This window comes from Trematomus bernacchii, unplaced genomic scaffold, assembly GCF_902827165.1.
Source record: "Trematomus bernacchii unplaced genomic scaffold, fTreBer1.1, whole genome shotgun sequence".
Classification (NCBI taxonomy): domain Eukaryota; kingdom Metazoa; phylum Chordata; class Actinopteri; order Perciformes; family Nototheniidae; genus Trematomus; species Trematomus bernacchii.
Genome location: NW_022987705.1, coordinates 7590646 through 7714715, shown reverse-complemented (window position 1 = coordinate 7714715; position 124070 = coordinate 7590646). Strand labels below are relative to the sequence as shown.

Below are 124070 nucleotides of genomic sequence, written 5' to 3'. Positions count from 1 at the left end.
GGGCACTCATCTCAAAACATAACAATATAATTACTTGCAGCATCACATCCTAATATATAACAAATAATTGAATAAATCTAAAAATAAGAAGTTAATCACAATCATATTTAGTTAATTATTTGACTTGCAGCATAATATAATATACAATCCTTATTTATAACGTTAATGACATCACTTAATGTGCATAATTAGTCTATAAATATAACATGAAGCCATAATGAGTATCAAGAATCACATAACTTAACAACATAACAATTGAAACAAGTACATTTATGACATGAGTTGTCATAATATTTTTTTACAACTGTCTCATGTTTTGTTTGTTCTATTTATATTTTCTATTTGTAATGAATATTTTTTAAATACGTTCAGATTTCTTTCTTATTTTTTATTGATAGTCAAACTGTGTTAACTTAACAATTAAATAAATGTGTTGCCTGTCGTATCTGCGATTTATATGTTTTCAATTCAAACAATTGTATTCATCGAATGGATGAAAAACACAAGAGGCTTAAGGAAGATGCATTATAACATATAGTATATACATATGTAATATGTCATTAAATATGAACATAATACTTATTTTAGTTTTAGAATTAAACAACCAAAATGTGAAAAATAACTTAATATTAAAACTAACCATACAGGTGGCATCATGTGAAATATTGAGATGAGTGTCACGTATTTCTGATTTGCGTTAGTATTTTTAGAATGGCTATGGGTAAAGGTAAAAGAGACTTAGAAAAGTTACCATTTATGGCTCTGGGTGATATAAGGTCTCTCATCATGTCTCACTTCAGACCACAGGGGGGCAGTGGCGCTCTGTAAATTCAGGTTGTTCTTTTGTACCAGAACGTTCCCCTCCCTGACTGAACACCACCAGCAGGCTGAACCTACCTGTGTGTGAGTACACGAGAAAACATCCACTGGAAGTAACTGCAGAGAATAGTACTGATCAAGAATGGAGTCATGTAATGTAATTAGGATATTCAGAAAACCCTCAAAGTGAAACCATTCAAATTAAAACTACAGATGGAGAATTACCGTGTCTGTTACAAGATAATCCCATATTTACTCTCACTGTAAAGACAGCTGCTGGGGAACAGCACTGCAGACGATCATGGAGGACACACAGGTTAAGCTTCACAGCCAGAGCCAAGAACCAAAATAGGGGGGGGGGGAGAGATCAGGACGGCCTGCAGGTTGTGTCCTCCAGTGGCAGATCTGTGCTGCTGTCCTCTGCAGCAGCGATATTATATACCCTGTCATTCTGCCATGAGATCTGTGAAGTCTGTGTGCACATAAAGAGGACAGAGAAGAGTATGACGAATGTCCTGTCTGCTCAGGATCCTCACCGGAGCCGGCATGTAGGCCATACAAAGTGCGAATGCCCTCGAACAAAAGCAGATACATGTAGGGAGTAGGGAAAAAAAGCATCTTTGTGCGTGTTTGAAGTGTTTATCTACAAGTGTTGCGCTGTATTCAGGGAGACACCTCTACGATTCTTATCAAGACAAGCGTACTGCAAACACATTGTGATAAAAGACTGTTTTGTTGTTGTGCTGTTGACAGCTGACAGAAGTTATTAGCTGGGACAAAGGTGACAGGTGAGGAGGCGGAAGTTTGAGACATGTCAGATATTGTATCTGAAAATGACTCCGTTAGACTGTTAACATCATTTTAGTCGTGCTTTTCCATCAGGATTATCAGTGTGAGATATTTGCTTCAAAATGCAAGTCAATGTCTATTCTTAGTGCCCCAAATAATAAATGCTATTTTATAAATGCATGAAGCAGAGGCAGTTGATACTAGGGCTAGACAACTTGAAGAAAATAACATGTTCTAATATTTTCTTTAACAAATACCTTGATATCGATATTATAACAATATTGCTGACTTTACCTTTGATAAAGTAGGCTAATCATCAGTAATTAGATTTAAAGACTAAACAGGTAAAGTTTGGTAAAAACACATCACTTTACTGTAATGCAGCGTTTAAAACCAGGGAAAAAACGACTGTAATATTACGATATCCAAAAGGTAAGCGGTATCCCCTCTCATATCACAATATTTATATACTTATTAATAGTCAGATCAGTTGTATGTGAGATACTTTATGTGACAGATACATAGACACAGCTGATCTATACATAGTCCGTTCCTTCAAAATATCTCACATATATATTTCCCATATGGCAAAGCTTCTCCTTTATCTGATGCCCCGGTCCAGCAGACTCACACCTTGCTGATACAAGCTGATGCATGAGTTTAGGCTAGCCCACTTCATTGACTCACTGGATATTTCTTCCTAGCAGCCTTGAAATATAACAGGAAGTAGTATTTATTTTTAAGCATTCAGTATGATTCTGATTGACTCATCCAGGAGGGATTCTTCAAGAACTTAGCGGTTAAAGATTGGGAACAAACTGCACTATATGACTCAACTCGTAAGACTGAGGCACATATTATACTTTACTCAGTCAAATACAAGGGAAGCTGGTGGAATAAATGGATAGTTTTGCAATTTTGTCTTGAAAAACGATACTTGCACTCTACATCTTACTCATACTGTAAGATTTGTATCTGTACTTAGCCTACACAATTAGCTTTGAATTTAAATTCAATTAATGCATTGTTAAAGCTTAAGCTTACCAACACTACAGCATTACAAGATCTATTTTGAAAATAATGCACCATTGTTAAAAATCCAATCATGTAAAATATAAGAATATATTATATGCCCAGGAGAAATTTGTCTGCATTTCAGCAATAATATTATTGTACTTCTGAGTTTACTGAATATGTGTAAGGCGTCACTCCTACCACACAAATTGTATGTTTACACTATTGTATTGATACTTTTACTTGTACTTAGGTAAATCATCTTCATACTTTTACCTCCAGTGCCAAACTTAAGAATACATTTTTACAGAGCATGACGACTCTGGATTTTACACTACATTGCATTGGAATCACAGGAGACACATGGGAAAGTATCCTTTAAGATATTTGGAGAAGGAAGAAAATTAAAAAGCAACAAGCTCTCACCTCAAATAATTATTTGTGGGAAGTAAAAAATCTCTTAATCGGCAGTGAAGATTTTTAAATTTGTAGAAAGCTGGCCAGCATTATTCTCTGGCGAGTGATCCTAAATGATGCACTGATGCATCTGTGTTTAAACTCACACTGCATGGCCTGCTGCAGGGCTAGCAGAACTCCAGTGGGTTGCAAAGGCTTTTGGCTACAGGCTTCAATCAAAATAAGATCAAAGAGATCAAATTGATAAAAGTCTAGACTGGGGGATAAACTGCGTCGCTACCAGAAATTCAAATGATCAGACGCATCAAGCACTGAACATGGGAACTCCCACCCTTCATCCTCACACCATCATCCGCCTCACATGCTGCTAAATTATTCGATTTTATGTTACAGTTCTTTTAAGATCAAGTAACCACTGCATACGTTATCAAACATTAAACCAGTCGCTCCGAAGTCAGCACAAAGTGACAAAGTGACTCAAGTGATGCTAATGCAGCGGATCTTCTGCTGTCTTTGGATAAAGGCCAAACATTCAGAGAGACAGATAACCCTGAACTTTTGCAGAATGGTGTATAAGGGAACTCAGGTTATATAGAGAATTGTCAGCAGAGCCTGAAAAGAGGAAGCTGCAGCAGGATAAGTGTCCGGAGGGAGGGAGAAGGGTGGACAGGGGGGGGCACTGGAGATGAAGATTGAGGAGATGAACAGAGAGGAAGTGTATCAGTGCCCCCACAGAGACATTTGGAGAAAGGCAACCCTGTAACTTTTGGTGAAAGGTCTTTTGGTATTTCAATTGCCTACAGCAAATGAAAACTTAATGGAGGCAGAGAAAAAGTTACACACCGTAGCCTATACTCTCTCACATTTCATTGGAGCGTTTTCAGAGCTCCTTTACAACCCAGTTTTAGTTTAACTGCTCTGAATAGATTCTCAGAAGGACCATGCCCTTGATTTGACATGATATACTTCATTAGCTACAAACCACCACATATACATTTAACATGACTGTGGTCCATTTTCCAAAGCATACTAGAATGGTTTTTGAGTACTCTCATAGAAAAAGTTAATCCCAGCTGTTAAGTTAAAGGGGACCTATCATGCAAAATGCACTTTTTGATGTTTTTTATAGATAAATATGTGTCCCCGGTGTGTAAGGAAACTCACAAAGTGTCAGAAAATAAAACCCTCTCTCTTTTCCTCCGTACCAAAATCTTTAAAAACGGGGGTACAACGGAGCTGATCCAGTTTTGCGTCCGATATGACGTAATATCGGCGGCGGACCCACAGCACTATCAGAAACGTTGCTATCAGAAACAATGCCCGACTGTTTTGGACGTAATATGGTTGGTGTTTACATTAGCATCGCTAACACTCAGAGCTAACCTGTACTCGAGAGAGCATGTGTGTGAAGAAGCAGGACATAAAAAGGAACTCACCTTGTGGTATAACCGGCAAGAGAGAAAGCCTTTGAGCTCCATCATGTTTCAGAAATAATCCTTGATCTAATAATCCTTGCGTTTCATCACCGCAGCATTTTAGACAGTATCTGCTAGGTCCCGCATGAGCCGCAGTTTTTTAATTAATTTTTATATATCTGAGACCTATGCTATTGCCTAAAAATAGCATGATAGGTGACCTTTAACATCCGATATGTACCGAGTTAGGCGTAGTTACAGTATTTGTTTAAAACAAATACTGTAACTACAAATGTAACAAATTGTTTTCATAAATACAGCGTGTGTCTAGAGATAGTGCTTTCCTTTTGTTTTGAATTATCTTTTAATGTTGAGTTTATAAATAAAATGTCTCTGTAATTAATTTCATATTTACCTACATATGCTTTTAAATACCTTGAATAAATACAGGCCGTTTATCAATTTACTTTACCTATCGATTGTCCTCTAGGATGGCTTTTAGAGACAATTTGGTGGCAATCTCCAAAAGCTGTAGTCTTTATGTTGTGTGCATTGATGGTTTGGTTACGAAATAAATCAGTGGAACAAAGTGAGAAGCTGATTTTCTCCTCAATATGTCACGATCTTCATCAGCACCGTTCTTTGGTCTGCAATCACCAGAACACTGCTTATTTGACCTTCTGGACAATCACTGATGTAATTCTGCTACTATATGCTGCTAATAAACCTCTAGAGACTTGGATCATGCATGAGATAGATAACCTATCATCATAATGAAAATGTTCTCAACATGTGCTTTAGTCATCATCACACGTCCATGCAGCTGTATTGAATTGCATTCTTAAGCTAGATGTTTTCAGAAAATCAAAAATATATACGAACACATAGATGTGAAGGAAAGTGTACCTGGTTTGGGTAGTGTCTCGAGTCTACAAATTATGGATGTTTGAGCCATTTTAAAAGCATGAACATAGGTTGCTTGTAATTGCATATATAGCATGTCATGGGAACAAAACACAAATATTGACTGGTGCTGACTAATCAATACTTTTCTATTAATATTGAAGGGAATGAGGCGGCAGCATCAGAAGTTGGAGCAAATGCCCTCAAACAATATGTGTGCAAATGTAGTAATTATGACTTCTGTCTATTGGATCAAGGTTGGCTTATGTTTTTTGTAGAGACAGAGTCAGAGGAGGTTGAGGTTGATAAACAGATAAGCAAACATTATACTCTGCGATTGGAGACATATTTTCAATGTTGTTGTTCACATCATAATGAGAACAGTCCCCTTACTCTAAAAAATGTTGGTTTCTTTCTCTAAATGTGCCTAAATATTTATTAACTAAAAACAGAAAGTCTCCCTATTCCTAACCAAACAACTTTGAGTTTGTGGCTAAACTTAACCACACCTGAACCATGGCGTTGTTAGATCTTTAATGAGACTTTCTTTACAGTGATTTATAAATGATGTCATTCTGTATATTTCAGAAAACGTTTAATTTTAAGGATCCGTTGAAACATTATTACTATATAGAGTGTTTTTCAGAAGTTTGTTTGGGTTTGACTTCCCAGACAGAAAAAGTTAGCTACTAGCTGGTAAGTAAAGTCAATGGATCATTTACCAATGTGAATGGTTGAAGCCGCACTGGATCTAAAAGAAGAGTGTCACATTGCTAGATACAAAAATGGATGACAGGATAATGAATGGGATGATAATGTTGCTTAATGTCTGCTGAATGGGGAATGATTTGCCAACAAGTCAGCCATAAGCTTCAAGAGTATTTCTGCCCCCTAGTAACAACAAAAATAGTCATCAACAGAGCTTTAACTTAGCCCGAAACAGAGAGAACACCTAGTTTGAAGTCTTTTCAATCTAATATTTTCGCTGTTGTGAAATGCATGGGAACCAATGGCTAGAATAATAGCAGCTGGTATGATTTGTAAAACTGTCATTCTGGCTGAGAGATACGGAAACACAGTAATGGCTGTCGTTAAAGCGCTGTAGAAAATCATCGAAGTGCCATATCGATTTTACCCATTTCCTGTGGCCCTTGTCAAAAGCCTTCAAATGCTCATATTAAATAGTTGATGCTTGAATGTTTAAAGGCAAACATTACTGACAGCTGGTAACAGGTAACCAGAGTGAGTTTCTTCCTGTTACCAGAGAGCCCAGCTGTGACCTGGTTGCTAGGCAGAATTGACACCAACTGTTTAACAGATGTGGTTTCTGGACCTCCTCCAAAGCTACGCAGCTCCCTGAAGTGTTTCCTCTCAGTGATTGTTTTCTTTTTGTATTTTTCATCCTTATAGATGTGACGCGGGTTTCAGAGAGGTGTCACATATTGGCCGTGCTAGTTGAGTTTATTAAAGGTCTTTTGTTGCTGTGAAAGCACACACAGGCCTACTGTTGTGTCGTGGTGCACATGCCAATTAGGGAGAGTTAAAAAAACACACCCGGGGGACAAAGCTGCTGTTGATGTTCTCCCGCACTGATGAGGAGCCATGTGTCGATCCCCGAGGGAGGCAGAGAGGGAGAGACTGCTAATAGGAGACGGTGTCTTAAAAAGGTTGGTGGGGAGTTCCTATACTCAGGTGTAATGTGGCCCTCTCCTGTCACTGTGATTAATGAGGAACAAAGATATTGTAATAATACTGCTGTAAGTCCGAGGAATGGGAGAAAGAGGGAAGTACGGAAGTTTAAAATGTGTACGTGTAAGTCAAACAGGTCGAGACAATATTCCTATCAGTTTTGGAACTATTTCATAACAATAAGTGCAAACTCATGCTGATCCAGATCTATAATCTGCATCTACAAACTTTTATATGCAGAATATATGTTAACTGTATATACACACACATTCATACACTCCAAGAAGTAAGTACCAAGATGTTTAGATGCATGTTTTGTCTTTGCTCTGCTCCTTAACTATAGAGGTGGGCGTCTTGCTAATGGATTTTTAGAGCTGTGACTCAACTTGGTGTCCTTTGGCATTTGAGCACCATTCACTTCATAGGTCAGACACCACGTAGAGTAAAAATGAAAACTATATTTGAGTCTGAGACTTCTTTTTCACTTTTGAGTGAGAATCTTTTCTGTGGGATTTCCCTGTTTTAGTGAGTTTTTGCTTCCCATGCATTGATACAGTCCTGTGTACACGTATATGTTGCTCATTAGGTGGCTTTGATTTACCTTATCGCTGCAGAACATGCACAGAGAGAACGAGAGGACAGCATGAAAAGACTGATAACCTTGAGAGAAGGTTTCCCGATGTGACTCTCCACGCTTTTCCTCTTTGAAGTATTGCTGTGCATCCCGTCTCTCACACTCTTATCACATTCATTCATGCACCAGCACATGTCTCACCTAACAACCCCACACATACACTCCAATGTGATTATGTACTGCATACCCGCTGGTTTGCTTTAAACATTAGTGTCATGAACATTAGTTATGAGCTTTCCACACAGGAGCTTGAGGCATTTTTAAGATTTTAATTAACATAACATAATAATAATAATTTCAAAAAATATATTGATATTGCTTTACACCAATGGGACTCTACTACTGACCTCAAGTAATGAGAATACCAAGCACAGTGAGATCCATCAATCTTTCACTTTGGCAGACCATTTACATTTTTAGCTTACATAACTTCATACCATTTCTATTACCCAGGCTGCTCTGGGGATCTCCAGTCAGCACCACCTTTTAGCCTTCATTTTGAAAACATCATCAAAATGTTGTGCCAAGAAACTTCTGTAATATGATTTTGAATCTGAACTATGTGTCCTAAAGACATGTTTGCTTCTTTGCAGTTTGGCCAGAAACAAATAATACTGACCCTGAAAAGAAACACAAACTTCCCTTCAGGTTTGATTAAAAGTGAAAATGTTTTAACAATGTGAAACATCACTATTGATGCCATGGTGGTAGGACAAAGTGTCATCAACAGGTCAGCCAGCCTAACTCCCACTTAGATTTGGTTCATGTGCAGCACCCCCATTAAAACAAAAGCAGACCATTATCAAACTTCCTGATACAACACACGCAAACTAATTCCACTTCAAGTAGAACATTTACAACATTGCCTCCTGTCATTAGTGATGGATCATAGGTGATGAGGACAGAGGCCAATCATAATCATAATGGCATGAAAAGTCAGAAAGCTGAGAGATTTGTGGAGTGATGCAGGAGGAGCGAGTGAGATGAAATGAAAGGGGGCAGAGGGGGGGATTAGCTACAGCTATTAGCAGCTTCTAAAGTAATCACACTCATTAGTTGCTATCAGATTGGGTTAGATGGTTATAAAACAAAAGAGAGAGAGCGAGAAACGCGCAGTGCATATTCCTACCCACTGTTTCTTTCACAGACAGAACACAACGACAGGTTTGTCCAGAACTCAAACCAGAGCTGCACACTGTCACCCACATTTCAGAAAACTACTATACTATACTACTATATATATACTACTATTACTGTCTCTGTTCATAAGTTATACATTCTTCCGACTCCCATATTTTAAAACATGAATCATGTAGCGTCCATCACATGTTGAGCTTTATTGCCTTTGAAAATGTGTAAGAAGCTGTAATATATTGTATTCCTTTGAGGATGTATTTTGTCCATGAGGGAAACGTTTCCCTAAGTGTCTTGGCTTCAGAAAACAGTCACAGTTCACAGAGTCGTTCACTAGTATCTTTTATTCTGGCTCTGCTGTTGCAGGACAGTTAGAAGTGGCCATGCAGTTTATGACTGCATACAATAGAGATGCTGCATGGTTCTCATGAATAATTTTCACTTGATCCGACAGTCCAGAAAACATATTGAGACAAGGTGAGACAAGCAGAGAGTAAGTCAAGAAAGAAGGGAGTACATTAGAGCTACAGAGGACATCATGAGCTTTCAGCTACGGAAACTCAGCTTCTCTTGTATTTGTCGGTAGTTACACATTTCTATTCCCACATAACTCACCTGACTTGGCTTCCAGGCACATTGGCTGACCCAGCTGTTTTTAGTTTGGCTGCAGAGTAGGTGTTTGTATCGATGAGCTGCCTGACTCCATGAAAGATGTGGGAGCTGGCCAATGTTGTCAATGATTATCATTCATTAGTACAATAACAATGTATCAGGAGAGGTGGCGTGCAGCAGTCAGTAGTGATAAGTGTGTTTCCAAGTAGAATTGCATATGGCAGGGATTACAAAACAGGGATTATGTGCATATCATATTGACAGTATACCCCTCAAGAAATAAAATTACTTATACATTAATAATAATAAAGTGATATTCTGCATAATGAGTACTCTTTTTGTTCAACTTTCTTCTGATAATTCTTTACTTGGCCTACATTTTCAGTGTAGAAATGTTCGTATGGATGCACTGTCCTCAACTTTTGCTTTAGTACAATAAGTACAGTCCAATTTGATTCTTTCTTCTTCTTTCCTTATAAATACTTATTACTTGATTTGACTTGAAATGAACTGGCCTCAAGTACTTCCAACAAGCTCAGTTTAAAGAAGAGTCCAATGTCTTTTTTGAGTAGAAACAATGAACCAACAGTTTGAATCTGCAACAAACAATGCTCCCCACAGGCAGAGTGAACTACAATTGCCTGATCGTATTCTTTCATGAGAAACAATGCAGTTAACTAAAAGACAGTAATAACAAAAGGTGTGAGATGACAAAGAGGAGAGGGAACAGTAAGGAACGCTCCGTGGTCAGAGGGGAGATGTATAATTGCACAGCTACAGGTTTAAAACACGACTTTACACCTTCTCTGTACTCCACTAGGAGCGATTCTGGCATCTATCTATACTCACAGTGCACACAGAAAACACAGCGTTGATTACATGAAATGTGATATGGATCTGAAACCGTTGCCACTGGGTCAATACAAAGGACAATAGAGTATGCTAAAGGCAGTGTGTTTTTAGCTCACTCAGCACTCCTTCCATTTCCTCAGAGTCTCTACACACCTGTCAGATATAGTCATCACACTTCCTTTTTCTCACTGCCACTCTGTCTAACTTAACCCTCATTTGATCCTCTCACTATTGATTCATTATATAAGATTTGCCTACAGCTCTACCACACATTGCTATTTGTTTTTCTCCTGTTTATAGGGTCGACTTGTGCTCAGCAGTGTACACATACTGTATGTTGAAATTGATTGCTGGTCCTTATACAGAGAGGGATCAGAGACAAAAATGATATTCTCTTAGTAGCCAAGGATACTATAAATCAAGTTAAATGAAAAGGCTTAGCATTTAAAGAAATATGCTTTGTTGGTTTCTGGCTGAGAGTGATATGAGGAGATACCACTCTCAGGTGTGCCTGTTAAATATGAAGCTACAGCCAGGAGAGTGCTAGCTAGGCTTAGCTTAGCATTAAGACGGAAAGCAGGAGGAAGCTTCTCGCCCAGCCCTGTACAAAGATGAAAAAGTCTTCAAATAAACAAGTAATAATCCAGTCTTCCACTCTTTATGCTAAGCTGATGTAATCGACTGGTGGCTGAATCTCTATATCCAATGTACAGACATGAGAGTGCTATTAATCCTCTTATCTACCTAATGCATGTGTTTACGTATCACTATCATATCAAATGCCTCACCCCTTTAACAAAAATCAGGGAATACATGTGGGCCAAAGCACTGCTTATAACACCAAAAACAACAGTGAATATTTTAACAGCTTATGGTAATTAAAAATTCACAAGGTGATATGCAAATTTGATGTGCTAGTTCTTGTACTAAACATGTTTGTTGCACAACCAAGACATTGTTGTTTTGGGAATAGATTTTCAATATAATATTCTCTTTAAAAAACAGCCATTTCTGTGTATCAAAGTTTATCAATTAATCAAGCAGCAATTCACAAGTGTTTGGTTCTTTAGCTAAAACCTACATTTTACAAATTAGTAAAAATAATGGAATGGAAATGGAAGGTTATCAGGTAGGTGTTTTGTTAAGTATTGTTGGCTTGGAATGTCCCTGTAGTATTTAATTAAACAATATTTGGAAATATCTTTGCTTTTGCATTAATCATGAAGCTTATTATTTTAATGACGACAATTATCTTTTTAACACAGCCTGTGGAGTGAGACTATGGAACAGTGTGAATGTGGAGCTAAAGCGATGTCCAGACATTAACCAGTTCAAGAGGAAATACAGAGAAATTATGTTCTCGAGGTACAGGGATGGGGAAGGTGTTTGACTATGTGTATGTGTATATGTGTGACTATGTAGGTGTGTATATGTATGTGTGCATATATGTATATCAGTGTATGTGTGTGTATGTATATGTCTATATGTATGTCAATCAACAGGTAAAGCAGATTAATAATAACAATAACAATAATAATGAATAATAATGATAATTATTGCAGATTATAGATTATAAATAAATCATTTAGGGACAAGGGGGTGAGATTAAATAAATTATACTTCTTCTCAGTCCTTTTCGAACACTAGATGTGGCACTGTTTATGTTGCTAATGCTGTTGTTGTAAATGTCATTTTTTGTTTTTGATTTCTCTTACATGACTATGCACTGCAACATTTATTTTGTTTTGTAATTATTTATTTTACTTGTTCGAAATAAATGTATCAATCAATCAATCAATCAATCAAGTAGGACGTTTCACATTTAAAAAAACTCTAAAATGGTATGGATGATTTTCACTGCTTAAAACCAATTGTGAAACCGCACTCGATCTGGAAATGTTATGTACTTGCAGAGGATAAAATGGCGAGGGAGGCTAATTACTGGAGGGAGATGGGAGTTATGTGAATTATAGATGTTTGCTCTGGTCTGTGATATGTTCATGTTTATGAGTAGTATAAATGTGTTGAGCGGTGAGGGGCCGAGCGGTCGCATGGCAGAGAAAGCTCTGTGGTGGGCGGTGTTCTCAGTTTCCTCTCAGTTTTCATACCAGTTAGATAATTGCGTCGTCAAGCACTTTCCCCCCCCCGCTTTCTCTTTAATAGTGACACAGTTGGAAGCAGTGTTATTAAGTGCTACAGAAGTCCTGAAACTAAATTGGGGCTATTATAAAATACTTGAAATATTCAAATGATATCACTTATTATCCGTAAGAAAACCTGTAGTTTATTTTAAGTCAATCCTGCACACCGTTCTGCTGCTGAAAATTCTCGAGTGCAATGAACATGCATTCATCTAAAGCAAAAAATAGTACCTTTAATGTTTCATTGCCGTTTGCAAAAGACGAATGAGGAAACTTTTATTTTGATAAAATTACTAATCCTAAAAGAAATTAACTAATTGTTATAATTTTTGAATGACTAACATTTTCAGTAGGAATATGTTTTTTCAGCCACCTTTTGAACTCCGATATTCTCTCTCTTTAAGCTCCGTTTGGGTCTCCACCAAGTCCTGAAAGAAATTCACACTGATTTGTCGGTGCACTGAAAAAACGGAAACGTTTACTTTAATTCAATGTATTATTTCAACAAATGTCACATAATTGTATTAGGTTAGTTGAAAGCAATACTATTAAGTTGAACCTAATATTTGTTTATTTACACTTAATTGTATAGAGAGGTGAAGTCCCGCCCATCTACTTCCGACCCATGGGACCTTATTTCGGAAAAATGATGTATTGAAGTCAATGGGGAGAGAAAGATTATCTTTCGATCCCGTTTGAATTGTGCCATGAATTACACATATGATGTTTGTCAATCTTAAAAAATAATTTCCATGTCAAAAAAGTCACAGTTTGTCGTAAAACTGTTGAAATATAAGACTATGAATCCCGGTCCCGCATGCTGGCTCTTACGGAACCGACTAACTCCCCTTTTGTGTATGTACAGCTCTCAACATGCCCAGACTTGTAGTGATTTTCACCTCTTTTAATACTTTTCGCCTCATTCTGAAAGAAAGAAGTGAAATGTGCCAACGTGACGGCCGTCTTGGTGTGTGGTGCGAGACGGGAGATTTAGTTCATTGAGCGGTTTCACACAAAAAAAGTGTTACTTCACAGTTTTACGACACATTTTTATTTTTTTTACTTGTAAAATTATCTTTTAAATTGACAAACATCATATGTGTAATTCGTGGCACAATTCAAACGGGATCGAAAGATAATCTTTCTCTCTCCATTGACTTCAATACATAATTTTTCCGAAATAAGGTCCCATGGAGGTCCCCCGGAAAGGGAGGGACTTCGCCTCTCTATTGCTTTCTACTAACATAATACAATTAAGTGAAATCTGTTCACATTGAATTCAAGTTTTTCAGTGTGACAATCTGGTGATCATTGTGGGTTTTAGAGCTTTTTTTCTGAAAACAGCTGCCAAAGAAATGATTAGATCAGTGAAAATGAACAAAACTGTAAAGTTGTGTCTGTACACCAAACAATGACCTGAAACTCGCTATAAATCCATAAAGCTATAGGGGAGCAGTATGTAAAGGTTACATGTTCTTAAGGTTCATCAACAGGAACTACCCCTTTCCCACGTTGCTTTGATACTTAAAGTAACAACTCAATGTTAATTAGATAAAAACACATTAACTTTTATGAACCTTTTAGATTTAGGTGCACAATGTTAATGTCTGTTTTAGACTCACTTAAACCACGTGTGCATGTTTCTGTGTATGTCAGTGTTTTAGTAGCAGCGTGTTTGTCTGCACGCACACCTCAAGGTGAAGCCAACAGGCTTACCCACAGGGACGGACACACTCCACAGTAAACACATCACTCCTCTCTCCCTCCCTGTATCTCATTACCCCAAACCCTGTAAAACAAGAAAGACAGCGATGAAATACAACAGGGAGAGAAAGATAAACGATAGCACAAGTGAAAGATATGGATTGGGGAGATAAAATAACTCCTTCATTTGGGGTGAGTCTCAGAGGAATAAATGCAGTGTGGGCAGGCAATGGTGGCGGTTTACAATCCAGCCTATATAACAGCTTTATATAATCTATGGAACATTTCCTTTGCAGCTGTGCCATTGTTCCCACTGAAATTAAGTCCAACTGAGCTGTCAATTGAGAGGAGGAAGTTGTATTGTAGGCTCTATGGAGGGTCTTTTAATATGGTCTGACCAACCTTTCTCTTTTTCTGCTTGGTAAAAATGCCCTTTCCGTTTCCCACTGATTGCCTTCCGAAGTGACTCACTGCCTCTTTGTGTTTTCCTGGAATTACAGGATTTATAATGTAACTTGAATAGTGATTTTCACGATTGAGCAATATAAAAGACGCAAAAGAAAAAGTACTGTAAAAAAAAAAAAGCGTGTAGGTATGGAGAGGACTCTGTGAAGACACTTTGAAATGTAGGAGAACGAAACTACAAATTTGCTGTGGTTAACAATACAGTGGTCGATAAGCATCATCATGTTACCCTTCAGAAGCAAAAAGAGGAGATAGGAGATGGGCTGCTTGAGGTGGAGTGTTGGATTGTGTGTGTGTGTGTGTGTGTGTGTGTGTGTGTGTGTGTGTGTGTGTGTGTGTGTGTGTGTGTGTGTGTGTGTGTGTGTGTGTGTGTGTGTGTGTGTGTGTGTGTGTGTGTGTGTGTGTGTGTGTTGTGTGTGTGTGTGTTTGAGCATTGCTGCAATTGAAGGCGGTGAAAAATAAGTCTGGGTACGAAGAGGGAAAGCAGAGTAGCGAGTGGACCTTTCCGCTGAAAAGGTCGTCCAAATAAGTCCAATTTTCAGGCTAATCAGAGCGGGACAGGCAGGACACTAATCGGCTGGTCAGAAGGTCGTGAAAGGTCACTAAAAGGTTATAGAGGTCACAGCAGCCCGGCACAGAACACCTGTCCATCATCTCTGCGAATGACCTATCCTTGCAAGGTGAGTACGAGAACGAGACGGAGGAGAGTTATTAAAGTCTCGGTGTTGCATTCATTTAGCCTAGGTGAGACCAACACAACATTTACTGAGAACAGAAACAGTCCACCTGGAAATAAAGAAATTAGCCTCACAAGAACAGATAACAAGAGGGGAAGCAAGTCATTTAGAGCAGCGATGCTGATGAGACAGAGGGGCAAAGTAACAACTGGAGCAGAAGACTAAAATATATGTATAATATATAGTATATATTTCTCAAGAAAGATGCACAGGAGCATAACAAACTGCCTGTTTAGATGGAAGGAGTCTAATGGGAAATGGACAATTTCAGACGATCGATTTAAATCTAAAACAAGATCCCTGGTGACCTGTTTGACCTCTACAATACCGTACTGTATTGATACAGGCAACGGCTAATGTTCACGAGGAAGAAAAGACACAGAGGATATAAAACAAGCCTTGTATGATCAGGACGTGTGACAGAATCTGATAATTCCGGGTGTTTACTAAACATTTCAACCAACATTGAGTACAATCCCCAGACAATGGCTGGTTACCTGCCAGAGCTACCGGTAAGTAGATAATACTAAACAACATTTGGCAGAGGAGGGGCTGGATGGACAGATGGTTGCTGACCGTGGTTGACATCAAAACTAGGAAGAAGACCATATTTGGGCGATATATTTCACACAGAGAACAAACTTAGTTATACTACAATATAATGTATTCAATTTATAATGTTGCATAACTGCAGATCTTATTTTGATTGAAAGTAGCAGTCAGGTGTGGATGTTATGAATAAATGGATGAGATGATCTGTTAGTTTTCATATGAGAAGCACTTTCTTTGAGTTACTCATGCTCCACTGTCATATACGAGTACTTGTAAAATCCCCTCCAGGTATGTTTTTAAGACGTCTAAAAATATGCATTGAATGCTTTGAATAACAATTAGTGTCTGATATTCTTAAATATATAATTGAATATGCAAATATTGTTTATTTCAGAAGTGTTATCACTGCACTCGAGATGTCTCCTACTTCACTGAAAAGTCTGTTGAAATGTAAGTGCACTGGAAGTTTCAACATCACACTTGTGTAAGTTGCATGTAGGAGAAGGATTGGCTTAAAAAACGAGTAATGATGTTACGCAATAATGCTTTTATGTGAAGCTCAGACATCCAAGTGAAAATGTGGAGTCTACAGGGGTCTGGTAAACTCACTTCTTTCTACAAACCTCCAGATTTCTTTCATTTTCTAACATCCAACTGATACTGTTTCATGCCACAACATGCTTCATACAATGTGTTCCACTTAAGATCCTTTCAGATTCTCCCTACACTATCCATATTCAATATTAGATTGAAACATTCTAAATGTATTATATGGCTCATACACTACACTACATTTATGATGTTCCAAAACCTCAGATGTATCCTACCCCCATATATCAAACATCAAAATGATATAACTCATCGATTTAAACATAAAGAACTGATGAAAATAGAATTGATTAAAGAATAAACTACTCACAGCAACTGCGGGGGTTTGTTTATACAAAAACAAGAACAAACTGGACAAGATAGTCAAAACTGGGGGGTAAAATAACTGGGATACCAATGTGCAGTATATAGTAACATTACAAACCAGAAGAAAATGAATATAAACATGCTGTTTATGTTATAGAGCATGCCCAGGATGCATACACAATGAGGCATCATATACTTTGTATCACACAGCATTCAAGCTGCTTTATATATTATATTATGTGTTGTCATGTGTTGCTGTTGATGTTTAGATATTTTTAAATGCTATTTGTGCAAGGTATATTCCCCTTGAGGCCATAAAGGTTTCATTCATTAAATTCAACCTGGTTTTTAGACGTAAAATGCTTTTAAGTAAATCTTCAAATCCATAATCTTCTTAATTTCATGAAAATATGCACACTTAGTCTAATAGGGCCCAAAAGCACATTACTTTCAAGTTTAAAATTGATGTATTAGACCAAGTATCCCGTACCCATACAAATCATGTTCTCTTCCCCATTTGCCCTGATGAGCTGCTGAACTTGTATAACATTACAACCTGGACCCAGGAGAAATGGATTTTCCTTTTTTATCACTCCTTAATGCTTTGAATTATTCCAGGGAAGAATTATAATCATGGAAGAACACAGCACATATTTTATTAAGCCATTCATGCCATCGCTTCACATATTTATCTCAATGTAGCATAATGCAAAGCAATGCAGCATGATTTACTTTAGATACAATAATGAATCAGATGTTTTGAACTGCTGTTTAAAGAAGATTCAAATTAAAAATATTCAAAGAAACAACAAATAATGGGAGCTTTTAAATAAACAGGGCCTTAGGCTTAATGAGGTTAGAGAATTGACTGGAGCACTTGAGAATTCCCTGCAACGCTAGACGCAATGTATATAAATTCCTCTTCTTGCACACTAATAGATGCTTGTTTGTGTGATAATTCATCTGAAAATATGAAAAGCAGATGGTCTCTTAAACCCGGACTACAGATTAATGTTATGCTTGTTTAATTAAATGCAATCAATTCATTTCGCAGCAAGCTCAAATAAGTACAGAACAAAACGTCCTTCAAAACAACACATTTGCTAGTATTTGTTTTCTTCAACAATAATTTGATGTAGATTGGAGAGCTGTTTGTCCATTTGAAGCTGATTTGCTTCTAGGGCAGGCAGCTATTCATGAACTATGTAAAAGTTAAACTAACTGATGCCATAGACTGATATAACCACTGCTGATATTTTCGTTTTTACATAATTTGCATTTAGGGGCAGATAATGCTCCTCAGTTCATACTGAGTTGAAGATGGATTTCTAAGATCTGCAAGGTCTCACTACTCTATCATACATTGTATAAACAGTATGTATATTGTAGTATAATGAACCTGTATCAGCTCAATATATTCTCTTCTGAATACTCCATTTTATTTGTATGGCTTTGTCTTAAATAATGGTATTATTTCAACCACTCAAAAATTACGTTATCTTGTCTATATACATTCCTGGATCTTTATTGTATCATGTTTAATATAGTAAAACACTTTTTAATTTTGTTTTTGAAAGAAATCCAACTTCCATCTGCAGGAAAGTTATTTCCAAATGAATTTAAGGTCTGAAAAAGAGGTGGGTGGGAAATGGAAAGGAAGATAAGATATAGACAGACAGATATGTTGATAAAAATCAAGAGAGTCAGGGAAATAGGGAGGGGGAGAAAGAGAGGGCCCTTCAGGCAGCAACATGTTGTGAACTTCATGTCCTTCATTAGCGTCATTATCCTCCCCACACAACTACAGTGAACCTTCACAGATATTTCTGATGCCTCTTGTAAAGACTGCTTGGGAATGCAATTGATTGACATCCTGCTTGTTGCACCTGCTTGAGTGGGAAACCTCACTCCTCTTATAAGTCCCTTGAAGCAAAATCGTGATTTGTGATACTGAGCTGTATTATAACGATTGGCTTGAGTTGATTTTTAGTACACAGAGTTTACAGAAATCAGAAGGAGCTGAGTTTTAATCCCAATTTAGGATTGAAGGGTGTCTAATCGGACAGGGTGCAATAGCCTTCAAGAAAGAGTGTGCAAAGTCCATATAAATGGGGGGGAGGAAATCCCTTTCAACAAATATATTCTGACCAATTATTAGCTACAGCGGGTATTGCTAGTGGAGCCTCAAAGCGGCGAAATAAGCGCATATACGGTAAAGGTGCGCCGCATTTGCGCTTCAGATGCGCCCCCCTCCGCGAGGTGAGGCCACACGCAGTCTGCGTGATCTGCGTGTAGGGAGGGGCGGCCCTGGGCGGGACTGATACAGGGAGATAGACATGTTGCTTATTATACTCACATTGTTTTGAATCTAAAGCTTCATCCTCTGGGGACAATGAACTTCGGTACCCAAAGTCATGGAGATCCATCGTTTAGATATTTCAATCGGGACCATTGTGGACGACAAACCAGCATATCGAAAGTGTGGATAAAATGCTTATGAGAGTGTGGATGTTGAAAACAGAATAAACAGAGGGAAAAATAATATATTCCAGATTCTAAAACCTTAATTGACACAATTTAGACAGAACAAAACACACAGCAACACCAGAGACAAATCAAAGTGAGAGCGGGCAGACGCGGGACATAAAAACTGAACGATATACCAAAAGCCAAAAACCTGGCAGCAGATAGAAGACAGGATGCGTCAGTTCTCCCCTTTAAAATGGGATGACAGAAAAACATTTTCTTCTCCGCTGTAGCAAATGTGATGCAGAAAGAGACCACGTTTTACCCAAATTAATTGAAATTTCAAGAGAACGATGCCTCTTCTAACCAAATTAAAGAGAAAAGCTCTCCAGAGATAGCTAAATATATCAACGCATGCCACAACCGACGAGAAACACAGTTGAGAAAAACATAAAAAGGTAATTACTGTGATCAACAACGTTTTCATTATTAAAACGGTAGCAAAGACTTTGTAAGGTTCTGTTACACATGCAACAAACCCTAACTCCCAGACACAAGAACACAATACAAAAAACACAGCATAAGTTTGAAAACAAAGTTTGTTTTTGTTTGCAATCTGGACCAACCAAATTAAAGCCAAAGAAAAAAGAAAAGTATATCAGCCATTGGGTATTTACTTCAAAAACTCAAAGTAAACTTCACAGCAAGTGAAGCACTGAACAGACAACAGAGAGTTGCAGCACAATACCATCTGGCACAGTGAGCGAGGACAAACAGAGAGAGGCACAGATTGAGTGACCAACCTGGACATTGAGACTGGTGGACACAGACAAACCTGGCAACCCAGAGAAAAAAGACTGACGGTTCTGTCAACAACAGTCCACTATGTGTGTGTTATAGCCAGTGGTGTTAAGTAGCCAAGTACAATCACTAAAATAATGTACTTGAGTACAATTTTGAGAGACTTGTGCTTTACTTGAGTATTTCCATTGTATGTTACAATGTCTACTCTACTACAATTCAGAGGTAAATATTGTACTTTTACTCCACTACATGTATTTAAGATAAGCTAAGATGGACCTTTATTAATCCCTGTGGGGAAATTCAGTAGTTTAACTGCAACAGGGTAAGAATGAAAAACAGGACAGCACAGATTCACACAGATTAATACAATTAAAGATAAAATCAAAGATACAAATTAGAAATGATAAAATAACTATAAAATAAGAAATTAATTAAAATGAACACATATTGTGTCATTTAATACCTTCGTTTACTTTGCAGATCAGGTAATTGATAAACAATATGATCAATACAAACATTATACATGATTGTGAAAAGGGTTTATCTGCATAATGAGTACTTTCACTTTTGGTACTTTAAGTATATTTTGACATGTTATATTGTGTACTTTTACTTAAAGGTGGGGTAAGTTTGAGAAACCGGCTCGAGATACACTTTTTGTTATATTCCATGGAATGCTCTTAACATCCCGATAGCAATGAATATCTTAAGTGCTTTGACAAAAAAATCCATAACAAAATTTCATCTGTGGAAGCCGTAGTACTGTAAAAAGCACGACCAATCATTTTAGCCGGCCCGGCTAAAATAACTGGATGACCTACCTGCCTGTCAGCCTTCCATCTGTGCACAAACTTATCTCGTGCCCTCATTGGTCATGTTTCGCGTTTGTGTGTGTTGGAGGAGGGGCTCTATAAGGAAGTGGCAGATTTTTTCCGGCTGCGTATTTTCAAATTCTAGCGCACTCGAGCTGGTTTCTCCAAAATTACCTACCCCACCTTCAAGTAACATTTTGAATACAGGACCTTTATACTTGTAACAGAGTATTCCTACACGGTATTTCTAATTTTATTTAAGCACAAGCACTTCTTCCACCCTTGGTTATAGCATACCTTAAATATTTTTTTATTTAGACTAAAATGTATAATTTTTAACACATTTAAAATTATTTTCATTTTCTAGGCAGTGTGAACCCCTCTCTGTGGCCCCCCCGGTGGAGCCCAGGCTGGGTGTAGCTGCGGCCCTGGGCTCGCAGTGGGAGGGGTTGAAGCGGCTGCTCGGAGCTTCTGTAACGGAGACAGTAGACGGCACTGACTCACTGACGATCCACACAGCGCCTTTTAGAACTGACCTGCAGCCTGACGGGAGGAACACCATCCATACACAAAGGAACTTTCCTCTTGTTTTTCGGGTTGTTTTCAATCCGCTCTTAGCAGAATATATCTTTTTTTGTATTATTCGGGCATGAAATAAAGTCACGTTATTATTCGTATACAGCAGATGGCGGTGAGTTGAAGTGTGTTGGGACAGGACGAGGTGTTTTTCTTCACCTTTCTTCACAGCAATTGCGGACGAGAAAACTTCATTACCGGTGGCGGAGCTTCTATTTTCATCTTTCATTTAGTCAAACATCATCCTTCCACCTCCTCTAACAGCTCAAACAACAGCCACCGCGGAGACAAGACTACAGCCTGCCAGCGGTCAAAGGGAATCAAAATAACAATTTAGCACCCAGCCGCTCCGGATTGGACCCTCACAAGGATGCTACTCCGGTACAGACACCACTAGACGCTCCAAACAGCCGCTGCCAACATGTTCAGGCGAGGTAAGAAAATTAGGAATTCACTTGTTTTTGTTGCTGATGGTGATGGGTGCATGGGTGGCGGGGCCGTTTATCGATATGTGTTTTTCTGTGAGTAGGTACACATTATTTGGGAGTGTTTCTTTCCCCCCCCCAACATTTTGGCTAAAAAGAGTCCCAGAAGAGCCACTCGGTGTTGCCTTAAAAAACAACAACTTACCAGCCATGCTTTATACGCGCTGCCAGCCGGGTAAGGAATGGGAATTAAATATGTATCTACTTCATGTAATAATTATTCCTAAAATAGCGAACCGCTGCCGCACTGCAGTTTGTAGGACTTGCCTGCAGAGGAGGGCTGGTGCTGTTGCTGCACGCGCCAGTGTGCGTGAGAGAGACACAGAAAGAGAGCGCTTGAGAAATAAGAGTGTAAGGGAAAAGTTCACAAGTGAGCTTTTCGTCCTAAAAAGTTTCACCCTTTTGGGCACTTTATGCGAGAGCATGCACCCATGGCTGGAGTGCGCGCGTGTGCGTGTGTGCGTGTGTGTGCGTGTGTGTGTGTGTGTCTGTGTGTGTGCGTGTGTGTGTGTGCGTGTGCGTGTGTGTGTGTGCGTGTGTGTGTGTGTGTGCGCGCATGGTGTCTTTGGTGACCAACCTATAAACAACATTATATTTTGACTTGTGACAGCACTGAGGGAGAGGAAGGCTCTCCCGGTGGACGAGTAGACAAGAGAACAACATCACCTTCCTGTTTACTATCACACTGACAAGCGGGCACTGTTTTGTGGTGAGAAAAGGTATTAAGTTTTACCACGATGACCTTGCCTGTGTATGTGTTGACAGGGAGGATACACTGTCAGCCTGCTTTTCTGTGCATTCATCACACACGGACGTGCATGTGTATATGACTTAGACATCTAATTGGCAGCAAAAAAAAGCCATTTCACAAATTGATGTTTCCATGTAGAAGGAGGTCATAAATGTACATTTAAAATACAGAAGAACACACACCAAACACTCTGTAAGATACATTTTACAGAGAGTATTTGTGGATTGGTGACTCATGTATCAACCCACCCTCACAAAATAAAATAATTACATGGGCTGCCATGAAAGGCAGATTGAGGTACAATTTTGTGATGAGTGTAGCGCTGACTGAACCCTGAGAACATAATAGAATTTTTTTTTAATAGAGACACTGGAGGTCTGTAATTTGTCATATCAATGCAGCACAACGCCGAGGAGGGAAAAACATGCATACATCCATGCACATCATCATCTATTAGCTCACTTGGTTAGTCCGAGTCGGGCACAAGCTGGGCGACCTCCTCATTAAGGGTGGGGCCTAATGGGCTTGACAGAGGGCTGATTAGTGCTGTCATTGTATGTATGACAGAACAAAAGAAAAAGACAGAGAGAGCTCGCTGGCTAGAGGCAGACAAGCTTTAATTTTAATCTTCCTGTAATTTCAGATGGGTAACACCCACACACGCATGTCACACAGCGATGATGGCTGATGCTTTGTATCTCCTCCTACAAATATGTGGCTGTCAGTAACAATAATAAAATTCAGAGTAATTGTGCAGTCTGCCTGAGATAGGCTACAGTTATCTGTGTCTGTCACCTTTACCCACACTATCTCTCCGCGGTAGGATACAACAAGAGAGGGAGACAGTGAGGAAAAGGAGGAGAAGTGTTTTTGTGTAATGAAAACTCTCCCTCTCATTGTCTGTCTTTGGTTCTTTCTCTATCTCTCTGCTTGGCCAGTTCCTGCTGCCAGCCTCAGTCTGAGAGGAGAGGGGCCTGGCAGGCTGATTGGCTGCTAGCCGCTGGTTTGGGTAGCTGCCGAAGCTTTGTTTCCCAGCTTGTTTGAAGCTGGATTTGTTTCCCTTACTTGACTTTGCCTTCGTCTCCAAGTTTCTCTCTTTATCTACTGCCTTTTACAGTCACATACACACTGACAATATGTGAACAAAACACACTGCAAACCCTTAAAATTAGTTATGAAAAGAAAAGCTCTTTGATTCATCTAATTGGCTATAATAACATCTTCACATTACAAAAACTGAAAACAACAATTATTTGGCACTTTACTTGGAAAAGAGTAACTAAAATGAATAATCAATAATTAAAATACCTGCAAATAAATGTTGCAGCCACTAAGCCCATGCTTTTTTGACAGGTGCTTTTGCCAAGGCTTAGCTGGTTTTGTTTTTCTTTTAGACATTATGCAGATTATCAGCTTTTTGACACTAATAAACAATTACCCTCATAAGGCACAGCTGAGCCCATGATATCATGCTGAAATAAACGTCTTTCTGTGCAAGGTGCAAACACTAACAAGCTGAGCACCAGTCAGACTGTGGATGAATGTAAGTGTAAACATGACACTGGTGGATCTGACAAACAACTGGGATTGATCAAATACCTCAAAGGGTTTTGAAAGCATTCAATGGGTGGGCTTTTCTTTCAAGAATTGGAAAATGGAACAGTATCATCACACTCTCCACCATTAGCCCCATTATTCTACTTTCAAACAAGACAATAATGTAATGCCGTTATGGAATGCCAGTCTAGACTATAATTTGCAGTAATGATGATAATTTTGAGCCAGTCTGGGGGTCTTTTGAGAGTATTTGTTAATCAGCAAACGGCTATCTTTTGCTTTGTGTGTTTTAAAATAGATTCAGAACCTGTAGTGTGCAAACATTTGCAAAATGGTCTGTGAATACAAATATAGTGATACATATCCAGATTTGAAAGACACTGGTTGAATGCAGGTTGAGTTAAAGCAATGACAATGTAAGCTTTGGTATGTTCAGATAGAGCTGCGCAGTCTGGGAACTGTGAGCTAGATGAAAAAAGAATGATCTTTTTCTTTGATTTAGTTTTCTTTAAATATTGTTTGTAATATCACTTCATAGTGTATTGTGTTGTTGTATCGACATTAGACATTTTTTTGTAGCCTTTAGTTGTTTACATTTTGGCACATTTGCACAATTAAAAGTATTAAAAAAAATTCAACTGTTTGCAATAGTCCCTTGGTTTTAGAGAACACTCACTGACTCACTAGCTTTTTGGATACTGAAGAAAACAATACGTAACTGCATAACTGTAAAGTATTCTTGGATATTTTTGTGTAAGACAAAGTTATATAAATGAAAGACAGCTTCATGTTAAAGCTTGAAAAGGAGTGTGAGTTTGACCCAATAGTTTCAAATCTTTTGAGGCAAAAAGTCATGAAACTCTTGTAATTCCTTTCTATTTGAATTGGAAACTAAAACTTCTACAAGGCACGACACCATCTCCTCTTCTCCTTCTTATCATTACTTGTTAATGTGATTTCATCCTCTCGCCTACACTCTCCGTCTCGCCAATGACTGTAATCCACGAAAAAATGTGCAATATCTGAAAAATGTTCTGTGATATTACCTTCAGCCATGATAATATATAACTAACTTTAGCTCAGTACTGAAATTCCATTGATCAATATCAATATACGATGGTAAAATTGCAAGTCACTGTTCATTCAGAGTTTTAGCCTCAACCTTGCTCGAGGCTGGACCTAAATGAATAAAGTCAGGCTTGATTATGAAACTTTTCCAGAAATCTTAAGGAGTTCCTGCTAAACTGATCCTAAACGATTGAGAACGCTGTCCTCAGTCAACCCAACACTTTCATATACAAACTTTATCCTAATGTAAGGAGTGTTGATCTGTTTATAAGTAACTCATGCTAATCAAGTTAAAATCATTTGTATTTTTTAAACATGCTTTCACATTGCATGAATTTATTTTATCTGATGGCATTGCGACAAAGAGTAATGTAACAATATAACTTGTCTCACTGAGCTGACAGTTGCGTTGGCACACATACATTTTGCCTGCAGGCCATTGTCAAGTCTACAGTCAAAACAATTAGAGGCTGATGTTGCTGTTTTGTGTTGCTGCGCGTTTATATGCATCTATGATAGCCTTGCCGGAAGATAACAACATATGGATTTGTGACAAAATGTTTATACGGGTCGTGAAGCACCAAATGGCGGGGTAATTGAGTGCTGAGATTGATCCAAATTTGTGCATTCAGTACCGACATCCAGGGGCAGTGGACAGATTTGACAGATTAGGCAGAGGTACACAATATAGGGAATGTGGTTCTCTGTGTGGATATATGATATTAGAGAACCAAATCATCTTGGGATTTAACGACTGGAATGGAACTCATAATATAATCAATTAGGGTTTTTAATGCAAGTCAGAGAGTAGAAGAGGATGAAACGCATCGCCACACGCACAGCGAGCGTCCGTGCGATGGCCGTGCATATCAATGACCTTTGCAAGCGCTCCTCCTGCCTGATCTCAAGGTCACTACAGACTCCTTCTTTCTTCTGCCGTTTCCTGAGCTCAGTGTGGTTTGCCTGCTGAATTCTATTTTATCATTAAGTTGCACTACCATTTTCTGGAACAAGCAACGTTCACAGGCGTAACAGCGTGTATAAATGCGTTAAAATAATTACAGGGGCTGTAATGTTTTACAGCTCCAAGCTTATAAAACGCTGAACTCTCGCGAACAAGCAAACAATAGGAAAGAAACATTTAATGAGCAGGAGATGCTTTGATGCAAGGTAAACAAACCCCAAGTGCTTCAAATTATACTGTACGGAGCATGAAATGGCATTTCACCGTGGCCCTGTGGTGTGCTATTCCAACTTTCTTTCGAAACAAAGCTTTATCCCACATTTATCATAATGTACAAACATACAATTGTAATTTTTTTAACTAGATCATGGCGCAAGATAATGGAACCAGCCATAACAAAGAAAACATTACCCTTCACAACTTGAGAGTGTTCTAACAAAGTAGGAGACAAAAACCATAAGGCCAGCACAGCGAAATGACATGGTTTATGACTCATACTACTTGGTGCAGCAGTAAAGTTGCTGCTGAATTGTTGGTAAATATGGCGCACTAATTGGCTTATGAATCACCTCGCTTCACCTTGAGAGCCGTCTACACACACACACACGCACACGCACACGCACACGCACCCACACACACACACACACACACACACACACACACACACACACACACACACACACACACACACACACACACACACACACACACACACACACACACACACACAGCTGGAAAGTCATTTGTGAACAGAGTGCCAAGGCTACTCCCTATCATGAGCCCGGAGGAGGCCTCAGATGCAGGTTCACCTAGCAACAGCTAGGGCTTGTTATGTATGTGCTGTGAGTTTGTGTGTGAGAACGTTTTCGGTTAAATGGGATACAAATGTGTGTGATCACAGAGCAACAACACAAGGATCATAAGGATTTTGTGAGTGTGTTTGTGAGTGTGTGAGTGTGTGTGTTGGTGTGTGTGTATGTGTATGTGTATGTGTATGTGTATGTGTGTGTGTGTGTGTGTGTGTGTGTGTGTGTGTGTGTGTGTGTGTGTGTGTGTGTGTGAGCCTCAGGAATCGTTAGTGTAAATGTCAGAGCTGAAGGACTAGAGGAGTCATAAAGTATACCAAGCAGACCAGACACTGATGCAGGCTTGCAGAGAGAGAGCTGAGGCGATTGTGACTGAGGGTGTATGTGTGTGTGTGTGTGTGTCTATGTGTGTGTGTGTGTGTGTGTGTGTGTGTGTGTGTGTGTGTGTGTGTGTGTGTGTGTGTGTGTGTGTGTGTGTATTTCAGGCTGATTATCCGATTCGCCCTGTTTGGAACAGGAACTTTGGCATTTTCCGGCCCTTAGAGGAGAGACAGTTGGAAAAACCAATCGCTGGCAGCAGCATCCTTGTTTGCTGCACTGAAGTGCATCAGCCACAATAACTCATGTTAACACTGGCGTGTCTGATCTTATAATGTGATTTTAAATAAGATAAGCCTTCATTGATCCCTAGAGGGGAATTGTGGGTTGTTGCAACAGCACAACGACAGAAATAAGTGCAGATAAATATAGACAGTAAGAATAAAAATAGAAGCTAAACAAGAGCAATTAAAGACAAAATGTGAGGTGTCATGTGATAACTTCCTGATGGGCAGACCCCAGGCAGTGCGGGTGGGAAACATCACATCCTCCACCCTGATTCTCAACACCGGTGCCCCTCAAGGCTGCGTGCTCAGCCCTCTCCTCTAGTCCCTGTTCACTCACGACTGCATGGCCACACACAGCTCCAACACCATCGTGAAGTTTGCTGATGACACGACCGTCATCGGCCAGATCACAGACGACGACGAGACGGCGTACAGAGAGGAGGTCGAAAACCTGACATCTTGGTGCCAGGATAACAACCTCCATCTCAACATCAGCAAAACAAAGGAGCTGATTGTGGATTACAGAAAGCAGCAGGGAGAGGGACACGCCCCCATCGCCATCAATGGGACTACGGTGGAGAGAGTCAGCAGCTTCAGGTTCCTTGGGGTCCACATCACTGAGGACCTGACATGGTCTCTTCACACCACCACCATCACCAAGAAAGCTCGAGAGCGGCTCTTCTTCCTCCGCAGGCTGAGGAGGTTGAAAATGGATTCCAGGATACTCTGCAACTTCTACAGGTGCACCATAGAGAGTATCCTGACTGGCTGCATCACGGCCTGGTACGGCAGCTGCACCGACCTCAACCGTAAGGCTTTACAGAGGGTGGTGAAAACTGCACAGCACATCACCAGGACGGAGCTGCCTTTACTCCCAGCGGCTCAGGAAGAAATCCCTACGGATTATCAAAGACCCCCATCACCCCAGCCACAAACTGTTCTTTCTGTTGCCATCTGGCAGACGTTACCGCAGCATCCTGGCAAAAACAAAAAGATTCGGAGACAGTTTCTTCCCGCGGGCAGTGAGACTGTTAAACAATTGAACTGCTGAAACAATTTCAAAACATTCATCTGCTACTTAGTAATATATATCTACTATCTAATATATATCATTCCAATAACTTGTATATAGACTCGTACTGCACTATTCCACATACTCACTTTATTTTAGAACTATTTTTCTTTTTGTATTACTTTTACTATCTGTATTATTATTATGTTGCATTGTTGGAGAAGCCTGTGACATAAGATTTTCAACGACATAATTACTCTGTAGCTATGTTAGTTTGACAATAAAGAACCTTGAACCTTGAAAAATAAGTAGCAGCACATTTCAGCATTATCAGCCAAATATATAACATGATTAGTAATGAAACTTAGGTTGTGTCTGTTAATATAATTACATGTCATTTGTTAGACGCTTTTATCCAAAGCGACTTACATACATTCAGTACTGTGGACAATCCCCACAGGAGCAACTTGGGGTGAAGTGTCTTGCCCAGGGTCACAACGACATGCTGACTGCAGTGGGACTCGAACTTGCTACACCCTGATTCGAAGTCCAGCACACTATCCACTGAGCCAAGCCTCCCTTAGATATAACATTCTAATCTAATGCATTTAATAACACAGTATAACATTAGTATAATACAAAAGGGGGATATAAGAGGATAGGTTGGGGCTTGTGGGGGAAGTGTGGGATGCATTGAGTTGTAAAAATCCAGCAGTGGCGGTTGGCATTTTAAGATATAAACTGAAAATGTCAGTGAGATGAGAAGATGGATATGAATCTCATGTCTTTGCTTAAAGCACAGAGCTAGAGTAGTGGAGCTTAGCATCTAAGCTGAAGAGAGGGGAAACATCTAACCTCCGTCCAAAGAACAAAATATGCCTAAAAGCTCTAAAGCTTAGAAAAAAACCTTTAGTCCTGCTAAATCTGTACATGTATAGAAATGTCAACATGTTTGCCTGCATGGGAAGTAACATGTTTGCGCAGCTCATCCATCAGGCTAACGCAGGTTGCCAGATGGGTGAGCACTTTAGTCTCCGTGCAGGCACATTGATAACCTCTCAAGTTCTCTGTGACTACACGACTTCAGGTAGCCACTAAACCCAGGCTTTGTTTATCAAGAAAAATACCCAAGATGCAACTCCCCCTGAAAGCTGTTTTCTCTTTACATTTCTCACCATGCAGCAGAGGTGTTGCAATGCTCAATTTTCCACTTGGTTCATAAAGTCTACAGCTAGCCTTGTTCTGAATAATACATATTAAATATAAATATTTCCATCCTGTTCAGAAAGCAATGAAGTGCACTTCCTCAAAATGTTGTAATATTGCTTTAAACTAAAGCTTTTAACATCAACTAACTGACACAAAGCCCCATATTTGTTTGTGGTGCGTCAAAAAGTAACACCTCACAGCACGTTATTGAACACATTTACAAAGAGAAGCAGAAACTCAAACCCGTTGTGTCTAACTCCCATGCAGGATTTATCTCCTCCATCCCCCCTCTCCCCTCAAATCTCCTCTCCCCCCATGTCTTCTCCTCTGTAGCTGGTTCACTCTGTACCTGTTGAATAATTGATAGCTGTTTTGGTTTCGATAAGGCGTTTGGGTCTCAGCAGTATGGGCTGCTTTCCTCACGGCAGATCACATAGCTCAGTCCATCCTTTCTCTCCCGTCTCTCCTCCCCTTCCTCACTCTGCATCCCTCATGTTTTTATCTCATCTTCTCCTAGTCCACATTATTCTGACATATGCCACTCACTATCTCTGTTACATGGTTGCATGCATGTACAATGTAGTGAATTATTCTAGGTTATATTCTAGATAATCTCTTCATATCCATCTTTTCCTTTTGACAAACAGCCCTGCAAACATAAATACAAATATTTCTTTCTTGATATAAAAAAATCGTAGAGACTGAAATATAAGTAAATAGGATAAGGTATACTTTACAATCCATAAAAACAACATCTGCAATGCAACGATTATATCCCTGTTGGATACTTTTAACCTTATACATTCTTAACTCTAGGGCATTATCTTGGGACTGTCCTCGAGACAAAATAACTGCATCAGTTCATATGCCAAAGGCTCCTGGCTCCTGTATTGGCCTTCAAATTCAATGATCTTTTACACGATTCAGGCTTCATTGAACATATGTTGTTACACAAAAACAATACAGCCCTACCAACATAGCCCCTTGCCCTTTTCTTTTTAAAGCACAGCTGTTTTTGATCTTAACGCCTACTTTTGTGGCCTATTTGTAAGCTTACTGGCAAGAAGCTCTAGTGGCCTTACAAATTGTAACTGTTGTCTATCAGAAATCCTTTTTTTTTGCATGTGTAGCTTTGTGGTATCAGCATTTTAGGGAGGAGGTAAGGTTGTTTGGCAGCGTCAAAGTGTGACTTTGACACAGGAGACTGCTTATAATTTCCTAACAAGCGGTTCTTATTATAAACAAGTTGTTTTTGTCCCTCGCCGTGTCTTAACTATTGTGGTGGCAGATGTTTATTGAAGTGATCTGGATTGCAATGACAATGATGTTGTCCCGTAAGGGGCGTCACATCAGGGAACGCAAACATGGGTCTTTGTGAAAGGCAACGCTTTTGTCTAATGTTGTTATGAATTCTGAATCTAGCAGTGTTCTTTTTGACTGACGGAACTGCATTTTGGGCTGCAGAGGACTTTCCCTCCATGGAGCTGTTATCATCATTCTTTTGCATTCAAAACTCTAATCCCTGTCCCTCCTTTTCTACAGTTTACAAACTCATTCAACCTCAAGTGATCCATTCACATTGAGCAGTGTTTGTACATCAGTTAAATAAATTGTCCATGTATTATATATGTTGTTTTGTCTACACCCCTGCAAGAATTTGCAAAGGGAACACTTGAGTATCCTAAAATGCATTGCTGTATTAATATGCATGTACAAAAACTGCCCTACAACCTTCCTTCTTTATTTGTTTGCCTTGGCCTTTGAGGCTGTTTGCTTTGCTCTCTTTCTCTCTCTCTCTTTCTCTCTCTCTCTCCAGATCTGTGCAGTAAAGTGTTTAGAGCCCTGTACTGGCTGTTACCCAGCATGTGGGGAATTGAAGGGGATGGGTTAAAGAGGGAGAAGGGTTCATCTAACTCAGGACAACAAGTCAATTCTTCCTGATTTACCACATAAATCCCCACCCGTCCTGCTGTGTTCCTACACACACGTGTGAGTGTGTCTGCACATCCAGGACTGCTAAAACAGACACGCTTTTTTTTTTAACATTTCCTCGCTCTCTCTCTCTCTCTGTGCTGCAGTACAGACAGACAGGAGCGGCCTCAGTCTTACATAACTACATCACTGCATTAACGAGCCCATCTGCCTCTGACTGGTGCTTTCTCTTAGAGTTAGAGCTCTGTTAAAATGATACACACTTATAAAAGTGCACAAGATATGAGACTGTATACCTGAACTGTCCCACATCTGTATTGATTAAAAAGAGATATACTCCTCAAAAAATGATGGATAAATTCACCAGATTTGTAGTTTAACTGCTTTTTAAAAATGTTACATTATAATCCAGACAAAATCTGTTACCAGTTGGCAGTTTATAGAGGTACAGCTATTGCAATCCTTCAATAAATGTCACCTTTTTAAAAACATCATGATGGCCCCCTGGTGGCACATGTTCCAAACAAACAAAGGTTCATAATAAGTGTTTTTTGTCATTTTAAGTCATTCCTATAAAGCTGGTACATTTTCAAATGTTGATTTCTCTGTTTGTTAGTTAGTCTGGCTCCTTGACGCCACGACCAGCTGGTCACTGCTGGCATACTCTGGCTCCAAATGACGTCAACATCTTAAGATGGCAGCTCGGTGTCAGAGATACTTTAGCTTCACTTTAATATATAGATATTGGGCGGAAGTGGAGAGACGTCTTTCATCTACTGTATATATACACAGTATGTGTTTCAACACAATACAATTCAACTTTACCTACAAAACAATTTCAATTCAAATTAAGATCTTTACCTTCATGAAGGCAGAATTAATTGCAGGACTGTTTTATAAACTGTTCAGTTAAAAGTAGGTGTACCTAACTGTCAATTGTATATTATTAGGTAAAAATTGAATAAAATAAAAACTTCTAGTATCTATCAAACTCATTGGAGCAAAGAAAAAAAAATGGTCTTTGGAAAAATATATAGCAAACAGTCTCTAACAATTGGAAACAAATTCACAAATTAACTAAGTGTGTTGTCTTGTTTTATTTTATTTGTGTAACTGGATGTTGCATTTGCAACTGTCAGTCTTTCCAGATGACACATCTTCTCTCTTTCATCGGTGCTTATTTAGGGATCTAGGGTTGCACACACACACACACACACACACACACACACACACACACACACACACACACACACACACACACACACACACACACACACACACACACACACACACACACACACACACACACACACACACACACACACACACACACACACACACACACACACACACACACACACACACACACACACACACACACACACACACACACACTAAATGGAGCTCATCCTGTTCCATTTTTCTGATGCTAAATCCAAGTCTTGACAAAATTCCTAAATTAGACGGAGAACAAATAGGGAAAATGCCAAAAATGACTTCACATTGCAAAGCCCACGCATAGGTGCATCGGCACACCAGACGAAGACAATGACGCATGAAATGGCTTAAATTAGAAGATTCTACTTTGTGGCGGACCGTGTTTGATGCATGCTTCAGAGTGACGACAGGAAGTAAAGATGGAGTGATGTGAGAGAACAGGAGATGAAGGACGTGTGAGAAAGTGTTGTTTGTCTGCTGCCACAGCTTGTTTGTGTCTTCAGTCTGAGTCTCATTATAACATGAAGCCATTTGTGTGTGTGAACAAGCACTGTGTGTGTGCATGTGCGTGTTAGTGTGTGTGTGTCACACTTCATCTTACATAACAATCTGATGCTCAGCTGGGGAGACTATGAAGATGAATCCCATGACGTTCTTTTATTGGATTTAGTGTGGAGGTTTATGGAACAGAACTGAAAAAGTAATCAGAGACAAACTTTTTCAGGGCTAAAAAAAGTCATAAATGTGTACTCGATCGAATATTTAAGTAAATTAGCAACATTATCATACATCGCTGCACAAAACCCGCAGCTATTTTTATGACATTACATTTATATTTCAGGCAGCTCTGATGCTCTTTCCCAGAATGAGTGAGTCAGAATACTTTGGACGGCTTTTACATATTTTGTTTTAAGCTCCTTTTCTTCTTGCCCTACTGAATTAAAGCCTGGAAGTGCTATTTTTGTAGCTGGATAATAAAAGACATAAAATGGAGTCGCCTATACAGCATAATGTTAATGGAAAAATATGTTGCTTATCTTTAACATATTAAGGGGATAGCTTCAAAACATTAAACTAACACTGAAACCATGTTCTGCAAACTGGAAATGATACATGATGTGCTCACGGGTATTGGCTGCAATAATCCATAGTGAGTTTTCCTTTTATGTTGCGAACCTTGATTTTATGTCGGTAATCATTCAAGTGGCGGAACGTGGCTTGGAATGAAACATCTCATTTATGGCATGTTAACAATTGTACAGTACATTGCCCTTTGAAATATGGAGGGATTATCAAAGGTTGATATCATAAGAACGTTCTCCCAGAGCTACACTATGTGCTGAGAGGGACAACATTAAATATAGTGAGCTATAAATAAAAGTGTCGCGCTGGTATAGCCTTTGTTGATAGAGCTGGTTTATGGACGTGCTGCTGCCACATGTAAGTGGTGTTTATAGGAGACGTGTCCCTGCAGCATCTGTGTGGGCACCGGTAATGTTGAGGGTTAGGGTCTGTTAGAGGATGATTACTACAACGCACAGACCAACGTGGGGTTGATCGCAGTGGAAGTGAATATAACAGCGGCTGAGGGTGAAGACATCCACTGTGCACCCTCCAAACTCCCTCTCCCCCTTTAACCAATATGGCATTCATCTTCTTAAGCTGTCAGCATGACCTAAAACTGATGATGCACAAGTGCGCAGCGAAGAGGGGAAAATCTCCCACCGAGCAGACAACAGCTTGTGACTAATAGTGAGTTTAGCGCAGCTCACCAAGCTCATAACTGAGTTGTAGCACCCTCACCTTGGCACAATTCAATTACTGCCTCGAGAAAGGTGCTTACCTCAGATGTTTCTGCTCACTCATAAGTCAGTGCATCCACCCCGATGTATGTGACCTGCCTGTGAACCAGGACGCTCCATCGACATTTGAGTTGGCTCATACGTTAATGTCGTCAGCACAACACAGGACGATGCCGTGGTGATGCAGGTGCGAGTTAATGGAAGGTGTGCATGCAGAAGCAGTGTGAAGCTAAACGTGTGACACTGCGAGGATGTGTGAAATAGAGAAAATGTGATGAAAGATGGGAGGGGTTTGCTGGAACAAAAACATTAAAAAAAAATGTCACCTGTTTTTGAGACCGCAGATGCCTGCCTAATAAGACAGTCAATCCCAAAAAAGCCTGTATGACCAGCGATGTTGTTATGATTACTACAGTGCTACTGCCCCAATGAGGATCTGGCTACACTGCGGCACAGCTGTCATGAAGATGGGCTGCCTGCCCAACACCAGCTGTGCCAGCCCAACCATCACTTAATCACTCTGGGAGGGAAGGGGGGACGGAGGGGGCGGGAGCATGAGTTAGGAGGTTAAAAAAAGAAACAGCGAGTGGTGAGGGCGAGGAAGTTTAAGAAAAACAGAGTTGAAGGGAAAGTGCAGAAAGGTCCCATGGAGAAGGCACAACATGTGTGGGGACTGGAGGAAGTGATGATAGGGATGCAGATGGTTAAACAGAACGGTGGATGTGATTTAAAGAGCAAGGGATGCAAAGAAGGAGGCACGGATGTAGAAAAAAAAACCATAAGAGGTGTGAGAGAGAAAGAGTGGAGCAGGAAGTGAACCACAGAAGCTCCTGATGAGGGTGAGGTGAAAGGTTGGTGTTTGGGGAAGAGTGATTGCAGCGAGAGTGACATAGTGGAAAGTTGAGAGAGAGGTTTGTAAAAGAAGGTTGGGGGCCGAGGTGAAGGCAAACGGCCTAACACTGTCAAATGAGGAGAGTATATAGGGCGCAGCCATGATGGAGGACACGATGATGCCAAACATTTTCAGTTCAGGTCAGTTTCTCAGCCAGGCAGATCAATGCCGTTGCAATCAGTCAGTAATAGCAACACTGGTATGCAACCACACAAAATGTAATACACCATGTTTAGCCAATAATAGCTTCCTCTAGACTTTTAACACCTGCATTTTACAGCAGGCCTTGAGGCAGTTAACATCTGTTAATGAACTAGACCAAATTCCACCATAAGCATTACACCGAGGATGAATCAGACAACCTTTTAAACACAACAAACATCATTTTACACGTGTCTGTCTCTTTACTTGATCTACTTATCCATCAATCTATCATACCCTTCTTTTGCCTTTTTCTCTCTCTCCCTTTTCTCTGAATACATGTGACTAACGACATTTCAGGCGACTCTTAGAAAATCATCCATCCCCAGAGCGGATTTGTGCTGCACCATTCAAGATTTAGGGCAAACAGGATGAGTACATTTGTTTATATTTCAAAGACAGGTTGGGCTTTATCTTCACCCTGACTAACGACGAATCCACGCTGAAGGGAGGATCACTGATACGTGAATATTAAACAAACATATTTGATGGCCAGGATAAGTACGTTAAAGTGGGTGTTTTGCCCTAACCCAATCCGTCAGCGGCCATTGATCTGAGCACATGCTGGAAAGCTGTAGGTTTGTATTGAGCAGAATCAGCTACTCTCACATTCATTGACTCGCAACTTGGAAAAACGAATTGATATAGACAAATGAGAGGAAATGCAGTAGTGCTTCAAAGCCCCGGTTCATTTATGTACATGTTAAGTTACCTGAGGCCAAAAGGGCTAAACAAAAAATTGATTTCAAAATAAAGCATTTTTATGTCCAAAAACGACTTATATGTTGTTGTTGTGTCTGTTTTAGCAAGTTGTTGTTCTTTTCAAAGGAGGTTTATGCAAAAGAAAAACAAATGAAACATGAAAAGAGTCCTGTATCCTATCATGAGTGTAAAAAACACACACATTTAAACCATTATGAATATGACACTAATACAGAGTGTCAGGGTTCCCGCCTTTACATCTCAGGATGTTTTCTGGTCTGCATTTCCCTCTGCCTCCCCTACCTACCGTCTCTTCCCATCTGTCTCTGCTGCTAGTCTTGGGGACCTTACACGCTCCGTTCGGCAACAAGCTACATCTTCTCCAAATGTCATTTCACAAGCATTTCCCCAGACACATTTACCAAAGAGGTTTTTCATGTAGTCACATGTGCATGTGTGCTGCTGGTTGTGCAACGTGTGGGAGTTGAGACTGAACCTAAAGGCGCCATATTCTTCTGTCTGGATCCACCGGTGTGATAACCAGCTATGTCCCCATGTGTATGTCATGTGTGTGCTAAATAGATTACATATGTTTCCATGGTGAGAGGAGAAGTAGGACAGGCTGTTAATAAAGTGTTCTTAAAATGGTGGAGTCAGAGAAGGAGGGACTTAGTTCCTCCTTCATCCTTCTGAGATGTACCATAAAGAGGGAAATAGCATGTAATCCTCTTCTTCAATCCTATTGCTGCTAGTTGTTGGACGCTAGTTTGGAGTTTTAATGACACCAAGGAGGCTTCAGCAAAGGAGGACACATTGGATTAAATGTGAGGAAAACATACAAAAACTATAAGCACACCCAAACTCTGTTGAGCCTAATTTTATTTCCCTGATTTACACCTCCATCATAGGCCATACATCCACATTTCCGCTTCATACCACAATCCGTCCGTGTTAACCCACGAGTCCCCTGTGGTCCAGGGATGACTGAGCACAGGCTTACCTTAAAGAGTTAGCATAGTAATACCTCCTGGAATAGGAGTCAGTCATCCAGGCCAGAGCGAGTTAAGCCCTCGCTCTCCTCACATCAAAGGGGACGGGCCGTCCACAGCCATGTCCCCGGGAGAGAGAGAGAGAGAGAGAGAGGATGGAGGGGGGAGACAGAGGGGAGGGGGGGGGGGCTGTCATATATTCCCTTTATCACAGGGAATTTAATGGTTCAGACCTGTGATTCTGAGAGGAGTTTTATGGGCTAACCAAAGATGGGCAGCTTCAATTCAAAACCAGAGCTGTCTCATCACTTCCCCAAGGTGTGTGTGTTGAACATGTTTGCGTGTGTGTCTTTTCTTTAGGCATATTTTATCATCCTGACAGCTTCTTGTTTATCAATCCTGCTTTGTACAAGCAGATTGAAGCATCGTGCTGCCTTCCACTAAGACATTTCTAATTGAATGCTTTACCTCAAGATGGAAAAAAAACGATTAAATCGATACATTTTGGGGGACACATTTGTGTTGCAGGTTGTTTCTCTTGCAATTAGCCCATTTTAATACCATCATTCTTCGAAAACATTACTTTAAAAATGCACTTGTGTTGTATGGGTGGATTAGCAGCTTTACGTTTGCATGCGGTTGTTTTTATAGCCTGATGGGGATATTATCACCGGATGACGGGGGCGTCATGAATGTTGGAGTAAACGCTCCAGTTACGTTGCATTAGTGAAACATGTTCTCTAGAGATGATTAATATTCGCTTTTAATTAGGAAATGGTCTCACTACACAATAAGCCTCTTATCTGACTGTGAGCATCAGTTTATTTCTAAATGAGCCACTGATATCCAAAGCACTAGCATATGCGTGCCCACAAAATGTGTGTGAGTGCTCACAAGCACACACACCCCAGCACATAATGCGACCACTTCGATAAAGATTTGTATTACATGATATCAATGTTAAGACCCTGAAAACCTATTTTCTCAATTAGCTTACTTTAGTAAATCCTACATGAACACACTATTTTCTGTGGTGTTATTTCATGACAGATTACTTACTGAGTTTTTGTTCTGTTTCCACGCTAGGTTTAAAGTGCTGTTTGCTTATGTTGACAACCTGTCAATCAAACCAAAACTGTTTTTCACAGTACTGATGGATGTTATTGGGAAATATAGAAGATATTAATTTGAATTTTCAGGGGCTAATATACATTTTTGGAAAATGGAACAAATACATTTTATTCAGATCCTGAACAGAGTTGGGTGTAACGCGTTACTGTAATAATATTACTTTTGTCGGTAACGGAGTAGTGTAACGCGTTACTTTTATAATTCAGTAATCACACTACAGTTACTAACATTGCCCCGACACGCGTTACTTCGTTACTTTTATAAAATCAGTCATAATCACACTGACAGACAAGAGGGGTTTCCGCCGCAGGTTTATATGTACGTAATCTGCGCGACTTGCGCGTCCACATCTCCACGTGCAGTGCTGCATAAACATGGCTGAGTCAGCGATAACTTTCGAGGGGTGGAGGTATGCCCATTATTTTGAGTTTGTCCGAAGAATAGACAGGAATGTGACGGTGAGGTGCAAACTGTGTCCAGACCAGAAGCTGTTATCCACTGCTGTAAACACCACGTCAAACCTCAACAAACACCTGCAAAGAACACATGCTAAGGTGAAGCTAATAGCTAAGGACCCCCGAACCCAGAGTGAGGATGTTGTGAGTGCGCCGCCGCCGACTCCGAAGCAGCAAAAATTAGAATTTGGAGGACCGGTAACCAAAGCAGAGATGGACAGGCTTGTAGCATCCTTCATAGTAGAGGTAATGTTGCCCATTTGCACAGTGGAATCACCATCGCATCGTTCAGAGATATACTGCACAAAATACAGATAGCAGGAGACAGAGGACAGCCATAGTCAGAGCTATCTGGATCAGTCTTACTAAAGAGAACATTTGAAACTTTAGCAGTCTGCGTGATCTGCCTGTAGGGAGGGGCGGGGCGGCCCTGCGAGTAAAGTAACGAGTAAAGTAACGAGTAAAGTAACGAGTAAAGTAACGAGTTACTTTATGTAGAGAGTAACGAAGTAGTGTAATATATTACTTTTTTTTAAAGTAATATGTAATATGTAATATATTACTTTTTTTTAGTAACGACCCCATCTCTGATCCTGAATATGAAGATTTTTGAACATGTGCAATATGTTTACTGTCTTAGAAAAATGACATTGATCTTCTTTAAAGAGACAAGGAGATAAGGTCCTTGTCCATAACTTGAACATGTGATCTCATACACATGAATAACGTGACTTATCCTTGTGGTCATCGTTGTTTCTTTCCACTTCAGCTGTCTCAAATCACAAGTCAATAGCACATGTTTAAATATTTTACCACATCATTTGATTAACACAAGCTTTGACGATGCACATTGCGTCACCAATAACAACAACTTTCACAGATGCATGACCTTAAAACTTCAACAAAACTCAACTTAATGACGTTTCAGTTTATGAACAAGAGCTTCCTACTACAGCTGCCATTTTAACCAAGATTCAACAAGGTAAAAATAAGGTTGTAAAAGAGGCACAGATTTTTTAAATTGTAATTTTAAAGCATGAACACACCATGCTGTATCAAAATGCAGCAACAGATGTAAAAAGAAATGTAAAGTTTATGTTATTATGTGTTATCAACACTGCAAACCATAACTGAACCTTGTATTGACAGGATGCCAAGCACTGTATTTTAATAAGACAGCAAGAATAAGAAAAATAGCAAAAGTCCAAAGAGATATATCTTCAACAGTCTTGTTTATCTGATCAGCACTCCAAATCCACAGATATTCAGTTTACAGCGATAAGGGATATATAAACAGAGGCTCCTTATTGGAGAGGTCATTTTGTGGCATTTATCCCAGACAAATGATTTGAATGATAAACCGTGATGTTGATGTTTCTGATGACCCACGTGAGCTTATTACGTTAAACCCACTCAAATAGTTTCACCTTTGCTTACTTGTACAGCTGGTGATGCTTAAATAAAGGCTATTCTACCATAATGGTAATTGCTAAGTAGTAAGTGTAAGAGCGTCACCATCGTAAATATTAAATGCACTCTGTTTATAGAACAGGCTGAACCCAAAAATGTTCTGCAATATTTTGAGTCTCTCAACTTGCAAACACTCCATCAGTCTCAGCTGCAGTGCTGGCCCTATTGCATAAAGTTAATTGTACTTTGTTCATTTACTGTGTCACCGTTGTATCTGGGATAAACCAGTCCATTCTCCTTCATCTACAAAGATACCAGAGAGGCACAAAGCCTGTCTACCGAGTGGCATTATGCATTATGGACAGGCTAATTAGGAATAGGAGACAGGAGTCCGGATAGAGATGAGACGCAGAGGCAACATACTGAAATATGGGAAGACAACTACTCAGAGAGACTATGCATGAAGTCAGATTGATGGTGTTGAATAAAAGAAGTGATGGAAAAAGAATACGTAGAATGGAGAAAAAAAGAAAGTGACTCAAGCCAACAGAAAGAGATCGATGCAGATGAGCATTGTGAAAGTCTGGAGTGTATTGGAGCAGAAAGTGAGTTTTTGCAGTGATATAAAGATCAGTCCAATAACTATCACTCATCCAGAAGATAGAGGGATGGTAGAGTGGAATAGATGCCGCTGTTTTAGAATATAGAAGCACAGCTGTCGCCTACAGCTAAAGCAGAACGATTATAGCTTAACTCTGTAACATCTGCTGCACCCGAACCAGGGGGAGCAGACGCTGGAATACACCGTAGAGAGAATACTAAAAGACAAAGGTTGGAGCAGGGCAGAGGGTTCTTTGAACCATGTCACGGTGTCTATCCTATATGCGCCATCTCTTCCTGTGACCTCTGGCGTTGTCCCACTTTTTAGAGGTGGAAACCAAGGCAGCAAGAGGCGGGAGGAAGAGGGTGAAATGTGTAAAACATTGACAGCTGGAGATGGATTTTGCACCAAAGCAACAAGGGGCCGGCTACACCGCCCTGTGAACTGGTTGGGTGTGAGCACAAATGCATGTCTTGTGTATGAAAACAGTGGTTTGGCCTCATTAGGAGGTTGTTTGGGTAGAAAAGGGCAATGCTACCGTGAGAAGGAGGATCAAGAGGGAGCTACAGTAAGAGGAAGCTTGAAGTACAGCGGGGATTGAAGTCAGATTGAAGGCTAGTCTCTGCAAAGACTGCGTGAGAAGCACATCAAACAAATGCAAGGAATACAAAGTTAATGGGCTCACTCGTATGTGCAGGGCCATTCATATATAGCCTTGGCTGAAGAAAACCTTTTTGATGAGCGGGAAAGCAATAGTGAAAGGAAATAATTTCATGTATTAATCAAGGTTATGTTTCCCATAAAGAATACATATAATGGCTACTTTGAATGCATCAATGAAACAGCACGGGTTGAAGTCTAAAATTCAACATCATTACACTCCAGGATAGAAAAGTGTTGGATTGACTATCACCCCCGCCTAATTGTTCCTACTGAGAGTGGGGCTTAAGGAGAGGATGAGTGGTCAAAGAAATCTAAAAGGTTTATCCCCACGAGACCATGAATGTTTGACTTTAGCCCACTTGCCAACAGTTTTTTGGAGCTCTCCGACAAAATCTCTGGATCAGAGGCAAGTCGTAGCTTGAACCGTATGTGATCTGACGCAAGCTGAGAGGCGCCTGAAAGGGTGTGCAATTGCAACACCGCCCAGAGTTGTTGTTGCACCTGAAGAAAACATGCTGGAACGGGAAAAAAAGTATTTTGTGTGAACACGAATGTGCCAACAAAAAATAATAAAACAGCTTGACTGCCTGTGTGGAAGTATGTCATTTTGTGTGTATCTCCTTTTTTCATGACCAAACATGTTGTCATGAGATGATGTGACTGGTCAGTAATGTAGTGTTGAATCCTTCAAGAATCAGTGCAGCAATCTGAAGATCTTTAAACTCTTTACTCTTTGACCATTTAATTCTGGGGAACACGTGGATGAGAATACTGTACAGAAACAAATACTGCTCCTCATATCATTTGAATCCAAGTTAGTAGTCCAAGTGAGAACTTATTTCTAATTGAGAACATGTGAATTTGTATTTTTGGGTAAGAAATTATTTTTTGTTTTTTTTAAATAGTTAAAAACATTTCTTTTAATAAGCGAAAGAGATGCCGTTAGACATTAAGGCGAGTCATACTGTTATTTTACTGCACATAGGTACATTTTTTGTTACTAAATTAGACTCTTCATATTGACATGGTTTTGACAGGTGCAACATTTAAAACAATTTGCTACACAATTTCATAATAAACCAGCTGAAAATTGGGATTTTCTTTAAGAAAGAATTGTGAACTTTACCCAAAGTAGAATTTCAAGCATTATTTATTAATCAATGGGACTTTTATTCTGCATAGATGTTCAATTCCATGCATGCCTTTCGACACATATCACATTTTTGTGTGCAACTTTTATCTTATTTGGAGACATCACTTCCCTCCATACCTAAATCTCAAGAAGCAACAACTGCTGATCCCTAAAAGGTTTCAATACACAGGCTGATACAAACACACAAACACTGGTCTTCAAATCTCTCATCACTCATGTGCAACAAAAAATGATCCTACTTTCCACATCTATCTGTCAGGCACTTCTGTTCAAACATAGTCTTTCCTGTCATACCCTCCCCCACGGGGCGGAGTACGCCATTGGCTTGTACTTATTCTCTCTTGGTGGGCAGCTGCTGCAAAGCAATGCCCCGCCAATCAGGAGCAAGGCGGCCGCGCCCCAGCCGATGTAGAGCGAGGCCCCAATCTCGCTCTTCCGTGCGCTGATCAGGAGGGGGTTGTAGAAATCACGGATGACGACGCTGGCTGTCCAGGAGACGGGGATGAGGACCAGAAGGCCACCCAGGACAAAGAAGATTCCAGCGATGATCATCACTTTGGCCTTGGCTCCCTCGCCTTTGATGCAGTTGGTGTACTTGACGCCGACGACGGAGATCCCAAGAATCCCGAGTATGATGGCGAAGATCATCATGGCCCGGGAGGCCTGCAGCTCCTGAGGCAGGGCCAGCATGGAGTCGTTTATCTTGCACTGCATCTGGCCTGTGCTCTGGGTCACACAGTTCATCCACAGGCCCTCCGTGACGGTCTGAGCGGTGATGATGTTGGCACCGATGAAAGACGTCACCCTCCACATTGGCAGAGCGCATGTCACTATTGCAAAGATAAAACCAATGACTCCAAGAGCAATGCCCACGATCTCCATGCCCATCGACATGCTGGCTCTCCGTGTGATGACAGAAGTCAACTGAAATACTCCATGGATTTTCCAACAAAGCTGTCAGTAAAGATCCTCCTTCTCTGTTCAGGTGTCCCTGCAAAGTGAGAGCACCTGTGAGAGGGTGTGATGAAGCTATGAGATGCTGCCACGGAAACACATCCTTTATAGCTCAAGGGAGCGGGAGGAGTCCCCCGGTGATGATGTCAACTGAAGGCAGTGTTCACAAATTTAAAACACACCACCTGTGCACATATAATGGAGGAGGGGAGCTGGAGGCAGGGGGGAAAAGAGGGATGTGATGTTGGGAGGGTGTGTCTAAGTTTGGTGGGGGTTGGTCCCTGGTAAACCTCATCTCAAGGGAAGGCGAAGTTCTGTTTAAAATATTCACAAAAAAACAATTGCTATAGTTCCTTAAACATAAATACAGAGTTACATCATACATGCCATGGTTAACAAAGAGGTAGCTTCAGGCTACTTAGAGAGCTTGTTGCGAGTAAGCATATAAACACAAACACACACACACAATGGTGCAAAAACACGCTCAGGCTATAGACTTACTGTCTCATACTATTGAGCTTCGTTACTTCCTGGTTCCGGTCGTGTGGGTTTCTTAAACAGTGAGGATTCAGTGTTAGGAAAACAATCCCAAAAGCTCTGCTGGAAACCGGTATAACTGCACCCAGAGCTAATAGGAGCAGAGGGAAAACATAATAGGCCGATTCTCTGACACATTGAGCATACAGACAGCGTGATCTTCACAGTATCGGTTAAACCGGTTAAGCCCCAAGCCTGTTTTTTCAGGTCTCAGGCTCGAAAAGGACATTCCCAGAACATATAGGGGCGTTCACACCAAGTTCTTTTCCCACAATAGTTCATGAGAACTCAGTTCATGAGAACTCTTTTAGTTCTGATGAACTAAAGCAGATCGTGTTCACACCGGAATAAGTCCCTGAGGGAGGATTAGGCAAATGAAACCGCTGACGTCACTTCTTCTTCTTCTGCTTTGGGTTTACTGGCAGGCCGCAAACAACTTCACGGCGTATACTGCCACCCGGAGTCCCTGGCCAGAAGTCCCCGGAGTTGGGGACTGGCTTCAGTAGAAGCAGCTGGGACTCCCAGCAGCTTCTACTGAAGCCTTCTGAGTAAATCGCCAGAACACCGACACCTCCTCATCTCCACCGCTCCCATGTTTTCTTTTGTGTTGCCATAAGTTAGTCTCTCTGCGTTTGTGCGCTGGGCTAATGCTAATGCTAATAATGCTAATGCGAGGATAATAAAATGGCGGCTTCACAAAACTTTTTGGGAGTTTTACGGGGCGTGGTTTGCATTCCGCCCAGCCAATCAGACATAGGAACCTTTTTCTCCCACGAAAGTCCCTGCTCTCTAGCAGGGACGGAAAAGGGGGTAAAAAAGGTTCTGATTAACTAATTTAGTTCAGGGGGCTTTTTGGTGTGAACGCAAATATATCTGAGTTCTGATTAACTATTATGGGAAAAGTACTCCGGTGTGAACGTGCCAAATGACTATATCTTCACTTCTAAAAGGGGTAAATTAATAACCTTTTTTCTCAAAGCAATGATACACCTGTGAGTTGGATGTAGAAAAGTCAGAATAAATATAGATGTTTTTATTTTAAAGTAAATTCAGATTGAACATAGTAAAAAAATGTAAATTATAGTTTCTGTCCAAAAGAAACCCATTACATATAGTGAAAACCACCCTTGAATGATGGGATAGTAGACTAAAAGCTTTAGGAATCCAAACTATAACATATAATAAGTACCCTGTATCAAGATTGATGCAAAACAAGTGACATTTGACCTTTTTAGAGAGATTTAGAAAAAATAACCCACTTCTGGGTGGATTTTCCATATCTCTGGAACCCATCGGTCGATTTTGATGATTGAAACCTCTTTTGAACCGTTAGAGCCAATAGAATCGAGGGGAAGTTCCTGAATCCATCTAAACATGACCATTGGTGAATGAGTGATGCATAGCCAGAATGCCCAAAACCAGAAGCTCTCATACACTCTCGTAGCTCTCATAGCAGCTATATATGAAAACTACTCTTATTGACATAAATGTTATGATGGATTATCAGTAATCATTTTAAAGTGACACAGAGACATTGGATTAACCTTCAGCAGCGTTTACATGCGTTTTAATGCCATTGAACACAACTTTTGATCAGAAAACAGCAAAGGTAAGACGTATTTGCCGTTTTGGCCCCGTAAAGCTAAGTTTGCTTGCCTTCGCTGCCCTGAATCTGTGGAATCTCAGCTTTCATATGATATCTTGTTTGTGCAGATCCGATGAAGTATACAATATTTCTACCGTGAGTTATGTGCTAAGTTCGTTAGCACTCTTTCGCTTAGTGCTAATTCAGACGCTTGGTGTTAGAGTTGTGTTTTGTTTCGGTAAAAATGGTTCATATCGTCTGGTAGCTGAGTTTCTTCCCGTTAAGTGGGTATGACACATTCATAGTTTGTTAAATGTTAAGAAGCCCTCAGACGCTGTTTCTTGAAAGATGTTGCAAGAGCCCCCGCCCCCGGGCTTAACAGGTTAAAGGTCAAGAAATGGGAACTTGGCTTCAAAGATTTATTTAGTTCAGTGTTGATATTTTAGCCTGGAGGTACTTCAACCCCTAACCCCAACCCACAAGGGAAAAGTCCAAATATAAGAATGTATTTTCTGGGGAGCAAGAATGTAATCAGTACATGTCATGTCATTATGGTTTGTTTTTTATATATGGTCTCTTGTGTAATTGACAGTTTGACCTGTGAAGCTAAATAACATTGTGTGAGATTGCAAAAGACCCCCTTTGTCTGGGCAAATAAACAGGAAATGTACGGGAAATGGATTTAGTCATGTTTGTACCAAGTTGACAATTTGACCTGAGGAAAACACTAGGCGAATCATAAGAATGGTGACATTTTATCTTTTATGCATGAACAAGCTTAGCAGATTTCAAACTATCCCTCCTCTAGGTTTGACATTTATTTTGTACAAGTGGACGTGTTTGCCCCGTGGTGGCACTACAGGAAAGAGACTATTTAATAAACTAATATCAGGATTATTCTCCTATGGGCTATCAGTAATACATTACAAGTCAAGTAACTGTTTAGATACCTAGTCATGCATTTCATTAAGTAGCAAAAATCTATATTATTATTATATTATCCACATAAGAATTCAAGTCAATAGGATTACTAGTTATGAAAATATGTTATGGCTTGGTCTTGGTGGGGCAGATTAATTTACACCTCCATCCTTTAACAGGATTAACAAATAACAAACAAGTGCTGACGATTCATCAGTAACACAGTATCAAAGTGTAATGCAGTCATATTACACACATACTGTAAGGATGTTATTCAACTTCTGCTTTAACTGCTTGAAAGTGAATTAGATGCAATATAAAACAAGCAATATGTTACTGTGGGAGTTTCCTTTGTGCCGATTTCTGTTTACAATGCAAGCTTTGTAGAAATATGCTGTTAGGTTGTGGTGTTACGACTTCCACTTTCACACAGTACACATACATCCCAGATGGGCAGGAAAAATAGATGCACACATAACAGGTTTCAGCTTAACCTTGATTTGGTTTGCTACGTGAAGGAAATAAATCAGCAAACGTGGTATAATATATTTTTAGAAGAACAACGCTTTGTTATTTAAACCCCTGTTGGTTAACATTCCTCTTAATGTAGCCGTTTGTATTCATGTTAAAGTATACAGTACTATGGTATAGTGATTGCATAGTGTTTGTCATAACTTGGCTATTAGACCATTGTGCAGATCATAATACTTTTACTGTGAGCGCAGTGAGATCAAATTCAAGTCTAGTAATCTTTGTCACAGACACTAAGTAGACCGCAAATTAAAAAGCACAGCGAGAGAAGAGAGTAAAAAAGAATTTGGAGCAGAATTGATGAGGTGTAAAAAGAAAATGGGGCTGCAGTGGCTTTGATGTTTTTCGCACAGCATCCCTGACAGCTATGCTGCATTGGGACTAACACTTTTCCCATAATTTAATCCATGAATGTGGAGAGTCTACCTAGTTAACATGGAGGAAAACAGAAAATAACCATGTAGGAGCGAGCAGTGGTTCGTCTAAAGTGTGATTAAGTCTGAGTGGCTGCAGAGGTGACCTGTATTCCATCGGTGTACTCATACCTAAATAGTTTTCAGAGTAATGTAGTGTAGCATTACCATATTTGTTTACATCATTTTATCAGACAGTTGGCGGCAGACATACGGTATGAAGCAGCTCGGCAACAGTATTCCTTTCCCTGGTGGATTTAATATAACAAAAATTAAAAATGTCTGTATGTCCTTATCACAGTTAACCTGCATTGTTCCTTTTAAAAGTATCATAAAGGCACACATGTTCTCAAGAGCGCACACACACACAAGTAGACAGAAGAATGAAAACTAAAAATGTCTCTTTCCACACACACACACACACACACACACACACACACACACACACACACACACACACACACACCCACACACACACACACACACCACACACACCACACACACACACACACACACACACACACACACACACACACACACACACACACACACACACACACACACACACACACACACAGTTCTATGGAGGTCAAACTGCTGATTACAAGGAGGAGGTTTCATAACACTGTCCACTGCCAGAGTACACAGAATTAGACACACAGTCTGTGAGGCTTATGTTCTGTAATAAGGAGTGGGGTAAACACAAAACAGAATCACTCTGTTTCTTTCTGTGTACAGAAAATCTGTGTTTTGATAAAGATGTGACTGCATTGAACTGTAAAGGTCTAAGAGTTACAGGTTGACAGGCTTTTTACTATAACAAATTAGCAGAGGTATAACTTGAACTAGTGATAATATATCATGAAATAGGCAAGGCAAGGCAAAGTTTATTTATATAGCACCTTTCAACACAAGGCAATTCAAAGTGCTTTACAAAAAATGAAATACATTAAGAAAATGGCATTTAAAATCAGTCATTAAAAAGAAAAGATAATAAAATAAATATTAAAAGAAAAAATACATGGATAAAAGTTACAGTGCAGTTTAAGATATGAATAGTTCAATTAAAAGCGGCGACAAAAAGAAAAGTCTTCAGCCTGGATTTAAAAGTAGTAAGAGTTGCAGCGGACCTGCAGGTTTCTGGGAGTTTGTTCCAGATATTTGGAGCATAATAACTGAACGCTGCTTCTCCATGTTTAGTTCTGACTCTGGGGACAGAAAGCTGACCAGTCCCTGAAGACCTGAGAGATCTGGATGGTTCATAAGTTAGCAGTAGGTCAGACATATATTTTGGGCCTAAACCATTCAAAGCTTTATAAACCAGCAACAATATTTTGAAATCTATTCTTTGACACACAGGAAGCCAGTGTAAAGACTTCAGAACTGGAGTGATGTGATCCACTTTCTTAGTGTCAGTGAGGACTCGAGCAGCAGTGTTCTGAATTAGCTGCAGCTTTCTAATAGATTTTTTAGTGAGACCTGTAAAGACACCATTACAGTAGTCCAGTCTACTGAAGACAAGTTTTTCCAAATCCTGCTGTGACATTAGTCTTTTAATCCTAGATATGTTCTTTAGGTGATAGTAGGCAGATTAGTAACTGTTTTAATGTGACTGTTGAAACTCAGGTCAGAGTCCATGACTACACCTAGATTTCTGGCTTTATCTGTCATTTTGAACATTGCAGACTGAAGCTCAGTGCTGACTTTTATACGTTCTGCCTTGGCTCCAAAAACCATTACCTCAGTTTTATCTTTGTTTAATTGGAGAAAGTTCTGACACATCCAGTCATTGATTTGTTCAATGCACTTACTCAGTGTTTGAATTGGAGCATAGTCTCCTGGTGAAATTGTTACGTAAATGTGTGTGTCATCCGCATAGCTATGGTAACTTATGTTGTTGTTTTTCATTATCTGAGCCAGTGGTAGCATGTAGATGTTAAAGAGAAGAGGCCCCAAGATGGAGCCTTGAGGTACCCCACATGTCATATTTGTCAACTCAGATGTGTATTTACCTATAGAAACAAAGTTGTTTCTGTCCTTTAAGTAGGATTCAAACCAATTTAGAACTGTTTCCGAAAGTCCCACCCAGTTTTCCAGTCGGTCTAGTAATATGTTGTGGTCAACACTGTCAAACGCAACTAACAGAATATTCAATATCAAATGAATAGGCATGCCTGTCTATTTCCAATCAATACAAAATACCCATTTGTCACTCCATTTAAGGCAGTTTGTCAATATGGGTTTTCCTTGGTATTAGCATCAATGTGACTTCAAAGGCACACTATGGAGACCTCTATTACCTTGTGTACACACACACCCACGCACACACACACCCACGCACAGACACAGACCCAATTGACATAATCCCCGTTCCTGCCAATAGTTCCACATTATTTAATAATCGACAGGTGGTGCCTATATTCCAAGAAATACGGCAACACGCTGGCAAAGGCAGGAAGAAAAATTCCCCAAAAATGTTATTAGCGATGTTTTAATGAGAAAGGAAATGCATTTGTTAGACCTCAAGGATATGCACAATGTATTTTGGTGTGAACACTGTGTGTATTTGAGTGTGACGGAGGGGGTTTTCTTGTACACAGATGCTTAACTCAGCTCAACTTGTAGCCGCTGACTGAATCCTCCTTATGTAACTGTTTCATATTTCATACTCTTCTATTCGAGCCCCTCCGCCCGGCGTTAGAGGCTTGGTAGATATAAGGCACAGAAATGCGACAGACGTTTGGATAAAAATGAAGGCAAGGGAGGGGGCTGAAATTACTTTATGAAATACTCAGACGTGCACAAACTTGGGTCAAACTGCATTTAAAGGAACTTTCCATTGTCTGCTAAATTTAGATGTTACCACTCAGAGGAAATTATTTTAAAGGCATTTCAGCAAACTTTTCCATGACTGACTGCTTACCTAATTCGACCTGATGGCTGTTTGCCAGGTATTTAGGCGTTTTAAGTAGAACTTGTCTATGTGACGTGAGGTTATGCCTGTTATCATATAAAGACACAAGCAGGAAGAGGCGTAATATTCAAACCCTCTGAGAATATTGTTCAGCTGTCATGCTCATCACAGTCTGATCCCATTTGCGGGGATCAACGCCTCGGGAACATAATCTCACAATAATCTCTCTCTGTTTATAAACACAAGTATCCCAGTGTTTCAATCACATTTATTTTGTGTAAAAAGACAGAATGGACTCACATTTTATTTTAACGGAGCGACCCTGTCCAAATCAAAAGCAGCCCTTCTCCAAAACAGTAATATTGGCTATTTAATGCCTTTGTGTGAGATGCTCTCTCATCATTTTTTAGTCTTTATCGCCTGGGGGTTCACATTAAATCGTTTCCCCATATGCCTCACACAACAGCCAAAACACACACACACACTCACACAGACACACTCAGAACACAATCTAATCCTCCTTTATTGTCCCAATCCACATCTCCTTTCACAGGGCCGCAGGAGGAAGGCATTTATGCAAAACAGCCCCAGTGCACTAACATGGATACACACAGTCAAGTGCAATCACACACACACACACACACACACACACACACACACACACACACACACACACACACACACACACACACACACACACACACACACACACACACACACACACACACACACACACACACACCACACACACACACCACACACACACACACACACCACACACACACACACACACACACACACACACACACACACACACACACACACACACACACACACACACACACACACACACACACACACACACACACACACACACACACACACACACACACACACACACACACACACACACACACACACACACACACACACACACACACATTTTCTCTCCAATTGTGTCCCAGATGAAAAGGTGCCAATTATCACTGCAGTCTTACAAGAGATTTCATGGCTATCTCTGTATGCAAATTTCAAACTTGTTTGAAATAAATGCCTTTCCATCAAGAAAATAATTTGCTTTTTACCTCCCTCTATTTTTGTCACATGCATGCACAATCAGAAACACTCAAGCACACAAACACGTCAACACTGACAAACTATGAGAGGAAGCAGCAAAATAAATCTGTCCAAACTGGAAGTGATGAGACAGCTGTGGAGCGGCACGTTCATTTGTGAGTCGCCTGCAGAGACTCAGGGAGATGTGTGAGGTCTGCATGTAGTTAGAATATGCATGTACACAGGTGTGTTGTGTGACTTGAAAGGATTCATAGATTAAAATGTATTACAATAGGCTGAGAAGGTCTGCAGCAATCCTTTTCGGGTTGGAAAACAAGGCAATTAAAGGAGAGAAAGATGACAGCGTGCAGTCAGTTACAATCACAGCCAATTTTAGTGTCAGGAATTTCAATTTTAAATGACTGACGATTACAGTTTTCTCTCCACTGAGGAACAACTAAACTGAAAGTACAAAACATCAGGGACATTTTCCTGATTTCCAGCTGCAGTCACATTTTAATTATCATAAGCGTTTTAGTATTTTTCATCAGCCTCTGTTTGTCAGCCTGTTTACATGTTCTGTTTAACTTTGTGATTGATATTTAATAAGGGGGACTCCATAAGAGATAATGACTTTTTGCCTGGATTCACCTCATCAGTGTACTTGATGGAAACAGCTACCTTCCCTAATGTGTTGCACAGCTCCTGTGACTTCAGGAATATATATAAGATCCCGACAGCAGTGGCAGCTCTTTCCAGTCCCGTACATCAGCAAATCACACTCTGGAAATACTTTTCTATTACAGCTGACAAATATAACTCATGTCGGGATTTCCTACACAGCAAAACAGACACAGTTCCTGCAGCCAAACGCTCCTCTCCTTCATCTTCTCCACCCCTGTCAGCTTTCACATCTGTGACAAACCTCTCCTGTTCTCAAATCTGTGAGATCTCAGCCACTGACCACGCCAGCCTGGTTGCAGAGGACGTGAGAGGATGCCCAATACGGTCGTGATCTCTACCTGAATCACACAGCCCCCAGCACTGCTCAGAACAAAACTGCAAAAGGAAATTGCGAGAAATTGCAAATTCAGCCTTGATGTGAGCGGCCCTCCACCCCAAACTTTTAGTGTCATGCATGGCCTCAAGCAATCTGCATCTCAAGTAAACACAGACCCATTTCCCAAAAGTTTTGAAACATGTTAGCTATGAAACTTTCCTTGACTACAGCTTGATCTACACACTTGAATTCAGCTAATCCAATTTCAAAGTTAAACATAGCACCCAATCTAATCCCATTTAACACAAGCTTTCAGTTTAACATGTTCACAGATATGGAATTGGTCAAATTAAAAGCAAATTGGTGGATGTATGTGGTAAACAATTTGTTTAGGCAAAAAAAACGATGAATGTATGAGCCTTTCTCTGCTAAGGAAGATGAATGTCAGGCACAAACAGTGCGGGCTGGTTGGTTGAAGTGTGGGAGGTGTTACAGTAAGTTTCAGGATAAAGTTTTTAACAGTTAAGACAGGTCTGCTGAAAAACAATAAAATATTAAGAGCTCATAAATATCTTAACTCTGCACTTGTTCTTTAAAGCCCTAACTGAGGTGACAGGGAGTTTTACTTTGCTTTAATAAACTCAACTAGATGATATTAAATGTAAAAGATGTTGCTCTTTATGCAGTGTTTTCAATTTGAATGCGTTTGCTATCAGCTTTCAACATGGTAGCTTTTAGCTCAGATATAGCTTATTAACACACCATAATCATTTTATGGGTTTCTAAGTATACAGTAACAGTTTTTTTGGAATCAGATAATGCATTTGCAGTTTAAATTACTCATGGTTTTAGTTAGAAAAATAATAAAAAGCATATTGCAAATATTGTGAAGAAAACCCTTTGATGTTGTGATAAAAATGATGAAAGATCTTTCAGCACTCGAGGGTTAGACACAAGGCCAAACCCATCTGAGGGTTTCAGACAATTTCATAATGACCTTTACATCACACAAAAAGAGTTCCATCTGCTGGAAAAATTGAAAGCTATGAAGCACAAAGCCTGAAGTGGACAATGCAAAGTGGGCAATTGTAGATCAGGGAAGATCACATTTAACACGGTCAGGGTACACAAAATAATCGTAATATGTTTGCAACACAATTGTTGGAAGCAGCTGCTGCACAGTAGTTTAAATTTAAGCATTTTATTCTCAGACCAAGCAGTGCATGAGGCACAGATTCTCCGGGCCATCAACACATTTTTATCAAATTTCTTATTCAACTCAGGCCTAGACTACTCTAACATTCATGAGCAAATGTTTCCAGACGCTGAACTTGCAAAGTTATATTCATGTTGTGCAACAAAAACAGCTTCCCTTTCATGTTTTGATCTGTCACTTCAGAGGAGAGGCACTCAGCGATATAAGGTTGTCAAAAGGTGATGTCATATCTTTTGAAGAAGGTTAAAACAAAGTGACACTGTCTGAAAAGATGGTTTTACATTGCCTGGAGTGTTAAAGAATGAAATGTTTAAATATTGCAATATGCACATAAATATACACAGATACTCCAGTTGCTCTACTTCTGTTGTATCTGTAACTGCTCAAAAATGGTTGTCGTGTTAAACCACATTTGTTTTTATCGTGTTTAAACACAAGCATGGCCAAATCAACAAGGACTAAAATCTTCAAAAACTTCAAGACATATGTTACAAATGCTGTTTCTTTGTAATTAAAAAGCAGGCTGTGAATGCCACTGCAGTGGGGTTGCATTAGGTCTAAATATGTAGGTCAGTTCAGATGGATGAGAGCAACTCTCTTAGAGCTTTACATCAACCAGACAGTGAGAGTCCTGAGAGCCACTCTCAACTTTTCACTGATACACCACTAGATGTTTTTGCACAGCACTATTTCCTTTCAAAATTCCTTCAAAGTTTTGTGTCTATGGATGGTTGAAACATGTAACAGTTGAGGAGCATGCAGGAAGAGATTCACAGTAAGGGAACAATACAACTTGCAAAGCAGAAGATGTCAAAGGGCCTTCAGACATCTCATCAGCATCCTACAGTACTTTGGAAAAGGCCACTGCTGCTTATGCCTAAGAGTGACATGACAGCAGGCCCCCCATGTGCACATCCCTTTGAGTCAAAGCCAAAGTTATTTCCTTTGTTGGAGTGCAGCCTCCACATTTGTGCCCCTGTGGTAGCCTTTCTGGTTAAAGAGACCTGAACACTTAGAGAAAGTATCCTATTATCTCTGGTACGAGAAAAAAATGGTGAAGTTGGACCACCTTGATAAACCAGTGTAATGAAGCCATAAAAGACTTTGCATAAAAGTAATCATCATGAAATCAGAAGGAAATCCAGCAGAGCTTTGATTAGATGAAGACAGAGTGCTTCCCCCCGACTGCCACCATCAATGAGAAATGGATTGAGAGAGCGGCTGTGATGTGGGCCGCTGTCAGATGCCAGAGCTCCCTTGATCCTGTGTTCATGATGCAGAATGACAAACAGTTGGAGAACGTCCTATAGATTCTTCTTAAAGTGTTGATCTGCTTCCCAGCATAGCTCAATACAGACCCTTTGTGACAGAGATGATTACAAAGTACAAAGCCCCATTTCATTTTGTTCACGTTTCCTGCTGATTTGGATGATTGAATAGTGGGAAGGTGCAGTCTGTACATCCTGATGGGCTTTTGAAATCATGCATGATGCATTCAATTCAAAGTAGAGGTTACCAGCCACCTACATGCACAACATTTGTCACACAATCATGTCTCGTTATACAATTTTAGGGTGAAAAAATCTGATGCATCTGCGCTCTCGCTTTCTGTTCTCTAATAGAGGGTGATTCATCAATAATTGGTTCAGTCTGAATCAGTCTTGTTAGTGAATTTGTTGCGGTAATGATATCTGTGTGAGAGTTATATATTTACTCCGCAGAGAGACCGCTGTGCTCCATCTGTGCTCCCTTTAATCTAAACCCCGTCCATCGACCAACGGTACAGGTGTGTATGCTTTCTCAACATTTGAGCACAATGTTGCACGCACCAAACTAATCCAGGATTCATTATGCATATTCTACTTATGAAAGCAGAACCATAATTACTCATCGACGTGGCAGCAGAACATTGCCTATGAATCATGTGTTTTGTAACTAGCTCTTTGTCAAGCAAATCAGAACATCCTTTTTATAAACAAATGTGCGGCAACATGTTCTTTTTGAAAACGGCTCGAGTGAACATAATATTCAGGTCGGTGATGTACACAGAATAACTGCAGCCCTTTTCTGTTGTTCCTCCTGATGTTACTTGTTTTCAAGGTGTATCCTTCCTTTAAAGCACCTACATACTGGGCCAGTATTCATTTTCAAATGGTACACCGTGTAATTTATCGATTCATCTATTTCTAAAGTCCTCCTCCACTCAAAAGAACGTGTTCATTTCATATTGTTACATAACCTGTATGTTTGAGCTTTATTTTGCAAAATGATGTACTGTACAGTATGTACAGTGTTTGACACTACAGTAACTAGAGGGATATATATATATATATATAATCATCTGATGAAGAGGGAAACTTTACTCTTCTCTCCTTAATTAAATCTTTTAACATATATATATATATATATATATATAAAAGTCTAATTTTGTGACATCAGATGCATTTTATTTGTATATTTGTGGAAACATAAAGGTTTTAGTGCGAGTAAACAGCGGACTTTGCAGTGAAGTAGGAGATATCAGTAGGAGTTTATCAATCCAACATCAATAGTATTTGATATATTGAACAATTTGCTATATTAAACATTTTTGGATAATGGATGGGTTGCCATTTTACAAAGTAAATGTTGATAAAACATTTCAGAAACAAATGATCTGCAATGAAGAAACTAATGATCTGCTAAGTACGTGTGCAGTGAGGTGTAGCAGCAACACATTGACCTATAGAGTCCTTTAATCTAACCAAATGATGCTGAGAGTCACAAGCTCGGATTGACTCCACATCTCTGCCAATGGACTACAAATTCACTTTTATCCAACAGTTACTGCTTTTGGCACAATGTATCTTTCCACTACTTCCTCTCTTACTGCACTCTTCAAAGGAAACATGTCCTCCAGCTATAGAGCAAATCTTTGAAACAACTGCCCTCCATCTGCATTCTTGATATGTGAGTTGATGTATGAGTTATCTTTGCGAGTATTTTCCATTTCAAATGCTCCTCATTGTTAAAGCTGTCACACATGAAGTCCTCGGGGCTCAGTTTGCTCAGCAGTTAACATATACCAGCGGGGTCCTGGTTTTATGTCTGTGCTATTTGTCTCATGTCATCACTCAGCCCGTTTTTTATTTGTCTCACTCTACTGTACACTGTCAAAAAAGAAAAGAATAAAGGCTATAAGTTAGCTGCCTCTTGTGCTAAAACATTCAAAGTTAACATATTGGACTTGCTGAACTGTCTTTTCAAACAAGGCCTTCAAAAAGATACTGCGGTCTTTTCTGTTCCCTCTCTATTACTGTCATGCTCTACAAGAACCCTGCATTTAGCACTGTCAATGCCGCTGTAAGCACTGACCTTTTAAAGCCCATTTCCAATCTGTGGATCTGTATCTTCAGTGGTTAGTGTGCATGCCTCGTGGAGCAGAAACTCTATCCCCCAATAAAGCAGAGAAACGGCACGACAGCCAATCTCAAGATTGTGTTTACTGTGCACTTTATAATCTGTGGTCACAAACATTTGGGGTGATTTATGTTTATACTTTGTTGTGCTCTAGATTTATCAAAAAGTATGTGGTCAAAACTTTAGGCTGAACTTAAATGAAATAAAAGGATTATTTATGACATGAGTAAACATATAACAATGTTGACAACCAATTTATAGATTAAATCATTTATTTTCTGGTTTCAGCTTCTGGAATGGGAGAGCTCATTTATCATTGTAAATGTATCTGTATCTTGAAGTTTGGTCTGCAGGAATAATGTTTTTTTAGCGCAGCGCTAACAATGACTATATTGTTGCAACACAGTCTCACGGCATTTCGTGTTATAGTCACGAAATTAATCTATTGATTCGTGTTCACCACCACGATTTTGCCATTTTTTTCGTGTCACACAGAACGATTTTAAAAGCAATGTAAATAATAACAAATTAGAAGGAAAAACAGATTAAAAAAAATACAGATTTCAGTATTCTGACACAGAACGATTTTAGAAGCAATGTATTTCTATTGGTAGTATGTTTCGTGCCTGCACCAAATAATAACAAATTAGAAGGAAAAAAAGATGACATAAAATACAGATTTCAGTATTCTGAGGCTCTGAGCCATTTCTTTTCCTCACTGACGGCAAAAAAACTCAGACATTATACAATTTAAAATAAAAGGGATAGGCTTAGGGTAAAATATTGAGTAAGAACATGTTTTTATGAACCACACAGCTTCTGGTCTTCCAAGACCCGACTGGACAAAAAGACGTGGTGCAGGCACGAAACATAATAGAAATACATTGCTTTTAAAATCATTCTGTGTGACACGAAAAAAATGCGAAAATCGTGTTGGTGAACACGAATCAATAGATTAAATTAATTTTGTGACTATAACACGAAATGCCGTGAGACTGGGTTGATTGTTCAGTTCGTCCACCATTTTGGTCCAAACTGAAATATCTCAATCATTTTAAAATGTATGGCCATAATGTTTGGTACAGACAGATCCCCAGAGAATAAAGATCCACTAACTCCCTCCTATGACATCAATTGGTTGACATTTGTGGTCCAGAGTAAAATGTCAAACTTTCAGATTAATTGCCAATAAATCGCTTTTAGGTATTACTTGTTATGACTTTAATCACTCTAATTTACTCTAGTGCTAATTTTTCACCAACTTCTTGAGAAACGAATGACATTACTCACATCTATACCTGCTCTTTATAGTCATTAGCAAATGTTAGCATGCTAAACTAAGATGCTGAATGTAGTGAATATTACTTTATAAACACGCACATGTTAGCATTATCATTGTTAGCATTAAGCTCACAGCACTCTTGGGCCTCAGGACAAACTCACATTGCTATTTACCATTTTCTGACATTTCCTAGATTTAACTAATCATTTATTAATCAAAATAAAAGAGAGAAATTAATCATCAACCACAGCATTAGTTTAGGAAATGCAGTTTTCCTGCTGTGATTATCGTCTCGGCTCCGGCTCCCTCTGTGCCTCACGAAGTGCAGTTTTCTTTCGCAATGCCAGCCTCTTGTTAATGTGACCATGCCTCTGTTTACATGAACACTGCACCTCATTGACCCGTTTGTGTTTTCTATCTTTCTCACCTCTAATTCCTTTCTCTCTCTCCCTGCTCCCCTCCTGTCCTGCTATTAAATGCGTCTCCCTGTTGCCCCTCAGCTCTTAGCACTCAGGTACACTCATTATATTGCAAGGCCAGCTGGTAATTAGAGGTATTTTAACAAGCTTGTGAATTGCTCCCAGTCCCACCCCTCTACACCTCTCTCTTTCTCTCCAATTCCCAACGCTCTCCCCCCTTCAGCTTCACCATTTTTCTCTAGTCCCGGTCTCTCTCGTGTCCCAATTTCACATTCGAGCTTAAATCAGATAAACACCACGGATTGAGAGTGGCTGAGCCTAAGCTTCTTTCTATCCTCTTCTGACTGTTCAATTAGCATGCTACTTTCGCGCTTCTGCAATTAAAAACAGAGGTGGGAATTGTCCAACACATCCGCAGTATTTCATGTCACATTTTCATTTGGCTCACTTCAGCCTATCAACACTGTTTTGGCCACCTTGCTCCTTGTTCGATCTGATCTAATCTAATCGCCCGGTGCTGTTCTAGTATTTGGCTCATCATCATCATGTCTCCCCTGACTAATCCCCCCCCCCTCATCTTCCTGTGGCTCCTTCATCATTCTGCTTGCTATGCCGCTCACACAGACCTGTCTTATTAAGGTGGAGAGAAGGAACAAGAAGCTTCCCCCTCTCCTTCCTTCCAAGCCTTCTTCCTCTAGTTTGCTCTGTGCTTTCTTTCATTTTATCCTATGCTTTTTCACCTCGCAATCGTTTACAAAACCATCATGTATTTAAGAGCAACCACACTTTAAGTTTCACAATGTGCACATATTGTCCAGATGGCGAGGAAGCTGAAGACCTGAGCTGTTGTCATCAGCAGATTTGAGAATAAGAAAAAACAGAAAAGAGAGTGTGTGTGTGTGTGTGTGTGTGTGTGTGTGTGTGTGTGTGTGTGTGTGTGTGTGCCCACAAGTCACTTATTGTTCAACTTTGTGGCAAACGAATAAATTGCAAAATACAGCAAAATCATCGAAAACATATTTTCAAACTGACTCTCTCCTTCTCACACACACTCAAGCACACACACACAAACACACCTACTGAAGTGTCCTTGAGCTAAACATTGTATCTCTACAAGCTCGAGGGAGCCTGTTCAGCTCTGAGCTTTCCACTCTGACCTTTATGTGCAGGGAAACATATTAAAAAGTTTCCCTGCAGGAGTGAATAAACCCTTCTCAGTTATATTAAACCTCACCATCACGAGTGACTGTAGCTCCTGTGTATCCAGCCGTTTGGAGTCCGATGATCCAGATGTGTGTTGAACCTGCTTTTGTTGCCTTTTGAGCTAAACCGACAGATCCTGAGCGGCTCGATTAGCTTGGCCTCTGTTTCACATGGGAGACCTCAATTAATTTAGGCTGCTTGTCCAGGGCTGGTTGCCATGCCGATTGGTGATCAAATCACACTGTTGCTTTTATAACCTCTGTTCTTTTCATTGCTGCCGATATGCTACATTTAGCCCGACAGGGCGGCGGTTATTGTGTTTCTCGGTTTCTATTTGCTGTGACGGACAAGATGTTCTCTTGGTAATGCTGCTCATTTCTTTTATCCTGGGAGGATGAATACTGTAAAGTGAAGCCAAACACTAAAAGAGAAGAGATGAAAACAAGTGATTTTTCTCACCCCTAAACCACAGTTCTGTTCATTGATGAGCTAATTGTGGGCTCATTATTTTCAGATTTTATTTTTCAAAACAAACTATCAGTGGGGAGATTGGATCAGGGTTTAAGCGTTTAGTTTAGTGTAATTTTCTTTTTAATGAAGCATTCTGCCGCACAATCATCGTATTTGCCTTTTCTCTACATTTTCTCTTGCTTTTGATTGCGTGAAGAGTGTTGTGAGCTCTAAAAGAGAGCCCAATTTCCTGTAAACAGTGAACGGTGTCTTCTTGCAGACTTAAACACAAGACAATTTGTCATTCAGGGATTGCCATAAAATCCAGGTAGAAAGCATTCCAAGGAAATATCGCAACATTTTATAAAGTAAGTAAGATGTGATGAACATATTTCATTTTACGAGGATCTATTGGATCTATTCCAACTGTTCATCAATCCAGATATGGCGCAGGTTGCCAGATACAGTTGTGAGAAAATCTCTTAACACAATGGTATAAAATCTGGCACACTGTGTCCTGCCTCTTTTGTGTCAGCTTACAGTTGTCATTAGCTAAAACTCTTACTTCAAGCCATTACGCACATTCAAAAATATGTTTATTTTTCAGTGAAGTCTTCTGTTGATACAAGGAGGTATCATCATCATGTGTGTGTGTTGTATCCCCAGAAATGGTATTATGATGTGTTTTATTTATGGTTTAGCCTCTCTTACTTTCTGTCACTACTGGCAGGTCACAAAGATAGCAGTATGGGTGCTTGTTTTTCGGTTACGGCGGGATGGCAGAAGTGCTGAAGATGAAGTTGAGGGCAGAGCTAATGGTCATTAAAGGCCCCAGTGTATCTTGTCCTTGTCAACATGAAATATAACCTCTCTCTGTGTGTGTGTGGCAGTAGCTGTGTGTTATTGTTGTGGGCCCTGGTCGTCTGCTCACCTCTGAAAGCCGGATTCGTGTGTAGCCACCGCAGCGGATCATTGGGAAATTTAATTACCCATCTGAAAGCTCTTTCAATCAGACAGATTACCCGCTATGTGTGTGTGCCCCTGTGTTTGTGAGTGTGCACCGGGGTGTGTATGTGCATGTTTGCCGGTGTATACGGCTGCTGCGTTTGCGTGTGTTAGCTCAGGCTGCCCACTGAGAACCGCTCCTGGGAGCCGGAGCGCAGAGAGGCAGCGAGCGCGGAGAGAAACAGGTTTTTTTATTTCTTTCCCACACAAGTGAGAGTAAGATTAATGGCGGGTGTTTGATCGATTTCCGACACGCAGAGACAGATTTCTCACAAAGGAAATCAAAAGAAAACTGAACCTTTGATATTATAAACCCCGGACACAGTTTTATTTTATAAAAGCGCTTGATTCCATACCTTTGGCAAACAAGATAAGGCATTTGTAATGTACAGTTGGATGGAAAATTAAACACTAATCAGTCTGTTATTGAGGTCGTAGCACTATATTCTTTATTATTGAGCTGCAGTTTAAAACTCCTCCCTGGCTTTCCTTACCCATTCTGCTCAGACCTAATCCCTTAGTCATGTGGACTGACGACATGATGTGTTATTTATTTTTCTCAACTGGACCAAATCATTCCTGTGATTATGCAAAAACACAATACAGGCAAAGTGTTCAGTTCCAGTGCAACAAAGACAGTACGGAGGCCGGGGAAAGGGATTTAGTATTTGTGTGTTCGCTTTCAACACCAGAGATCCGCGGCCATATGTACAAACAATGTGTCTGCAAAAAAGATAATGAATATGCCATTGCCCTACAAAAAATATTGTGTTTGTATTACAGACACTGCAAATCAGACAGACATATGCAGTATGATACTTCCGCAAATACATGTTTCTACAGTTTTATGTATAGTCAAAGCTCTTAATTTAACTTTATTGTGTATTTACTTTGGATCCATCATTTATCTGTGTTTATGTTCTTGTTATGATGGGATTTATGATAAAGTTGATTCCAATACTTTAAATTAATTGTGAACGACCCTTCTGACGTTTAATAATGGAGATTGATATGTTGCCACCAAATGTACTCAAATCATTACCTAACCATTACAAATTAAAAGTCTCCTAAACTTAATAGCTTACAAAGTTTCTAAACATCAACCTTAAACTTTAGCCATACACGCGGTCACATCCTACTAAACTGATAGATTTTAACACTGACTTTCAAGGCCATAGCATGATTCACATCATTTTAATATTCATTGCATCATCCACTAAGCCCAGCTGTATTGGAAAATCTACATTTGTTATGTTTCCCGAATTATTCATACAGCTTTTTCCCTCCCCTTTGTTTCCTGCTCTGAGCTAAAGAGAAAACATAATGTTTGTAGCACAGCATGTCCCGAACATTATTTACACCATTAAAAGGTAGTTTTATTTACCTCCGCTCACTGGTTGCCAGCTATTTTAAACCCGTGTTTCTGATTGTTTTGAAACCATTTAGCAGCACAGGTTGACCTCCTGCTGCAGAGCCAGTCGGTGCCTCAACTCCACAGGGAGGATGGTTTTCTAAAATCAAAGACAAAAGGTGACCAGGTTTTTAGGAGTCAGAGCCCTGGAGCTTTGGAAAAGTCTGTAGAACAAAAGTAAAAGCTGAAAAAAACCGATTTATTTTATCAAAAGGTATCTTCATGAGCAGAGGCCTGTACGACGAAGCCGGATGTTTGCTTAGCGAGGTAACTTCAGGGTTAACTCTGGGTTTCCGGTCCTACGACGCTGGTTCTCTTCTTACCGGGGTAGATCTCCATGGTAACTTATACTGAATGGCAAACCTGCTCCGGAGCAGGTTTGGTTCCAGGATAAGAGATCAACTCAGTGAAAGCACCGCGTGCTGACCAATCAGAGCTCAGTGTGCGGAGTTTAAAGCTATCAAGTCATATTACAGGATAAAGGAAATACAGAAAAACTGCCGTTGCAGGAAAGACGGCCGGCAAAAATCCACTGTGTGAACGTGAAAATGAATAGAATATCCCCTCCCATCTTCAGAGCAATCTGACTATTATAACATTAGCGTTAAGAAAACGTACTTAAATATCTGCCACAACATAAGTAACCGGATCAGAGTAACATTAAGTACAGTCCGCGGCACTGTGAGTGCAGATGTGTCCCATTATCATTCATATCATATCACATCATAATGTATCATATATTTCCTTATCTGAGTCAGCTTCTTGAGCCGTATCTGGCCGTGCAACACTCACAGTGTCACATACTGTATGCAGAAGTATTATTTTAAGCAACACATTAAGTTGACGAAACACTCGAGTCAAATGTAATTAAAGTCAGATCCACTCATGTCTTAGACGGGGCAGTGATTTCATAAACCTGTTAATGTACGCATTCAAACGCTTTTTCTTTTACCAGCTGTATTCACCTTGCAGGTGCAGCTATGTGGCTTTTATCCTGGATAAAGTGTTTGAGTCATGGATGTTTAAAGTTGAACTTCTTCATATTTGTCTAATATTATAGTTTACCGAGTTGATAACCAGCGTCATACTGTAGGACTGCTTAGCGAGATCGGGTTTGTTTTGGGTTAGTTAAGCCAGATAACTCAAACATATCCAGGGTATGTTGAACTGGATTCGTAGTACATGCCTCAGATCTCTTCAGTGCTGTGAATTTGAGAAGCTATTTGTCTTTGATTCTTCGTACAACTTTAAAACATTTTTTTTTATATTATAGGTTACTTAATTTACCTGTAGATATATTCAGTTTATTCATTCATTTATGTAAGAGCTACAAAAATGAAAACATTATGCAGTATTTCATTTTATTATTATGATTATTGTGAATATTATTTAAGCGGAAGAGTAATAGCAGCACTGTGTCTTTTATTTTGTCTTAAGTCGTTTTCTCAAAAACTTTTAATTAGGCTTCCATTAAACGTGGAGGACAGACAAACCTTAAAAGAAGAATAGTTGATTACACATTTCAACTTACAAATAATGCACTGTTTTGTTGTTTTTGTTTTTTAATCCAGTGTATTTATAGTTGGGAGTTGTCAATCAAGCATGTTTGTTGTGGTTTTGTTTTGAAGATTTCTGTATTCTCCTATTATTGAGCTTAATTAAAACTTTCCCTGGCAGGGGATTGTAATAATAATAATTACAGGGTAAACTAGACAAGGACAATATTGCAAGTGGAAATGAGAAACAATTGATATGTGCAGTACCCAAGCGGTTATTCATCACCTAAAATGTAATGACAGGAAAGATGCTCTTTGGTGTGACATCCATTGATCAGCATTGGTGTAGAAGTGCAGTTTATCATTTGATTGATAGTGGGAGATTTTATGGAGGACACAAGTTGATCAATATCTTTGCACTTCAACAAAAAGGTCTTCTGAGGTTTTCTTTCAAGATTAAAAGATTTATCTGACAGCAGACTGACAGTGTTGAACCATGAGCTGGTGCTTTAATGTATAAGCACACTCTACTGTATGGCTCTGATTGAGTGAGCAAGGTAGGTGTTCAATCTTACTCAAGGACACTTTGACAGGACACACTGTGGTTTGGAAACAGTTTGGCAGCAGCAGGATTTGTTGATGTGAAGTTACTTAGTCTGGCCAGGAAGCAGACAACGTCCACAACGTCCATGTGAGAGGAGATGGAACGGACAAGCGGCACCACGATAACAAAATAACTTTGCACTGTCACTGGATGGACCACGAGCAGAAGAAACTCAGGAATACCAAATATCTTCGCTGTGGCTGACTGATCTACAGTTTGCATCCTTCTGTTGCCTTGGGCACACACAGAAACAGTGCAGATCAGAGAGTAAGCTAATGCGCAATGGTGCAACAAGATTTTAAACAAGATTGTTCATGACTTCTCATTTGGACTCGTTGATAACATACCATCATCTTGTGACAGTGAGAGAAATACAATCAGAGCAGTTTGATTTAATGAAAGATAGCAACAAGACATGATTGACAAAAAAAGTTTTGGTAAAAATGTTGACTACTGATCTGAGACCATCGGGGAGAGAAAACACAATTGCACTGAAAATGTTCAACTGATGTTATAATAGTGAACCATTTTTAATCTTCAAATTATTTTGTATTAAAGAAACATATTTTAGTGCTCACAATTAACTGAGGCAATGATAAGCAGAAGGCTCTCAAAGTTAATGAGGTTCATCGTTAATAATTTGATGCCACATTTAGAATATCCCCTTTTACAGCTCTGGAGAGCTCCAAAACTCCTGGAGGTACACTTACCCCAGTTTGGGAATAGTGGAACTAGATACAATACGCTCTTCAGCACAGAGGGAAAAACCCTGAAAAGATCCAGGGGCCTCATTTCAGTTTCTGACACACGTGTTGTGCTTCCATAACAGCTCGATCCAAAACGGTGATTCGTGCTGCCGCTAACTACTGAAATGGATTGTTTTTCCCAAATTTCCACACTTTATTTTTCTCAAAATGTCAAAAGTTCAACTTTTATAAGGTTGCCTGCTGAGCCGCTGCTTCCTCCGAGAGGAAAAAAACAACAAGGGTGTAGTAGCTTTACTGTATGTTGATACTGCAAGCTTATATGATGCCAACATGTAGCAAAAGCAGCCTTCTGCAAGATGGATGCATAAAAGAGGGAAGACGGATCATTACTCATTCATTAAGATTAGCAATTCACTTTCACAAGCAACATTTTCTCAGAGAGGGTATTCAAACCAAAGGACTTGTTTCTGAAACATTTTTGTAGCGGTCATCCACTGCAATCACCAATAAAATCAAAATATTTTATGAAAGATGAGCCCACCATCGACAGTGTGACAGCAGTCTGGCATGAGCGAGTGCTGTAATAGAGACAGAGCAGGGAACTATTAAGAGATGGATATTATAGAAATATTATTGTTCAGAACATGCACTGTTGCATAAGTCAACTCTTTGATTCTTCCAACTTCCAACTTAGAGAAGTACAGAGGCTATCTTTCAGCTTTAACCAGTATGCAAATGTGCGACTGGGAATCTCGTTCTCTTTTTCCTGCATAAAAACATGCTTGTTCTCGTTCACGCCTGCATTCATTTCGCACTTACACTTGAATTAATTTGTCCTTCAAACTGGAGCGCAGAATTCCTTTAATTCGTATACAATGACATATTTGCATTGTTTTCCATTTCCATATTCACATCTTTTATCCGGTTTCCATAATTATGACTTGTACAGTAGCATATTCCCTTGTCAATATTCATGCCATTGGCGTCTGCCTGCAGCTCCGCACTACTATAGGAGGAACTGCAAGTGTAATGAGTGGACAGTGGTGTTGAAATGACAGCATACTCTAATGGTATGTAAATGTTTGTGTTTGTATGAATTATTCTTGTACAATATTTATGCACAGGCCTCCTGCTTTAGTCCACAGTCCCTTCACATCCTATCTGACCCACAAGAGTCAGTTTGCATATTATCAGTGTTTGTTGCTGTTGTACATTTTAATGATGTACAGTCAGGACCAGTCTTATTTCAGCCATGGAGTTTGATGCTCAGTACGGGTGAGTCACATCACTGCTGGTTCCCGTCTGACACGGTTAGCTTCTCCAGCTCTGCCGCGGCACACTTACATCTTGGTTCCCGACATCTAGAGCTTTATGGAGTTAAAATAAGAAATGTTGACTTGTGACCGATGTTCAGTGGATGAAACGGGGGAAATTAGGCCTAAAGAGGTTACAAATTCAGAATTAAAATGGCAGATAAGATAAAATACATCATTTTGTGTAGAAGAAAAGCAATTATTGATCCTCTTCTACCTTGTTATTAAGTGTTAGCCTTCACATTGCTATTAGTAAGGCCTGCCACTTTGATCCTAATAAAAAATGTTTAACGCCAACACATTTTCAATTGACTATCAAGTGTTGTGCTAACTTTGATGATCCAAGGTGATACATTGTTATGACTGTCAAAAGCTCTCTCCCTCAAAATGTCCTTTTGGAGCAAGCACTCTCCCAACCAATGACATAACAATCATCCACCAGGTGCACTAGTTGGTAATAACAATAGGAATTGTGAATATGGTAAATATGTTGAACGTCAGTAATGTAGAGCATCACAGCTATTATTAAAAATAGTTGTCAAAATACAGATACAATACTGAACAAAACACAGCTTAAAAACACTGTACTACTATGTATTCCCTTCAGTGGTTTGTTACACAAAAATATTCACTTTGTAATTTGTCACGGCCCACATGTGTCTGTCTGATCTAGAGTCGGAAAAATACAAACAACTTTTATTCCACATGTGTCACAAGTAGGTTTAGTTCACAGAGATTTATTTACGATATTAAACAAAAACATGACAGGACAAGTTGAGAAAACAATGTGACAGTAACTGTAGAAGATACACCAGGGACAGAGCTCTTAAAGTAACAGTACACAATCAAATCTTAATAACAAAACGTTCTTATTCGCTATGATTACTTTACTTTTGATGTACTAAAATTCATAAGTTCTAACTCCAAATGTTCCTCTTCTCAGAAAAGAATAAGAAAAGAATGATAAAAGATAATCAGCTAATCCTCATCTGATACACATTGAATTCTGGGATGTTTTTGCACCAACATCTGGCACATGGATGCAGTTTATGTAGTGTGACCTGGACATCTTTACTGGGGAGCTGAGCTGCGAGTTGAGCTGCACCATTATGGAACACATGTTTCATGAATCCCCTCAGTGATGCACAATTACCATATTCTCTTTCCACGTCACTGAGTGTAGGTTGAAACTTTTAAACATGCTGGTACTGCGTGAGCATTTTACAGCTCGGTGCGTCGTCTGATGACTTTATTGCCTATTCTAGCACATTTTCTCAAGGCAATATGTATAAATAATGTAGTCACATTCTGAGATTGTGTTTATGGGACTCCTGCTCATTGGGTTTTACTCTGAGGCTGACCTACTTGACATCATGTTGAATAATACATAGCATGCCCTGGTCTCCATCTTGTCTCCTTACATTCTTCTGTCCTCCCTCTCCATCCCGTCTCTCCCCACCTCTAACCTCCTCGTTGCTGCATGACCATCCGATAACCAATGACACGCTTCATTAAGTGATCATCTGAGTGTGTGGAGGAACATCTCCTGTTCTTCCAGGCATCGTTAGGTTTGACCTCTACTATCTACTATCTCTAACATTCGCCCCTTTTTTAATCTCATGGGCTCAGAACAAGAGACAGGTTTTCTCACAATGTGATTTTCACATACACAGAGTTGTATTAGAATGTTTTTAAAACCTTTGTATTGCTCTCAGGGTCCCTTGTTGGTGTAAAATAATGACTTCTTACAATGTTTTAATTGGAAAAAATGGTGATAGTTTTTTCAGTGGGGTTTAAGTAGTGAGTTTTATAGAGAATTATCTTCATGCTCTCAAGGAACAATGTCTGCACCCAGAACAAGCAGTGCAATTAACAGGAACATTATGTGCCTCGGACTCACTGTGCTTCGTCATACGGGGGACTTTCCATGTTGGCAGCTTATTTATAAAGCATTATCTAATATTTGATCATAGCAGTTAATCTTACTCCACTAATACCCACATGCGTCAACTATTATATCAGAGCATATTTAAAGCTTATGGATTAATCAAAGCTTCTCTTTTCTAACTCTTCCTTCCGCTGAACAAAAATCACCCTAATAAACAACAGGAGGCTTTGCTTGCATTCGATTTAAAAAAGGCAGGTAGGTAGATGTTCTGGACCTGAAGATAGCACAGGTTAAAGTACGGCTAACAGGATGCACTCACATGATGTGGTTATTTGTTGATGCCATGTTAAGTGAACTTCTTCCTCACAGTTAAAATGAAGGAGCTGTTAGAGATTAGAAAAGGAAACATGTTTACACGTGTCCTCTCACAGTGTTGTACATTTGAACCCTGCCCTAATTGCTCTCTTCGCCTCCCTTAAAAGGTAGAAAACATCGCCTACATTCATAAGGGCCTTGACTGACACACACACACACACACACACACACACACACACACACACACACACACACACACACACACACACACACACACACACACACACACACACACACACACACACACACACACACACACACACACACACACACACACACACACACACACACACACACACCACACACACACACACCCACACACACACACACACACACACACACACACACACACACACACACACACACACACACACCACACACACACACACACACACACACACACACACACACACACACACGGCTCTAAGAGTAACCATTTAACATGAAGAGGATGCTGTGACCCTGATGTAACGTCCACTCTTTGACATCGCCGGTCAATCGTACATATTGATGCCCGTCTTTAGCAGAGGACTTTGATAGCAGGACTGTGTGAAGAAGACTTGGGGGGGGGGGGGGTGATCTTCATCCCTGAGGGAGCAGTTATTCTGAGAGGCAATGGATGGTGTGTCACGATGTGCTGCGTTTTGCAGAAACACAACAGTTTTAGTAATGGCAACCCACTGACCTTTCCACTAATGCTTCCCACCCCGCCTCCCTTCACAGAATCCCAGCTTCCAACACCTCCGGAAAAAGCATAGTCTGGTCAAATGTAATGAAATGCAGGAATTAAGCAAGCTCTGAAATGCAGATTTTGAACTTTGGGGGAAACTGAAAACATGCCTCCGCTCCGTCTTAGACAACCAGTTTGTGGTTTCTCAAAAACCGGATCCTTTGTTATTCATTATGTCAGCATTGCTAATGCTGCAATGCATCATAGCTTTAGAAAAAAACTATGAAGAAATACATATTTTAATGTGCATCCCTGCCATATAAATCACTTAAGCGAGTGTTCAGTGCTACAGTACAAGTGCTTAAGTATAAACAAAAAGTATTCATTATTAATGAAGTGAGATATATCCACCCGCCACACCTTTACTTTTTTATTTATAAACCAAAACAACCGCCTGTTTCTACTCGTCTTTGATATTCATTGTTTTGCTGGTATAATATAATTCTCTCACTGCTCACTCACATGTTGAAGCTGTCATATTAGACAGCCGTGTAAGGAGTGCAAATCACAGGTAAGGCATATTTTAGGATGGTTTCTCTTTTCAGAGCCGAAGGCCGTGGTTCAAACCCAATTATTATGACGCATTTTAAATGATTTGACTAAGATATTCAAACAATCACAAATCCTCAGATTGTGTCCCTGATTAACTGAGCTGAGCGGCACCAGGATGTGAATCACTGCAACATCGCAAAGTCTTGATTTCCAGCTGTGTGCGAGCAAGAGAGATGCACACAGCTAAAATAAATGTATCTATGATTACTGTTAGCCTTGAAATGGCAGATTTGCACCATCATTATCATTGTTATGTAGTCTTTGGAGTGAAGTTCCTCTTACTTACTCTCACATCCACGCTGAGGTCGGCTTTGATCATTACCATTTTATAAAATGCCTTGATTTTTGCCAATAGGCAGGAAACCGAACACTGCTGTAATAATAATCATCTCTGGGCAAGCACTGTGTCTGTTGGTCTCCTCTCAAGGTAACACATTGGCAGGGATTGGAGGACAAAAAGGTTTTGGAGTTACATTTCTGACTGCAGTGACCAACACTCATCCAGCATTTTGAGTAATATTTTATAATGCATCACGGTAAACAACAAGCAAGCAGTACCTTAAAATGACTTTAGCGATAATGGGATTATTCATAGTTTTTAATTATTTAAAAATACATGTTACATCAGTAAAAGCACAGGTGTTAATAATAAATGAATGATGGCTGGATAACATTTAGCTGCTTCAGTTCAGGATCGTGGTATTGTACATGCTGGCTCAATGGCCATCAATGGAGTCATGGATTAGTAATAACTGCTTTTCCTTCTTAACAAGTCAAATCATCTGCTGTGAAAAAAGGACATTCATTGAACTGAAATCCCTTATACTACTTCTTATTCATTAAGTAATAACAACTATGATTATGTAACACTTTACTAATGCTTCAGTCAAGTTTAAGCCATGTATTGCAACAAAGTTACACTTTAGTAGATCAGAGAGAGTGGTAGTTGTTGGTGTATACAGTACATATTGAGCCAAAAATATTGTAAGAGCAGATTCCTGTTAGAAATACTCTAGAAGAAAAATATGACAGGTTTGCAGAGCTATGTAAATAGTCAGAAGATGTCCGAAATAGCTGTTAGTATGGACATTTTCTGCTTTTATGTCTGCTTTTTTATCAATAAACTGAATATCTTGGGTTTAGGACTGGCAAAAGAGACAATCAAAGAAATTCTCCTCACAATTTTGTTACGTTGTATAGAGCAAACAATAGATATATCAATTTAGAATATAATCTGAAGATGAATGGGTAATGAAAATAATCAATGTTGTTGTAAATGACTTCAGTACCTGCTCGTAGTACCACAAAGCTCCATGTGTGGTAGCAATTCCTAAATGGAAAAACAAGCAGAAGAAGAGGCATCAGTGTAAAATCTTACATCTTACACAATACATGCATCTTTCAAAATAGACCGCCCTCGTATACAACCTCTGACATTACTTTGATGTTATAACTATCAGGGAACTGGGCCAATCTTGTCAGAATAAAAGTCAAACCTGCTTCAAACTAATCATTACAAGAAACCATCATCTTCCAAGGGCATCCACTTTTCTATTGTCTGATTTTCACACAAAATGTTTTCAAAGCTCATGCCAGATGTAAAGGCTCAAATAGTTTCCCTTCATCCTGGTCCCATTCTGCCCTTGTGGCTTCAGCAGCATGTCAAATAGATAATCAATATCCTCCTGTGGCTTTGTTCCCCTGCATGCTAGATAATAGTTAGAGTTGCTGGTGCACTGAACACACCTCATTAACCACTGGTTGCAGTGGTTAAGCTTTTTCCAGGGCAGCCTCTAGTAAACAGAGTGACTAATGCACCTGACAGTAATGGCAATGACACACATACTTCAGCCGTGCTGCCACTTCATGGGTGACGAATCCCATCATACTCGCTCACTCACTCCAAGTCAAGTCATGAAAAACAGATGATTGCTTTTTCTAATTTAAGAACATCTCTTTTTGTTTTTATTTCATATATAATTATGTGCATATATATGGCTTCTCACAAGTATGGTTGTATATACAGTATAGAGGGGTTAAAATCAATCTGAAGGTGTGATAAGTACTCAGAAAGTAGATTTACTAGCTGGGTGAAAGTCCAATCCTCTGTACATCACACATACAGAACCTAGACACACACACACACGCGCCATGTAAATAAACATTATTATGTGAGGTCGGGTGCAAAATGAGAAGGGGAGACAAAGAGGATGGAGAAATGGACGGAGAGAGACAGCAATGGTTGTGTGAATCATAAAGAAGGATGGAGAAGCTCAGAGATAATCCAGAGACTGCTGTCAGCAGTTCTGCCTCACTGCGTGTGTGTGTGTGTGTGTGTGTGTGTGTGTGTGTGTGTGTGTGTGTGTGTGTGTGTGTGTGTGTGTGTGTGTGTGTGTGTGTGTGTGTGTGTGTGTGTGTGTGTGTGTGTGTGTGTGTGTGTGTGTGTGTGTGTGTGTGTGTGTGTGTGTGTGTGAGACAGATACAGACACCTTCATGTTATTTTAAGTCACACGTGTAAAGAGACAAACATCTCCTCAACAGCGTGTGCTATGCTGAACCTCTGGCTTCATATCAATAAATCAATACATGTATATGTCGGGGGGGAACGTGAAATGTCTGCTGTTCTGCACCGTGAATCTAAATGTGAAAACTCTGCAGTGCTAATGGTTTATTTACACATTATATTGCACATGCACACATCTAAAACCCCAGAACAGACGAGGAAGTAACAATTGCAGACCGTTCAATACAAACAGTCAACATGAAGAGAGCCAATTACAAGATGGAGTTAGCAGAATGGAACTGACAGGAAATCATTATTATCCCTTTTTATTGGGGATAAATTGTGGGTAACGTTTTTTATTTGCATTTCAATTATTATGTTTCAATGAGAGAACTTGAAGATGTTTTGTTAGCTCTAAGCCTCATATCTTTAGGAGTGCAAACCCCTCTCTTTCTCTCTTTGTTTCTTGCTTCCTCTTAAGTTGTTTCCCCTCCACCTCATATTCTACCTCTTCCTTGATTGGTCTGGCTTCCTAACTGGAGGTTGTGATTGGCTCAGAGAGTGTTGTCGTGCGGGCTCTGTGTCAGACTGAGACAAGGCTGCAGTATCTCTATGTCAGACACTTGTGGAGATGCAAGGTGTGTGCGCAAATGCTCATGCATACACACACACAGACTAATGTCTCTCCTCTTTTCACCCAAACACTCCAATGTGACGTTATTGAATGTAAATGATTGAAATGGAGTCATATCTGCACTCTATTCCCCGAAGTAATTATGTGAAGCGGAGATGGAGGCTGTGTGCATCGGGTCCATCATGTCATCATGTTAGTCATCTTGTTCATTCCATCTCATTTCCTACAAGCCATAACATTTTAAATGTGATGCTATCCCTCAGCACAGAAAACGCACAACTCAAGACATTACTTAGTTACTCAGACCATTTCACAATAATAATAATAATAATAATGTATTTTGGTGGAATTGCAATCGCTAGAAAAAACATAAAAAACTAAAGTACACAAAAAGTACATTAAGGCATGAAATGTCTTTTTCAAGGAATGATATTTACTTCCTCCCAGCTGGAGCACAGTAACTCTTTCCTCCTCTTCTGGTAATATAGTTCAGAATCAAACACGTCTGCAGTTGTGTGAAGTATAAAAGGTGCTAGTGTCACAGCTCTGTACTGTGACGACTTGATAGAGAACATTTCTAGTTACGACTTGTTCCTCGTTGATTGGTTATCGACATCATCTGTTGATGTCGATTGGCCTGCAACATTATTCCCTCTGCCAAAAAAATACTGCCGCACATACATCATAAAACTACTCCTCTACCTTAAAACACTCAAGTTTTTTGACTGATTCAAATAATCATTGTCATTGTTCAGCAGTAGTTTTAGTTTGTCGCAGTAATAAAGCAGTGGCAATGCATCTACAGCACAGATGCCTCATGAAGCACTGTGGGTCGTTGTTGATGACAAGTCATAGTTGTCATGTGTGACTTTAACATGTGCAGTATGGTGCGCCAAAGGACAAAACAAGCAACTACAGCAAGAGGTAGAAAGACACGTGGCTCTATGTCGCAACGCTCAACTTATCTGACAAAAGGGGTTGTTGTTGAACAAAGATGTCGTTGAGCTATCATTTTCTTCTTAATGCCATGTGAATTAAACAGAACTTAAGATATTTAGAACAGAAAAGATTGCAAAAAAAGTACAGGTGTTGTCACTGCAGTCAAAATATCTCTGTAGGGGGTTTTAGTCCAATCAGATCGCTGCTCGTTGGTAAACAGCCTCTCAGAGCCAATTAAGGATTCTGCAGTTTCCACTACCTCAGATCGGTCCTGTTTACATTTGTTTAGCTTTAACTGGTTGTGTTTTAAACCTTTTATATGAGAATCTATCATTGATGTATTACTGTATGATGGCTCCCATCATTTGTCAACTAAATCTACCTTTATTTACGGACATTAGATTTGTATCAGTCTTCTTATTTAACTCTAATTCTTTGATGCAATACATACAAAAGGTCAGCACATTTCCCTCATGGTGATTTTTAAAGTTGTAATCAAAAACATGTCACATGGTCACATTGTTTGATAGGGATTTTTAAAAATAATTTCTTAATATAATGATATAAATCTAGAGCATGTATCTCTGTTAATAACTATGTATCTGCATGTAAAAATGTCAATTTAAAACTGTTCAAAGGACTGTGGCAGAGGTATGCGCTCTCTTAATATTTTCTACTTTGAAAACCAGTACCGTTTCATAACAGGCCTCCCTGCTTAGCAAAAGTTACAGACACAGCATAAAATAAATGGAGACTGAGCAGAAACCAAAGCAAACAGGATTCAACTGTGTACGATCGTAAGCCCACACCAAAACATCATTTGAAAATGTGACCTTGATATGTCACTGCAAGAATGCTAGAGGCACGTGCCTCCGCTGAATCGTGACTTATATTCATTTTGAGCCATAAAGAGTACCTACAGAACTCGAACAGAGAAACATACCAAATGTGAAATGATGAATTATTTCTACCCCCAGATAAGTTGCTCTATTGAATTTCTCCCACTTATCATTTATCACTGGAGTCCCAGGAGGCTTAGCTGAGCATGTTTCACTCTGCTGTACATCAGGTCCTCTGAGCTGTTCCGTTACTGACGCTGTACATCACATTAACTTATATAATACCTGGTCTGCCACCCTATACATTAACATTTCCAGCACAATGATAGCACAGATTGAACCTGCAGATTACAGATGACTTTCACATAGCTGGACTTAAAACAACAAGACAGGAGAGAGACAACAGACTTCAGAGAGAGGTGGAATGAGATGAAGGTAGAAAGGATGATGGAAGAGGAGGTGATGCACAGATGGGTCCATGATGAGGAGAGAGAGAAGATAACAGTGATTTTCTATTTTAATGCCAGACGGAGGGAAAGAGGTGGAGAGAAGGGAGGGGAAAAGAGCAAGGCTACGTCAGGGAAGTATGAATATTTCATCAAACTTGTGAAGACCAGGAACACAGAGTAATGGAGGGAGAGAGAGAGAGAGAGAGAGCGAGAGAGATTAAAAATACCCTACAGAGAAAAATAAAATATATATAAATGTTTTATATGACGTTTTTCCTGATGCTTGTTTTTGTGTCATGTGACTTGTTGCCGGAAGAAAATGGTAGAAATGTGAGTGAAATGTTGAAAGACGAGTGCCAGTGTTGTCAGAGTTTGTTGTGTTAGGGCAGAGAAATGTAGCTTAGTGATATCTAAAAGATTATCAATGAAAGAGTTGATTATAACAGCGCCTTCTACGTTGTGAATCCATCGCTAGATTTATGATAAGGAATTGTCCTCGAGTGAGCCTTAGAAACACAAAAACAAACAGTATGAATATAGTGAAAGGTAAAGATATTTTTTATTTCTCTATAGGTATCCTTCCGTGATTCTGTCGGACACAAAAATACACTTTTAGTGGACGTACAATCACAGCTTGCATTTGCCCCAATTGCGATGCAGGCTGTTTTTTTTACAAACATTGTCATAATAGTTGCTTAGACAGAAAACATTGGAAATAGGGTCCCAGTTGAATACTACCCACGTTAGCCCTTTAATAAAAAAAAAACAATTCACCTCAAGTTTTGCTGAATCATTTCAGAAACAATAGATTTATTAGATTGAAAGTTTCCTCGGTTGGGTTATCAGACAAGCCTCTGTTATTCTTTACATTATAGATAAGTACGTTTGTTACAGCTCATGAGACTTGTTTATACCGTGCTGAAGATGTTCCTTTCTGAATTAAACATTAAGATCTTAGGGCTACTAGAGTCCTACAACCTGTATCCATCGATTTTTTTTTTAGCCATAGGGTCTGAGCAGCAAGCAAGCTGTCAACACAACTTTGACACATTATCAATGTATACATTTATATCGCGAAAACACAGCCACATCAAAATGGATTTGAGGTTGTGTTTACGTCCACCACTACCAACTCCTGAGGTACATTTCTGGCTCCACTATGTTCACCAACTAGTTGCTAACTCTTGTCTGCTCGGCCTCTCATTTCCTTGCCAATTGTTTTGCACCACACTCTCCCTGCTCTCATACAACACTTACTTCTCCCTCTCCTCAGCCTCCCTCTCTCTCTCTCAACTCTTCTTTCTCCGTCCTCACACTCAATCAAAAATGGTTTCGTCTCTCACCTCTGCTCAGTTTATTTTGGTCCTGTGCCTGTTAGCAGCACATCGTTGTCACCCTTACCCACCACCACTTCTCTCCCCTCCCCTCACTCTTCCCCTCCCTCCACTTTACCCTGTCCTGAATAATTCTTCCTGGTTATCTTTTTTGATCACTTTTTCCATCGTGGTTTATCTGCTCACTCTGGACCCAGTTGTGCGCCTTCATCCTTGTGTGTATCTCCCCTTTCTCCCTCCTCTTCCTCTCTCTGTCCGTCTCTTCCCTCGCGGTCATTTAGTGGGTTTATTTTCAGCAAGGGGAAGCGTACGTTTTGGCATTAGCCTCCGTGCTGGGGTTCATCACAGCCGGGGTGCGAAGACTCAGCCAGAGAGGTTGCGCGGGGGTTACTGCCACTGTGGAACTATAATTACCTCAGCTGTCAGTCAAACAGAAGTGCGTCCACACACACACACACACACACACACACACACACACACACACACACCCACACACACACACACACACACACACACACACACACACACACACACACACGACACACACACACACACACACACACACACACACACACACACACACACACACACACACACACACACACACACACAACACACACACACACACACACACACACACCACACACACACACACACACACACACACACACACACACACACACACACACACACACACACACACACACACACACACACACACACACACACACACACACACACACACACACACCACACACACACACACCCACACCACCCACACACACCACGTATATATGTGGGTATAGACTCTTGTGCCGTTAATTGTACGTTTGGATCTTACACTTTATGTAGGAATATACTGCTGCTTCTGCCCAACATCCTGCTGTGTGCTCCACTTCTGGTGCCAACTAAAGCAGACTTACAGTATGAGTAGTAACTAAAAGGAGAATGATCTAGTGTTCGTTAATATTTGTGTTTCTGTTTGTGAATGGGCATGTTTCTGCTTGAGTTTTATTTTATAAAACTCTGTGGGGCCGTTTTGTCTCTGCTGACTCTCTGAAGCTCACGTGGGTCACCAAAGGTCATCTTTTTAGATTCCCCTCCTGCATGGGATTGCGTCGCTTGAGGAGACCTTCAGACATCAGAAGAATACTAGAATACGAGTTAATTAGGGGATCTAGCTGCATTTTTTTAAGGGATTTTCCCATATAAGGCTGTGCAGGGATAGTAGTGGGCGTACCAAAATATTAAACAAAATATCTGGAGGCCAGGGATTCGGAAATAACGTAACATCTCTAAACGGATTGCAAAACAACCCGTCAGTCACCCGAAAGATCTATCGTGCAAATGATTTGTTTATTTGCTAAAAATATTATTTCCATATTGTTTGGCATGAGAACAAAATCAATGAATTTCAGTTGTTTCAAAATACAAGTGAAAAACAAACTAATAACCAATTAATTTGTTATCCGGCAACAATCTGCAGATGTGTCTAAAATATTTATTTACATTTCACTAAAGACTGTGTGTGCCTTCGCTGGATCACATCAAGCTTGGATGTACCATCAAATGGGTGTTATTGTGTGTTAGTTGCAGCTTCCTGGTCTCAGTAATTGGAAAACAAAGTCAAAATCATTTTAAATCAAGTTTTGACCTCGTAAACTTTGAGGCACGCCAATTAGCGATGGGTTGTGCGCTCGACACAGCTGAGACAACATCAACAATGTTTGGAGTTTCGCTTAATGCTGCTAACATGCTGCCGCCTGCCTTGTGGATTGAAGGAGAGATGTGTTAAATGTTTCAGCTGATGTCCTCGCAGGCTTCTGCTGTACTCAGAGAGAGACTATTGATGATGTTAACAGCTAAACGATGGATGGAGGACACTAAAGTAGCAATAAAAAATAATGCAATAACAGTTTACTATCTTTGCTTCTCACTGTAAAATGATGCAGTTCAGACTACAGATTGAGAGTGTGAGCTGTAAAAACTCAAAATGCTTTAGACAGAGATGGAGTGATGGAACAATTGAGCGTGTCCAATGGGGGCCGAGTGTTTGGATCCCAGCTGACTCTTCTTACACCAACAGGGAGGAGTGGTTGTGGAAAAATAAATTACCTCAGCTGTTGTTTCTCTTAAACTATGTTTTCCCACGTGCTTTTCTCGTCGTCATCTTTATCTAATCTCTTCTCATCTTCGCCGCCTATGCCTTCTGTTTTGGCATCTACTAGACGGTGCATCTTTGTTCAAATATGGCATTCAAATCCAATAACAAGCAACACATCTTCTCTAGAAACAATGATCCTTTTCCACCTCTTGAATGAACGCTGCCAGCCTCTTTCCCGTCATTGTCTCAACAACAAGGTGGATTTCGTCTTAAATACCCACACACAAAGCGCGGAGAAGCCGTACATGTTTCCCTGCCCATTATTTCCAGCTCTCTCCATGTTGTAATATGCTCGGTGCTCGGTTTTGATGTGTACAATAAACTTATCAGAGTAACACAACGGGAGGTCTGTGCAACACTGGGAGTGGCGCAGTAGGGAAGGCAGCTTAGGAGCTTATGGACAACATACACAGCTGTTATAGACTAAACAACACAGAGCCAAACATTTCTACATCCTGCTTGTTGCCTAGCATGGAAATCAAGCAGCGAAGCTTTCTTGTAACAGGTGCAAATGTTTACGTCTGGCAATGATAAAATAAAGAAATCAAATGTAGAAAAAGATGTCAAAAACATCAATTCAAACCTGCCTCACCTCACTAAGTGTCTCTTTCTGCATATTAGAGAGGTTTCATCATTACAAAGAGTGCAGGCAATAACAAATGATTTTTACAACTGTGTTAAAGCTTTCACCTATTTAATGAACGCTGCAGAAATGCATCAATTTATCAATTTTGTTGTTAGATAAATGGCACTGCTTTGTGTTAAGTGCAAAAGAACAAACAGGTGCCAAAGGTTGCACCCCTGAATGTCTCTACCCATTTACACAGTTTCCTGTTTTACATTCTTGCTAAAATATCCATGTCCTTAATTGTTCCTCCTTCCTCTCTCCCTTTTCACATCTCCTTGTCCCCTAAATCTGACTTTTTGGAGAAAGTAGAAGTGAGAGACTGCTCCAGGAGATTTGAGAAGCCCATGAAGTAAAGCGGCTCTTTTCCAAAAGCAGCTAAGAGGCTCAGGGGAGGATGGCAGTCGTCTTCTTCTTCCAGAACATGTGCCTCAGAGCAGTGACATGGTGTCATAGTGAGAGAGGAGGGAGGAGGAAACAAAAGAGAGAGAGAGAAAGACAGAGAGAGAAAGAACTTGGTCAACTTGCCATCCATTATAGATTGCCTATTATTCATTCAGCCCTACTCTCCTAATGCTGTGCTGTTCTCTCGCTTTCATCTCTGCTCTCTTACTCAATCTCTCCGTGTGTCTGTATCTGTCTCTAGGCAGAAAACCCACTGTGCAGTATTTTAGGATCTCCATAAGAGCAGCGTTACTGCTTACAGTAAAGTGTAGCGCTGTGCACTTCCTTCAACACACACACACACACACACACACACACACACACACACACACACACACACACACACACACAACACCCACACACACACACACACACACACACACACACACACACACACACACACACACACACACACACACAACCACACACACACACACACACACACACACACACACACACACACACACACACACACACACACACACACACACACACACACACACACACACACACACACACACACACACACACACACACACACACACACACACACACACACACACACACACACACACACACACACACACACACACAATCTCAAAGAGAAATAGCATACAAGAACAAACGACATTCCAACTCAACATGGAGTACAGAAAAAACTCGCTACAGTAGAAATCATTTTACTTGACAAGCCTGTTCTTGCCAAACTGTACAGCACTTTATAACTGAGTGTTAGAAGAGTGACATATACATGAACACTATGATTGCAGGAACTTTGACATTTTCATGATTATCATTGTATACTCCGATTGCCGCTTACATTTTTCAAAAATTAGACATATTATTTCTGTGTCTGCTTTTTCCAAAACTTCCTTTCAGTATTTTGCTACGCAGAGTTTGGATGCAAAGTGTTTGATGGCAGCACATAGCACGTTTAGCAGATTTGGTTTTCCAATCTTCAACCTGACTTAATATGCAGTATCTTTGTAAAGATGACATTCATGTTAACAAAGTGTGGAGCTGCTCAGTAAACATTTTGCTGCTGTGTAGTCGCCATAAAACTGCTTCAGAAGGTCAGAAGAGAGGGTTGGTGATAATGTTGCTTTAGAAACCTGACTAGCTGTTGATGGAGAGCTAAGTGCTAAAGTCATTTTAAAGAGCAAGCACATACAAATATATAAATACATATAAAGATCATAATATACCTCTTACATTATGGCAAGAATCTACATTTCACAGATGTATAACCTTACACTAGAGAACAGGTGTTAGACATATGCAGTGTTGGTTTAATGGAAGACATTATGCTATCTGTAGGTGTAAATGAACACTGCATTGGCCAATGAAATAATGTCTACACCTCACCTACACAACATTTGTTATTAATACCTTTTAAGACATTGAGAGCATATTTTTCATGAAAGAAATGAAATTATTGAATTAATATCTTCAAAATAACCTGCCAAAAATACATGACATCTTAAAATGAGATAGCAAATGTTTTCTTGTACAAAATATGCAAAAACATCACAACTTTTAAGTGTCAAGGCCACATTAAGTCAAAATAATATTTTTTTAGACATCAAGTAAAGAGGTTTTTTTAGCAGGTTAAATGATAATTAAACCTGACCAACACAGAAACTGGTAGATTGATAGGGAAGACATCTATTAATTGACACGTTAAACACATGAAAGCTTTGTCTTTTGCAGTAATGAGACCACTTGAGTGAACACGTTATCTGATTTCTCGTGACTGAATTTCTCACAGAATCTGGTTTCTGGCCTGCATGTAAATGTAGTCAGCGAGGAGAAGTAAGTCCTGTCAACAGGCGGGTGTGATTCAGTGCTCTGCAGTGTCAGTTTGAATATACTGTATGCACCAAAGTTTCCTAAATCCTCTCATTCTGGATTGCTTTCTATTGTGGCATGCATTATTCATTCTCACAGTCCAATTAGGGTCCCTATTACACCTGAGCTGACAGGTGGGCGCAGTTGATTACATGGACACAGAACTGGATGCGAGGATGGCTGACACACGCCTACATACATTTGGACACGTGAAACATGCACACTGCACACCCACGCAGACACTAGTCATTTCACACTGCTCCCTACTCAACTTTTGTCACTCTCAAATGTCTCCCTTAAAAGGCCATAAAACTAGGCACCACTAAAACCCAACAAACAAATAGTTTATTGAAGAACATGAGAAAAAACTGCCCTCTCTGCTCCTGAAGTGCCGTCAGACTTTGTTCCCTGGAGACAGAAAAGTTGCTCTTGAATTTGGCGGTGCAGGGGCTTAGAGGAGCAAAAGGTTTTCTTTGTGGCAGTTTAGTCTAACATTTCAGGTCTGTTCTTTGTCATCTTTTTGACTTTTTTCCACCAAGCAGCAGGTTAGAAAGGAGAATTCTTGTTCACAGATTCTTCTGGTTTCAACGTTTTGGCCATCATTTCTATTAGTTGTTCTCACCAAAGGGATTCATCCTCAAATCCTTTGTCATGTAAAACTGGAGCATACCGTTAATAATAATACTGTACTCCTGTAGATTACTATCTCTACTCTGTAATACAAGAACAATGCATTTTACTACATACTGTTGCTCTGCAGCAGGTCATACACAATAACCAACCACCGTTACGGTACGTCCACACGGTTCCGTCGCGTTGAAGCTTGCCGGTGGGCGTGTCTGGTGCGCGACCAACAACCAATCACATTAATCTCCCGCCCCGGACCCACATGCACGCGGTTTGATTGGCTAGCGCTTGTACTGGCATATGATTTGATTGGCTGGTGCTTCCGTCGACGCTTGAAAAGTTGAACTTTTCTCAACTTTCGAAGCGAGCAACGGAGGCAAAGCCACGCGACGGAACAACAATGCAGTTCGGGAAAGCTTGACGTCACCCCATTCAAAGTGAATGGGAAGCGTCTCCGTTGAAGCACGCGACGGAACCGTGTGGACGTTACGTTACAAGTAAGAGTTAGCAGGAAATTACTGAGTTACAACTGATCAAATCAACTGTTGTTGGATACACAATGTAAGCCTATTTAGTTAACTTCTGTGTGAAAATCAAACAAACATTGATTCAAACGTTTGTGTAATCTGGTGTGGTATATCTTCCATTGTAGACAGGCATAGCAACAGCAAACTAATTCAGAAAAGTTTTATTATCCTTAAAACGAGTAACGTTATTATTTAAAAAAACAAAACAATTTCAATTAATCCAAAATGCATTTCACATCTTTCTCAATATCTGTGTTGATGTGTGTGCACTTGTTAGTGTGTATATGTGGTTGGTATCATCCACCCCAGTGAGAAACATTCCCGTTAATTACGTAGTTGTTAAAAATTGCGAGGGCTATCCCAAGGCCTTATGGGACGGGTTGTAAATACCGGATGAACACAGCATGTGTGCACCTGTACGTGCGACAGTGTGTATGTGTGTGTATGTCTCTCTCTCCGTAGTGTTATACGCATTTGCAGAGTCAAAGTGTAATCGCTGTATGTTTTGTTAGGCCAAGCAGAGAGACAGATAATGCACTGCACCTCAGGTAACAAATCCCTGTGCAGTGAATACGTGGAGCAGAGAAATCTATGGAGTTAAAGACGTGAACCAAATTACTTCAAAATCCAATTTCCCAACCCTGCTCTACATTCAGTAGGGAATGCTTGTTCCTGAATGCAGCATAACATTTTTTGAGAGGACGTTCTGCTTTTAGTATTTTTTCCACCCATCTCTCAGCTCATGCGTCATACTGTACATTTCTGAAACATGCAGAGGTCACAGGGAATACTGAATCAAATATGAATATGCTGACTGCGCATTTATATGTGCGCATTTATGTATTTAGACACACACTGATGAATATATTCATGTCATAGTTGAAATCTTGTTTTTCTGTACACATACATGTCTGCGATACAGTTAGAATTTGCATGTTAATAAATGCATTTCTGGGAATTTGTGTATATTTGAATGTGTGTAGCCTTACTCTCAGCTCTGAGAAATGCTCATTTATGGTATTCCAAACGTTGTTTTTTTTAATCTACTTCACTTCAAAGAGGCACATGGAGAGCTCACGGCCTTCTAGCATATGGGCTTTAATTGAAGGAGAGACAGACAAACAGAGAGATAAAGAACGAGAGCGAGAGAAGGATGGTTGAGAGAGAGTGTGTGTGTCTGTGTGTGTGTGTCTACGGCGTGGGAGAGGTACTGGCATACGGTTTACCTCTTTGCAAGACATTTTACTGTCATGCTGAACCCTGCAGTAGAGAACAACTATAACACACTGTGTGTTTGTGTGTGCGTGTGCGTATGTGTGTGAGTGTGAGTGTGAGTGTGAGTGTGAGTGTGAGTGTGAGTGTGTGTGTGTGTGTGTGTGTGTGTGTGTGTGTGTGTTTCTGATTTCTTCAGGGCTGCCATAAGCTGGCATTAGAAAGTACTATTTGTAAGATGTACAAGGACACACAAACACACAGACTTGTGTTACTGGCGTTTTCTACCAGCCTTCTGTTAGTTGCAGCGAAAATGTCAACCAGCAAACACACGCGCAAACGCACACACACAGATTAACGCGTGTTAAAATATAACAATTCAGGCCTCTCTTATTAGTTTGGACAAGCAAACAAATGCTTTCAAATATGATGACACCGCTTCCAACTCTCTCTGTGATCACTCATTTTGAACGCCAATATAGCCGATTACATGCACAGCTGTTTTGGTTCATTTGCAATCATAAAATTCAGATTTGATTGACGTCTTGGTGCAGCAGCACAGTGCATACTGTTCTCACACACAAACACGTGCACACATTACATTACCCCAACTTGGGAAAAATGCTTTAGTGCTCCACTTTGCAAAGAAAGCATCAGAATTCAGATCCACCCTGCATGAGTCAATCTTCATTCAGAAACTAAAACTAATTTGGGAGTCGGGCAGGAAGAAGCATGATGAAGAGAAGGAATTGAGGAGGGAAAGGGGTCAGAGAAAGGTGGTAGAAAGAGTGTGAGAAATTGAGAGGATTATGTAGCCAAGGTGGAGGTGGATCGAGTGGACAGACTTTGTGAGTCTGGAAGGAGGGTGGAGTCGAAGATATGCATTCATAATTCATTTCCAAGCTGCTCTGTGAGGTTTTCTGTGTGAAGTACAATGTGTGTGTCCGTGGGGGGGGTGTGTGTTTGTGAAACTGTCCAAGTAGTACACCTTTGTGGAAGCAAAAGTGTGTGTGTTCATGCATGCTTTATGGCATTTAGATACAGTATAAAGAAGTGTGTGTTTGCACGTCACGGCAAGTGTTAGGGAAGAGTGTGCCTGTGAATGAATGATTTTCAGCTTTCTGTGTTTTTCCAATGGGTCCTCAAACGTGTGTGTGATTGTAGGTGTGTTTGTGTGTGGCCTTGAGGAAGAAAATCTAAACATTAATGGAATTGTGACGAGTGTTGTGGCCCCCATGCTGGAAAATGTCAGGGACACACTGCACTGTGGGTCTTTATTCGCCTCGGGTGAGGGGAGAGAGCGGAGTCACTCTGCCTGGAATCAAATGTTTCAATTCCAAATCACGAATTGCCAAGATGTATTTTGACGAATAATGCTTGTCCTTGAGCGTGTGAAAAAAAGATTACTCGTGGAATAAAAAGAAGCCTAAAATAAAAAAAAAGTTCAAGGAATTCTTTTTGAGTTTAGCTTGTTCAATTTGCGGGATAAATTGGAACGTGTGTATCTGACCCTGACATGAACCAAACCCTCCACCTTAAAGAGTTGTTTAAACCAAATATTTTCTCATTTGCCCCTTGTGGGTTTATCACAATGCAGCTTTTAGATTGAAATGCCAATGCTTACATATATCCAACTCTGGAAACTGTCAACACCTGGAAACTAGAGGTGAATCGAATTTCACATTGTGATGTTCAAAGCACCGAGAATCGACATCTGAAAACCTCAACAGTGACATGTGTTACAAAAAGAAACGTGTCCCAGTTAGACTGGATAATCCACAGACCTCTATGTGAGTTGTTTTCATTTAAACTCCCTATAAAACAAATAGTGGCAATGAACTGAAAGGTACTGCAATCAACAGAAAAAGTACAAAAAACTGAGGGAAGCAGGAAACCAGAGAAAATTAGGATGAAAAGACACTAAAGAATAAAATAAAAGGAAGTGGAGGTCAAGGAACAGAGGAAAGAACAAATATGAAAAATACAGGAATGGAGTTATTGAATTATAGTGGCTGAATGTATCTTTAACATAGCCTGAATCATCAAAACTGATGCCATGCCATATTATTTCTAGGTTGCAGCCATTTTGATGTTTCAACAAAGCAAACAAACAGCTTTCCACTTGAATCTTGTTCAAATTAAATGAGGAACGGAATATCAAAAGGCACGCTCAACATTACAAATCCTGACCCTTGTGTATTTCAAGTCATACCTACATTTAGAATGGATTGTATGTGGTGTGGACACAGAGAATAAAACATTCCCTTAAATACAAAGATTTTTTAATTGTAGTTCAAGTCACAAACTTTGCTATTTTGCCATTTTAGGCTCAACACATTCGTACCACTCCATTGTATTTGGCCTATCCACTGTTTAAGATGTAGAGAGTGATTTTAGCATTACACTCTACATTTTAGAGATAATTAAAGTGGACATATCATGCTATGTTTGAATAATATATTGTAGGGCCATACCTATATAAGGTATATTTATACGTTTTGTTTTTTAAAATACCAAACAGATCATGCATTTTAGCCATGCCTCATTTCGCTCTCCTCCACCCTGTCTTTGCATGCGCTGCAGCTGACCACGCCCCCCTGCAAAGGAGGGGGCCGAGTTACGAGCGTCATGTTACCATGCTGTTACCATGCTGTTACCATGCTGTTACCATGCCACGGCAACCTCTCATTCCCCTGATAGGTGGAGAGTTGGCCATATAGGCGGAGCTCCTCAGTCCTGACGTCAGAGAAATGTTCAAATCTGGATCAGTCTGCATCAGATCCGTTGCAGCCCCGTTTTTAGAGATTTGGGTATGGAGGAAAAGAGAGAGGGTTGTGTTTTCTGACACTTGGTGAGTTCCCTGGAACACCGGGGACACATATTCATGTATAAAAGACATACAAAAGTGCATTTTGCATGATAGGTCCCTTTAAATTAAGAACCTTGCTCTGAAAGCTTTTTATGCAAACCTATATTTATCCTACAGAAACAGTGTCTAATGTATACAGCACTACTGTTGTTCTTCTCTTCTCTTATTCCCTCTTGCACCACAGAAGGTATTTATAGAGTGAATCTTAAGTTGGTTTATTTTTAGAAATATCAGATTTACAAACACATAATGCCAGTGTGCCGTCTTTTGACTTTTTTGTATCCGTCTTCTATCCTCTCAGATCACCAATAAAACACAGGCAGAGATTGAATGTCAAAGTGAGGACAGAGAGCATGAAGCTCAAGAGAAGAGAAGACGGTTGTATTGCAGGAGTGGTTTCAAAGGCTTCAGTGAATGTGTTGAGAAATTATTATGCTGGGACTGAGTCATCACTGGAATCCATTGTACCTGCTGTGAAGGCAAGCTGAAAAGCTGCCATTGAAGCTGCAAACTTTTCAAAGCCACTCTTAAATCATACAGGCGAGAGCGATATATTCAGTGGAGTGCAGTGATGCTAATAGGTTCTCAATGCAGTGAGTCCTTGAGACCCACAGGTGAGCATTTTAGTGAAATTAAGGTTATGTTGAGGTTGGATCTAATATAATTCATTTGTTGAAGAAGTATCTGAAAATGTAAATCCCAAATATGATAAGTGTATTTTCAAAACATTTAACCAATGTCAAAAATCTCTCCGGCATGAAACTAAGACCGTTTTCAAATAAGGTCATTTTAAAAGAGGTAGGACGCAATCTGATAAGATCAGCTGTTGTAGCTGCAGAAAAATAAATAAGCAGTAAAGTTGTCTGGTGTTATTAAATGTACAAGCACACACAAACACCTCTAAATAGGATCTGGAGCCTCCTATTATCAGGGAGTAAATAGGGTGCATCCGCTACACAAATCAATGGTGAGTTTACTGCATCCTTTGTTATTTTAATGTGTCAAGAGATGCAGGACGTGTACCTATCAACATCTCGGGGAGTTTATATTTAAATAGAAAAACAAGACCTCGAAAATTGGAACGCAAACAGGTTCATGATCAAAACCAAAAAGGTAGTTAGGAAATAAACAGAGCAGGAGCCACAGAGGAAATACAGTGTAACAAATTAGACAACAGAAGAAGAGCCGGACGAGATATTTCCAGATGATTCTAACCTTCACAGGAACCTAACACTATGACAGGTGCGGGAGTTTAACCAGCAACCTTCAGATTAGCCCGCTCTGATGACTGATTGAGGGAGTTTAACCGACATGCTCTTCTCGCTTCATTCATCTCTCTTTCGCTGATGGAGCAGAGCTGTGACGCCGCCTGTTCGCCTGTCATACATCCCTCCTCTCCCTTTCACTGCCCTTCTCATATTTCCTGACGGATGTCTTCCCTCCACTATTTTATTGTCATTCCACCTGAGTGTATTTTCCTCCAGCGCCACAGTGTGAAAAACGTCAAAAAGTCAAAAGCGAGCTGGACAGGGGAAAGTGTAGCACTTTGCTCCACTAATATCATGCTAATGGTGTTGTGAGAACGCTTAAAACGGCAGTCAGCTGTAAGCCATTTGAAACATTTCAGTGTGACACTCTGGATTTAGATAGAAGGGGTTGATCAGGCAATTTCATTCCAGCACACTATACTGTATATGCAGTCGTGACTTCAAGTCATTCATCTTTTTGTTGCTGGAGGTTTCACATTTGTCAGCTGCTGGATAACTCATTTTGGAACGAAACTGATCGCATCAAGCTCTGACAGTTCTATAGTCCTTAAAATGATTCTCTATGGGGAGCCTGTTTAATGAGGGACTTGATGCCCATCTCCCCCGCTTGTTTTGGCCAATCAGACTGAAAGATGGCCCATGCCTGCCTGCAAAAGGCCCAGGCAAAGGCAAGTGTGCTGCAACAGCGTGTGATCCAACAAAACAGCCCGTTGACGGATGATCTCTTGGACATGTCACTGTGCTGAGATCGCTCACTTCACTTGTCATTCTGGAGATTTGGATTTGTAACACTTCGTCTTGTTCGCCTTCTGCCTCCTTCCTGCTCTCTTTTCTTAAATCACTCTGCGTTTGATTTACAAGTGTAATCCGAGAGCATGACGGAAATTTCTCGCTCCGAGAGCCTCAAAAACAACGACTGTGAAAACAAGGTGCGGGAGCGCAGACAGTCATCGCCGTGAAAGATTCATGCAATAATAAGTCCTGATGTACTTTTAGCAGTGTTTGTAATAGAGACAGATGGGAAACTAAACGAACAACAGGGAGGAGAGCGGGGGAGGGTGACAAAGGGTGATTCATACCTGCAGTGTAGAGGAGAGAGCAGGGAATAATGTAGTCACAATAACAGGAAAATATATTTTCCTCATGCTGGGGAAATTGGCCTAACAGCTTTTAAGAGAAGAGCCCACTCGGACCCCATGCTGCACTTCTCATTGGCCGGTTGGACAGGCTCATTTCTCCTCGCTCTCCACTGAGGGCTTCTGCCAAAAAACGTTCCAGATCCAGTCAGCGCAAGACACAGGGGGGCAACCAGCACCTCGACTACATCTGCTGTGGAGAGAGTGTGAGTGCACGCTCATTCACACACTCCACAGATGTTAAAACTGACACTCATACACACCATCTCGGCAGACACAGATGCCTTCTGCCAGATCGGGGTCAGTCAGCTGTAACATCCCTGTGAATTAGCTCCAATGGGGGTGCACATAGTGTGTGTTAGTGTGTGTGTGTGTATGAGTGTCACGTTGCATCTGCATTTATGCTTGAAAACTTGTGTGTTATTGTTTGGAATAGTATGCTCATTGTTATCCATGAAATACTTACACACAGACTGTGTTCCCCTGCCAAGCAGCACTGAAGCCTTTGTGGAAATGCAGGTCATTATATGGCAGCAAATAGGATCAATCTCCATAGACCCCTATGTTAAAATGCCCAACTTTACGAATGAACAAAAAATGTTATAGCTCATTTCAATTACATTATCAGTTCAAGTTAAGCACTCTCAGGGGTTTAGCCCCTTTGAGTCACAGGTGGGTGCTGTCTTGGGTCGATGTAACGGTGTTACTGCTAAAATGGCCGAGGCTCCACACTTTGAGCTTCACAATGACTTCTCAGAAACCTATGGGTGACGTCAAAGAAACAACTTTCAGATTTTATAGACTGTTATGTTACCACACACCCAAGGTATTGGGTAAGTAGTGTTTACTGTTTTATGAGGACTCTAATCACATTATTTTACAAAAAACAAGGTTCACTTTTAATATGAGTAGCTCAAGACTCAGATAATATGTCTAGGAATGCAAAGTGAGAGAAAAGTGGCACAAATTAGCATATAATCATCATCAACCTCTCAGTATTTCAGAAATAAGCAATGTTTTTGAGTTATTTCATGATCAAAATAATGTGTACATTCTGTTTCTGTGCCAAGCAAGGATTGTGTGGGTCTCAGCTTCCTGTGTCCTGGTGTGCCTGAATGCATTAGGGTTCCATGTCTGAGGAGGAGGTGCCGCACCTCCTCATTGAAGTCAGAACATCGCCCCTGTTTCCCATTGACACATGTCACCCTGTCGGCCTGTGTTTGTCAGCGTGGTTTCAGTGAAGCAGGACGAAACAGAGCGCAGCAGGCAGCACAACTGTACTCTCGCTCACATCTTTCCTCCGCTAATAGGCAGGAGTTAAATAGGGAAAGCTGTGACCTGCATCATCTGATTATTCATGTGCAGAGTGTGTGTATATGGGAGGGAGGAGTGGGCAAAGTTTTTCTGAGTATAATTAGAGCTTGATTAGTGTTGAGATAAGCTTAGCCTTTCAAATGACCCAATTACTGCATGCAAAGAGGGTAGAGGTTATTTTTGCATTTTCTCTCTTGGTTGCTCAAAAGTGTGTGCATCTGCCTCCGCCCTTAACATTTATTTTTACTGGGCCAGTATGTTGAGTGCTGAACAGATGTCGGAAAGCTGGACTGCAACAGAGAACAAGACCAGGCGGGAAGAATAGACCAAACAGGGCTGGTGCTAATTGTACGATTCCTAGATACCTTTAAAAAAGATCCAGCTTTTTAAGCAAGTCCGCTCAGATTTGGGTGCACTGGGACCACTTAGGGTGCTTCATGATAATGAACATCGACTTTTCTTTCAACTTTTAGCACTTTGCTTCACTGCTGGTTAAAGGCTGACACCACTGTGATGGGGATACTGAGGTTAAAGAGTCTGCAGGTTCCTATTATTATACAAAATAAAAAAAGACTAAATGTGCATGTGCACTAATGACAAGATTACATTTAAAAGATTATTAATGAATTGGGATGAATATATTCTTATTGGGGCTTTCGTATTCTGTCTTAATTGCATCTTTACCCCAACTTTAAAGATGTTACCCGTACTCGGCCTGGGAGTTTTCTGTCAGCTTAATTTGAATTGTTCTAGTTTTTGGGTCGTAAAAGTAGGGCTTTAAATAAAATAAATTTACAAGGCTACAAAATAGTAATTCCTAGGCCACAGAGGATCAATGGTGCGCAGCCGGCAATATTGACCTGATTTGTCTGCAATATGAAGATGGATGTAATGGTTATGTACTATATTACATGAGAGGGGAGGATTATATAGTGTACAGATATTTCAGCTGTGTCTTTGAGGCAATGACGCTATTTAAATCTCTCATTAACTCAGCCAGAGATTTATCACCATTTCAATGAGCAACGCTAAATGATCTTTGGGATTATGCTAAGCTAAATCAACCACCAACAAGAGAGCAGCCGCATCTGAGTGTCTGAGCTAGCCGTCGTCCCTCCCAAACCCCTTCTCTCTTCCTCCTCATTTTTATAAAATTCCACTTTTGTGTTTTCTCCTTTCTTACTCAGTTTTTCCACCAGCTTTTTTGTGGTTTAATCCTTCCACTGCTGTTTAATTTGTTTTGATTATCTGTCTCTGTATGTGGGTGTGTGCGCCTGCGGCCTGCGTGCATGTGTGCGCGCACCTGGGTGCACAAGAGAGTGTTTCAGTGTAACTTTGCAAGTTTTTCTGCAAGTTGAGTATTCATTTGTGTTAATCAGTTTGTGATTGTTTATCTGACTCGCGTCACAGAAGGTCATAGAATTAGTTAGCGATTCGTTAGAAGTCACAGTTGTGTTCTGTGCAGAGCAGACAGACATTTCCACAGCTAACTATATAAATGGTCTACGCTTCGCAGTAGATCCCTGTCACCCCCATCTTCCTCTTTTAGCTCAGTCTCACTCGCTGCGCTCACTTCCTCCCACAACGCCATGCTGTGCCTCTCTTGCCTAGTCTTGGCTTTCATGTTTTAGGAGCTCCTCATTCCCTTTAAGTAAGATATTGCCCATTCCTCTCCTCTCTGGATCCCCTCCTCTCCTTTTCCCTCCCCCTCTCACATTCCCTGCTCTGTTACCTTCTCCCTGTGTTTGCCAGAATGAGTGGCAGGTGTCTCCCCCAGATGCCAAGTTGCAGTTGAGGCAATTCGGTGATGATGGCATGACAAGCAGAATGTGTGTGTGCTGGGGTTTATTTTTATTTTCTCTGTGTATGTGTGTGTTTGTGTTCACTTTACGACTGGCGTGGAGTGATACGAGGAAGACAGAGGAGGGAGATGGCTATTGTAATTGAACCCTGGCTGTGCTTGATGAAGCTTTCGACAAATATCTAGAATAGAATTCAGACAAACAACCAGCAGGGAACAAACGCAGAGGCAGAGAGAGAAGGAGACAATGAGAGGGAGAGTTGTCATTAAAAAGGCATCACTTGCTGAAATGGACAATTACTGGTGTAAGGTAGAAGCTGCGTTTGTATACCAGCCCCGGAGGACAAAAGGACATCGACAGCAGTTTAATTATGATCCAATCAAGCTGGAATACGATCAGCGAACCACCTTCATCTGTGTGGCGTAAAAGACAGTATCACGTTCTAAAGTAAATATTACGTAACATGCCATAAAGTGTGTTAGATACATTTAGGTGACACCCCTACAGTGTCCATACAGGACATATTTTTCACGCTTTTGTATAAGGTATTATAAACTAAAAGTATTCTGCTGATGTGTTTTTCATATAGGATAACATTTGGGAGGACCAATATTGCTATTAAATTTGTATTTTGCTCAAAAAGTCAAAGCTTTAACCCAGCTTTCTAACATTAGCACCGATTCCCAGCAGACTTTTCACTTGTAACAGCAAACAGGTTTGAATCTTAATATCACGTGTAGTGATATTATGTAACTGCAACATGACTGAGTTTACTGTGAATGTCTGGAGTTATTGTTCAGGTATCTCATATAAATATGAGCTTAGACAGTATTTATTTTTGTTTGATTGCTGCCTTTTTCGCTCTTCCCCTGTTCGAGTAATCACATTTGCAAATGATTTAGCACCTAAGACAATTCAGCTGCAGCCCACATACTTCTATTAATCTTTGTTCTGAGAGCCATGCCTGACAAAATCCTGTAAAATATTTCAATCTTAAGAAGGTATTAGGTATCAAATGAGCTTTGAAACATTACTCCCCTTCACCAGAGATTCACGGCAGGCACAAATCACTTTTATTACAACTCCTCCTGATTCATTTCCCTATTTACCGGAGTACTCGGGGAAATGCGTTATGAAGAACTACGGGTGATTTTTATGTAACTTACAGGTCTACATCTTGGCTTAACGCCAGCTTAACGCCTCAAGCTAATTGCTGATCTGCAATTAGTTGTCTATTCAAGTATTGCAGACTGCGCCAGTGCAGCAGGGCTGAAATCAGATTCCAGCACAGAATTGGAGATGGTTCCTAACTGTTGTAGAGAGAAATACAATATATACACTTCCTTTACTTATAATATTCACACCATGAACTTTAAAACTCATTTCTCGTTTTCCGCCTTGCTATCAAAAGCAGACCTCCAAGTCAATCCAGATGATTTCCTTTTAACTAGGCAATAGATGAATAAAATGTTTGAGTGACTGGATGATGGTGGGAGATTTGCTGCCCCCATGTCACATCCATATGGCAGTCAGTACATTTCTGTCATCACTTCCATCTCTACAGCCATCTAAACACCCACATCTGTGCACATTTCCATCAAAAGGGTTCAAATGTAAACATGCACAACTATTCAGAGTACCCACTATAATGCACTATGGAAAGCAAAACAAAAAAATGGAGGATATAATTGCAAAAAATCAAAGAGGCAATGCGGAGCGAGAAGAAAGTCAGATAAAAAGCAATGATGATGAAAATAATAAAAAAGAAAAACATTAGAGACTGCAGGGGTAAACAAAAGGCAACGGCAAAGCAATTGGAAATGCAAACTAACGCTGGAAGCACTATTAGATGTATGTGTCAGCCAGACTGAAGACAATTTGAATGTACAAAAAGATAATGGGGCCAGTGGGGACACCCCCTTGCTGCGTTTACTAAATTTAAACTTACACTAACAGCTGAGAACATCTAAATTGTACTTTGTAAAGCAGTTGAGGCTTAAGCAAAGAAAATTGTCTCATTTATGAAACCCTAGTGCAGGGGTCGGCAACCCCTGGCACGCGGCACTGTAACCAGTGGCACACTAGGAATAAGTGGAATAAGTGTGCAAAATATTTAAATTGTATTTTCGGATCCTGAACGAGACCGCCGCCAGAGCGCGTCTCCCCGTTACCTGCAGAAGGAAGCCATGCACGCAACGCAGCCCCGCTCTCTTTAACTCCAGGCGACTTTCTGCCGCTTTCCTCCGTAATGCAGTGCTGATAGTTTCACCACAGAGGAAAGCACTTCACAAATTGCAGTACCCATAAGGAGCTGTAAAAATGCCGCAGTTTTTGCGTGGCGATCGATATCGGCCGATACTCACTCTCTGCCGATCGATCGGTGCTCTCTAAAAAGGCCGATCGCGAGACGTAAAATACATGACACTTTTCTCTGTGTGCGGAAAAACAAGCTCGCCAAAATGGCTTCACCAGTCTGGCAGTATTTTAAGGTGTCCGAAAATGACAATAAAATAGCGGTTTGCAACGTGTGTGAAGCAGAAATCCTGCAGCTCCACCCGCTGTGACGGACCGGTGAGCGGAGCAGAACACACAAGAGTTAGACCTAACACACTTAGCTATTTTATCTACCTCTGGAACTAGTTATAAATATATTTATTCTTCACTGTCACTCATTACTGGATCAGTGAGCTGCATGAGATACTGACAGGCTGTCAGGAGAGAGAGAGAGGGGGAGAGAGGAAAAGAGAGCGCTTCCGCCCATTTCTCCCGTGTTATTATCCAAAGTTAATGTAAACTTGAATAATGTAGGCTACTTCATTTGAATCTAACAATTATGTTGGTTGTTGTTTGTGGAAGCGCCAGTGAATGAGCCCCATTAACTGAGTTTTAAACATCACTTTTCACGAGTGTTTTCGTCGAGCTCTTCACCCCCCCGTTGATAATTCATGATCGTCGGCACGCTGATAAAAAAAGAAATGTTGAATGGCACTTCATATCAGAAAGGTTGCCGACCCCTGCCCTAGTGTAAGTCAAGCTTATATTTGAAGTAAAAATATATGCACGAGTGGCGAATGTCACAATTTTGACAATAAAATCTAAAAGCTCAATATAATAAAAAATGGAGACAAAAGGTTAATACAAGATACTTTAAGAAATAGACTTCAGTCGAGAGCCAAAAAGTGATTCTCAGTTAGGAACAAACGAGAAAGAACACAAAGTCACAGATACAGAAATGCACATATGTACACATGTCAACACACTCACATACAGAGAAGTAGCCTTTTAGCTAATGAACAGATACATTAGGCGGGGCTGAGCAACACAGGAAGATAGAGATGTGGAGGAAGGAGGCAGAGGAGCATGAAGCAAAAGGGCAACAAAGATGGCTCAGATAAAGCAGAGGAGAGAAGGGGCAGGGAAAAAACGGAGATAAAAATAATTTTGATTACCCGAGGGACTGATTACATGTTGTACAGTATGTTACAGCTTATAACCTTTAGACCAATCAAAGCTGGGAGAAGAATCAGTGTGAAACAGATAACAGTTAAAGAGGAGGGAGTGAGACACGAGCGCATATACAATAATACACGTTCATAAAGAGCCCTTCAGCATAAGCATCAATAATAAATGTGAATTTATCATTGTTTAATGTTTATTATTCAACCTTCCTCCAATAGATAAGAGGTGTTTCTGAATCAGATATCACACAAAAGATTAACAACAATTATATTATCGCAATAGTAAAATCGAAAGTGCTTTCAGTTAAATTCATCTTAACTTTGTTTATTGTAGGTTTGTGTATTATTTGATCAATGTATGCAAGTGTAGAAGGTGGACAGAAAGTCTGCAACCATAGCTGTACAAAAAGGAACAAATACTTTAATAGATATTTAAAAGGCAAACAGATAAACACAAATCCACCTTACATCTACCGATTACCAAGTCTAATATAATTAAAGGTTGCAATCAAGGTTTGAATAAGTGATAAGAAAATGATGTATTGTTTTAGTCACACGTCATAAAAAAAGTTGTTTCATAAAATGATGATCAGTGATGATGATTATTCATGATTAAATAGTAAAAACATGCTAAAATCCACAAATAATTAAGTTGTTGCTGCTAAACCATCTATATTTATAAATGTTAAATATTCATCCATTCATACAGTATTTACAAAGAGTGCACTATTGATTTGCTGTTGGTACAACAGGACAGAAGATGGGCAATCACGACGGCAGCTGTGTTTTTGATGAAAAGGTCAGCCTTGTCAAACAACAGACACTGCTCTCATATGTTCCAGATAAATGCCACACACACACAAGGAGACAAACACATACGCACCGGTGTGTACGTGGTTGCACAAATGTACAGAGCCATACAGACACAAGTGGACTATACACTGGTAATACTGCTCCGTCCTCTGCTGACATTTCAGAACATGTTGTTCTTTACAGAGCGGACCGGCGGTGTCCTGCACAAACTGACATCTGTCCATCACATCTGTCCCTGCCACTTACACACACACACACACACACACACACACACACACAACCACACGAGGCTGGACACAGCACATGGTGTTCATATTGAATCGTCACTCTCTCCGTCTGGAAGTTGCTCCCTGGATCAGCATGCCTCCACCCTCTACCCTTTTTTTTTTTTTTTTTACCCCTCTGGCCATATAATACATCAAACACTGGAGTGATCCAACGCGGGGGGAAAACAATCTAATCAAAGATACAAGTGAGACGAGAGGGATCAAAAAACAAAAAGTAATATCCACTTCACAGGCATGCTGCAGATGATTCCCCTTCATCCTGCACCTCCCTCTCCCTCTTTCCCTCCTTCTCACTTCCCCTTATTGTGGGAATGTATTACAGGTGAGATGCGTGTTCACTTGTAAGCAGGAGAAACATCGATTTTCTGTCGCCTTTAGAGGATAACCAAAGGATATAACACTGTGTAGCGGTAGATAGGATGCTGTCGATGAGGGTGTGTGTGTGTGTGTGTGTGTGTGTGTGTGTGTGTGTGTGTGTGTGTGCGTGTGTGGGTGTGTGGGTGTGTGGGTGTGGGTGTGATCATCAAGATTGGTCCAAGGAACTCATGAATAAAAATGTGACAATCATACTCCCGCACAGTTGAAACAATAAACAAAGACCCACACACACTCTGCTCCTTTGTTGTGTGTGGTGTTGAAGGGGACGCTTGGTATTCGGGATTTCCAAGGTTTTTGTAAAACATCACGGTGGTCTTTATTTGAGTTGAGATGAAGATAAAGCGAAGGATAGGCAAGGTTAAGGTACAGAGTAAACAGTTAGAAAAATGGAGTAATAAAACAATACCTGAATGTGTGTGTGTGTGAGATTGTTGTCGTCGTTGTAATTTGTCTTCACTGAACCATATTGTTGTCCTTGTAAACTGAGAGCAATGAGTGTTTCATTTAAGATGTGTCTGATAACAGGAGCTCTGCTGTATGAATTCTATTAACTCTGCTTGTCCTTCTCTCACGCTCTCTTCCCCTTCATCTCTTTGCTTCTCTCAGGTTATGGCGGGGTGGAGTTACTGTTGGTGCTGTGTGGCCTGGATCTCTCTCTGCCTTGCCCTCGTCACTGCATCTGCTACACCTCACCTAGCACGGTCTCCTGCCAGGCCCACAACTTCCATGCTGTGCCTGAGGGCATCCCGGCCCAGAGCGAGCGAGTCTTCCTGCAAAACAACAAGATCCAGCGGCTGCTCCGCGGCCACTTCTCGCCCACCACCACCATGTTGTGGCTTTACTCCAACAACATCTCCTACATACAACCCTCCACCTTCCACGGCTTCGACCGCCTGGAGGAGGTGGACCTGGGGGACAACCAGCACCTGCAGGCCGTGGCCTCGGACACCTTCCTGGGCCTGGGCCGGCTCCACGCCCTGCACCTGTACCACTGCGGCCTGATCACGCTGCCTCCAGGGATCTTTGCAGGCCTCACTAATCTCCAATATCTCTACCTACAGGTACACGGATAACAGCCTCTTTTTATCTCTACTGTACATTGCATCTGCCACCGCAAGCGCATTCTGGTTTAATCCGTCCATCAGCCTGGCTCAGCACTTAATGCCTTTTCTGATTACATTTATTTTAATTGGACACAGAACGCAGCCCTCAGACTAAAGTAACCCCACAGGATACCTTTTGTGATCAACCGCTGTTGGAAAACAATACATAAATTAAAATTGAAATTTAGAAATGATTTTATTTACATGGCTTTGAGGAGAAAAGTTTGCATTATACAGATATACTTAAGGATCTCATATCCATATAGCTAATGGTTATATAAATTGACACTGACGCTCAGTGGGGTTAAGGTTACAGTTTAAACTGCATCATCCCTACATCATCTATTACCACTTGTCAGATTTACAGAAAACCATAGATAGTGGTGATGGGAACATCAACCATGATTATTGACAACTGGCCCAATTCCTCAGAATCCTTGACAGGAAACCTTCCTGACCCCTCATACACAGTTTTCTTTAGCTACAAGCCTATAAAAACACATACAAATCATCAACTATGCGACCGTTCTGCATAAAATTAAAATAAAAGGTTTTTAATCCTATGCCTAGTCCAGCTATTTCCCGCGCACACTGTACAAGGGCATTCTACTGCGGAAATGAGGGAAAGTGATCATAACGTTTTTTAAATAACATATCACAAGACAGCAAATGAATGTAAACATGAAATAATCAAAGTGATGTTCACTGCACTGCGCCCCTTTAAAGGCTTTGTTTTCAACTTGTATTCTTCCCCTACATCCTTGCAGGACAACCAGCTGGAGTTCCTGGAGGACGATCTGTTCATCGACCTCCTGAACCTCAGCCATCTCTTCCTGCATGGCAATAAACTCTGGAGCCTTCGTCAGAACACTTTCCGTGGTCTGGGGGTTTTAGACCGCCTGCTTCTCCACCAGAACCGAATCCAGTGGGTCGACCGCCAGGCTTTCCATGACCTGCGGCGCCTCACCACCCTCTACCTGTTCAACAACTCTCTGACCGAGCTCTCCGGATCCAGCCTGACTCTCCTGCCGGCGCTGGAGTACCTTCGACTCAACGACAACCCCTGGGAGTGTGACTGCAAGGCGCTGTCACTCTGGGATTGGCTGCGGAGGTTCAGAGGCTCCACCTCCTCTCTGATGTGCGTTTCACCACCAGAGCTGGCGGATAAGGACCTGAAAACGCTGAAGAAAGAGGAGCTGCCCAGTTGCCTGTCCACCGAGGGTCACGCTCAGGGTGGGCCGGGCAGAGATATGGAGAACGGAGACTCTTTGAACCACCTGAATCGCCACAGAAACCATCACAACCCCCACCAGCGGCCGTACCTGCCCCATGGGGATCAGTACAGTTTACCTACCCCCTCCCCACTCCCGCGCCCACCTAAGGGAAGCCGCAGAAACTGTACCCGCCGGGGCCGCAAGGCAAAAGGGGGGCTCAATGAGGTGCAGGTACTACGGGAGGGGGGTGAGAAAGACTATACTCCAGACGATGGTAAATATGACCTGTCTGGAAATGGAAGGAGGAAGAACAAGTGCATCCCCAGAACTTCCATCGGCCCACCAAGTGGGGTCATGAGAGCCAATAATAAAGCAGGGTCACACTTTGCAGATTACATTTTCTGTTTACCATCAGCTCTGTTGCTGTCACTCATCCCCGTCCTCCTACGCTGAGACAGGAAATGGACACTTTTTGCCGGTGATGCAGAGTTATGATTCATTCTCCTGAACCACCCTGCCCTGGCTCGTTAACTGAGGCATGTGTGCATTACTGTGTGTGTACATAACATAATCAAATATCTACTGTCGAAGTATCCCTGTGGTATTTAGGCAGTAATCTTTACAAGTCATAATCAAAACATGGAAGTCAGGGAAAACAATTCAGCCCATTTCTTTGATGATGTCACCAAGAGAAACATCAGGAAAACTTTACATTTGTCTCCGTGGCATTAATGGCTTTACTGAATTCATAAACTTATGAAAACTGTACAGACGCATTAGATAACAAGCCAATGATTAATTCAAGTAACAGCGAGAAGAACGCACAATAAGGATCAGAACAGTTCACGGCTCAGTCTCTATGTTTAGCCCTCTTGACACAAAATGCACCCTCCGTCTCTCACTCATGCTGAGACAAAGACCGTCATTAATAACTGTCACACTGCTCACTCAACAGCACCTTCAGATCCAGAAACTAAATGCTACAGACACAAGTGGCAGTAAAAATGTGTCATCTTAGATGCATTAATAAATACATTCACGAAATAGCTCATAAAAAGGGTTTTATTTGCATGTCTCACAGGAAGGTGAACCTGAAACATATTGACGCACAAATGTATCCTTGCCTATTTGTCTGAACTCACACTGGAGATGTGAACAGTCTATTGAACTGATATTTCTTCAATCTAGTCCTATTTGTTGATCATCTAACCCATGAACTTAAAAGCCATTCAGAACCAACATTTCATTATAAGAGCCAAGCCATCAAAGTCATTGTAAATGAGTGAATGAAAGTCTGTGTCACTGTTTGTACGAGTGTGTCTACTAAGAAAAAAGAAAATTCTAAAGCCATGCGGGTAGAACGACACTAGATAAGAGTGCCTAATTACAGCCAGTGGCCAACGTTGACCAACCATGGAGGTAGAGGATGGTTTTGTTCACTCTTCGACCTAACGGCAATGAAACAGATGCTTCAACGAGCCTGAAGGGTCAAGGCCAGGCCAAGGAAAATCTGAAGACAGGGCCTGGCTCACAAAAAATGATGTACTTTCCTCTGTAATTCTGTGGAGAATTATTGGGAAACAAAATATATATATTTGAAGCAGTGATGATTCAATCCAAATGAACACAGGAGGGTTTTGATTGCTAGAAAAAAAGCCATCAGGAAGGAGTTACTGATGACCAACACAATATCTCCTGCAATGGACTCTAAACAACTGCTTTTACTGGAAAACAAAAGCAGTTGATAATCTGTGAAGTTCCCACAGTGCAAAGAGACAGACAAACCTCTACTGCATTCCCTGGTCTTGTCCTTGTGATGTGTTCAGGGTGCTCCAAAACAGACGGACTTGAGGATCTGTAAACCCTGATTGGAGAGTTGGATATTTATGCTGCTACTGTACGTCCGGCAAAGTGGGAACTTTCTGTGTCTTGGGATTCTTCTTCAGGAAATAACAAGGACAGAGAGGACTATGGGACATGGAGCGGTTCAAGCACACAAACAAACCTAACAAAGCCCGGTCACCTTCACGGCCTGCCTGTCACACACATATAACCCCTATAAGTCCGGGGCTTTCAAATCCCACAGCAGAGCACCACAGGTTTGACTTTAGACCTCTAGAACTACTTCAGAGTCACTCACCCAAAGTCTCAAATGCACAACTCCAATGAGGTCAACCTGTACAGAAACACACGGACCTCCGGGTATACTTAACTAGCCAGTAATGCTAAAAGTCTTGATTTCCTTTAGCATTGAAATGTTCTATTTTAAGAAGGATGCCTGTATGCAAAGATTGACCTAGCTATAAAAAGCTAAAATCATGACATGCTGACAAAAAGCACAAGAAATGAATAGTGTGGTTTTGCGGGCAACTTTAAAGTGTTTGGATGGGAATCAGAGAGCAGGGGCCACATCATCTGCTTGTGTGTTTCCCGCTGAGCCCTGCCTTTTCATGTCTATCTATCTAGATGTTGGGGACAGACCTGTCACTGGTGTCATTCCCCTGACATGTAGGATTAGAGACCCCCTTCTGGTAAACTTGTTTGTGCTGCTGTGAACCCAGAGGTGATGTAAATTGTGTCTGTTTATTCCTGTGAGGATTTGTTTTGTAAAAAAAAAAGAAAGAAAGTACAACAAAAAAAAAAGAAAGAGAGAAATTCTCTGTTTTGTTTCGGTACTTCGCTAAAAAAATAAACAGGGAGCCAGGGGCTGGGACTTTTTTTATTTAATACGATTACTATCATATATTTTTTTCAGTTCTGTCTTTTATTCTGCTGACTCATTCAAGATAAACGGTAAGCTGCACTGTCCCCTTCCTGCGCCTCCTCTTTTCTTCTGTTCACCCCTCTCTTTTCTCCCTTCCTCATCCTCTCCTCCTCCCTCTCTCCCATATGCTCTTTTTCTTCCACCCTCATTGCTCCCTCCTTCCCCCACTACTCCTTATTCTTCCTCTCCTTTCTTCCTTTGTGCAACCCAAATGTTTTGTATGTGGTTATCAAACAATGCCAGACTCAAAAGCTGTTTATAAATAACATTAAACAGAAAGTGTCCTCAAATGGCTGATGTGGTCTGTTTTTTGTTCACCTTTCTTTTGTAAGTGCATATGCACATCTGTGTGCGCATGCGTGCGTGTCCGTGCGTGAATGTGTCTAATCGACACACCTTCAAAACGAGCCCTGAGGCTGAATGATAAGGCAATGAAAAGGAAAGAGAAATGGTTAGAAAGTTTTTTTTTAAAAAGGTAATGGTATAAGTATGCACATTCATCTACTGCAGGGAGAGAAACACAGCCACATTTAACCATCATGCCCTAGTTTCACATTCAGCAGCCTCGCATAAAATATGCATCAGAATGACTGTAAGCACAAGCACACACACAACCTCACAAATACACACACCTGTCAAGCAGCATTAGCACAGGGTGAGGGTTTGAGGGAGGTATCTTCTGTCAGGTCAAGGTGAGGTCAAATGGAGCGCTGGCACGTCTACCTTGATCCTGTGCACGGTGCTCACATTTTGGGTTTGCACGCGGCACTGCATAGTTCTACGTCTGCGTGTGTTTGTGTATTATATGTGCGTGTCCACCGGTGTACCGAGGATGCCCACTGTCACGGCAGATCCAGCCTGACAGCCGGCCAGGGCATGGGAGGTGTGCCTCTGAGAGACAGTATCACTGCTCCGTTTGTAAAACAAAGCTGACAATTGGGAGAGAGAGGAAGAGAAAAGCACAAGGATTTAAAGGCAGAGGGGTGGAGATATCTGCGGAAGAAATCCATGAAGTAGTTATCAGCACCAAACAGACCAGCAGCCAGGGGAGAGGAAACAGGAATAATATGGGTGGCTGCAGCATCAGCGCTGACTTGTGTTCAGTCAATAACTACATGTGTCCCAAACTAAGCCTGAATCATGCGTGTGTTCACCCATGCAGAAACACTACATGTGATGAGGAGCAGCGGCTGTAACGGAGCACTGAGTCCATTTCATAGCCGTTTCTAAAGTAGAAGCAACATGGGTAAAGGAACATTAATTATGGAGGAACTTCAAAATATATCATGTGTATGTAAGAACTGTGGAGGAAACCTCTGTGTAGCAATGCAGTGGGAGTCACCGACTCAGGAAAGAGACACGGTGAGAGTTGCAGCTTTTGATGTCAAACACTGATGGGTTTATTCAGAGTATCGGCCGGAGGATTCACATCACAAATCACGAGTCAGAGGGTCTGACTTCACGGGAGAGTTGCCACGTCAATTCTGAAGAGCCTCTCTCTATGTTAGACCTTTTAACTGGTTCACAGAGAGTAATCAACATCTCTGAGAGAGTAGACTAAACAGCTGGGAACACTGAACCACTTGCGCCCGACACTTATGGCCTCAAAGATTTCACACCTTAGAGTCCACAAACACCGATAAAGAAGTGCCTCAGCGTTCTCACAACAATTACCATTCGTGCCAGACAAGTTGACCGGTCACAAACTGGTAACAACAACACATATGGCACCAATGCCTTTCCTTAAAGTGGACCTATCATGCTATATTTGAATAATATAGTGTAGGACCATACCTATATAAGGCATATTTATACTTGTTTTTTTTCAAAATACCAAACAGATCATGCATTTTAGCCATGCCTCATTTCGCTCAATTTGACATTTTTTTGCTCTGTTTTTGCAAGGGCTCATTCTGTGAGAACAGCACCACCTACAGGCCTGGCATATGCACTACAGCGTCTCCAGCGCTTTCGACCGGCAATGGCCGTGGCTGTCTCCTCCTGATTGGTGGAGTTGGCCCAATAGCCGTAGCACCACTGTCCTGACATCAGGACAGTGTTCAAATCTGGATCAGTTTTTATCAGATCCGTTGCAGCCCCTTTTTTAGAGATTTGGGTAAGGAGGAAAATAGAGAGGGTTGTGTTTTCTGACACTTGGTGAGTTCCCTGGAACACCGGGGACACATATTCATGTATAAAAGACGTACAAAAATGCATTTGGCATGATAGGTCCCCTTTAAAGGAGATAACAGACGTCAGAGTAGATCATAAAACGTCACAGAGCAAAAGGTTAGATATCTAGAAGAATTATTCCTTAACAGAACAATAAAGAATGGCCTGTGAGGTTTTCAAGTAATGGAAAGAGGGTCGAAACTAATATTGAAAAAAGGAGGATGAAAGAAATAATGAAACGTTTAAATAAAGCAACAATAAAGATACAAAAATAAAGGTAAAGATGGAGGAAAGGAAGAAGAGGGGCAAAGTGATAAAATAACAAATATTGCAGAAAGTATAGTAGAAGAGTGAAAGCTATGAAGAAAGACAAAGAGGATATGATAATAAGTGAGAATGGGGGAAAGTATGAGGGAAGAAAAAATTATGGAAAGCAAGAAAGTCTAGATGGGAAAGAGGTAGGAAGCTAAATAAAATAAAATCAATAGATATGCTCTTAAGGACAATAAGAGGAATGTGAGAAGCATTTTAGGATAGAAAACAACGTAGTAAGGAAGGAGAGAATGTATCCATAGAGACACATGTATACAGGCTCCATGATCAAACAGAAGAACAGCTCATCCACTAGTTCAGTCCCTAAGCTGAGGATCTGAAATAGCCGCATGTGAATATTTATATATGCCTATGTTCCCTTCCAAAGGCAAAGAGGCCAAGCAAAATTGATTTCTCTGTGTGAATCCCCGAAGAGTTGAGACTCAGCAATAGAAGAGCAGAAGAGAGGCAGGGAGAGTGAAAAGAAAGAAATAAAACAGTGCTAGAAAGAACAGTGTGAAACAAGCGGAAAACTGGGAAATGAGAAACGCCTTCAATGAATTGCAAATGTATGATGTTTCCACTAAACTGATGCATACAACATTTGTCCTGTACTCACTCGCTCTCAGAAGCCAATGTTCCCTCTACTTGATTTGATTTTCGTTACCGACGCCATCCAAGCACATGGCGTCCCATCATGCACCAGCTCACATGCCTTGCAGTACCCTTCTGTAAGCACCATTTAACAGCAGCCGTCTTTTCAGTACCATAACTCCGTCTGGCTTCATTACACACATTACAGCCGGATATCTGATTCTAATTAGGAAGAAGGTCAAAGTGTGGGGCTGTAATGGAGGAAAACTGACTCGCAGCCATGAACCCACAGGCCTAAATCCTGTTAGATAAGAAAAATCTAACAGCCTTTCTGCTCAAATCAAAACTTTCATCACAATCAATCACACTTTTACATTTAATTGCGTCTCATTTTACTATTTGTAGCCTGAACCTGCCATTCTGTGAAGTTCCATTATTCAATACATCTTCATCTTCTTAAAAAGGGTATCAAAAGTTAATGTGCACTTGAACAGTCAGCCGCAGTGAAAGACATTTTCAACCTTTCAGCAGCATAATCTGACACGTGGAAGTCATAATGACATACGCGGCTTTATCGTCTGTTGTGTCGGTAATGCTGAATCAAAACGTGTCAGTGTGTTTTCATCAGTTTAAGAGTCTTGCTGCAGCTTTATTGAATGTTTCATCATCCTGGATGTGTTAAATAAGAGAAGTGTCTGCATCTTCACCGCAACACGGCCCCCTCGGCTGTGTCAGATACAATATTTGTGTTGCTAACTAAACTTCTGCACTGTTCCCTTGTCGAAAAAAACAGATCAAACAAATCAATCGAGACACATAAATGACACTCGTTACCATGATGGTTCCCACCAGGATTAAATATAATTTATTATGTTTTTTTTTTATCTTACTGTGAACGAAAGTACTTAGCTTATTGAGAAAAAATGTTGGTGACCTGATGGTGGCAATATAGAAATATTCAGTGGGAGGTCACCAAAGTCATTGAAACTCATCTCCTGCATGAATGTCTGTAAAAAAAGTCATATTAATAAAATGTAGTAGTTTTGGGATATTCCCTGTGGATCAAAGTGGTGGAACAACCAACAGGCATGAAATCCCTCGAGCCACAGCGCTAGAACTGCTAAAATGTGTCATCCGTGGTCAATGGTTGTAAATTGTGTGTGGAAATGTTTGACTTGAACACCTTTGGCTGCACATGAACATGCCGTTATATCTCACAGCTCTGCCGGTCGTCCCCTGCAGGCTGCCCGCGGGGGACGACCTTCATGCGACTCTCTGCTGCCTCATCACCAGGGTGTTTTCAGTATTTTCCGTGGGAAACTCTACAGAAAATGCTCAACTGTCCTTCATTAAAAAGCACCAAGATCCTAAATCAGGTCAGACACAAGTCAAGCAGCAATGTCCACTGACCCGTGTAGACCGCTCACTTTGAGACCAAGGTGCAAACAGGAAAGCATCATCACGCCAAGAATCACCACAGTCTGAGTGCTCTTCAGTCTGACGCCGGTTACTTTAAGCTCCTCCCACTCAAAACCGTCCCTGAGGGATATGAAAATACTTTATTTTTTCCTACTTTTTCTCAGAAAGAGAAAAAAAAGTCTGGAACATCACCCAGAGCTCCTGCGCTAATGGGATCCTATCTATTATTTCTCAGTGCTGTGCTGTGCTGTGCTGGGTTCCTCGAGGAGACAGCGTCTGACTTTCAGTCCTCTACCTGTCAAAGATGCTGTCATGACTTAATTCCTACACCATTAAAACAGTTACTAAATCAGCCTACTATCACCTAAAGAACATATCTAGGATAAAAAGACTAATGTCACAGCAGGATTTGGAAAAACTTGTCCATGCTTTTATCTTCAGTAGACTCGACTACTGTAATGGTGTCTTTACAGGTCTCACAAAAAAATCTATTAGAAAGCTGCAGCTAATTCAGAACGCCGCTGCTCGAGTCCTCACTAACACTAAGAAAGTGGATCACATCACTCCTGTTCTGAAGTCCTTACACTGGCTTCCTGTGTGTCAAAGAATAGATTTCAAAATATTGCTGCTGGTTTATAAAGCTTTGAATGGTTTAGGCCCAAAATACATGTCTGACCTACTGCTAAATTATTAACCATCCAGAACTCTCAGGTCTTCAGGGACTGGTCAGCTTTCTGTCCCCAGAGTCAGAACTAAACATGGAGAAGCAGCGTTCAGTTATTATGCTCCAAATATCTGGAACAAACTCCCAGAAACCTGCAGGTCCGCTGCAACTCTTACTACTTTTAAATCCAGGGCCGAAGACTTTTGTTTTTGCCGCTGCTTTTAATTGAACTATTCATATCTTAAACTGCACTGTAACTTTTATCCATGTATTTTTTCTTTTAATGTTTATTTTATTATCTTTTATTTTTAATGACTGATTTTAAATGCCATTTTCTTAATGTCTTCCATTTTTGTAAAGCACTTTGAATTGCCTTGTGTTGAAAGGTGCTATATAAATAAACTTGCCTTGCCTTGCCTTACGGTACCATAAAACTTTCGATATGATTAATTATTTGCAGCTTTTTTTTTTTTTACTGTAGCAGTGAGTAATTCTCCTTTCAGTTTTGAGATAGTTACGTTCAGTTTTGTGGGATTGTTCATTTTTCCCTGTTTGCTGAGGGTGATTTTCTTTCTTTCGTCTTGTTATTCAGTTTGATGGTAAATAAAAGGCTTGATTGGCTAAACAGCAAAACTATACAGCAACTCTAAAAAGTAGAACGTGTAAATATAATATAAGCATTTACTGCATGAATTGAAATGTTTTCAACTTCCTCATTAAGGGTCCAACTGGATTTGCTCTGAAACTGCAACATCAGTCATGTCATGTCAAATAGAAGTTTTGTGTTTGTTTGACTTTGAGGTCAATTTTGTGGCAAGCTAGATAAATCACTGTGTTACATTTCATAATATGCATCAATATATTTGATTGAACTTTCCATTTTAAACTGGTTCTGAACACATAAATGTACTGACATAAACACACATGGGTATGGCAAACACAGCACACATATAGTCAGAAAATTCACACAGACTTGATTGGTGTGAATATAGAAGATGAAGAGTAGATATTTGACGTCTTTGCTGTGATCTCATATTTTCCACAAGCACACATCACGCTCAGCTCAGCAGAGATCACACAGTGATGATACACTTCCTTGAAAACCACATTAGATACAGAGCCAAGATATTATTTAGATATATGGATGCCGTGTGGTTATTCCCCTACAGAGTAACTCCAACCAGTGCAGGCAAATCCTAATTAGTGCACTGATATGGACTGATCTAAAACCAGAGGTCAACCTGATTTGCAACAGCAGGTTAAAACACATCACCTGCACACACAGTAATTATTCACTAGCTGACACAAGCACATGAACATCTCAAACATACTTATGGCTCAGACAATGATAAGCAGCAGGCCATCAACACATGGAAACAAGTGCATTATACTGAAACCATACAGTATGAAAGCATAAAAAATGCACCAGCCAAAACAATGAAAATAAATAAGACATAACAAGAAAGAAAATACATACAAATGCAGATAATGAACAGAAATAGACTGCAGCAGTAAACAGACACAAAGATATCAACCACAACAGATCAACACTTTAGCCCAACCAATACTGGATACAGAATTTCAAATATCAAATACCAAAATTCAATTTTAAGATAAATACATTCACAAAAACTCAGCCAAACTTCTTCGCAGCAGATGTATGAGCAAGAGTGTCAAAGTGTAATTTCATGACAAAGTAGTATATCCCAGCTGTATGAATTAATAAATAATACCATGCCATTTCACTTGGAATCAAATCAACTCTAGGACAACAACCAATGTCACCAGCAGCCTTATTGCCAAGCACACAAATCAAAGACATCCAATCATAGCATGCATGTTTTCATGGGAAAAGGCCACTTACCTTTGTGAAGTTGATCAGTGATGCTTCTGAGTCTCAGTGGTGCTTTCATCTTGGGACAAAAAGCTGATATGTCAACCATCAAGGAGAGAGGGGTCCAGCCATCAAGGACCAAAGCTGATTTTAATCCACAAAACCAGCCTGAAGGGACATGCTTAGACTTCGCAGGTAAGTGTCTTTTTAAATTAGTGTTTGTAACAGAGCTAGCAGGCAGAGCAGTTGAAAAGAGAGGCATGGCACAGCTAGTTTAAACTGCGAAAAGGTGCGTCTGCCAGGCTGCTGTTTCAGCCTTTCGTTTGTCACATGTTGCAGGAAACTAAATACATACTTTTAAAGGAGAACGTGTCCAACCGTTTTAATTGGCAACTGAATTTCACTCGCAGAAATTATAACTTTGAAATGTGTCCAGCTGTAGTGAACTTATATTAGCCATACACTTCATGATATAGGGCTACTTCCACGCGTTGGCCAAACTACAACTTTAACCGTATGTTTGGTCAAAGATAGTTTAATAAAACACGACACTCCACTCTGTTTCATTTTCATGTTTAAGTAATAAAGAGTGTCTTTTTGCCATTTACTGTATTCAAAAACACGAACAAAGTGGCCACTCTTTCATTATATAGACGATCTACGTGATAGCGTCAGTTCTTTACGGTTATTAGAAGAAAATGTCAAATCAAACAATTCAAAAGTAAAAGTGCTCATTGTTCAGATAATTGCTTCTTTAATAGGCTACATTATCATATTATTGGATGTTCTTTTGTGTCTACATGTAAGCAGCACTTATTGGTGTAGCTGGTCAAGTGCAGCTAATTTAAACAATTATAAATACTGTTAAGTGCATTACCATTGTATTATAATTAATAACCTCATTATAGTTTCCCAACATGCAAAGTAACTAGCGACAACAGCTTGTATGTAGTAAAAAAATAAGAATGTTCCCTCTGAAATTTCAAGCATATTGTAGCAGGGAATAGCAGTAGCACCTCAACATTGTTCTTGTAAGGTACCATTTTTGAGTAAATGAATGTACTTCTCTACGACTGTTATACAGAAATGATATGTCAGTGAATGTCAGACAGAAAACTTGCTTCATGTCCCAGAAGTTCACTTTTATCCAGATGACTTAAAGCATTGATCCACCTAAACATCATGCAACTAAATGTGTTTGCATTATTCATAGCTGTTGTATAATACTACGTAGATCATCAGGCGTTTGGTTCATTACAAATAATTGCAATGTATCTCCATGCATGACAGGTAAATTATAATATGTTTCTCTTTGTGTTCAGTCCTGAATGGCAGACTTCTGTTGAAAGTAACTCTCTCTTTGCCGGAGCTCCAGCACATCGAGAACAGTACAGAAATGGGTAGTGATCATCTGGTTGCAGAAGGCAAATGAACCATCTGTTGACATCATCTACTGCTCTGAAATCTATGAATGATTAAGAATCTGTATTCAGACCACACAGTGTGATGTTCAGATGTAATCCTCTTAGCACAAGGATCAATACTGTATCAAACCACTGTGAACTCTCTCATGAACTTGGCAGACCTTACCAGTATTGCACGTCTGATTTATTGGCACATATAACATAAAAATCTATAGATAATACAGAGAAAATTGACTGTATGAGAGAGGAATAAACAGCATGACAATATAAGTATACATTCCCAGACAGGGAGCAGCAGGGTTGTGAGTCTCTCAAAGTGCAGTGTGCAAATGTACAATAGGGTGCTCAGGCCTCAGAACACACAATAGTGAGACTGTCCTTCTTAAAGTGAAGAATGACTTTCGTCTGTCCGCAGACGCTGGATAATGTTCAGCTGTAATCCTCTTAGCCCCGAGTGCAGGTTTCAACTCTTCACCGCTCCATTTCGATCGGCTGTGTCAGAATCTGTCCGTAAGGTTACTTACATGGCTTCTGTTATTGTGTCCTACTTAACCGCTCGGGGTCAAAAGGCCAACACACTTATCATGCGTACGTCACATCACACACATGTATTGTTTTAGGAATATTGTAAATGTTTTAATCATTTATCATGTTATTCTAAATGTCTAGTAGTGCATATGTAATATAAAGCTGGTATGAAATGTGTGATGTTGTAGCATTAGGAATGTTGAGAGGGAATAAATGGAGCAGTCCTCATGAGAAGTAGATGATATTCTCAGGAATGCTTTCAATTAATGGCTTCTCTCTTTCTCTTATTAATTCAAGCCTAAGCATTCGGCAAATTAAAACCACATGGAGGGAGAGAGAACAATGGCAGAGTGTAGGTGGCTTGTGCCTTGAGCTTTTTGTGTGTGCGAGTGCACATTTCTAGTGTTCACATAATGACAGACAACACTCAGGAGATGGGAGAAAGCAGAGTGGGGGGAGAAAATAAGGAGGAACAAAAGAGTTTCTCGTCGTTCTCGTTCTTATTTTCCTCTCCTCACATCCCCACTCTGTTTATGTGACTTGTGTTGCAGATGACCTGATCCATCATGGTTTAATCTGTTTTTTATGAGCCTGTCTGAGCCGTGTGTGTGTGTGTGTGTGTGTGTGTGTGTGTGTGTGTGTGTGTGTGTGTGTGTGTGTGTGTGTGTGTGTGTGTGTGTGTGTGTGTGTGTGTGTGTGTGTGTGTGTGTGTGTGTGTGTGTGTGTGTGTGTGTGTGTGTGTGTGTGTGTGTGTGTGTGTGTGTGTGTGTGTGTGTGTGTGTGTGTGTGTGTGTGAGAGAGGCAGGGGGCTGATTACAACAAAGAATGTGGCATTTATTTATTTAATTCATCAATTCTCAAGTCGCAAAACTGCTCCGTTTGTCCTCAGAGATCAGGGCTGATATGGCATTCATGTAAGTTCTCAAGGCGAGAATTCAACATGTTCTACTGGTATTTCATTGACAAATCCTGTGCAGGGATGGTTGCCACGGTATTTATCATTATACAGATAATATTTATCTTCAGGGGACAGCTTACTTGTAGACCAGCAGAAAGTAGTTTAGAGTCTGGTGGATGGATCAAGCATGATACAGTATAAGTAATCTGATGTATCCTCACTGGCTCCAACACATAAACTCAATATATTACACATATTATATATTACCACTGTGTAAAACCAACGCCGTGTGCAACATCCGCAGTCACCCTACAGCATAAGAAATACGTTGTACAGTTCAACTTTTAAAATGAATTTGAATTCTTACATGACCATCCAAATAAACTAGAGTAGAAACCGTTGACTGGGGGAGTTTGGCTAAATCAGTTTTTAAAAACTGATTTAAATTCATGGATAGTAATCAGACTATTTCTAGTCTAGGGAGCCACATATTTAACCCCCCAAATTGCTGTCGGTGGGTCATTAGTTACAAACCCACAGAAGTTTATTTAAAATTCCAGTAAATATCCAATAGTTTCCAAAATATGTCCGGCTGAAATATTTGGGGAAATTAGCATAACATGAATCTTTCTTTTGATGGAAATATCCCATCCATAATAATTTGGACGTTGAATATTTCACTAGACATTATACAGATTTAATGAGAAGTTCAGTAACATGCATGACACTGTCAGACAGTGTGGAAAAAGAGGATTTACATTTTTTTTTTAACCTGTTCCACCCTGAGCCTGTTTTTCAGGTCTCAGGCTCGAAAATGACATTCCCAGAACAAATGACCATATCTTCCCTTCTAAAAGAGTTAAATTAATAATCTTTTTTCTCAAAGTAATGATAAACCTGTGAGTTGGATGTAGAAAAGTCAGAATCAATATAGATGTTTTTAATTTTAAAGAAAATTCATATTGAACATAGTAAGAAACTGTAAATTATAGTGTCCGTCCAAAAATTATTTTTTACTTATAGTGAAAACTACCCTTGGATGATGGGTTAGTAGACTAAAAGCTTTGGGAATCCAAAGTACAACATATAATAAGTACCCTGTATCAAGATTGATGCAAAACAAGTGAAATTTGACCTTTTTAGAGGTGGCCCCCCTTGGTCGATTTTGATGAATGAAATCTCTTTATAACCGCTAGAGCCAATGGAATCGAGGGAAAGTTCTACACACACCAACACATTAACAAATAATGAGTGAGAGTGACGCGTGGCCAAAACCGGAAGCTGCATGGCTACCATTAGCAGCTAACTTTTTTTCTCCGATTTGTACATAAAAATGGAATTATGGATTATAAATAATTTTTTCAAAGCGACAGATACATTATTAACCTATGGATCAACAGATTCAGCCGCGTTTTTTCTCGTTTTAATGCCATGGAACACGTCTTTTGATCAGATTGACAGCTACGGTGAGACGATCTCCCGTAAAAGCTCCGTAAAGGTACGTGTTGTGATGTCTGTGTTTGCTTCCCCTGTCGCGAGTTCGGATCGCTCAGTGATGATACTATATCTATATAATCTGTGGAGTCTCAGCTTTAATCGGATATATTGTATGTGCAGTTACGATAAGTAATAAGGGTATCTTTATCTTGAGTTCTGTGCTAAGTGCGTTAGCATTTTTTTGCTTAGTGCTAATTCAGAGTCTTGGTATTACCCTTGTGTTTTGTTTTGGTAAAAATGGTTCATATCTTCAGTTAGCTGAGATTCTTCCCGTTAATCTGGTGCTACACATTAATAGTTTCATAAATGTTAAGAAGCCCTGAGACACAGTCTCGAAAAAAAACGGTGGGGGGGGTCCACTCGTCCTTAAGAGGTTAAACTGTGTTTGCAGGGTTAGATATGTCAGAACAAAACACAATGTGTCAAATAAATATCTGTGGTGAAAGAAGATTATACCCTGCGTTATCTTGGTGCTGTATTGACCAAAATGGTGAAACATCATGATTTAGAAACATCTCTAGAATATATTAATAACAGAGAAAACTGAATTGATTTTTTTAATCTTTTATCACGCCTTCATTTTCCTTTATGAAACCGAACCTTAACTCACAATGTGTTCAAACAGGCACCTTATGATAAGCAGAAGCTGCAGAGAACCCTGTGTTCTTGCTCCGAAAACATAAACAACATTATCAATTTAAATATGACTCAGCTGTAAGAGCTTGCCTTAAATGTCTTTATCGTCTGCAACAGAGTGAAAAGGGATATATCTGGATATGGAGGCAATCTATCCATAACGGACTGGCTCATGCATTAGTAAAAACTCCCCTGAAAAAAGCGATTTAAAACTCATTGTCACTCAGTGTTTCTCTCTGAAGGTTTTCTCAGCTCCCTGTGTGAGAGCCCATTAATATCTGAAAAAAAGTGATGGAATTGAAATCTTTTTTTCTTCTATTTTTTTTCTTTCTAACTGGGCAGAAAAGCTGTCAGCAGATTATGTGGGAGGACAGCAAGTTGACAAGATTTGTCAGTTTCCCTACCTCCCTCCTGCTCACACACACACACACACACACACACACACACACACACACACACACACACACACACACACACACACACACACACACACACACACACACACACACACACACTCTCTCTCTCTCAAACACACACATAAGAGCAGGGAAAGCCCATTGCCCTTACAAGTTCTGAACAAAAAAAAGGCCGTCTAAAAAGTAGGAGACGTGTAAAACACTTTATTTGCCTCTTTGTCTCTTCTCATAATATTGTACCTGATGCTTTTTGTTCCCTCTCTCTCTCCCCATCATTCTGTCTGCTTTTGTCTCGCTCACCTTCTCTCTAACTCTGTCGCCGCTCTTTATTTCTCTCATCTCAGTCTCAGTCTCCCTCTCCTTTCCTGCCAGATGCCTCTGATTCACATGTGAAGTGTTTATACCTCCTGCTGCTACTCTCTTTCCTCCCACCCTCACACTCTCCCCTCGTCCTCACGCTTTCTCCCTTTCTTTTTCCTCCTCTTTTCTTTCCTTTCTCCCACTCCCTCCTCCTGTGCCTCTTAGATAACTGTCTTGGCTGCTGGTGCTTTCATCATTGTAAGACCAATGGCAGAGACGGAGGGTGCGACACCCATCCATGTCACGCTGTCACTTCCTCTTCATCCTTCTCTGAGGATTCCTCCTCTCTTTTCCTCCCCTGCACCTCTCTGAGATCCATCACTTCCTCCATCCTTGTCGGGTAAATCACCTCCTCTCCTCCTTGTCACTCCGTGAGACTTTCCTTATGTATGTGGTGACAAAGTTGCTTCGCACGACGGGCTCAATTGAAGGCTGCTATATATATGGTGAATATATAGTTCAGTGGTATGAAACATCAAACATCACTTTTATAAAGGTTAACTTTTCCAACACAGGGCTTAATAGAGCTAACGGAAATATCTGCGATATGATTCAGTCATGTGTTCAGTTATTTTGTTGCGTTGTCTGAATGGATTTTCAACCTGTTGTTATATCTTTGAATTGTTCCATTGAGGGCAGTGAGGGCTAAAAATATAGATAAAGTTAAGGGTTATTTTGATAGAATACAATACTCAAGTTCAAGCCGATGCGGATTTTCAAACAACTAAATCAGCCTTTTCTCAAAACGCAAAGCAAACATACTAATGGAATCACTTCTGTAAATGTGCATGAGTGTGAGCTCAGCATCTCATATTCAAACATCAGATTTGACTATGCATGCATTTGAGAAGGAGCACTTTCAAATCGTCAAATATTATGATGGAGTTGATATTTTCTTCGTCTGTGCTATAATCAATGCATTTATATCAACAATATTTCAGACCCAGATCATTATTACTTTCCCCTCAGCTAGCATTTCAGCATTTTAGCTCATTGTGTTGTCTTTGCAGCCTCAGGACTTTCTGCCTTGGTTCACTTTCATTCTAAGAGTTGTTTACGGTCACAGCAGGAAGCTGTTTAGCACACAATAAGCTCTAAATCCCAGTGTACTCCTGACAGTCAAAGTTACCAACTAGCTGGTGAACAGTGGAGCAATTTGGCAGACAAAAAGCCAGATATTTCCCTCAGGAGTTGGAAATATCAGAGCCAGACAATATTGAAACCAAGAGATGCTTCATATTACGATAGATATTAGGTATGAGATGTAATATCTAAAGATTATGAGATAGGAGATTTCAAGAAGTAAAGCTTACCAACTCATCCTCAAAAGTGATTGTATGTCAGCGGTTTTTACATATTGCATCTAGCTGCCTCAAAGTGGCAAACATATTTAACAATAAGATGAACTTTAACATGTTTTATGTTTAATTCGTCTGATTTAGATGTTCCAAATCCATAATGCAACATGAACAGAAAATGCTGCAGCCTTGAGAGGTAAACAACAGGATGTAAAAGGGCTCTTTTATGAATCATGATACAACGTGTCTTGACTCCTGTGATTTATTGTCTCTGCAGGGACACATGAACAGATGTTGAGTATGCCGCTTGGCTCCATGTTTACTGGATTACACTGGCTAAAACACAGGTGGGAAACCATCTTTTTTTGTTTTTCTTGTTTTTGTTATTTTCACTCAGATGAAGACCCTGTGAAGTAGAACACAGTCTGTATCTGAACCATTGTTGTGCCACACTCAAAAGACTTCCATCCTTACTCTGCCCAGGATTGTACAGTATGAAGAATGTTTTAAACAAAAATAGTTTTTCTCACAAACATCTCTTGTGGTTGAAGCCATTCAAGCTGATTTAATATTCTCTCTTAGTGCTGGCAACATATTACAGCGTAACCACATCCAACTTCTCCCATGTCACTTCATGCTTTGTGACTGCTTTGTGGCTGTTGTAAAGAAGAGCCCAGAGAAATACAGTGCATTTCCTTTTTTTTAATGCAATACAATACACAAGGAGTTTGAGCTTAAGTCACACACACATGCAACAACACAGTTGGGTGACTCAGACAATGTGCTCTGGTGATACCAGATTGGGAGGGTTTACAGCAGACAAATACAGCTGGCCATGCTTGTGCAATCCACCATTTGTTCTGCAAACACGCATGTTAATTCTCCAGACACAGAAACAAACACGCACATTCACATTTGCCCACATGCACAGAAAAAGATGTTCACAAAGCACAGAATTCTGTCAAAAAAATCCATTATGATTGCTTATGTAACGTTTCTCATTGAATTTCTACCCTTTAAAAAAATGATAGCCTTTTACTACAGTATCATTTTACAAGCTGATATTTCAATAATGCTGATCTGATAAGGCACTGTTCCCATATGCTGACTTCCAAACCATGTGCATGTTCTTCCACAACAGCATTTTCAACACAAATAAAGAATCCCCTAAAAGTCAACTGTTAGATTTCTGACCCAAGTTTTACTTTCACATAGCAGAGCCCTGTCCATTATAAAGTGTGGCAGAGGCATGCTGCGTAAAGTGGAGCTCCACCTGGCTCCGTCACCAGTCCTCATTATTTCTGCAAGCCCAGCGGCCCGCTACTACACAGGCAGCGATTTACCGATGACAACTGGCCGGGAACTGAGGACCTCTTGGTCACACACACACACACACACACACACACACACACACACACACACACACACACACACACACACACACACACACACACACACACACACACACACACACACACACACCACACACACACACACACACACACACACACACACACACACACACACACACACACACACACACACACACACACACACACACACACACACACACACACACACACACACACACACACAGAAACTATCTGAACCAATGACCCTACACTCTCAGATAGACCTTTTTCCCAGCAGACATTTTGGCTTGTCACAGCAGGAAAGGCACATGTTTAATTGAGAACATTCAAAACCTCTACAGGCCTTTTAGGTGAGGATGTTGGCATTGTGCAAGTTGGCTCATTGTCATGGCTTACTGGAACACATGATAGATGCAATCCATCATCGAAGACATTAGTTTCACCGGTGCAAAGGAAACATCTCAGCCGTGAAAAAGGTCTGTTGTTTTCTGGGAGGCTTGACAGTGACTGCTCTCTGGATATAGAGAGATCTAACACATCACTTCCGAAGAACAATCACCATCTTCACATTATACAAAAGTCCAAGACTATAATATACAGCAGTAAGAAAATAAGACTGTCTCACATTTCGTTGATTGTTACTTGTTGCCTTTTTCAAATGATACGATTACACAAACAACCATATGAACATATTTGCAAAAAAACTCAAACCATAAGAGCTTTAGGATATGCTTTTCGTCCACAGGAATCGTTTTTATAATTATGTAACTTTAATGACTCGACAAAACCCTTAAGTATTCTGGTGTACAAATGAGCCAAAATAGGAATGGCAGTTTAAGTTGAATATTTTCCCTAATGTTGCCTAAACAAAAACCATAATTCATTCAATCATATGTTAATCATGAGTTCTATAGACAAAATCTCTTTTGACAACTGTTAGGAAAATACTGAATGTACTCTTCCAATATAAGAGTAGCACATGATAACAAAAGCCGCGTTCACACCGCAGTACTTTTCCCACTTTAGTTCCGATATAGTTCCGAAATGTCGCGTTCACACCAAAAAGAGCCGGAACAAAAATTAGTTCATCAGAACCTTTTTTACCCCCTTTTCCGTCCCTGCTAGAGAGCAGGTACTTTCGTGGGAGAAAAAGGTTCCTATGTCTGATTGGCTGGGCGGAATGCAAACCACGCCCCGTAAAACTCCAAACAAGTTTTGTGAAGCCGCCATTTTATTATCCTCGCATTAGCATTATTAGCATTAGCATTAGCCCAGCGCACAAACGCAGAGAGACTAACTTATGGCAACACAAAAGAAAACATGGGAGCGGTGGAGATGAGGAGGTGTCGGCGTTCTGGCGATTTACTCGGAAGGCTAAAAAGTAAAAGAGTCCCAGCAGCTTCTACTGAAGCCAGTCCGCAACTCCGGGGACTTCCGGATGGGGACTTCGGGTGGCAGTATACGCCGTGAAGTTGTTTGTGGCCTGCCAGTAAACCCAAAGCAGAAGAAGAAGAAGTGACGTCAGCGGCTTCATTTGCCTAATCCTTCCCCAGGAACTTATTCCGGTGTGAACGCGATCTGTACTTAGTTCATGAGAACTAAAGAGTTCTGATGAACCTTTGTGGGAAAAGTACTGCGGTGTGAATGCGCCTAAAGGCGCTGTGTACGTAACAGGATGTATGATTACCTAGAAGAGCATCAGGACTGTTTTAGGCATATGATAGCTATGTGACAACGATTAACATGATGATTCAGCCTCTATGGAGATAGACCAGTGACGTGCGGTGAGGTTCATGGCTGGTGAGGCACTGACTCTTTCAGAGTCAGATTTACAAATATTATAGCCTATTTTGACCTTAATCGAAATATTCTGTTATTTTCAAAAGCTTTTTTAGTCTGATGCTGTGATTAATTTTAAACAGACCGATCAACAAAAGGATACCCAAAATCTAAATATTGGATTGTTCTTTCTAAGTAAGATCCCATTTTCATTACAGTTGTGGTCTTACCTTGACTTGAAGATGAATAGAAGTCCATGCTATCCTTCTGGACAACAATCTCTATTACTGTTTTGTAAAAGTCCTCCTTATCTTCCTGTAGTTTCAAAAGTCTAGTTTGTTGTTTGCGGTAGAATAACAGTAGCAACAAGAACCTGTGGGCTCACGTGCGCCCCCTTCAGTGCGGCAGAGGTTATGGCTGCCTCCCCTGGTGCTTTTTTCATTGCCGTTGTACGATGAGACCAGCGAGCCTAAATATCATATATACGTGAAATAAGTTATTTAGAGACTATGGATGGCGAGGATAAATGTAATAAAGGGATCGACAAACATTACATTGGTGACATACAGTGAGATGGGAACAGGCATGCGCTTAGGGCCCGCTTTCCAGACAGTTTCTGTGGGGTGATGCATTCTGAGGTGAGGCAGATCTCATCTGTGCCTCACCTCACCCCACAGCAACTGGCTTGAGCGCGCTCACAAAATAAGTGGCCGCGCTAAATTAGTGCCCGCGCTCCAGCAAGTTACTGTGGGCTTACGTGAGGCAGAGCACATCCCTGCCTCACTTCTCATCGCTCCCGTAGCGGAGCTCGGCACATTTGCTGATTTTGACTATAAAATGCGATTGGTATCATACATAAATCACATTTACACAAGATCAGTGGAGACATTTTATTATTATTATTATTTAGTTTTTCTTTAATTGTTTTCCCGTTACATTGGAGTATGACAGGTGAGGCTCTGCCTCCCCTGCCTCCACTGACTGCACGTCGCTGAGATAGACATATGACTGTCATGTTTATTGCTTACGCAGGCCTTAGCCAATCTGAACTAAGGCCAGAATACTGCTTTGAACCGGTATTCTCCATCTTGTAACACCCTCTCTTGTATATAAAGCATGTCAAGGACACTGTTCTGGGAACTATTTGTGACATGCAGCACTGTGTGTGATGACTACTTCCATTCTTGCAAGGATAATAAATACATGTATCCTGATATTGAAGACCAAGCCGGTGACGAGTGATATTTTTCTAACAACAACCAATGGTTCGACTTTTTATCGCGGCCCTTTACACTTATATTCTACCAGCATACTCAACCCTGAAAGATCAATTGTAAGCCGGTCACTGAATAACTCAGCGGCTCTGAGTATCACCTGGAGATCAGTGCACTCCATAATCACTTGACTTGGAGAGGAGCATGAGCACTGAACTATCCAAAAATGGCAGAATACTTTACAACTTTCTACAAAATGCATTCATTCATGTTAAGGCACCCTGTTATGCTTTTTGTGGTTGTTTCCCTTTTTTGCAGTATGTTGTATACGTGTTTGTGCATGTAAATGGTCCGCAAAGGCTAAAATCCCAAAGTTTCCTCCAAAGGGAGTTTCTCTCCCACCAGCCACCCCCCAAATAGAAATACTAATTTCAATGTGCACATGGTTATAAATTGGGGGATTAAGAATTGTTCCGAGAAAAGTAGACAGTAACTCAATAGTTGATAATGGAGCAATATGAAATGTTTTTTCCTTTTTCTTTTTTACATGCAGAGCACACAGCACACACAGTGAAATGTGGCCTCTGCATTTAACCCATCCTATAGTACCAGGAGTCTAGTACTAGGAGCAGTGGGGCAGCTATTGTACAGCGCCCCCTACTTCTGCGTATCTTACAAACACTCAGCAGACGGGGGTGTGTCACCGATCACAACGGCCTACTCACAACATGTTGCCTTCTGAGTCAGTGCATTTGGAACCAGAGCAGGAACATATATCAGTCCATAATTTAGCTGCTGCACTGATAATTTACCTTACACGGCAGGATCCTAAACGCAGCAAATTACATAACACGTGTTTCCGTGTTTATTGTATGATCCTTGATGAATATACGTTCTGTTAAACTGTGTAAGATTGTAATATCTGGGAAACAATAAATAAATGTTAAAACCTTGAATCATTTAATTCAAGGTTTTAACATTTATTGTGACAAAAATATGGATTTTAATTTGTCTAGGTGGGTCTGCAGAGAGCTGAGTAAGCTCACAAGCCACGAGCCGACCCTACAGAACATTTGATGAACATAACACATATTAAAAGAAACATTCAACAATTAAAACGTTCAGCTAAATGCTCATACAGGAGGAGGCTGGGGAGGTGGAGGGAGGGACTTTTCTAAAAGCAGGCACGGTTTAACAGGGAGGAGAGCAGGGCTCAGACTGATTCAAAGACTAGGCGCTTTCACACCAAGTACTTTTCCCAGGAATAGTTCCCGGAACATAATTCCCCAGAACTCTTTAGTTCCGGAACTACAGTATCTAGTATATCGCGTTCACACCGGAATAAGTCCCTGAGGGAGCATTAGGCAAATGAAGCCGCTGACGTCACTTCTTCTTCTTCTGGTTTGGGTTTACTGGCAGGCCACAAACAACTTCACGGCGTATACTGCCACCCGAAGTCCCCCGAAGTCTCGGGTAAATCGCCAGAAGCGCCGACACCTCCTCATCACTCCACCGCTCCCACGTTTTATTTTGTGTTGCCATAAGTTAGTCTCTCTCCGTTAGTGCGCTGGGCTAATGCTAATGCCAATAATGCTAATGCGAACAAATAAAATGGCGGCTTCACAAAACATTTTTTTTTGTTTTACGGGAAGTGGTTTGCAATTCGCCCAGCCAATCAGAAATTGGAACCTTTTCCTCCCCAGGAAAGTACCACCTCTCTAGCAGGGACTGAAAAGGGGTGAAAAGGTTCCCGAAAAAAAGTTCTAGTTCCAAATCTTTTTGGTGTGAACGCAAAATCCCAGGAACTATCGGAACTATTCCTGGGAAAAGTACTCCGGTGTGAAAGCGCCTAATGAGTGACACATTTCGTGATTTGAGGATGTAAGGAGCATGCCACTATATAAGGGATGATTATTTTTAAAGCTCACAATTACAAAGTGTGTTTTCAAATGTAACTGAGAAGCTCAGGATGATCAGTCCTACAGGTTTTTTTCTATCTACACGTGTTTCATGTTCATCGTAACCTCCGCCAAAGAGGTCATTTTTTCTGTTTGGTTTGTCTGTCTATTTGTATCTCAGCAGGA

The 124070-nt window shown here is 40.4% G+C and overlaps 1 protein-coding gene, 1 long non-coding RNA gene and 1 pseudogene across 2 annotated transcripts; 1 reads left to right on the top strand and 2 right to left on the bottom strand.

Annotated features, from left to right (window-relative positions):
- The first annotated feature begins 21392 nt into the window (after positions 1 to 21392).
- On the top strand, positions 21393 to 103852 carry LOC117490176 (reticulon-4 receptor-like 1). The gene is made up of 3 exons (XM_034139790.1): positions 21393 to 21884; positions 99094 to 99548; positions 100358 to 103852. Exons 1-3 carry the CDS (start codon positions 21872 to 21874, stop codon positions 101255 to 101257), a joined length of 1368 nt encoding a protein of 455 aa, XP_033995681.1. The 5' UTR covers positions 21393 to 21871; the 3' UTR covers positions 101258 to 103852.
- Positions 42612 to 44137, bottom strand: LOC117490178 (annotated as a pseudogene).
- Positions 71662 to 111034, bottom strand: LOC117490179. Its single transcript, XR_004556659.1, has 3 exons — positions 110594 to 111034; positions 72307 to 72347; positions 71662 to 71802 (listed from the first exon to the last, which is right to left on the bottom strand). It is a non-coding gene; the product is annotated as an uncharacterized LOC117490179 (long non-coding RNA).
- Between the last annotated feature and the right edge of the window lie 13036 nt (positions 111035 to 124070).

Coding starts and splice junctions, on each gene's coding strand:
- LOC117490176 (XM_034139790.1), top strand. Junction 99,549..100,357: donor TCCAATATCTCTACCTACAG/GTACACGGATAA, acceptor ACATCCTTGCAG/GACAACCAGCTGGAGTTCCT.